The sequence below is a fragment of the Phyllobates terribilis genome, unplaced genomic scaffold (assembly GCF_046119375.1).
Source record: "Phyllobates terribilis strain yellow unplaced genomic scaffold, ASM4611937v1 Scaffold_7__3_contigs__length_470593459, whole genome shotgun sequence".
Lineage (NCBI taxonomy): Eukaryota > Metazoa > Chordata > Amphibia > Anura > Dendrobatidae > Phyllobates > Phyllobates terribilis.
This window is the reverse complement of record NW_027362767.1, coordinates 287,135,140-287,279,318: the sequence shown is the minus strand read 5'-3', so window position 1 is coordinate 287,279,318 and position 144,179 is coordinate 287,135,140.

Genomic DNA, 144,179 nt, shown 5'->3' with positions numbered 1-144,179 from the left:
AGCAGTGCCCTCAACAACGCAGTTACCAGGAAAGTCCACCTAACCACGGACACGTGGACAAGTGCTTGTGGGCAGGGACGGTACATCTCGCTGACGGCACACTGGGTTAACATAATGGAAGCCGGGACCCAGTTGGACCTTGGGACGGAACACATCCTCCCGACGCTAAGGATCGCAGGCCCTAGGTCAATCAGGGTTGCCCCCACGGTCTACAGCTCCTGCATCTCATCCTTCTCAGCCTCCTCCTCCTCTTCAGCCTCCATCTCCGAAATGACCATATCAGTCACAAACTGGAAGCACTGCAGCACTGCCTCGGTCAAGCGGCAGCAGGCTGTGCTGAAGCTAATATTCTTAGGTGACAAACCGCACAATACTGAAGAGTTGTGGACAGCTATGAAAGAGCAGGCAGATCTGTGGCTCACACCGCTGAACCTACAGCCAGTCATGGTCGTGTGTGATAATGGTCGGAACCTGATGGCGGCTTTGAGGCAAGACGAGCTCACATACGTACCATGCCTGGCCCATGTGCTTAACCTCGTGGTTCAGTGATTTCTGAAATCCAACCCGGAGCTGCCGGAACGGCTTGTCAAAGTACGCCGCCTGTGTGCCCATTTTAGAAAGTCAGCTACAGCTTCCACCGCCCTTGCCATTCTACAGCAGTGTTTGCAGCTTCTGGCTCACAGACTGGTATGTGATGTCCCCACGCGTTGGAACTCTACCTTGCTGAAGTTGGGAAGGATTTGTGAGCAGAAGAGGGCAGTTGTTGAGTACCAGCATCAACAAGGCCGTCGGTATTCAGTTCAGACTCCACACATAAAACCTCAGGAGTAAACATGGGTGTGGATTGGGTGACAATGAGGAAGAGGAGGAGGAGGATGAGGAAGAACATGAGCTCGTTTCATGCTCTGTAGACGGTACTACCTGCAAAACTGTCATACCGTCTGTTCAGCGTGGATGGCCTGAGGACAGGGAGGAGGAGGAGGAGAGCATTGTCACTCATCCTCTTGCTGAGGACACGGAAGTCTTGCCTGTTAGTAGTCTGGCACGCATGGCTGAGTTTATGTTACTCTGCCTGTCCTATGACCCTCACGGTCTCAAAATTTTGGGTGATAGTCATTACTGGTTGGTGACACTTCTAGACCCACACTACAAGGAGAACTTTATATCTCTTATTCCTGAGGCGGACAGGTCTACAAAAATGGGGCAGTACCAGAAGGCCCTTTTGCGGAATTATTAAAAATATTCCCATCTGAAAACGCTGGCGGCAGAGGTCATAATTCGTTAGACAACCAAGGACTACAGGTGAGAGAGACGCAACTCCAATCCAGCAGAGGCAGGGGAACACTGTTAAAGTTCTGGGAGAATTTTCTCAGTCCCTCCCATCGCACAAGCCCTGAGACGCTAGGTACTCTTACAAGGAGCGGAAAGTTTGAGAAGATGCCGAGGGAGTACCTTGCCGATCGTACCAACATCCTCCGTGATTCTTCTGTGCCTTATAATTATTGGGTATCCAAGGTGGATAGGTGGAATGAACTGGCTCTCTATGCCTTGTAGGTCCTGGCCTGCCCTACCGCTAGCGTTTCATCAGAGCGGGTTTTCAGTGCCGCTGGTGGAATTATAACTAATAAGTAGAGATGAGCGGTGTTCGACTCGAACTGTTCGCCAATCTCAAATTCGAGCTGTTTTGGGCGGTGTTCGAGCCGTTCGGCGAACACGAACGATTTGAAAAAAATCCGGCTGTTCGAGGTTATGTTCGATAACTGTTCGTGCACCAAAATCATAACTGGATTTTTTCACAGTAATGCTGATATTCAATGTTAATACGCAGTTTGAGTGTACAGCGGGGCGGGGGGAGGGGCAGGGGATGGATCTCTGCATAAATAATGAAGATCTCCGTTTTTTTTCTCTTTCCCGCATTTACAGTGGGGAGGTGCAATCTGTCAGCCTATCAGCAGCGCACACACGGAGCAAACTGCTTTTTTTCACACGAGCAAGGGCATGTGTCATTGGCTGTGTATGTCACATGTCCTTGCCCTATAAGACCCAGCCATTTTCCCCGTTGCCACCATTTTCTCACTGCTGCAGCTGCGTGTTAGACGGCACAGCTGTTGCTGTGTGCGCTATACTTTCAGTGTTAATTTCAAGCCAATTTTCTCAGAAATATACAGATAACTTGGGAGTAGGGAATAGTTGTGATTGCAGTCCTTTTGAGGACTAGGTTACAGCATTTCCTACGACTTTTAGCAGGCAGGTCTGTGCCAGTGCTGTGCAAGTGTTTTTCACAGCATTTGGCTAAATCTAGCTAAGCAAATCCTTTTTGGCCTCTTGCAGTGTGTGTTAGTCAGTGGAGTAGCGTATCTGTGTTGCAAGCTACACCACCTATGTATAGAATACAATTTTTTTTACTGCACCTAGCCAAGTAAAACCTTTTGGGCATAGCATCATTCTATTAGGCCATCTATACTAAGCTCTACCAGCTTGCAAATTACTAATAATTTTTATCTGTATCTAGCTCGGAAAATAATTTGGGGCTTGTAGCAGTGTGTGGGACTTATTATTAGTCCATCTATACTAAGCTCCACCAGCTTGCAAATTACAAATAATTTTTAGCTGCATCTAGCTCGGAAAATAATTTTGGGCTTGTAGCAGTGTGTGGGACTTATTCTTAGTCCATCTATACTAAGCTCCACCAGCTTGCAAATGACAAATAATTTTTATCTGCATCTAGCTCGGAAAATAATTTTGGGCTTGTAGCAGTGTGTGGAACTTATTCTTAGTCCATCTATGCTAAGCTCCACCAGCTTGCAAATTACAAATAATTTTTAGCTGCATCTAGCTCGGAAAATAATTTTGGGCTTGTAGCAGTGTGTGGGACTTATTCTTAGTTCATCTATACTAAGCTCCACCAGCTTGCAAATGACAAATAATTTTTATCTGCATGTAGCTCAGAAAATAATTTTGGGCTTGTAGCAGCGTGTGTGACTTATTCTTAGTCCATCTATACTAAGCTCCACCAGCTTGCAAATTACAAATAATTTTTACTTGCATCTAGCTCGGAAAATAATTTTGGGCTTGTAGCAGTGTGTGGGACTTATTCTTAGTCCATCTATACTAAGCTCCACCAGCTTGCAAATTACAAATAATTTTTAGCTGCATCTAGCTCAGAAAATAATTTTGGGCTTGTAACAGTGTGTGGGACTTATTCTTAGTCCATCTATACTAAGCTCCACCAGCTTGTAAATTACAAATAATTTTTAGCTGCATCTAGGTCGAAAAATAATTTTGGGCTTGTAGCAGTGTGTTGGACTTATTCTTAGTCCATCTATACTAAGCTCCACCAGCTTGCAAATTACAAATAATTTTTAGCTGCATCTAGCTCGGAAAATAATTTTGGGCTTGTAGCAGTGTGTGGGACTTATTCTTAGTCCATCTATACTAAGCTCCACCAGCTTGCAAATGACAAATAATTTTTAGCTGCATCTAGCTCGGAAAATAATTTTGGGCTTGTAGCATTGTGTGGGACTCATTCTATTAGTCCATCTATACTAAGCTCCACCACCTGTGTATGCAATAAAATAGTTTTACTGCATCTAGCCCAGCCAATCCTTTTGGGCTAATACCACAGTTTGGCCACTCAGCTCTGCTCGGTTCCCATCCATCGTTTTTTGTGCAAACAACTCCAGAGTTGTCAATTAGTTAACCACCAAAATGAGTGGAAAAAGGCCTGCTGCTGCTGGAAAGGGGAATAGGCGTGTTGGGAAGGGAAAAAAAGGTTGTGTCTGTGGGGTAGGTGTTAAAGCAACAGTAACATCTGCAGAAGAAAGACCATCTTCCAGCCAAACTAAGATGTCTACTTCTTTTAGCGGACAATGTGATATGATCCCTTTCTTACGGCCTTGCTAATCGCTACAAATTCCAGATGAGGCACAAAAACAGCAGGTGCTTCAACGGATATCAAGTGCTCCTTTAAGTGGGCTCTCCTCCACCTCAACTTCAACTTCACAAATACTCCAGTCCTCAGAGGTGTCACCCCAATCGCACTTGCTTCCTCACAGCTCCCAAGTCTCCAGCTGCCTGTCTGAGTATGGGGTTGAAAAGATGGTTGAGTCTGCAGAGCTGTTTACTCATACTATAGCCTGGGAATCAGAGGTCGGCTCCAGAGCTTCTGTGAATCCAGACGAGGAAATGATCTGCACTGATTTGCAGAATCTTTGAGTCGGATCCAGGACCAGAAGCAGAAGGTTCTGACCATAATGTAGACCCTCGTTCCCAAACTGTAACTCCTGTTGGTGGAGACAATGAGGAAGATGATGATGAGACTCAAATACCTGATTGAAGCGACAACTTGAGTTTTTTGTCAGGGCAGGAAGAGGTTGGCTCTGAGGACGACGGGTGTGAGAACACACAGGGTGATGATGACGAGGTTGCAGATCCCACTTACTGTCAACCCACAGTCAGCCAATCGATGAGGTCAGCAGAGAAGGTGGAGGAGGATGCTAGTGACGACGAGGTCAGGTTGCGCCTTCCTGGACAGAGACGTAGTACTGGAAGGACGTCAACAACTGCATCCTCAAACACAACTCTGCCTCTGACCACAAGTCGTGGTGGCTCTTCAGGTCGCATGGTTGCTAAGATTTGCATAGCCTGGGCATTTTTTCAGATCGATAAGGATGACCCAACTCGTGTTATCTGTAACATTTGTCACCAAAAGCTAAGTAGAGGCCAAAAAATCCATAGTTTGAGTGCTTCATGCATGAACCGTCAAATGGATATGAAGCATAAGTTGCAGTGGGAAGGTCACTGTATTACAATGCGGCCTAGCGGGCCGGGCCAAACACCGTCTGCCCCATCTTGTGCATCCATGGCCTCTTCATCCTCTGTGACTGGGGGGACAGCAGTCACACCTGTTTTGGGACGCAGACCTGCCACCTCTTTACCCGCAACAGCCAGCGTGATTGGCAGGTCATCATTTTCTTTGGAGGTGGAAACACCAGCTGGTGTTGAGCGCTATCCGACATCGAGAGCACCACCTTTGGATCAAGGCAACCTAACATGTCCGCCTGCATCTTCCTCACAGACCGGCAGTTTGCCGGGGACACCCTTCTCAACCTCGTCTAAGCACAACAGCCAGCCCTCGGTCCCTCAGATGTGGACAAGTAAAAGACCATTTCCTCCTAGCCATGAGAAAGCTAAGAGGTTGAATTTCACCATCTGCAAGCTCTTGGCTACAGAAATGCTGCCTTTCCGCCTGGTGGACACAGAGGATTTTCGAGACCTTATGTCCGTCGCAGTGCCCCAGTACCAGATGCCCAGTAGGCACTACTTCTCAAAGAAAGGTGTGCCTGCGCTACACCAGCATGTCGCACACAACATCACCGCTTCTTTGAGAAACTCTGTGTGTGACAGGGTGCATTTCACCACAGACACTTGGACGAGTAGGCATGGACAAGGGCGTTACATGTCGCTGACTGGGCACTGGGTAACTATGGTGACAGCAGGACAAGGGGCTGCTGTCCAAGTCTTGCAGTCCCCACGAGTTGTGCGTCAATCCTCTTTATCTCGAAGTTCCTCCAGTGCTTCTGCCTCCTCAACCTCCTCTCGGTCCTCCACCTGCTCCCAAAGCCTGTCTGGTCATGCCACAAGCTTTCTAACTGCGCAGAAGGGATCCTGCACACCTCCTTACTATGCTGGCAGCAGGGCTCAACGTCATCAGGCGGTTTTTACTTTGAAATGTCTGGGAAATGTGAGCCACACAGCTGAGGAGTTGTGGTCAGCTCTGGAGAACCAGTTTCATGAATGGTTGTCTCCACTGGACCTGAAACCAGGGAAGGCCGTGTGCGACAATGCTGCAAACCTCGGTGCGGCCCTTCGCCGGGGCAATGTCACACATGTGCCTTGTATGGCTCACGTGTTGAACCTGGTTGTCCAGCAATTTTTAGGCCACTATCCCGGACTAGATGGCCTTCTGCAGAGGGCACGGTCGCTGTGTGCTCACTTCCACCGTTCACATCCCGCAGCTCAGCGACTTACATCTCTACAGAAGTCGTTGGGCCTGCCACTTCACCGGCTAAAATGCGATGTGCCTACCCAGTGGAATTCAACTCTGCACATGTTGCAGCGACTGTGGCAGCACCGACAAGTCCTGACGCATAGCCTGGGCCAACGGGATCCAGAGGTGGGGCAAATCACGCTGGAGGATTGGTCTCAGATCAGGGACCTATGCACCCTTCTGCACAGTTTTGAAATGGCGACGAAGATGTTTAGTGCTGACGATGCCATTATCAGCATGACTATTCCGGTGATTTACATGCTGGAGCACATGTTAAACAGAATTCGGAGTCAGGTGGTGCGACAAGAGGAGGTGGAGGAAGTAGAGGAGGAGGAGTTGTATGCGGAAGGGCTAACATCTGCAAGGTCCAGACGGTCGGCAGCACCAAGGCGGCAGGCATGTGAGGGTGGGGGAGATGGTTTTACCAGGGCGCATGGTAGCAGCCAAACTAGTGAGGAAGGTGCAGGAGCCCAGGAAGTAGTGGAGGACGAACTGATGGAAGACTCATCAGATGAGGGAGACCTTGATCACATTTCTGTTGTGCGAGGTTGGGGGGAGAGGGCAGAGGAAGGAAGCATGATTGTTACCTCGCCACCAACACAACAGGGACTTGGTGCTCCTGGATGCGCAAGACACATGAGTGCCTTGTTGCTGCACTACCTGCAACATGACCCTCGAATTGTGAGAATTCGAAATAATCCTGACTACTGGGTTGCCACACTCTTAGATCCCCGGTACAAAAGTAAATTTGCCAAAATAATTCCTGCCATAGAAAGGGATTCACGCATGCAGGAGTATCAGCAGAGACTGTTGCAGAATCTTACATGTGCTTTTCCACAAAACACCAGTGGTGCACGTAGTGAATCTCACAGTTCTAACTTGCCAACCGTGGGACAGTCGAGTGTTCAGCACTCAAACCTTAACAGAAACACACTGTCTGCTGGTAACAGCAATTTTGCGGAATCATTTCACAGCTTTTTTAGCCCATCCTTTGCAAGGCCACTGACACATAGTCAACGCCTAGAGACGATGGTACAGGAGTATCTCCAAGTAAACATCAAAGGCATGACTGTGTCACTGGACCCTTGCTCTTTTTGGGCTTCCAATCTGGATAAATGGCCGGAGCTCGCCACTTACGCCTTGGAGATCTTGTCATGCCCCGCAGCCAGCGTTCTCTTTGAACGTGTGTTCAGCGCTGCTGGTGGTGTGCTGACAGATAAGCACACGTGGTTGGCCACTGAGAATGTAGACAGACTCACATTCATAGAGATGAACAAATCATGGATCCGCAAGGAATTTTCTACCCCTGTGTCATCCTGGGGAGAGTAAAAGCTTGAGGATTTCGTAAAATCACCTCACCAACCGTTTTAAGCTTTCAAATTACTAATAATTTTTTGCTGTATCTTGTCTGGAAAATAATTTTGGGCCAGTAGCAGTGTGCGGTACTCATTCTATTATGCCATCTATACTAAGCTCCACCAGCTTGCAAATTACTATTAATTTTTAGCTGCATCTTGTCTGGAAAATAATTTTGGGCCTGTAGCAGTGTGCGGTACTCATTCTATTATGCCACCTATACTAAGCTCCACCAGCTTGCAAATTACTAATAATTTTTAGCTGCATCTTGTCTGGAAAATAATTTTGGGCATAGTAGCAGTGTGTGGTACTCATTCTAACCAACCGTTTTAAGCAACTCTGGGGCAATTGATGCCACTTAAGTGGTGTCTGTGCCACAAATTTTTGGAAAAAATGGAGACTCTTTTTGGAGTCCCCTTGCTTTGTTTTACGTGATGTTGCCATCATCAATTAGAGGTGGGTTGGGTCTCCCACCCCCCTTTTAACCGTAAGAAAATACATACACTATGGCTTGGGGTAACACAGATGGTTGAGTCTGAAGAGCTGTTTACTCAGAGGTTTGCTCCAAAGCTTCAGTGTCTGCTAGTCAGCGTAGTAACCCAGCTGCGAAACAAGCTGCACTGCCTGTGTATCTAATAATGATATTTAAATGCATCTAGCCTAGGCAGACTGTGGGGACCCCTAACCAAACCCAGACGCTCAGCCCCCTAACGCCCCCCTTTCATTGACAATACAATCATGTAACTCTTACAACTGGATGGGTGAGGATCGGTCACAGCTTAATTAACTGTTTATACTCATTCCATTAGAAATGCATTTTATTTCTAAAATAATTCAGCTTGTTGCAGCATGCCCTGTGTCTCCAGTCTCCACAACGGCAAGTTGGCCAACAAGTGTAACTCTCCAACATGTGCTTTCTATTTCCAGGCCACGGAGGATAGTGCTTACTCGTATGCAGGACTCCGACCCCCATCCATCACTCTTAACGCTTGTTCCACTCCATCCTGGAGTCCTGACTAGTGTTGAGCCACCCCCCTAGTGTTCGAGTTCGGTTCGGTTCGTCGAACACCCGTGTGTTCGCCGAACTGTTCGTCGAACTGTTCGTCGAACACCTTCGAACACCGTTAAAAACAATGGCAGGCAAACAAAAACACATAGAAACACATAGAAAACACCTTCAAAGGTGTCCAAAAGCTGACAAACTGCTCAGAAGACATAACTAACACATGGAAAAGTGACAAGTACATATAGTCATGCGAAAATAAAAGAGGTGGAGGAGTAAAAGGAGGGGGAGACACAGATATAGGCATGTCATGCCCTTCTAAAATCCAAAAAGTGAGAAGCCGACACGGCCAGTCCGCTCCTGCCCGTGCCACCTCCGTGTCGCCGGGTTTGTGCCAGAGCCGCGGTGAACCCTGACGGCCAGCCCCCCTCTCCCAATACTGGTGCCTGTCCGCTGGTGGGTCGAGCGAGCCCCCCTGTGGTGGAGGCAGCTCTAAGCTTTTTAATTTAAATTGTCTCTCTAATTTGAATGAATACACTTTAAATCCATTTACAAGGATCTATTGGAGGGCAAGTCTCATGCCAGCAGCCGCGTAATTCCAGCTCCAGTAGCGTCCACTAAAGCTGCTGCAGTTAAAAAGCTTTTATAAGGATCGAGCTCGGCTGTCCACCGCAAGGCATCCTAATGCCAGTGCCAGCCCCTATGCCTTGGGGTGCCTCCTGATGCTCTTCACTAAGTATCCCATGGTCCCGAATCATTTCCTTTGAAAAAATTAAGTGTCTAAACTACAGGTGGTGTAGCTTGCTTAACAGCCGGGATAATCCGCTGACTAGCAGACACTGCTACTAGGCACAAAGTATTTCCTGGGCTAGATGCAGTTAAAAATTTGTAATTAGATACTCTCGTTGGATGCTGAGAAAGCATTCCATAGAGTCTCCTGGCACGCCATATATGATTCTCTTAAAAAGCTTGGGGTAGGGGTCTAGGGGACCCTTTTATAGCCAAAATCACGGCCCTGTATCGCAATACGTCACCTAGGCTGAAGATAAATGGAACTGTAGCACCCTGAGGGCTCGGTTGCTACAGACGTATTGCACCTCACCCAGAGGTGTGATATCTCACTCTCAGGTAAGGATGGAGTGTGGATCAGGACCTGACACCTGCATGCATTACACCACATTGCCGTGGGGCAGGGCGACCAATATGCCCCTGAGATGGGCACGACAGTCCCTGTCCCTGGCTGGAGTGGGGGGAGGGAACACTGAGGAAGGGGAACCCTGTAGTGCAGGAGCAGGGAGGAAGCAGTTCCTGGGTGCATTGAGAAGGGAGTATAAAAGGTGGGCACCATCTTAGTTCAGTGCAGAGAAGTCTGAGCAGAAGTGGCAGGGAGCAGGGGCTCTGCATGAGCTCTGCTCCGGAGGCGAGCCTAGTAACAGAGGCCCAGGCCTGGAAGAGGGAGAAGGAAGGAAGAGAAGCGGAGAAGGCTCCAGGAACGAGGAATGAAGGGATCCCAGGGGTGCGGACGGGCGAGTCGCCACCGCACGCCCGAATCCACCTGCGTGGAGGGGTCAGGCCAAAGGGGGAGACCGGTCCCCGAACTAGTGGAGGCAGGAAACGACCCTCAGCTAGAAACCGGAGGCTCTGACATTTTATGTGGCGCAGCCCCTCGCTACACCCGCTAGGAAGGCACCACATAGGGTCAGGGAAACTGGCGCCAAGTTTACCAAGAGGAGGCCCGAGGCAGCCGGACAGAAGTGTTGGTAAGAAAGGCCAGACAAAGGACACACAAAGGGGGTCCTGTGAAGTGCTCCAAAGTTATCTGGGAGTTGTCTGAGCCCCTCACCTGGTGAGCACAGTACGACGTGGGCAGCCGTTACCTGCAGACGTGGTCTGGATAATAAGAACTGTGAGTAAAGGCCCTGGACTGCATCACTGACTCCGTGTCGTTACTGCTGCTGCCCTGCACCATCACCCCCATCCTCCGCATACACTGCCCTGAGGCTATACTCCTCCCGTGGGGAGTTATGCTACGCTCTGCTGCACCCACAACACCAGCCTCAGCGGTCTGCCCTGGAGCGGCGGTTCACTCTGACCGCAATCCACGGGTGGCGTAGTCGGACATTTAAACATCAAAACCACATAAATAGTTCCGCCACTGGTTTGACCGCCCTGAGCCACGGAACCGGGTTGCCCCCACGGAGACTACAACCACCAGCATCCACCAAAAAGGGTCCGGCTCCGGGTGTCCCAAGGCCCAGGGGGCGCGTCAGAACATTTTCATCACCTTTCACAATCACCAATGGGACAAGGCAGGGATGTTCTCTGTCCCCTCTCTTATACATCCTAGTGACGGAGCACCTGCTCTCATTCAATTCGCCATAACCCCAATATTAGGTGGATTGAGGTGGGAGGCACGGAGTACAAGTGCTCTCTATTTGCTGATGATGTCCTAGTATACATCACTCAATCACATATATCCATCCCTGCTGTTATGGCTGAAATAGATCACTTTGTTACATGGTCAAATTTTAAAATCAATGCAGCGAAGTCTGAGGCCCTCGATGTCTCCCTCCCCAAATCCATATAGGATTCCATCCAGTCCAACTTTCCCTTTGCCTGTCCCTCACAGGGTATCAAATACTTAGGAATTCCTATTCATAGAGACCTCTACCATCTATGTTATCTTAATTTTGGGCCCTTTATTGAACAACTCCATACAGACCACGGTTGGCAAGTTAGAACTGTAAGATTCACTACGTGAACCGCTGGTGTTTTGTGGAAAAGCACATGTACACTGCGTTCCAAATTATTATGCAAAAAGTGTTTAGGAGTGATAAGGGAAGAATTTGTTTGTTTGTCAGTCAAACTCATTGATGGTGATGTGTGTCAGGGCTCTTTATATCACTGTAAGCAATTGCAGACACGTGTGCTAATTAGTTTGGCAGGTGTGTCCAATGAAAGGCAAGACTACTTAAGAAGGCTCTCTCACATTATTAAGCAGCCTACATTTTCTGCCAAAATGGGAAAGAAAAAGGATGTGTCGGCTGCTGAGAAGCAACAAATTGTGGAGTGTTTAGGTCAAGGCATGACTACAATCAACATTGTGCGATGATCAGGATGAAGTGTCTTGGCAATCAAGAAGTATGTAGCTGATTCACAGTACACACGTGTGCGTGCTGATAAGGGCAAATTGAGGACTCTTTCCTACAGGCAATTACGTCAGGTTGAAAGAGCAGCGGCCAAAAAGCCTTGTCATAGCAGCAGACAAGTTTTTGAAGCTGCTTGTGCCTCCAACGTCCCCCGAACAACAAGATGCAGGGTCCTTCAGAGGTTTGCAGCTGTGCATACGCCATCCTGTCGACCTCCTCTATCCACTTCACACAAGCAGAAACGGCTCCAGTGGGCCAAACATTACATGAAGACTGATTTCAAAACAGTTTTGTTCACGGATGAGTGCCGTGCAGCGCTCGATGGTCCAGATGGATGGAGTGGAGGATGGCTGGTTGATGGACACCCCACGCAAACACTGCTACAGCGCCAACAAGGAGGAGGTGGAGTAATGTTTTGGGCTGGAATCATGGGGAGAGAGATTGTCGGCCCCTTTAGGATCCCTGAAGGCGCTAAAGATGAACTCCATAATGTATGTGGATTTTCTCAAACAGCACTTCCTGCCATGGTTCAAGAAGAAGAACCGTGTATTTCACAGCAAGATCATTTTTCTGCATGATAATGCACCATCTCATGCTGCACATAAAACATCTGCATCTCTGGCTGATATGGGCATAAAAGGGGACAAACTTATGGTGTGACCCCCATGCTCCCCTGACCTCTACCCCATTCAGAACCTTTGGAGCATCATTAAAAGGAGTGTCTATGATGGCGGGAGGCAGTTCACATCTAAGCAACAGCTCTGGGAGGGTATTCTGTCCTCATGCAAAACAATTGAAGCAGAAACCATCCAAAACCTGACAAATTCAATGGACGAGAGAGTTCAGAAGCTCCTTTCGAACAAGGGGTCCTATGTGAAAATGTAACATCACCTAGAATAAAGTTTTGAGTTGAAAACTGTTTGATTTCAGTTTCTAACAACCTGCTAATGCTTATAATTTCAAAAATGACCATTTTTTTGGTCTTTATTAAAATGAAAAGGTTGATCGAAAAGTTTGGGGGATCTAAGAGTGTGGCAACCCAGTAGTCATGATTACTTCGAATTCTGACAATATGAGGGTCATGCTGCAGGTAGTGCAGCAAGAAGGCACTTATGTGTCTTGCGCATCTCGGAGCCCCAAAATTATTTTCCGGGCTAGATGCAGCTAAAAATTATTTTAAATTTTAAATCTGGTGAAGCTTTAGTATAGATGGTCTAATAGGATCAGTGCTGCACACTGCTACAAAGCCCAAATTATTTTCCAGTCAAGATACAGATAAACATGATTAGTAATTTGAAAGCTTAAAACGGTTGGTAGGGTGATTTTAACCAATCATCAAGCTTTTACTCTCCCCAGGATGACACAGGGGTAGAAAAGTCGTTTCGGATCCATGATTTGTTCATCTTTATGAACGTGAGTCTGTCTACATTATCAGTGGAGAGCCGCGTGCGCTTATCTGTCAGCACACCACCAGCAGCGCTGAACACACGTTCAGACAGAACGCTGGCTGCGGGGCATGACAAGATCTCCAAGGCGTAAGTGGCTAGCTCCGGCCATTTATCCAGATTGGAAGCCCAAAAAGAGCAAGGGTCCAGTGACACAGTCGTGGCTTCAATGTTTACTTGGAGATACTCCTCTACCATCGTCTCTAGGGGTTGACTATGTGTCAGACTTCTTGTCTCCTGTGGCCTTGCAAAGGATGGGCTAAAAAAGTGGTGAAATGATTCCGCAAAATTGATGTTACCAGCAGATACTGTGGTTCTGTTACGGTTTGAGTGCTGAACACTTGACGGTCCCACGGTTGGCAAGTTGGAACTGTGAGATTCACTACGTGCACCACTGGTATTTTGTGGAAAAGCACATGTAAGATTCTGCAACAGTCTCTGCTGATACTCCTGCATGCGTGCATCCCTTTCTATGGCAGGAATAATTTCTGCAAATTTACTTTTGTACCGGGGATCTAACAGTGTGGCAACCCAGTAGTCAGGATTATTTCTAATTCTCACAATTCGAGGGTCATGTTGCAGGTAGTGCAGCAAGAAGGCACTCATGTGTGTTGCGCATCCAGGAGCACCAAGTCCCTGTTGTGTTGGTGGCGAGGTAACAATCATGCTTCCTTCCTCTGTCCTCTCCCCCCAACCTCGCACAACAGAAATGTGATCAAGGTCTCCCTCATCTGATGAGTCTTCCATCAGTTCGTCCTCCACTTCTTCCTGGGCTCCTGCACCTTCCTCACTAGTTTGGCTGCTACCATGCACCCTGGTAAAACCATCTCCCCCACCCTCACATGCCTGCCGCCTTGGTGCTGCCGACCGTCTGGACCTTGCAGATGTTAGCCCTTCCGCATACAACTCCTCCTCCTCTACTTCCTCCACCTCCTCTTGTGCCACCACCTGACTCCGAATTCTGTTTAACATGTGCTCCAGCATGTAAATCACCGGAATAGTCATGCTGATAATGGCATCGTCAGCACTAAACATCTTCGTCGCCATTTCAAAACTGTGCAGAAGGGTGCATAGGTCCCTGATCTGAGACCACTCCTCCAGCGTGATTTGCCCCACCTCTGAATCTCGTTGGCCCAGGCTATACGTCAGAACGTATTGCACCAGGGCTTGTCGGTGCTGCCACAGTCGCTGCAACATGTGCAGAGTTGAATTCCACCGGGTAGGCACATTGCATTTTAGCCGGTGAAGTGGCAGGCCCAACGACTTCTGTAGAGATGTAAGTCGCTGAGCTGCGGGATGCGAACGGCGGAAGTGAGCACACAGCGACCGTGCCCTCTGCAGAAGGCCATCTAGCCTGGGATAGTGGGCTAAAAATTGCTGGACAACCAGGTTCAACACGTGAGCCATACAAGGCACGTGTGTGACATTGCCCCGGCGAAGGGCCGCACCCAGGTTTGCAGCATTGTCGCACACGGCCTTCCCTGGTTTCAGGTCCAGTGGAGACAACCATTCATGAAATTGGTTCTCCAGAGCTGACCACAACTCCTCAGCTGTGTGACTCACATTTCCCAGACATTTCAATGTAAAAACCGCCTGATGACGTTGAGCCCTACTGCCAGCATAGTAAGGAGGTGTGCAGGATCCCTTCTGCGCAGTTAGAAAGCTTGTGGCATGACCAGACAGGCTTTGGGTGCAGGTGGAAGACCGAGAGGAGGTTGAGGAGGCAGAAGCAGTGGAGGAACTTTGACATAAAGAGGATTGACGCACAACTCGTGGGGACGGCAAGACTTGGACAGCAGCCCCTTGTCCTGCTGTCACCATAGTTACCCAGTGCCCAGTCAGCGACATGTAACGCCCCTGTCCATGCCTACTCGTCCAAGTGTCTGTGGTGAAATGCACCCTGTCACACACAGAGTTTCTCAAAGAAGCGGTGATGTTGTGTGCGACATGCTGGTGGAGCGCAGGCACACCTTTCTTTGAGAAGTAGTGCCGACTGGGCATCTGGTACTGGGGCACTGCGACGGACATAAGGTCTCGAAAATCCTCTGTGTCCACCAGGCGGAAAGGCAGCATTTCTGTAGCCAAGAGCTTGCAATTCAACCTCTTAGCTTTCTCATGGCTAGGAGGAAATGGTCTTTTACTTGTCCACATCTGAGGGACCGAGGGCTGGCTATTGTGCTTAGACGGGGTTGATAAGGGTGTCCCCGGCAAACTGCCGGTCTGTGAGGAAGATGCAGGCGGACATGTTAGGTTGCCTTGATCCAAAGGTGGTGCTATCGATGTCGGACAGCGCTCAACACCAGCTGGTGTTCCCACCTCCAAAGAAAATGATGACCTGCCAATCGCGCTGGCTGTTGCGGGTAAAGAGGTGGCAGGTCTGCGCCCCAAAACAGGTGTGACTGCTGTCCCCCCAGTCACAGAGGATGAAGAGGCCGGGGATGCACAAGATATGGCAGACGGTGGTTGGCCCGGCCGGCTAGGCCGCATTGTAGCACACTGAGCTTCCCACTGCAACTTATGCTTCATGTCCATGTGCCGGTTCATGCATGAAGTACTCAAACTATGTATTTTTTGGCCTCTACTTAGCTTTTGCTGACAAATGTTACAGATAACACGAGTTGGGTCATCTTTATCGATCTGAAAAAATGCCCAGGCTATGCAAGGCTTAGCACCCATGCGACCTGAAGAGCCACCACGACTTGTGGTGAGAGGCAGAGTTGTGTTTGAGGATGCAGTTGTTGACGTGCTTCCAGTACTAAGTCTCTGTCCAGGAAGGCGCAACCTGACCTCGTCGTCACTAGCATCTTCCTCCACCTCCTCTGCTGACCTCATCTCTTGGCTGACTGTGGGTTGACAGTAAGTGGGATCTCCAACCTCATCATCATCACCCTGTGTGTTATCACACCCGTCGTCCTCAGAGCCAACCTGTTCCTGCCCTGACAAAAAACTAAAGTTGTCGCTCCAATCAGGTATTTGAGTCTTATCATCGTCTTCCTCATTGTCTCCACCAACAGGAGTTACAGTTTGGGAATGAGGGTCTACATTATGGTCAGAACCTTCTGCGTCTGGTCCTGGATCCGACTCATAAAGATTCTGGGCATCAGTGCAGATCATTTCCTCGTCTGGATTCACAGAAGCGCTGGAGTCGACCTCTGATTCCCAGGCTATAGTATGAGTAAACAGCTCTGCAGACTCAACCATCTGTTCTACCTCATACTCAGACGGGCAGCTGGAGATTTGGGAGCTGTGAGGAAGCAAGTGCGATTTGGGTGACACCTTTGAGGACTGGAGTATTTGTGATGTTGAAGTTGATGTGGAGGAGAGCCCACTTAAAGGAGCACTTGATATCCGTTGAAGCACCTGCTGTTTTTGTGCCTCATCTGGAATTTGTAGCGATTGGCGTGGCCGTAAGAAAGGGATCTTATCACATTGTCCGCTAAAAGAAGTAGACATTTTAGTTTGGCTGGAAGATGGTCTTTCTTCTGCAGATGTTACTGTTGCTTTAACACCTACCCCACGGACACAACCTTTTTTCCCCTTCCCAACACGCCTATTCCCCTTTCCACCAGCAGCAGGCCTTTTTCCACTCATTTTGGTGGTTAACTAATTCACAACTCTGGAGTTGTTTGCACAAAAAAACAATGGATGGTAACCGAGCAGAGCTGAGTGGCCAAACTGTGGTATTAGGCCAAAACTATTGGCTGGGTTAGATGCAGAAAAAAATTATATTCAATTTGCAACCTGATGGAGGTCAGTATAGATGGACTAATACAACAAGTCCCACACACAGCTAGAAGCCCAATATTTTTTCAGAGGTAGATGCAGAAAAAAATATATTCAGTTTGCAACCTGATGGAGGTCAGTATAGATGGACTAATACAACAAGTCCCACACACAGCTAGAAGCCCAATATTTTTTCAGAGGTAGATGCAGAAAAAATATATTCAGTTTGCAACCTGATGGAGGTCAGTATAGGTGGACTAATAGAACAAGTCCCACACACTGCTAGAAGGCCAAATATTTTTTTCAGAGCTAGATGCAGAAAAAAATTATATTCAGTTTGCAACCTGATGGAGGTCAGTATAGATGGATTAATAGAACAAGACCCACACACAGCTAGAAGCCCAATATTTTTTCAGAGGTAGATGCAGAAAAAAATATATTCAGTTTGCAACCTGATGGAGGTCAGTATAGATGGACTAATACAACAAGTCCCACACACAGCTAGAAGCCCAATATTTTTTCAGAGGTAGATGCAGAAAAAAATATATTCAGTTTGCAAACTGATGGAGGTCAGTATAGGTGGACTAATAGAACAAGTCCCACAAACTGCTAGAAGGCCAAATATTTTTTCAGAGCTAGATGCAGAAAAAAATTATATTCAGTTTGCAACCTGATGGAGGTCAGTATAGATGGATTAATAGAACAAGACCCACACACAGCTAGAAGCCCAATATTTTTTCAGAGCTAGATGCAGAAAAAAATTATATTCAGTTTGCAACCTGATGGAGGTCAGTATAGATGGATTAATAGAACAAGACCCACACACAGCTAGAAGCCCAATATTTTTTCAGAGCTAGATGCAGAAAAAAATTATATTCAGTTTGCAACCTGATGGAGGTCAGTATAGATGGATTAATAGAACAAGACCCACACACAGCTAGAAGCCCAATATTTTTTCAGAGCTAGATGCAGAAAAAAATTAGATTCAGTTTGCAACCTGATGGAGGTCAGTATAGATGGACTAATAGAATGATGCTATGCCCAAAAGATTTTACTTCACTAGGTGCAGTAAAAAAATTGGTATTCTATACACAGGTGGTATATCTTGCAACACAGATAGGCTACTCCACTGACTAACACACTCTGCAATAGGCCAAAAAGGATTAGCTTTGCTAGATTCAGCCAAATGCTGTGAAAAAAACTTGCACAGCACTGGCACAGACCTGCCTGGCAAAAACTGATAGGAACTGATGTAACCTAGTCCTGAAAAGGACTCCAATTACAATTAGTCTTTACTCCCACAACCTATCTATTTAAGAGCACAGACCTGCCTGATAAAAGTCTTAGGAAATGCTGTAACCTAGTCCTTAAAAGGACTGCAATCACAACTATTCCCTACTCCCAAGCTATCTGTATATTTGTGCGAAAATTGGCTTGAAATTAACAAGGTATAGCGCACACAGCAACAGCGGTGCCGTCTAACACGCAGCTGCAGCAGTGAGAAAATGGTGGCGACGGGGAAAATGGCTTGGTCTTATATGGCAAGGACATGTGACATACACTGCCAATGACACATGCCCTTGCTTGTGTGAAAAAAAGCACTTCGCTCCGTGTGTGCGCTGCTGATAGGCTGACAGATTGCACCTCCCCACTGTAAATGCGGGAAAGAGAAAAAAAAATGGAGATCTTCATTGTTCCTGCAGAGATCCATCCCCTGCCCCTCCCCCCACCCTGCTGTACACTCAAACTGCGTATTAACATTAATTTTCATCATTACTGAGAAAAAATCCAGTTATGATTTTGGTGCACGAACAGTTATCGAACATAACCTCGAACAGCCGAATTTTTCTCAAATTGTTCGTGTTCGCCGAACGGCTCGAACACCGCCCAAAACAGCTCGAATTTGAGATTGGCGAACAGTTCGAGTAGAACAACGCTCATCTCTAGTCCTGACAGTAATATGTCCAGTCCAATATCCATTAAGTGAACACCGTCGGGCCGTATAAGGCCTGCTTTATCTCCTTCCAGTTGTCGGTGTCGTATCACTATACAGCCTCTGTCTCTTATAAATTTTGCCATCCGAATATTTATTACCTGCCTTGTCTGTTCGATGGCCGTGATGTCTCATGCACCTTGCCATACCGTTCTCGGCACAATCTCTGACCATACTATAGTTAGTTTTGTGAAAAATTCTCTGAAGCGCTCAGTGTCTAGTTTCATTATTGCCATTAGTTATGCGCTCTTGTGATAAGCTATGTCGTTTCCCCCAGCCTATATAACAAAGATGACCGGACCTCTTGCCTCTCTCCCTACCTTGATTACCTCCATTAGTACCTGTGGCCATTGCAGGCTGTAACATACCTGGCGGCGTCCTTGCATAGTGGTCCATCTCCCACTGTGCAAGAGCGCGCACTTGATCTCCATTTCAGTCTGCTAGCCTGGTTTCCCTCCATGCTGTCTGCTTGCCTCTGTTTCTGCTGCTTAAGGGCGGCGCCCGATCACTTCCTGTTTCTTGTACCTGCTGCGGGCACACCCCTTGTGCGTCCTCAGCCTATTGCTGTCTGTCACCTGGTATTTAACCCAGCTGCTCCAATGAATCCCTGCCTGAGCATTGTGTTTCATTCAGTGTGCTCTTTCACTCTGAACGTGCCAGGTCCCTTTCTGTGTTTGCTTGCCTGCATTTCCTGGAGGCTGTATTTCCAGGCCTGTCTGAACACGCTCCTAGCCTGTTCCTCCCGCCTTCTAGGGGCTCCATACCTAGACCCGCTCCTGTATCTTGCTACTGTGTCTGTTCTTGTCTGAATACTCTTCTAGATATCATATTATTTGGTCCACAGTCTGATAAACTAGTCAGAAACCAAAATAGATTCAGCAATATTCAATCTTTATTAGTAAAATACATACACAAAAGTAAGAAAAGAGATAAAAAGTACCTCCATACTGTGAGGGATCACTATATATGCGCCTAATTAAACATATATATGTTGCACATATAATACTATATATCCATGAAAGTGCTATAGTGCAGACTGTGAGTAAGAAGTACCCTAACAGTGCAGAATGCAAGATATGATATAATGATTAAATAGACGTACCACAAAGCAGTTATGTAGTAGGCACCAGGATACAGCGGTCTCCCTCATTCCCCTACGTACGTTTCATCATAGTGACTTCCTCATGTCTTGCATTCTGCACTGTTAGGGTACTTCTTACTCACAGTCTGCACTATAGCACTTTCATGGATATATAGTATTATATGTGCAACATATATATGTTTAATTAGGCGCATATATAGTGATCCCTCACAGTATGGAGGTACTTTTTATCTCTTTTCTTACTTTTGTGTATGTATTTTACTAATAAAGATTGAATATTGCTGAATCTATTTTGGTTTCTGACTAGTTTATCAGACTGTGGACCAAATAATATGATATCTAGGTTTAGGTTGGTTCAGCAACTACATATGTTATCATAGGACAATTTTTTGCTTTTTCTGATTATAATGAATACTCTTCTAGCCTGTTTCCTGTTTTTCTCTATGTACCTTTCCTTTTTCTGCAGAGTCTGAACTCGTACCTACTCCTGTTCATTGTCACTGTACTTCCGTTTGTGAGTTTGTGGTCCACTCGCTACTTCACTGCAAGTACCCTGTGGGTATCTGGTTCTGCCTTTCCCTTCCAGTCTGTTCCGTGTGAACAGAGCCCTGTCCGCCCTGCTCAGCCCTGTCCACCGCGTCTGCGGTTTCGCTTTGCTCAGCCCTGTCCACCGCGTCTGCGGTTTCGCTTTGCTCAGCCCTGTCCACCGCGTCTGCGGTTTCGCTTTGCTCAGCCCTGTCCACCGCGTCTGCGGTTTCGCTTTGCTCAGCCCTGTCCACCGCGTCTGCGGTTTCGCTTTGCTCAGCCCTGTCCACCGCGTCTGCGGTTTCGCTTTGCTCAGCCCTGTCCACCACGTCTGCGGTTTCGCTTTGCTCAGCCCTGTCCACCGCGTCTGCGGTTTCGCTTTGCTCAGCCCTGTCCACCGCGCCTGCGGTTTCGATTTGCTCAACCCTGTCCACCGCATCTGCGGTTTCGCTTTGCTCAGCCCTGTCCACCGCATCTGCGGTTTCGCTTTGCTCAGCCCTGTCCACCGCGTCTGCGGTTTCGCTTTGCTCAGCCCTGTCCACCGCGTCTGCGGTTTCGCTTTGCTCAGCCCTGTCCACCGCGTCTGCGGTTTCGCTTTGCTCAGCCCTGTCCACCGCGTCTGCGGTTTTGCTTTCCTCAGCCTTGTCTACCGCGTCTGCGGTTTCGCTCTGCTCAGCCTTGTCTACAGCGTCTGTGGTTTCGCTCTGCTCAGCCTTGTCTACCGCGTCTGCGGTTTCGCTCTGCTCAGACTTGTCTACCACATCTGCGGTTTCGCTCTGCTCAGCCTTGTCTACCGCGTCTACGGTTTCGCTTTACTCTGCCTTGTCTACCGCACCTGTGGCTTTGCTTTACTCTGTTTGTTGACCGCATCTGCGGCTCTGAATTTTGCCTCCCAGTCTGTACTGGACCCTACCCAGCCTGCCTGTTCCTGTATTCCCCGGTGTGGGTCAACAGCCGTGTCCGGAGTCTGACCTGGAGTAGACCCTGGTCCCTCTGCTCGGTTCCTCCCTGGTGCACTGGCGTCGTATGCCGTCGTGCGACCATGGATCGGGCAGATACTTAGTTACTCCCCTCCAGGCACTCTCCGGTTCATGGCACAGTGGAACCACTAAATACGCACAAGCCAGTCAGTCCGGGCGTGTGCATTACACAGGCCTCTAATACCTCTCCAGTTCAAATATGTGCTATGAAACTCCAATTTCCTCCCGCCTGGGCGGACTTTCACCCTTCTTTCTGCACAATATATATACGAGTTCTTAAGCATTGCATAGCAAAAAAACAGCAAGGAAGTGGTATGTATATGTCATGTCCTGCTATGCACCTGTACAAGGCTGAGTTAATCAGAAATTTAAACACACATACCATGTTAAAATCGTATAGCATAGAAACAATGCATATAAATGTAAATAATCAAAAAGAAAAAGAAAATAAGAAAAAAGGAACATATATATAATAATAATCTATAAATGATCACTCATAATGATACATCAAATCATGTCTGATGTTTAAACCCGCTGGTACACGTGTATTTAAAGTATAAATCCACCAACTTTCTCTATTAAGGAGCTTTCTCCTATAATCATCCACCAAATCTCCACCAATCGCCACGGCCCACGGAGGGGCCACCACAGTCAGTAAATCCTTCCTTATTTAGTATAGAGTCTACCAATACTTTGGGCGTATTAGCCCAGCTGCGAAGCAAGCTGCACCGCCTGTGTATCTAATGAGAATTTTTAACTGCATCTAGCCTAGGCAGACTGTGGGGACCCCCAACCAAACTCAGACGCTCTGCATCTAACCCAGCCAATCATTTGATAGTATTGCTAGTAGCAGAGTCGCATGGGCTCTAAACCTTGCATAGCCTGTGCATTTTTTCAGATCGCTAAGGATGACCCAACTCGTGTTATCTGTAACATTTGTCACCAAAAGCTAAGTAGAGGCCAAAAAATCCATAGTTTGAGTACTTCATGCATGAACCGTCACATGGATATGAAGCATAAGTTGCAGTGCGAAGCTCACTGTGCTACAATGCGGCCTAGCGGGCCGGGACAACCACCATCTGCCCAACCTGTGTCATCCTGGGGAGACTAAAAGCTACTGCGTAGTCTTTTCCAAAAATTTGAGGGAATTACCACGGGAATGGTTTGGAAGAGGTATAAGAGTTTAGGTAGGACGTTCATTTTTAGTACACTTATACTGCCGAACCAGGAAAATCCTTCACCGTCCAGGAAGTAAGATCTTTATGGAGTTGTTCAATAAAGGGCCCAAAATTAAAATAAAATAGACGGGAGAGGTCTCTATGAATACGAATTCCTAAGTATTTGATACCCTGTGAGGGCCAGGCAAAGGGAAAGTTGGACTGGATGGAATCCTGTATGGATTTGGGGAGGGAGACATCGAGGGCCTGAGACTTTGCTGCATTGATTTTAAAATTTGACCATGTAACAAAGTGATCTATTTCAGCCATAACAGCAGGGATGGATATATGTGATTGAGTGATATATACTAGGACATCATCAGCAAATGCAGAGCACTTGTACTCGGTGCTTCCCACCTCAATCCACCTAATATTGGGGTTATCGCGAGTTGATGAGAGCAGGTGCTCCATCACTAGGATGTATAAGAGAGGGGACAGTGGACATCCCTGCCTTGTCCCATTGGTGATTATGAAAGGTGATGAAAATGTTCCATTTATCTTCAGCCTAGCTGACGGATTGCGATACAGGGCCATGATTTTGGCTATAAAAGGGTCCCCTAGACCCCTACCCCAAGCTTTTTAAGAGAATAATATATGGAGTGCCAGGAGACTCTATAGAATGCTTTCTCAGCATCCAATGAGATTATCTAATTACAAATTTTTAACTGCATCTAGCCCAGGCAATACTTTGGGCCTAGTAGCAGTGTCTGCTAGTCAGCGGAGTAGCCACCGCCTGTAGATCTAATTACAAATTTTTAACTGCATCTAGCCCAGGAAATACTTTGGACCTAGTAGCAGTGTCTGCTAGTCAGCGGATTATCCTATCTGTTCAGCAAGCTACACCACCTGTAGTTTGGATACTTAATTTTTCAAAGGAAATGCTTCGGGCCCCCGGGACACTCAGTGAAGAGCATCGGGGAGGCACACCAAGGCACAGGGGCTGGGACTGGTGGTAGGATGCCTTGCGTGGACCGCCAAGCTCGATCCTTATAAAAGCTTTTTAACTGCAGCAGCTTTAGTGGACGCTACTGGAGCTGGAATTCCCGTGGCTGCTGGCATCAGACTTGCCCTCCAATAGATCCTTGTAAAAGGATTTAAAGTGTACTCATTCAAATTACAGAGACAATTTAAATTAAAAAGCTTAGACCTGCCTCCACCGCAGGGGGGCTCGCTCAACCCACCAGCGGACAGGCACCAGTATTGGGAGAGGGGGGCTGGCCGTCAGGGTCCACCGCAGCTCTGGCACAAACCCGGCGACACGGAGGTCGCACGGGCAGGAGCGGACTGGCCGTGTCAGCTTCGCACTTTTTTGGTTTTAGAAGGGCATGACATGCCTATATCTGTGTCTCCCCCTCCTTTTACTCCTCCACCTCTTTTCTTTTCGCATGACTATATGTACTTGTCACTTTTCCATGTGTTAGTTGTGTCTTCTGAGCAGTTTGTCAGCTTTTGGACACCTTTGAAGGTGTTTTCTATGTGTTTCTATGTGTTTTTTTTTGCCTGCCATTGGTTTTAACGGTGTTCGAAGGTGTTCGACGAACAGTTCGACGAACAGTTCGACGAACATACGGGTGTTCGACGAACCGAACTGATCTCGAACACTACGGCGGTGGCTCAACTCTACTAATAAGTGCATCCACCTGTCAACTGAAAATGCTGACAGGCTGACTCTTATAAAAATGAACAAGGGCTGGATTGGGCCAGACTTCTCAACACCACCAAATGATAGCAGCGTAACATAAACTAAAATCCAGTGTCTTTTTTGGGAGGTGTATTTCTATGCACCTTTTCACACCCACACATGGGTATACGCTTCCTGATTTTGGCTATTTGCTCTTGTCCTCCTCCTACTCCTCATCCTCATCCTCCACCACCATATCACCAGGGTGACCGTGGTCCGTGATACAGCACCCATATAGTTTTTTTAAAGGGTGTTTATGATGCCCATAACATTTTTTTTATACAGTATGTTCATGTATACCCCCCAGGGGTAAATGTTTGTCAGCCCATACACTTAGTGAATGGGCATTACAAGTATAGAAGACCCACTCGTTTCTAATGGGAACATTTTTTTATGAGGCCCTCTAAGTCTCTTCCAAGGGGCATTGGAGTGTTTCTCAATTTTTGGCAGCCCTTGCATTCACTGCATATGCCAACACTATGGGAGACCCTCTCCTTTCTAATAGGAATTTGTCGTTACTTTAGCCTTGCTCTATGTGTCTTTAAATTCCTAGTGGGGTTTTTCCTAAATTTGCTCAGCTGTTGGACTCACTGCATACCCTATAACTGTATAGTAGACTCTCTCCTTTCTAATGGGAACATGTCGTACACGTTGCTGTGGCCCTGCTCTATGTGTCTTTAAATTCCTAGTGGGGTTTTTCCTAAATTTGCTCAGCTGTTGGACTCACTGCATACCCTATAACTGTATAGTAGACTCTCTCCTTTCTAATGGGAACATGTCGTACACGTTGCTGTGGCCCTGCTCTATGTGTCTTTAAATTCTTAGTGGGGTTTTTCCTAAATTTGGTCAGCCGTTGGACTCACTGCATAACCTATAACTGTATAGCAGACTCTCTCCTTTCTAATGGGAACATGTCGTACTCGTTACTGCAGCCCTGTTCTTTGTGTCTTTAAATTCTTAGTGGGGTTTTTCCCAAATGTTGGCAGCCCTTGCAGCCACAGCAAGGGCATTACCACTGTAGAAGACCTGTTCCTTTACTTTATAATGGGAACATTTTTTTTACTGAGACCCTCCTTTATGTCTCTTCAAAGGGGTATTGGGTTGCGTCCGAATTTTTGGCAGCACTTGCAGTCACTGCATACGCAATACCAGTATAGGAGACCCACTACTTAATAATGGGAACAAAAAAGCATAGCCGGCTGATGGCTCTCTAACAATAGCGAGGATCGACTGCTGGCCTTTTAAGAATAGTAAGGGTCGCCTGATGGCCCTATAAAAATAGGCTTTGTGACTTTCAGAGTCCCTCCATCATAAATGAAACAGGATGTGTCTGATGATGTGTCACACACCACATGGCCAGATAAGGTTGTAAAATGTTAAAATTACATTTCCAGGTGAATGCATTTGTCTTAAAAAATAACGTAAAAAAACAAACAGTAGGATCTTTCTTTAGTGTAAAAAACTGAGTCGCCAATGTAACCTCAATGTAATCACATTGTTCAACTCCTGCACCTCCTCCTCCATCTCCGAAATGACCACCTCAGTCACAAGCTGAAAGCACTGCAGCACTGCCTTGGCCAGGCAGCAACAGGCTGTGCTGAAGATAACATGCTTAATGCTTAGGTGACAAACCTCCCAGCGCTACAGAGTTGTTGAAAGCTGTAACACAGCAGCCTGATATGTGTCTCTCACCACTGAACATACAACCATGCATGGTCGTGTGTGACAATGGGCAGAACGTGGTGACGGAGAAATGACAGCCGGAGTAGATATGGTTTCCCTCTAGGCCAGTACTTTCACCAATCTAAAGAATATGGCTGTGGTGAAATACAACTCTCACTAAGAAGCTGTTTCAGATTGAAAAACATTGGGCAAAACAGAGTATTTGATTCTGAGGGCTCACCTTTGTCCCCCGCTCAAGAGCCCCATAGCAGCTGCAAAGTTAGCACTATTATGAACTCTCCTGATGTAGAAGCAGGGGCACACCAGAGGATTCTGGGACCATCCAACTCTGCCGAGAAGCAGTCCTGGCTAAGAAAAGTGTGCGGGAAGGTTCCCGGACACTCTATGGCAGCTTTTTTACTGAGGTTGAAATCCATGCAAACACGGGGAGAACATACAAAATCCTTGCAGATGTTTTCCTTGCTGGGATTTGAACCCAGGATCCCAGCGCTGCAAGGCTTCAGTGCTAACCACTGATCCCATGTGCCGTTCATCCTCTGATATCTAACAGGCTGGAGAAACTTGCACCTACTGCCACTCGATCTTCAGCTCCTTTGTGAGAACGTAATGTATTTGGGCAGCCACTCAGTCTACCAAATACAATTCCTGAGAAGGAAATTAGGAATGGCTTCGCTACTGGTACTGGGGGCAGTGCTAATACCATGGCGTCGTACCATAGTTTACTGGAAATATTCCAGGCTGGTAGAAGGAAAGCAGATTCCCACAGAAAAGTACCAGCAGTAATGTTCAGGGACACACGCTTGTAGAAGGCGGAGACAACACCGGGAGAAATAGTGGCGGCTGGGGACCGAGTATGGACACCCGGCCGCTGCCGGCATGAGGTTGTGAAAACTTCCACCTCCACAAGCCTAAAAGGCCACATTTCAAGTGTAAGCAGCTGCCCAGAAATCTGGCAGTTTAGTATTGCGGCCTGTGGGTGGGTGGCTGGCAGCATACTTGCTCTTGCATTCCAAGTGACAGAAAACTAAACAGATGGTGGCCTCTATCATCATGGTCTCACTTTGGCACTATGAACTCTCCTGAAGGAGACGCCAGGGCCCACTGGAGGCGTTCTCTGGTGGGCCCGTCCAACCCTGCCGAGAATCAGCCCTGGCTAAGAAAAGTGTGGGGGAAGGTTCCCGGACACTCTATGGCTGCATTTTTTAATGTGGATTGGACGTGCTTATGCATGTTATTTCTCAAACCGTTTGCAGATCAGGCCATTGCCCAACTCTGCAGTCATGAAATTAAAGCCTCGAAGAAAGATGTGTGTGTGTCAAAGCACCACCGACAAGTCCGAGTTGATGTTGAACAGGATGCCATTGCTTCTGCATTAGAGGACTTCCTGGGAGAAATGACACCCAGAGTAGATACAGTTTCCATCTATGCCAGTCCTTTCACCGAGCTAAAGAATATGGCTGTGGTGAAATACAACTCTCAGCAAAAAAAAGCTGTGGACTGGCTCCGTACTGTCCCTGGCCACATTCACCTGTAAACGTGTTTGTGGTTAGGCGGTCCTTCCCAGTAAGTGCACTGGGGAGGGCACGTTTATGTTGTGGGACCCGTACTTGTGGAAGGCGGAGACGATACTGGGAGAAATAGTGGCGGCTGGGGACCGAGTATGGACACCCGGCCGCCGCAGGCATGAGGTTCTGAAAAGCTTCTGCCTCCACGAGCCTAAACGGCCACATTTGAAGTGAAAGCAGGTTTAGATGACTTCCTGGGAGAAATGACAGCTGGAGTGGATATAGTTTCCCAAGTCCTTTCACCAAGCTAAAGAATATGTCTGTGGTGAAATACAACTCAGCATAAAAAGCTGTGGACTGGCTCCGTACCATCCCTGGCCACATTCACTTGAACACGTGTTTGTGGGTAGGCGGTCCTTCCCAGTATTTTCACTGGGGAGGGAAAGGGTAATGTTGTGGGACCCGTGCTTGTGGAAGGCGGAGACGACACCGGGACAAATAGTGGCGGCTGGGGACCGAGTATGGACTCACGACCGCCGCCGGCATGAGGTTTTGAAAAACTTCCGCCTCCACGAGCCTAAAAGGCCACATTTCAAGTGAAAGCCGCTTTAGAGGACTTCCTGGGACAAATGACAGCTGGAGTAGATATGATTTCCCAAGTCCTTTCACCAAGCTAAAGAATATAGCTGTGGTGATGTTATGAACTGCTACAAACACTAAGAAAAGATAGGAAAACTGTCCCTACAATAGGACTAAGCTGATTCCCTACGATGCAGCGGGGGACCTGTTCCTTGTGAACAGACCCGCCTAAGTCCTCGGCTAGTCTGAACGCAGACCTATAGATATAAGGGAGGGGTCCCTACAAGAACTAAGGACTAGGATATAGTTGGACACCTCCTAGCAGAAATTGTAGCAGAGCAAAGACAACAAACAACAGAAGTACTAGTGGTCAAAAGACCAAGCAAACTACAGAGTAAGGTACAAGGCACTTGGCTAACTTAAGAGTAAATGTAACACTGAAGTCCAGCAAGGCCAGGAGGGCGGAGCTGGATTAAATAGGCAAAAAGTCATGTGACCAGCAAAATAGAAAAAACTAACAGGAGGGTTCTAACAGTACCCCCTCTTCTATGAGGATCCTACGGATCCTCCAGGCCCATGTCTATCAGGAAACCTCCTGTGAAATGCTCCAACAAGTCTAGGAGCAGAGATATCATCCGCCCTTACCCAGGAGTTATCCTCGGGACCGAAACCTTTCCAAGCGACGAGATACTGCAATCTCCCTCTATGCCATCTAGAATTAAGAATGCGAGAAATTTCATATTCACCGTCTTCCTCCACCGGAGGAACAGAGACAGTGGCGTCCCTATCAGAAACATCAGCTTTTTTCAATAAGGAAACATAAAACACTGGATTAATCTTCCAGGAGGTAGGAACCTCCAACCTAACAGCAGATTGTTTAACTACCTGAAGCACCTTAAATGGACCCACAAACTTCGGGCCCAATTTCTTAGATGGAATCCTCAACCGCAGATTCCTAGAGGACAACCAAACCATGTCACCAACAGTGAACAAAACCTCTTGACGTTTCCTGTCAAAGTACCTCTTGGATTTTTTGTTAGCCTCTTGAAGGTTACGACGTACATCAGTCCAAACTCTCTCCAAATCACCGGAAAAAATCTCCTCGTCCGGCACAGCCGATACCAATTTGGAGAATGACCCAAAAGACGGATGTCTCCCAGTACAACAAAAAAAAAGAGAACACCCAGCAGAAGAGGATGTATGGTTGTTAAGAGCAAATTCAGCCAGTGGCAGAAACTCAGACCACCCCTCTTGATTGTCAGCCACAAAACAACGCAAAAACTGTTCAACATCCTGGTTCTTTCTTTCTGTCTGTCCATTAGACTCAGGATGATAACCAGATGAAAATGACAAATGGACTCCCAACCTGTCACAAAAGGCACGCCAAAAACGAGCCACGAACTGAGGTCCCCTATCGGAAACAATGTCGGTAGGAACGCCATGGAGCCTGACAATTTCTTTAACAAAAGCCTTAGCGAGTGTCAGGGCAGTTTGATGAAGAGAACCAAGTGACACATCTTGCTAAAACGGTCCACGACCACCCAGATAACAGTGAAACCCTCAGAGGCAGGAAGGTCAGTAATAAAATCCATAGCAAGATGCGTCCAAGGAGCACTAGGAACCTCCAGAGGGCAAAGCAACCCCGCAGCAGGAGCATGTGAAGACTTAGATCTAGCACACAGAGTACATTGACGCACTCACTTAATGACTTCCTTCTGCCACCCAGGCCACCAAAAACTGCAACCTACAAGTCTCTTAGTCTCTGAAATTCCTGGATGACCTGCCAACCGAGACTCATGACACTCCACAAACAAATCTCTCCTAAAGTTCCTAGGCACAAACAACCTCCCATGGGGAGTGTTAGATGGGGCATCCTCCTGGGCTTTCAGAATCCCATCTTCCAAAACGGAGTCCAATGCTGCTATCACAACACCTTCCTGTAAAATGCTCTCCTCCTCCTCGGTACAAACCATGGGAGAAACCTGCGAGATAAAGCATCAGTTTTTACATTCTTGGTACCCGGAATGTAAGTAACAGAAAAATTAAACCTCGAAAAAAAAAGTGCCCACCTAGCTTGACGGGCATTCAAGTGCTTGGCAGCATCAAGATAGATCAGATTCTTATGATCAGTAAAAACCTGAATGGGAAATTTAGCACCTTCCAAGAGATAACGCCAATGTTCAAATGCGAGTTTAATCGCCAGCAATTCCCGATTACCGACATCGTAATTAAGTTTGGTCTCAGAAAATGTTTTTGAAAAAAAAGCACAGGGATGTACTCCATCCTTGTTTTCCTGATACAAAACAGCACCGACCCCCACCGAAGAAGCATCAACCTCGATCAAAAAAGGCTTGGTCTCATCAGGCTGCATAAGGATGGGGGCAGAACTGAACCTCTCCTTGAGATACACAAAAGCTTTAATGGCCTCAGTAGTCCACTGGACCGTATTCGCATCTTTCCTGGTGAGATCGGTCAGCGGCATAACAATTATAGAAAAATTCTTAATGAATTTTCTGTAATAATTGGCGAAACCGAAAAATCTCTGTATTGGTTTCAAACCAATAGGCCTAGGCCATTCCTGAACCGCCTGAACCTTCACCAGGTCTATCTCAAATCCCTCGCTGGAGATAATGTAGCCCAGAAAACTAATTCTCTGCACAGCGAACTCACATTTCTCCAGCTTAGCAAAAAGTGAATTGTCGCTTAACAACTGCAATACCTCACGTACGCTCTGCCAATGAGACTCCAGATCCGGCGCAAAAATAAAAATGTCATCCAAATACACCACCACATTCTTACCGATCAACGGTCTTAGGATGTCATTAATAAGGTTCAGAAAAAACGCTGGTGCGTTGGTAAGACCAAAGGGCATAACCAGATTCTCAAAATGACCCACTGGAGTGTTAAAAGCAGTTTTCCACTCATCACCTTCCTTCATACGTAACAAATTGTATGCCCCCCGCAGATCAATCTTAGAGAACCACTTGGCCCCCACTAACTGGTTGAACAAGTCAGGAATTAAAGGCAGTGGGTAGGAATTGAGTACTGTAATTTTATTAATTTCGCGAAAGTCCAGACATGGATGTAAACCGCCGTCCTTTTTTTTTACAAAAAAGAATCCAACAGCCACAGGTGACTTAGAAGGTCTAATGTTACCGGCGGCCAAGCTTGTCTGTATGTATTCCTCCAAGGCCTTTCTCTCAGGGATAGTAAGATTAAATAAGCGACTCTTGGGAAGAGTAGCTCCAGGAACAAACTCAATGGTGCTATCATAATCCCTATGAGTAGACAAAACTTGCGACTCCTCCTCAGAAAAAAACTTCCAAAAATCCTGAATAGGTACAGATAATTCCCCTCTTTCCACAGCAGCAATGCGACTGTTGCAACATCTATCATAACACTTAGGACTCCAAGACTTAATTTCATTGGTAGACCAGTCCAGTACAGGATTGTGCAATTTTAACCAAGGTAACCCCAAAACCACTGGAGCAGGCAAATTATTTAATACCGCCAAATCCAAATTCTCTTGGTGGATACCATTAATAGTGAGGGGAAATTCAAAAACCTTGTGTGTAATACCTTTCAAGGGAGAGCCATCAACAGCAACCACAGAAATAGGAGATGACAAAAGTTTGGATTCTAATTTAAATTTTTCCGAAAAACCCTCATCAATCACATTGAGTGTAGAACCACAATCCACAAATACCCGAAATTCAATCAACTCCTCCTGGAATGAGGTGCTTCCAGAAAGAAATACTCCTTTTGAGTTTATACAAGCTATGCGGGTGCAACTGACCTCTTTTTTTTTTTCTTTGTTCAAACGAAGCACACAGCTCTTAATAAAATGGTCAGATTTACCGCAATAAAAACACAATCCATTAGCAAACCTGCGGTCTTTTTCCTGAGAGTGGGGTGACATTGCCCCAATCTCCATTGGTTCTCCACCCTCCGAACAGACCCTCTGAAAACTAGGAGCTGCCATAGCAGGAGATTTCTCTTCATTACTCCTAGCACGCAGTCTCCTGTCCACACGTATGGCTAATTGCATTGCCTCCTGCAAGGTTCCAGGTTTTGGGAAGGCGATCAGCAGATCCTTAACCCTTTCACCTAGACCATCAAGAAACAAACATTTTAATGCTGAGTCATTCCATTCCACTTCAGCCGACTATCTTCTGAAGTATGTACAATAATTTTCCACATCACCTGATCCCTGCTTCAAACGTCTTAATTCAGTTTCAGCAGATGAGACTCGATCAGGATCATCATACAACAACCCCATTGCAGAAAAAAAATCTTCCACAGATCTAAAACACAGATCATTAGGTTGTAGAGAAAAGGCCCATCCCTGTGGTTCTTTGCGCAAAAGTGACATTATAAACCTAATGTGCTGTGATTCATTCCCCGAGGATCTGGGTCTTAAACGAAAATATAATAAACAAGCGTTTTTAAAGGAAAAAAAATCTTGCCGTTTACCATAAAAAAAATCTGGCAGTCCTACCTTCGGTTCGACAAAATGCGCTCCAGGACAGCTACTCACGTGTTGCTGGAGCTCGGCCACCTCCAAAGACAGTCCCTGCAGGCGTTGAGCCAACTCCTGAACCGACACCATGCTGAAATCAGGATTTCTTTCCTTAGAGTGTTTTATTTTTGGGCTGGACTTACAGTTATGAACTGCTACAAACACTAAGGAAAGATAGGAAAACTGTCCCTACAATAGGACTAAGCTGATTCCCTAAGATGCAGCGGGGGACCTGTTCCTTGTGAACAGACCCGCCTAAGTCCTCGGCTAGTCTGAACGCAGACCTATAGATATAAGGGAGGGGTCCCTACAAGAACTAAGGACTGGGATATAGTTGGACACCTTCTAGCAGAAATTGTAGCAGAGCAAAGACAAACAAACAACAGAAGTACTAATGGTCAAAAGACCAAGCAAACTACAGAGTAAGGTACAAGGCACCTGGCTAGCTTAAGAGTAAATGTAACACTGAAGTCCAGCAAGGCCAAGAGGGCGGAGCTGGATTAAATAGGCAAAAAGTCATGTGACCAGCAAAATAGAAAAAACTAACAGGAGGGTTCTAACAGGTGAAATATGTCTCTCTAACAGGTGAAATCTATGGACTGGCTCCGTACCGTGCCTGGCCACATTCACTTGACCACTTGTTTGTGGGTAGGCGGTCCTTCCCAGTAAGTGCACTGGGGAGGACACAGGTAATGTTGTAGGACCCGTGCTTGTGGAAGGCGGAGACGACACCAGGACAAATAGTGGCGGCTGGGGACCGAGTATGGATACCCGGTTGCTGCCATCATAAGATTGTGGACAGCTTCCGCCTCCACGAGCCTAAAAGGCCACATTTCAAGCGCAAGCAGCAGTCAAAAATTTGGCAGTATAGTATTGCAGCCTGTGGGTGGCTGGCTGCATGCTTGCGCTTGCATTCCAAGGAATGGGGTAGGGACAAGTGAACTCTGCACTGGGACAAGGACGTGGATGGTGATTGTTGCAAGTCTGCAACAATAGGTGCATGGCGGGAGGCATTTTCGCATGCGCCAAGGATCACTTATGATGGGCACACTTTTAGGCAGTGACCTGGGAGTCAGAGATGCTTCCAGGGTCTTCCCCATGCTGTTCCCATGTCTTTTCAGCACTGTATGCGTGTTTTTGATGATGTGTCACACTCCATATGGCCAGATAAGGTTGTAAAATGTTAAAATGACATTTTCCAGTGAATGCATTTGTCTTGGTTGAAAGCAATGCAAAAGTGCAAAAACGCATCAAAAACGCTATGTGTAAACATAGCCCAAGGTGTGGAGGAGTATTTTTGTTTTTTGTTATTTATTTTGCCTTATATCCAAGTCATTACCCTGGAAAATATGTTCCTTAACATATTTCCCAGGAAAATCCATTTTGGATTAGTTTTTGTATGTTTTATTGTGAGTCCGTAAAAGAGGCGTAATACCTCTGACAACGTTGTTGACAGCAGTGACCTGGGAGTCAGAAATGCTAACAGGGGTTTTCCCCATGCTGTTCCTATGTCATTTGAGCACTGTTCCCATCGATTTGGGCAATTTTTAGGCCCTCTGCCGATCGCCGGGGGAGCCGCCAGAAAAATGCTCGAGTTTCCCGTAGACTTACATTGGGCTCGTTGCTTGGGTCGAGCGCCCGAGTATTCCAATTTGCTCGACCCGAGCATCGAGCACCCAAGCATTTTAGTGCTCACCCATCTATCTATATAATTGTCTTATCCCGTCTGTCTGTCTTTCTGTCTGTCTGTCCTGGAAATCCCAGGTCACTGATTGGTCCGGCCGCGGCCAATCAGCGACGCGGCATTTCAGAAAAACATGGAAGCCATTAGCGGCTCATGTGTGGCACGGAGGTCAGCGGCGATGCAGCCGGGAGATGCAGCCGGCTGCTCGCAGCACAAGTCCCCCGACCGCAGGCGCCGCTGACCTACATGCAGCTATTGTTAGAACCCTCCTGTTAGTTTTTTCTATTTTGCTGGTCACATGACTTTTCGCCTATTTAATCCAGCTCCGCCCTCCTGACCTTGCTGGACTTCAGTGTTACATTTACTCTTAAGCTAGCCAGGTGCCTTGTTCCTTTCTCTGTAGTTTGCTTGGTCTTTTGACCACTAGTACTTCTGTTTGTTTGTTTGTCTTTGCTCTGCTACAATTTCTGCTAGGAGGTGTCCAACTATATCCCAGTCCTTAGTTCTTGTAGGGACCCCTCCCTTACATCTATAGGTATGCGTTCAGACTAGCCGAGAACTTAGGCGGGTCTGTTTACAAGGAACAGGTCCCCCGCTGCATCGTAGGGAATCAGCTTAGTCCTATTGTAGGGACAGTTTTCCTATCTTTCCTTAGTGTTTGTAGCAGTTCATAACAGCTATCGTCGGAAGATCAGCGGCTACGGCCGCTTATCTCCCGAGGACAAGTGTGACGCCCCTCCCCTCCTTTCCCCTCCTCTCCCCTCCTCTCCTCTCCCCACCCCTCTCCTCCCGTCCCTCCCCTCGCTCGATCAGGACCCCGGCACCTGGCGTCATACTTACCCCTCCCCTCCTATCCTCTCCCCTCCTCTCCTCTCCCCTCCCCTCTCCTCTCGTCCCTCCCCCCACTCGATCAGGACCCCGGCACCTGGCGTCATACTTACCCCTCCCCATGCCTGCGCAGCAGCTCCTGTGTATTCCGCTGCAGCTCTGTGACGTCTCAGGTCAGAGGGCGCGGTGACGTCTTTACACCGGGCTCTCTCCTGACCGGTCACAGCGCACAGCGTGAAGATGCCGGCTACGCTGGAGTCCAGAGAAGCAGTGAGGTGAGTATTGGATTTTTTTTTTTTGTATGGGGCCATAGGGGACCTGCATGGGGCACTATGGGGGGATGAGACGTCCTGCATGGGGTATTATATAGGGGGGAGAGGTGAGATCCTGCATGGGCCATTATATGGGGGGAGAGGTGACATCCTACATGGGGCATTATATGGGGGAGAGGTGACATCCTGCATGGGGTATTATATAGGGGGGATGTGACATCCTGCATGGGGCACTATAGTGGGATGTGACTTCCTGCATGGGGCATTAAATAGGGGGGATGTGACATCCTGCATGGGGTATTATATACGGGGGTTGTGACATCCTGCATGGGGTATTATATGCATGGGGTATTATATACGGGGGATGTGACTTCCTGCATGGGGCATTATAAAGGAGGGTCGGGAGACATATGCTAGAATACCCGATGCGTTAGAATCGGGCCCACCATCTAGTCACTAATAATGAACAATGTTTTTTCCAGGATGATAGAGCAGCATGTCATAAGGCAAAGTGATAATTAAGTGACTTGGTGAACAAAATATTTTAACTTTGGGTCCTTGGCTAGGAAACTACCCAGATGGTCAATCCTCAAAAAACGGGAAGGCAAGCAAAAACACCACAGAAATCGTGATAAATTCCATGCACTGATTAGAGAAGAATGGGTTATTATCAGTCAGGATTTCACCCAGAATCTGATATCCAGCATTTCAGGGTGAATTACTGAAGTCTTGAAAACTAAGGGTCAATGCTAAACATTGAGTCTTGACTCTTTGTATAAACTTGGTATATTTGTCAATAAAAATGTAAAAACCTACAAAATGCTGATTTGCACTTTTGTAACCAGAGAAACATCTGACTGAAAAATCTAAATACACTAAAGCAGGAAACTGAAAACCTAAATTTGTGTCAGTCTCAAAACTTGTCCATATTTTTCATAGGTTATCTCAACGTAACAACCAGGAATGGGACCATACCACAATGGCAAAATTGTATTTCCTTGACTTTGGATAACCACGCAAAGAACTGCTTCAACCACAGGATGTGTTTTCAAATCAACAATAGACCAGAAACTAAAATCAGATGTAAAACCCAGGGCAAAGCAAAATATGTTGGAGCAGAACCAAAGAAGATTCATTAAAGCTGATTTCTTTATCCTAATGTATTTATTATTTTGCTCACTTATAGCGCCATTAATTCAACATCGCTTTACAGACATCATCATCATTGTCTCCACTGGGGCTCACAATCTAACTTCCCTATCAGTATGTCTTTAGTATGTTGGAGGACATGAAAGAAACTAGAGGAAACCCATGAAAACACGGGGAGAACATACAAACTCCTTGCAGATGTTGTCCTTGGTGGGATTTGAAGCTCAATGCTGCAAGGCTACAGTGTTAACCACTGAGCCACAGTGTTATATTGGCTCCTCTACACTTTAAGGGGCTGATTCATTAAGACTTACATAGCACACAAACGCGTTACAACAGTCTTGATGAAGTAGAAGGTGCCAAATTCATTAAGAAGTGCACGCCACTTAATTAATTTGGCACTTGTTCCAATCGACATGCTCTTCTGTGCACTGTGACAGAAATGCGACTTTAGTCGTGGACTAGAGTAGCACTTCTGGAGTACAAAAGTCAGCGGTTTTGATGAATTTGGTGGGAGTGCAAGGCCCTAGTATCGCCCATTATGGTGGATCTGATTCAACCTGTCCGTCATTTTGCTGAACCACAAAGAGCCATCAAAAAGTTAAAAATAAATAAGATACTTACTCACCCTCACCTCTTCTGAACCTCCGCTCCTCATCATCCCCCATCTGGTCCTCATCACATGTTCTTACTGTTGCCGCGAGTGCTGAAATTCTGGGCTTCTTCATGTTATGTTGGGACCTGTGACTATGATGAGGCCCTGGACGGTTCTACTCGTGCACGCATAAGGTTAAGAAGTCACAACATGCCTAGTTGCCTTTCTGCACTGATTACCACTAGTGATGAGCGAGCATGCTCGCTACTGCTCTGTGCTCGCCCGAGCATCTCACTGCTCGAGATGCTCGGCGCTCGCCGAGTATTTCCGGGTTGCTCGGGCGGTTACTGGTGTCCCCTCCCTGCATGTTTGGTGCTCTTTAGAGAGCAAATGAACATGCAGGGATTGCCTGCCATGCACTGTAATGCTGTAGCCATGTTGGTTGTGGGCATTACAGTGATTGGCTGGCCGCACAGCATCATCAGGTCTATATCAGACCTGGCGCCGCCATGCTCGTCACAGTCACTCCGGATCAGACAGTGTAGGGAGAGCTGCTGCTGAGCTAGGGAGATATTTGATTGTGTATTAGGTAGTGTAGGGAGAAAAACCGTACATTACACATATCCATCTTAACAAACAGTCCTTCTGAGGACTAATCCATCTGCAGAGATATCAGACAGGCAGGGTGTATAGGCAGGCATTGTATATAGCAGACTGCAGTGCATAAAGCACAAGAGGCTCCATTCCAATTCTGCCTTCTGCTGCTATTAGATATTTCTATACAAAGGCCCAGGTCTCAGGGGCCAGGAATACTTTTCTTTGGATCTTAATCCTTATTATTTGCTTAAAAAGCAATCCAGAGAACACCATTTTTTCGGCGCCATTCGCTTGTTGGCACTGCAGAATACAGCCAGGTCCTTTCCATATTACAGAGCTAGAAATCCAGCTATTTAAGACTGTGCTTTCTCCATCAAACGTATCACATATACGTTGTCAGAAAATACTGCCATTTCTGGCCTCCAATAAAAATGTCCTTTAGTGTGTCAGTGAAGCAATTCACAGCAGTTTGTTGTTCAAACTACTTACCTACAGGCCAAGTATTTAAAACTCTCTTTTCTCTGTCACACGGATCACATATACGTTATCAGAAAATACTGCCATTTCTAGCCTACATTAAAATTTTCCTTTAGTGTGTCAGTGAAGCAATTCACAGCAGTTTGTTGTTCAAACTACTTACCTACAGGCCAGGTATTTAAAATTCTGTTTTCTCCATGTCATGGATCACATATAAGTTCGCTCCAAACTCAGTCATTTGTAGTGAGCGTGGAAGATACTGTCCTCCATTTGAAATGGGCAAGGCACGTGGCAAGGGACGGGGAACTAGACATGATGGTAATGGTGCATGCAGAGGCCGAGGACAAGGCCGTGGGCAAACCAAAATAATGCCACAACAAACACCCACATCTTCTCGCCTGACCTTCCTGTCCCAATTTCTAGGGGACCGCAGCACACCACTATTGAACCCAAAGCAGTGTCAAAAGGTTGTTGGTTGGATAGCAGATAATGCTTCCAGTCACTTAGCCACCACCACCACCCTGTCTTTCACACGGTCAAGTCTCAGTAGCCGTGAGTCTGGACCGCACCCTGATCGTCCTTCCTCCCACCATGCCGAGTACCCAGAGACAACTGATCCCACACTTGGACACTCTGAAGAGCTGTTCATTTTCCATTTATAGATTTGGGCCTCTCGCCCGGTCCAGTTGAAGCAGGGCAAGAGGAGATCGCGTGTAGCGATGCCCAAATATTTGAGCAGCCACGGTCACACAAAGGCGACGGTGGTAAAGTGTCACAAGAGGTGGACGATGATGATACACAATTGCCAGAAAGTCAGGAGGAGGACCAGGGTGCGGAAGTGGAAGACGAGGTGGTGAATAATATAATAACTGACCCAGCCTGGCAGGAGGACATGCAGAGCGAGGACAGCAGCACACAGGGGGAGGGAGGCAGAGCACCCCAACAGGCAGGAAGAAGCTGTGTGGTGACCGCAGACAGAAGGTAGGCAACCGTTCTCCGTAACACCAACACGAAGGAAGTTGCCAGTACAACTGTTAGGTCTTCCCGAGTCTGGTTGTTTTTTAAAGACTCTGCCGATAACCCCAAAAATGCCATTTGCAACACCAAACAGGCCAGCATCAGCAGGGGTGGCAAAACGACCAGCCTGACCACCACCAGCATGATCAGGCACATGGCAGCAAAGCACCTGACTTTGTGGGTCGAACCCCAGGGTCCAGGAACAGTGTCTGCGGGTGGCACCATTGATTCTTCCGCTGTTGTGCATGCAAGCCAATCCCCTGTCCATGGTGCATACGGAGACGCCTCCTGCCCTGCACCTGTCGTTGCACACTCTCAAGTAGCAGCATCAGGAAGCAAGTCCATGTCCTTGTCCCAGCGCTGCGTTCAGTTGTCCATACCCCAGTCCTTGGAACGCAAGTGCAAATATGCCGCCAACGCCCCACAGGCCACACTACTAAATTCTCACATTTCACAACTGCTTTGCGCACAAAATGTTGCCTTTTTGGCTCGGGGAGACGGAAACATTCCGCAACCTGATGGCGGCGGCCGTCCCTTGGTACTTGGTCCCCAGCCGCCACTATTTCTCCCGGTGTGCCATCCCCGCATTACACAAGCACGTGTCCCAAAACATTAGCCGTGCTCTCAACAACGCAGTTACCGGTAAAGTCCACCTAAACATGGACACGTGGAAAAGTGCTTGTGGGCAGGGACTGTACATCTCGCTGACGGCACACTGGGTTAACATAGTGGAAGCCGGGACCCAGTCGGACCTTGGGACGGAACACGTCCTCCCGATGCAAAGGATTGAAAGTCAGCTACAGCTTCCGCTGCCCTTGCGGTGTTTTAGCAGCGTTTGCAGCTTCCGGCTCACGGACTGATGTGTGATATCCCCACGCGTTGGAGCTCTACACTGCAGATGTTGGGAAGGATTTGTGAGCAGAAGAGGGCAGTTGTTGAGTACCAGCAACAACTAGGCCCTCGGTATTCAGTTCAGACTCCACACATAATACCTTAGGAGTGGACATGGATGTCAGACATATGTACCATCCTCCAAAACTTTGAGGACTCCACCAAGATGGTGAGCGGCGATGACGCCATAATTAGCGTCACCATCCCGCTTCTCTGTCTTCTGAAACGCTCTCTGCTCACAATCAAAGAGGATGCATTGCAGGCGGAGCACGATGAGATGGAGCAAGGAACCATACAGGGTGATTACACACAGCCTAGCCTCATCTCATCCCAACGTGGATTGGGTGACAATGAAGAAGAGGAGGAGGAGAAGGAAGGACAGGAGTTAGTTTCATGCACTATAGATGGTACTACCTGCACAGCTGTCATACCGTCTGTTCAGCGTGGATGGCCTGAGGACAGAGAGGAGGAGGATGAAAGCATGGTCAGTCATCCTCTTGGTGAGGACACGGAAGTCTTGCCTGTTAGTAGTCTGGCACGCATGCCTGAGTTTATGTTGCGCTGCCTATCCCATGACCCTCGCGTTCTCAAAATTTTGGGTGACAGTCATTACTGGTTGGCGACACTTCTAGACCCATGCTACAAGGAAAACTTTATATCTCTTATTCCTGAGGCGGACAGGTCTAAAAAAATGGGGCTGTACCAGAAGGCCCTTGTTGTGGAACTATTAAAAAAATTCCCATCTGAAAACGCTTGCGGCAGAGGGCACACTTCATTGAACAACAAAGGAGTAGAGGCGAGAGAGACACAACTTCAATCCAGCAGAGGCAGGGAAACACTGTCAAAGTTCTGGGAGAGTTTTCTCAGACCCTCCCATCGCGCAGGCTCTGAGGCGCGGGATACTCTCACAAGGAGTGAAAAGTTTGGGAAGATGCCGAGGGAGTACCTTGCCGACCATACCAACGTCCTTCGTGATTCCTCTGTGACTTATAATTATTGGGTATCCAAGCTGGATACGTGGAATGAACTGGCTCTCTATGCCTTGGAGGTCCTAGCCTGCCCTGCCCCAGCGTTTTATCAGAGCGGGTTTTAAGTGAAGCTGGTGGAATTATAACTGATAAGCGCATCCGCCTGTCAACTGAAAATACTGACAGGCTGACTCTTATAAAAATGAACAAGGGCTGGATTGGCCAGACTTCTCAACACCACCGAATGATAGCAGCGTAACATAAACTCAAATCCAGTGTCTTTTCTTGGGAGGTGTATTCTCATGCCCCTTTTCAAACCCACACATGGGTATACGCTTCCTGATTTGGGCTATTTGCTCTTGTCCTCCTCCTTCTCCTCATCCTCCACCACCATATCACCAGGGTGACCGTGGTCCGTGATGCAACAGCCACATAATTTTTTTAAAGGGTGTTTATGATGCCTGTAAAACAATTTTTTTTATACAGTATGTTCATGTATACCCCCCAGGGGTAAATTTTTGTCAGCCCATACACTAAGTGCTTGGGCATTACAAGTATAGGAGGACCGCTCCTTTCTAATGGGAACATTTTTTTATGAGGCCCTTCTCCACGTCTCTTCCAAGGGGCATTGAAGTGCCTCCTAAATTTTTGGCAGCCCTTGCATTCACTGCACAGGCCAACACTATGGGAGACGCTATCCTTTCTAATGGGAATTTGTCGTTACTGTGGCCCTGCTCTGTGTGTCTTTAATTTCTAAGTGGGGTTTTTCCTAAATTTGGTCAGCCGTTGGGCTCACTGCATACCCTATAACTGTAAAGCAGACCCTCTCCTTTTTAATGGGAACATGTTGTACCTTGTTACTGTGGCACTGCTCTGTGTGTCTTTAAATTCTTAGTGGGTTTTTTCCTAAAATTGGTCAGCCGTTGGATTCACTGCATACCCTATAACTGTATAGGAGACCCTATCCTTTCTAATGGGAACATGTCGTACTTGTTACTGTGGCCCTGCTCTGTGTGTCTTTAAATTCTTAGTGGAGTTTTTCCTAAAATTGGTCAGCCGTTGGACTCACCGCATACCCTATAACTGTACAGCAGTCTCTCTCCTTTCTAAATGGAATTTGTCATTACTGTGGCCCTGCTCTATGTGTCTTTAAATTCTTATTGGGGTAGTGGGTTTTTTCCCAAGTTTTGGCAGCCCTTGCAGTCACAGCATGGGCATTACCACTATAGGAGACCCGATCCTTTATAATGGGAAATTTTTTTTTACTGAGACCCTCCTCTATGTTTCTTCAAAGGGGTATTGGGTTGCGTCCAAATTTTTGGCAGCCCTTGCAGTCACTGGATACGCAATAACAGTATAGGAGACCCACTTGTTGATAATAAGAACAACAAAGCATAGCCGGCTGATGGCTCTCTAACAGTAGCGAGGGCCGACTGCTGGCCTTTTAGGAATAGTAAGGGCCATCTGATGGCCCTATAAAAATAGGCTTTAAGACTTTCAGAGTCCCTCCATAATAAATAAAACAGGATGTGTCTGATGGTGTGTCACACACCACATTGCCATATAAGGTTGTAAGATGTTAAAATGACATTTCCCGGTGAATACATTTGTCTTAAAAAATATCGTAATAAAAACAAAACAATAGGATCTTTCTTTAGTATAAAAAACAGCGTCACCAATTTAACAACAATTTAATCACATTGTTCAGCTCATGCACCTCCTCCTGCATCTCCGAAATGACCACATCAGTCACAAGCTGACAGCACTGCAGCACTGCCTTGGCCAAGCGCCAACAGACTGTGCTGAAGATAACATGCTTAATGCTTAATTGACAAACCGCCCAGCGCTGCAGAGTTGTTGAAAGCTGTAACACAGCAGCAAGATCTGTGGCTCTTACCGCTGAACATACAGCCAGGCATGGTTGTGTGTGACAACGGGCGGAATCTGGTGACGGAGAAATGACAGCCGGGGTAGATATGGTTTCCCCCTATGCCAGTCCTTTCACCAAGCTAAAGAATATGGCTGTGGTGAAATACAACTCCCACTGAGAAGCTGTTTCAGATTGAAAAACATTGTGCCCACAAGTGGATTTGATTCTGAGGGATAACCTTTCTTACCCGCTCAAGAGCCCCATAGCAGCTGCAAAATTAGTGCTATCATGAACTCTCCTGAGGTTGAAGCCAAGGCACACCAGAGGATTTTCTGGTGGGACCGTTCAACCCTGCCGAGAAGCAGTCCTTGCTAGGAAAAGTTTGTGGGTAGGTTCCCGCACACTCTATTTTTACTGAGGAGGAAACACACGCAAACACGGGGAGAACATACAAAGTCCTTGCAGATGTTGTCCTTGCTGGGATTTGAACCCAGGATCCCAGCGCTGCAAGGCTTCAGTGCTAACCCCTGATCCAATGTGCTGCCGTTCACCCTCTAATATCTAACAGGCTGGAGAAACTTGCACCTACTGCCACTCTATCTTCAGCTCCTTTGTGAGAAAATGTATTTGGGCAGCAACTCAGTCTACCAAATAAAATTCCTGAAAAGGAAATTGGGGATAGCTTCGCTACTAGTACTGGGGGCAGTGCTAATACCATGGCGTCGTACCATAGTTTGCTGGAAATATTCCAGGCTGGTAGTAGGCAAGCAAATTCCCACAGAAAAGCACCAGCAGTAATGTTCAGACCATTTCAAGTCCAAGCAGCTTTAGAGGACTTCCTGGGAGAAGTGACACACAGGGTAAATACGGTTTCCCTCTATGCCAGTCCTTTCACCGAGCTAAATTCAACTCTCAGCAAAAAAAGTTGTGGACTGGCTCTGTACCGTCCCTGGCCATATTCACCTGTCCACGTGTTTGTGGTTAGGTGGTCCTTTCCAGTAAGTACACTGGGGAGGGCACGGGTAATGTTGTGGGATCCGTGCTTGTGGAAGGCGGAGGCGATACTGGGAAATATAGTGGTGGCTGGGGACCGAGTATGGACACCCGGCCCCGCTGGCATGAGGTTATGAAAAGCTTCCGCCTCCACGAGCCTAAAAGGCCACATTTCAAGTGCAAGCAGCTGTCAAAAATTTGGCAGTATAGTATTGCCGCCTGTGGGGGGTGCGTGGCTGCCTGCATACTTGTGCTTGCATTCCAAGGAATGGGATAGGGACAACTGAACGCTGCAGTGGGACAAGGACGTTTACGGTGATTGTTGCAAGTTTGCAATGACAGGTTCATGGCGGGAGGCATCTTTGAATGCACCAAGGATTACTTGTGATGGGCACACTTTTAGGCAGTGACCTAGGAGTCAGAGATGCTTCCAGAGGTCTTCCCCATGCTGTTTCCATGTCTTTTCAGCACTGTATGCATGTGTCTGATGATGTTTCACACAACACATGGCCAGATAAGGTTGTAAAATGTTAAAATGACATTTCCTGGTGAATGCATTTGTCTTGGTTGAAAGCAATTCAAAAGTGCAAAAATGCATCAAAAATGCTACGCGTGAACATAGCCCTAGTCGTGGAGGAGTATTTTTGTTTTTGGTTATTTATTTTGCCTTTTATCCTAGTCATTACCCTGGAAACGATGTTCCTTAACATATTTCCCAGGAAAATCCATTTTGGTTTCGTTTTTGTATGTTTTGTTGTGAGTCTGTAAAAGTGGCATAATACTGTGACCATGTTGTTGACAGCAGTGATCTGGGAGTCAGAGATGTTTCCAGGGGTCTTCCCCATGCTGTTCCTATGTCATTTGAGCTCTGTTCCCATCGATTTGGACAATTTTTAGTTCCTCTGCAGACCGCCGTGGGGAGCTGCCAGAAAAATGCTCTCGTTTCCCATAGACTTATATTGGGCTCGTTGCTCGGCTCGAGCACCCGAGTATTCCAGTTTGCTCGACCCGAGCAACGAGTACCCGAGCATTTTAGTGCTCGCTCATCACTAATTATCACTAGTGATGAGCCAGCATGCTAGCTACTGTTCGGTGCTCGCCTGAGCATCTCACTGCTCGAGATGATCGGCGCCCACCGAGTATTTCCGGGGTTGCTCAGCAGGAGCTTGGGTCTCCTCCCTGCATGTTTGACGCTCTTTACAGAGCCAATGAACATGCAGGTGATGCGCCCCCTGGGCCGTGGGGTTCTCGGTAGCCGAGCTGGTCGGTGCTGGGGATGTCACAGCGGCAGTAACTCGTTCTGTGACCCAGGGCGGACAATTAAAGGGAAAGAAAAAAGGGGAATAAAGTTTTTAGAGATAATGTTCATGACGCCACCTGTGATATGCGGCTATATGGGGGCCGCCGCTGCGGTGCAGATCCACTGGAGCTGATGGTGACGCAGCAGAGTTGGTTCAGCTCTCCACAGGCAGAGCTAAGCTCCAGGGCAGTAGAAATGATTTGATGAGGTAGCTGTTGTCGGTGCTGTGTAGTGCAGGGCTGGTAATGGCACAGCAATTATTCAAGGACACAGTGGGGTGCAATCTTCAGGTTTTATTCACAGTTGTTAAGTTCCTCAGGTTACACTTTCCGGATTATAACCACAAACGTCGTCCTGTGTCCTCTGGGGTAGTGATCCAGCAAACTCTCAAGTAACTCAGGAGCACTTGGATTGGACCCCGTTCTATGTACCTTTCCTGGTCGTCTACCTGCGCTGGCTCTCACCCTCCTGCCCTGCGCCTCACAATCAGTGTCCCAAACCAGTGACCACTGGCCTTGTCGGGCGACTTGCAATCCCCTCGACCCTATGTGGCCACTTTTCGGCGATATAATTGTGGGTTTTGGCTACAACACCTTGCAAATGCTGCAGCCTCCTGTTGGCTAGCTGAGCCTGGCTGATCTCCACTATTTTAGGGGCCGATCCCCTTCTGCGGCCTGATCCCTCCATGTCAGCGTGGATTCGGGCGCACGGATGGCATCCGCACTCACCTTGCCCCTGGGATCCCTTCTGTCTTCCTGGAGCCCTCCTCACTGCTCCTCTCTCCTCTCCCCACTTTCCTCCTGGGCCTCTCTCACTCTCACTGGGCCCTGCTCTTTACTTCACTCCTCCTGAGCAGAGCTCCTCCTGAGCTCCTGCTCCCAGCTTTCTCTCTGACTCTCTGAACACTTCCAGAACCTTCTACCCTCTCTTTTATACTGCTACCCTCTGTGCTCCTCTAAACTTCTTCCTCCACCAACCTCCTCTTCCTAGTTCCACCCTCCAGCTAGGGACCAGGGACTGTGCTCTCCCTTAGGAGTAATCTCGCCCTTCCCTACTGAAGTGGAGTGTTTTGGATGTGGGTGTGTGCGTCCGGGGTAGTACTCCCTCCTTACCTGAGAGTGGGGTACCACACCTCTGGTTGAGATGCAGTACCTCTGTGGCAACTGGACCCGCGGGGGCGCTACACAGGAATTGCCTGCCACTCACTGTAATGCCGTAGCCATGTTGGTTGTGGCATTACAGTGATTGGCTGGACGCACAGCATCATCAGGTCTATATCAGACCTGGCGCCGCCGTGCTAGTCAAAGTCACTCCAGAATCAGACAGTGTAGTGAGAGGTGCTGCTGAGCTAGGGAGAGATTTACTTGTTTCTAGTTAGCGTAGGTGTACCAAACTATATCCCATCTCAACAAACAGTCCTCCTGAGGACTAATCCATCTGCAGAGATATCAGGCAGGCAGTGTATATAGGCAGGCAGGCAGTGTATATAGCAGACTGCAGTGCATTCTGGCTTTGTCTGCTGCTGCTGCTATGGTTAGATATTTCTAGAAATAGGCCCAGGTCTCAGGGGCCAGGAATAATTTTTTTTTGGATCTTAATCCTCATTATTTGCTTAGAAAGCAATCCAGAGAACACCGTTTTTTCTGCACTATTTGCTTGTTAGCACTGCAGAATACAGCAGGGTCCTTTCTATATTACAGTGCTAAAAATCCAGCTATTTAAAACTATGGTTTGTCTGTCACGCGGATCACATATAATTGCGCTGAAAATAATGCCATTTCTGGCCTCCATTAAAAATGTGTTTCAGTGTGTCAGTGAAGCTATTGACACCAGTTTGCTGTTCAAAATAATTACCTACAGGCCAGGTATTTAAATCTGTGTTTTCTACGTCACACGGATCACATATATGTTTTCAGAAAATACTGCCATTTCTAGCCTCCATTAAAAAATTTTTTCCGTGTGCCACTGAAGCTATTGACACCAGATTCCTGTTGAAAATAGTTACCTATAGGACAAGAATTTAAAACTGTGTTTTCTCCGTCACACGGATCACATATACGTTTTCAGAAAATACAGCCATTTCTGGCCTCCATTAAAAAAAAATTTCAGTGTGTCAGTGAAGCTATTGACACCAGTTTGCTGTTCAAAATAGTTACCTACAGGCCAGGTATTTAAAACTGTGGTTTGTCCGTCACACGGATCACATATACGTTTTCAGAAAATACTGCCATTTCTGACCTCCATTAAAAATTTGTTTCAGTGTGTCAGTGAAGCTATTGACACCAGTGTGCTGTTCAAAATAGTTACCTATAGGCCAGGTATTTAAAACTGTGTTTTCTCCGTCACACGGATCACATTTAAGTTTGTTCCAAATTCAGTCATTTGTAGTGAGCGTGGAAGATATTATCCTCCATTTAAAATGGGCAAGGCGCGTGACAAGGGAAGGGGAACTGGACATGATGGTGATGGTGCATGCAGAGGCCGAGGCCGTGGGCAAGCTGAAATTGTGCCACAACAAACACCCACGTATTCTCTCTCGACCTTCCTGTCCCAATTAATAGGGGAGCACAGAACACCACTATTGAACATAGAGGAGTGTGAAAATGTTATTGGTTGCATAGCAGCTAATGCTTCCAGTCACTTAGCCACCACCACCACCTTATCTTCCACACAGTCAAGTCTCAGTAGCTCCTTCCTCTCACCATTCCGAGTGCCCAGAGACAACTGATCCCACACTTGGACACTACGAAGTGCAGTTCACTTTTCCATTTATAGATTTGGGCCTCTTGCCCGGTCCATTTGAAGAGGGGCAAGAAGAGATCGCATGTAGCGATGCCCAAATATTTGAGCAGCCATGGTCACACAAAGGCGACGGTGGAATAGTGTCACAAGAGGTGGACGATGATGAGACACAATTGCCAGAAAGTCAGGAGGAGGACCAGAGTGCAGAAGTGGAAGATGAGGTGGTGGATGATATAGTAACTGACCCAACCTGGCAGGAGGACATGCAGAGCGAGGACAGCAGCACACAGGGGGAGGGAGGCAGAGCACCCCAACACCAACACGAAGGAAGTTGCCAGTACAACTGTTAGGTCTTCCCGAGTCTGGTTGTTTTTTAAAGACTCTGCTGATAACCCCAAAAAGTCCATTTGCACCACCTGCCAGGCCAGCATCAGCAAGGGTGGCAAAACGACCAGCGTGACCACCACCAGCATGATCAGGCACATGGCAGAAAAGCACCCGACTTTGTGGGTCAAACCTCAGGGTCCAGGAACAGTGTCTGCGGGTGGCACCACTGCTTCTTCCGCTGTTGTGAATGCAAGCCAATCCCCTGTCCATGGTGCATGCGAAGATGCCTCCTGCCCTGCACCTGTCATTGCACACTTAAAGTAGCAGCATCAGGAAGCACGTCCACATCCACACTGGGTTAACATAGTGGGAGCCGGGACCCAGTCGGACCTTGGGACAGAACACGACCTCCTGACGCCAAGGATTCCAGGCCCTAGGTCAATCAGGGTTGCCCCCACAGTCTACAGCTCCTGCACCTCATTCTCCTCAGCCTCCCCCTCCTTTTCAGCCTCCATATCCAAAATGACCACATCAGTCACAAGCTGGAAGCACTGCAGCACTGCCTCGGCCATGCGGCAACAGGCTGTGCTGAAGATAACATGCTTAATGCTTAGATGACAAACCGCCCAGCGCTGCAGAGTTGTTGAAAGCTGTAACACAGCAGCCTGATTTGTGGCTCTCACTGCTGAACATACAGCCAGGCATGGTCGTGTGTGACAATGGATGGAACCTGGTGACGGAGAAATGACAGCCAGGGTAGATACGGTTTCCCTCTATGCTAGTCTTTTCACTGAGCTAAAGAATATGGCTGTGGTGAAATACAACTCCCACTGAGAAGCTGTTTCAGATTGAAAAACATTGTGCCCACCAGAGGATTTGATTCTGAGGGCTCACCTTTCTCCCCCGCTCAAGAGACCCATAGCAGCTGCAAAGCTAGCGCTATCATGAACTCTCCTGATGTAGAAAGCAGGGCTCACCGAAGGATTCTCTGGGGGGACCATCTAACCCTGCCGAGAAGCAGTCCTGGCTAAGAAAAAGTTTTTTTCTGGGGTGGAAAGCCATGCAAACACGGGGAGAACATACAAAGTCCTTGCAGATGTTGTCTTTGCTGGGATTTGAACCAAGGATCCCAGCGCTGCAAAGCTTCAGTGCTAACCACTGATCCAATGTGCTGCCGTTCACCCTCTAATATCTAACAGGCTGGAGACACTTGCACCTACTGCCACTCTATCTTCAGCTCCTTTGTGAGAAACGAATGTATTTGGGCAGCCAACCAGACCCCAGCAACGAGTACCTGAGCATTTTAGTGCTCGCTCATCACTATTTCCCAAGTCCTTTCACCAAGCTAAAGAATATGGCTGTGGTGAAATACAACTCTCAGCAAAAAAATCTGTGGACTGGCTCCGTACCATCCCTGACCACAGTCACCTGTCCACGTGTTTGTGGTTAGGTGGTCCTTTCAGTAAGTGCATTGGGGAGGGCACAGGTAATGTTGTGGGACACGTGCTTGTGGAATGCGGAGACGATACCGGGAGAAATAGTGGCAGCTGGGGACCGAGCATGGACACCCGGCTGCCGCCGGCATGAGATTGTGAAAAGCTTCCGCCTCAACGAGTCTAAAAGCCACATTTCAAGTTCAAGCAGTTTTATAGGACTTCCTGGGAGAAATGACAGCTGGAGTAGATACGGTTTCCCAAAAGTCAGTCCTTTCAGCGAGCTAAAAAATATGGCTGTGGTGAAATACAACTCACCAACAAGCTGTGGACTGGCTCCGTACCGTCCCTGACCACATTCACCTGTCCACGTGTTTGTGGTTAGGCGGTCGTTCCCAGTAAGTGCATTGGGGAGGGCACGGGTAATGTTGTGGGACCCGTGCTTGTGGAAGGCAGAGACGATACCGGTAGAAATAGTGGCAGCTGGGGACCGAGTATGGACACCCGGCCGCCGCTGGCATGAGATTGTGAAAAGCTTCCGCCTCAACGAGTCTAAAAGGCCACATTTCAAGTGCAAGCAGTTTTATAGGACTTCCTGGGAGAAATGACAGCTGGAGTAGATACGGCTTCCCAAAAGTCAGTCCTTTCACCGAGCTAAAAAATATGGCTGTGGTGAAATACAACTCACCAACAAGCTGTGGACTGGCTCCGTACCGTCCCTGGCCACATTCACTTGTTCACGTGTTTGTGGTTAGGCGGTACTTCCCAGTAAGTAAACTGGGGAGGGCACGGGTAATGTTGTAGGACCAGTGCTGGTGGAAGGCCGAGACGACACCGGAACAAATAGGGTGGGGACCGAGTATGGATACCCAGTCGCCGCTGCCATAAGGTTGTGGACAGCTTCCGCCTCCATGACCCTAAAAGGTTACATTTCAAGTGCAAGCAGCTGTCAAAAATTTGGCAGTATAGTATTGCAGCCTATGTTGGGTGGGTGGCTGCATACTTGCACTTGCATTCCAAGGAATGGGGTAGGGACAACTGAACGCTGCACTGGGACAAGGACGTGGACGGTGATTGATGCAAGTCCGCAACGACTGGTGCATGGCTGAAAGCATCTTCGCATGTGTCAAGGATCACTTATGATGGGCAGACTTTTAGGCAGTGACCTGGGAGTCAGAGATGCTTCCATGGGCCTTCCCCATGCTATTTCCATGTATTTTCAGCACTGTGTGCATGTGTCTGATGATGTATCACATACCACATGGTCAGATAAGGTTGTAAAATGTTAAAATTACATTTCCTGGTGAATGCATTTGTCTTGGTTGAAAGCAATGCAAAAGTGCAAAAATGCATCAAAACGCTACGTGTGAACATAGCCCAAAGTGTGGAGGAGTATTTTTGGTTTTGGTTATTTTGTTTTGCCTTATAAGCAAGTCATTACCATGGAAAGGATGTTCTTTAACATATTTCCCAGGAAAATCCATTTTGGTTTAGTTTTTGTATGTTTTATTGTGAGTCCATAAATGTGGCGTAATACCTCTGACAACGTTGTTGACAGCAGTGACCTGGGAGTCAGAAATGCTTCCAGGGGTCTTCCCCATGCTGTTCATTTGAGCACTGTTCCCATCGGTTTGGGCAATTTTTAGGCCCTCTGCAGACCGCCGGGGGGAGCCGCCTGAAAAATGCTCAAGTTTCCCATAGACTTAGATTAGGGTTGTTGCTCGGGTCGAGCACCCGATCATTTTAGTGCTTGCCCATCACTAATTATCACATTTTACATAGCGTTTTTCCTGGCAAATGTCAGGATTTGCAGCAGAATGTTCTACTGCAAATTCTGAATGTGTGCACATACCCTAAAATACAGTATTTTGCCTATTGGCAGCTTAAGTGTCTGCGTATGTGTGTTGTGTCTAGAGACAGAGAATGTTCAACATGTTCCAAATAGTGATGAGCGAGCACTAAAATACTCGAGTACTCATTGCTCGGGTCGAGCAAATAGGAATACTCGGGTGCTCGACCCGAGCAACGAGCCCAATGTAAGTCTATGGGAAACTCGAGCATTTTTCAGGCGGCTCCCCCCAGCGGTCTGCAGAGGGCCTAAAAATTGCCCAAATCGATGGGAACAGTGCTCAAATGACATGGAGACAGCATGGGGAATACCCCTGGAAGCATTTCTGACTCCCAGGTCACTCCTGTCAACAACGTGGTCAGAGGTATTACGCCACTTTTACGGACTCACAATAAAACATACCAAAACAAAACCAAAATGGATTTTCCTGGGAAATATGTTAAGGAACATCCTTTCCATGACATGTACAATGTATATAAAGCAAAATAAATAACCAAAAACAAAAATACTCCTCCACACCTTGGGCTATGTTCACACGTAGCGTTTTTGATGCATTTTTGCACTTTTGCATTGCTTTCAACCAAGACAAACGCATTCGCCAGGAAATGTCATTTTAACATTTTACAACCTTATGTGGCCATGTGGTGTGTGACACATCATCAGACACATGCATACAGTGCTGAAAAGTCATGGGAACAGCATGGGGAAGACCTCTGGAAGCATCTCTGACTCCCAGGTCACTGCCTAAAAGTGTGCCCATCATAAGTGATTCTTGGCGCATGCGAAGATGCCTCCCGCCATGAACCTGTCGTTGCAGACTTGCAACAATCACTGTCCACGTCCTTGTCCCACTGCAGCGTTCAGTTGTCCCTACCCCATTCCTTGGAATGCTAGTGCAAGTATGCAGGCAGCCAGACACCCACCCACAGGCGGCAATACTATACTGATAAATTTTTGACAGCTGCTTACACTTGAAATGTGGCCTTTTAGGCTCGTGGAGGAGGAAGCTTTTCATAACCTCATGCCGGCGGCAGCCGGGTGTCCATACTCGGTCCTCAGCCGCCACTATATTTCCCGGTATCGCCTCCGCCTTCCACAAGCACGGATCCCAGAACATTACCCGTGCCCTCCCCAGTGCACTTACTGGGAAGGACCGCCTAACCACAAACACATGGACAGGTGAATATGGCCAGGGACGTTACAGAGCCAGTCCACAACTTTTTTAGCTGACACTTGTATTTAGCTCGGTGAAAGGACAGGCATAGAGAGAAACCCTAAATACCCTGCATGTCATTTCTCTCAGGAAGTCCTGTAATGCAGCTTGTTGCAGAAGCAATGGCAGCCCGTCCAACATCAACTCGACCTTGTTGGTGGTGCTTTGACACACACACATCTTTCTTTGTGCATTTAATTTCTTGAATACAGAGTTTTACAATGGCCTGATCTGTAATGCGTTTTGAGAAATAACATGCATAAGCATGGCCGATCCACATTAAAAAAGCAGCCATAGAACGTCGGGGAACCTTTTCCCACACTTTTCTTAGCCAGGGCTGCTTTGCGGCAGGGTTGGATGGGCCCACCAGAGAACCGGAGACTCCTCCGGCGGACCCTAGCTTCTCCTTCAGGAGAGTTCATAGTGCCGAGGTGAGGCCATGATGATGAAAGAGGCCACCATCTGCTTAGTTTTCTGTTACTTGGAATGCAAGTGCAAGTATGCAGCCAGCCACCCACCGACCCACAGGCCGCAACACTAAACTGCCAGATTTCTGGGCAGCTTTTTGCACTTGAAATATGGCCTTTTAAGCTCGTGGAGGCGGAAGCTTTTCACAACCTCATGCCGGCGGCGGCAGTGTGTCCATACTCGGTCCCCAGCCGCCACTATATTTCCCGGTATCGCCTCCGCCATCCACAAGCACGGGTCCCACAACATTACCCGTGCCCTCCCCAGTGCACTTACTGGGAAGGACCACATAGCCACAAACACTTGGCAGGTGAATGTGGCCAGGGACAGTACGGAGCCAGTCCACAACTTTTTTTGCTGAAAGTTGTATTTAGCTCGGTGAAAGGACTGGCATAGGGGGAAACCCTATCTACCCTGCGTGTCATTTCTCACAGGAAGTCTTGTAAACCTGCTTTCACTTGAAATGTGGCCTTTTATGCTCGTGGAGGCGGAAGCTTTTCACAACCACATGCCTCATGCCTCGTGTCCATACTCGGTCCCCAGCCGTCACTATTTCTCCCGGTGTTGTCTCCGTCTTCTACAAGCACGGGTCCCTGAAAATTACTGCTGGTACTTTTCTGTGGGAATTTGCTTGCCTCCTACCAGCCTGGAATATTTCAAGCAAACTATGGTACGACGCCATGGTTTTAGCACTGCCCCCAGTACTAGTAGCGTAGCCATCCCCAATTTCCTTCTCAGGAATTTTATTTGGTAGACTGAGTGGCTGCCCAAATACATTTTCTCACAAAGGAGCTGAAGATAGAGTGGCAGTACGTGCAAGTTTCTGCAGCCTGTTAGATATTAGAGGGTGAACGACAGCACATTGGATCAGTGGTTAGCGCTGAAGACTTGCAGCGCTGGGATCCTGGGTTCAAATCCCAGCAAGGAAAACATCTGCAAGGACTTTGCATGTTCTCCCCGTGTTTGCGTGTGGTTCCTCCTCAGTAAAAAAGCAGCCGTAGAGTACCTTTCCACACACTTTTTTTTAGCCAGGACTGCTTCTTGCAGGGTTGGACGGTCCCACCAGAGAATCCTCTGGTGTGCCTTGGCTTCTACCTCAGGAGAGTTCATGATAGTGCTAACTTTGCAGCTGCTATGGAGCTTTTGAGCTGGTGAGAAAGGTTAGCCCTCAGAAGCAAATCCTCTGGTGGGCACAATATTTTTCAATCTGAAACAGCTTCTCAGTGAGAGTTGTATTTCACCACAGCCATATTCTTTAGCTCGGTGAAAGGACTGGCATAGAGGGAAACCGTATCTACCCCGGCTGTCATTTCTCCGTCACCAGATTCCACCCATTGTCACACACGACCATGCATGGTTGTATGTTCAGCGGTGAGAGCCACAGATTAGGCTGCTGTGTTACAGCTTTCAACAACTCTGCAGCCCTGGGCGGTTTGTCAATTAAGCATTAAGCATGTTATCCTCAGCACAGCTTGCTGCCGCTTGGCCAAGGCAGTGCTGCAGTGCTTTCAGCTTGTGACTGATGTGGTCATTTCGGAGATGGAGGAGGAGGTGCATGAGCTGAAAAATGTGATTACATTGTTGTTAAATTGGTGACGCTATTTTTTATACTAAAGAAAGATCCTATTGTTTTGTTTTTTTACCTTTTTTTTTTTTATACAAATGCATTCACCGGGAAATGTCATTTTAACATTTTACAACCTTATCTGGCAATGTGGTGTGTGACACATCATCAGACACATCCTTTCTTATTTATGATGGAGGGACTCTGAAAGTCTTAAAGCCTATTTTTATAGGGCCATCAGACGGCCCTTACTATTCTTAAAAGGCCAGCAGTCGGCCCTAGATATTGTTAGAGAGCCATCAGCAGGCTATGCTTTGTTGTTCCCATTATTAACAAGTGGGTCTCCTATACTGGTATTGCGTATCCAGTGACTGCAATGGCTGCCAAAAATTTGGACGCAACCCAATACCCCTTTGAAGAGACATAGAGGAGGGTCTCAGTAAAAAAAATGTTCCCATTATAAAGGAGCGGGTCTCCTATAGTGGTAATGCCCATGCTGTGACTGCAAGGGCTGCCAAAATTTGGGAAAAACCCCACTAAGAATTTAAAGACACATAGAGCAGGGCCACAGTAACATGGTACGACATGTTCCCATTAGAAAGGAGAGGGTCTGCTATACAATTATAGGGTATGCAGTGAGAACCACGGCTGACAATTTTAGGAAAAACCCCACTAAGAATTTAAAGACACACGGAGCAGGGCCACAGTAACAAGGTACGACTTGTTCCCATTAGAAAGGAGAGGGTCTGCTATACAGTTATAGGGTATGCAGTGAGTCCAACAGCTGACAATTTTAGGAAAAACCCGACTTAGAATTTAAAGACACATGGAGCAGGGTCACAATAAAAAGGTACGACATGTTCCCATTAGAAAGGAGAGGGTCTGCTATACAGTTATAGGGTATGCAGTGAGTCCAACGGCTGACAATTTTAGGAAAAATCCCACTAAGAATTTAAAGACACACAGAGCAGGGCCACAGTAACAAGGTACGACATGTTCCCATTAGAAAGGAGAGGGTCTGCTATACAGTTATAGGGTATGCAGTGAGTCCAACGGCTGACCAATTTTAGTAAAAACACCACTAAGAATTTAAAGACACATGGAGCAGGGCCACAGTAACAAGGTACGACATGTTCCCATTAGAAAGGAAAGAGTCTGCTATACAGTTATACGGTATGCAGTGAGTCCAATGGCTGACCAATTTTAGGAAAAACCCCACTAAGAATTTAAAGACACATAGAGCAGGGCCACAAAAACAAGGTACGACATGTTCCCATTAGAAAGGAGAGAGTGTCCCATAGTGTTGGCCTATGCAGTGAATGCAAGGGCTGCCTAAAATTTGGAGGCACTTCAATGCCCCTTGGAAGCGACATGAAGGAGGGCCTCATAAAAAATTGTTCCCATTAGAAAGGAGCGGGCCTCCTATACTTGTAATGCCCATGCACTAAGTGTATGGGCTGACAAACATTTACCCCTGGGGGGTATACATGAACATGCTGTATAAATTTTTTTTTTACGGGCATCATAAACACCCTTTAAAAAAATTAGGTGAGTGTTGCATCACGGACCACGGTCACCTTGGTGATATGGTGGTGGAGGATGAGGAGAAGGAGGAGGACAAGAGCAAATAGCCAAAATCAGGAAGCGTATACCCATGTGTGGGTTTGAAAAGGTGCATTGGAATACACCTCCCAAGAAAAGACACTGGATTGGAGTTTATGTTACGCTGCTATCATTCGGTGGTGTTGAGAAGTCTGGCCCAATCCAGCCCTTGTTCATTTTTATAAGAGTCAGCCTGTCAGCATTTTCAGTTAACAGTTGGATGCGCTTATCAGTTATAATTCCACCAGCGGCACTAAAAACCCACTCTGATAAAACGCTGGCGGCAGGGCAGGCCAGGACCTACAAGGCATAGAGAGCAAGTTCATTCCACGTATCCAGCTTGGATACCCAATAATTATAAGGCACAGCGGAATCACGGAGGACGTTGGTACGGTCGGCAAGGTACTCACTGAGCATCTTCCCAAACTTTGCACTCCTTGTGAGAGTACCCCGCGCATCAGGGCCTGTCCGATGGGAGGGTCTCAGAAAACTCTCCCGGAACTTTGACAGTGTTCCCCTGCCTCTGCTGGATTGAAGTTGTGTCTCTCTTGCCTGTACTCCTTTGTTGTCCAACGAAGTGTGCCGTCTGCCACCAGCGTTTTCAGATGGGAATTTTTTTAATAGTTCCGCAACAAGGGCCTTCTGGTACAGGCCCATTTTTGTAGACCGGTCCGCCTCAGGAATAAGAGATATAAAGTTCTCCTTGTAGCATGGGTCTAGAAGTGTCACCAGCCAGTAATGACTGTCACCCAAAATTTGAGAATGCGAGGGTCATGGGAAAGGCAGCGTAACATAAACTCGGCCATGCGTGCCAGACTACCAACAGGCAAATCTTTCGTGTCCTCACCAAGAGAATGACTGACCATGCTCTCCTCCTCTTCCTCCTCCTCCTACTCTCTGTCCTCTGGCCATCCACGCTGAACAGACGGTATGACAGCTGTACAGGTAGTACCATCTATAGTGCATGAAACTAGCTCCTTTCCTTCCTCCTCCTCCTCCTCTTCCTCATTGTCACCCAATCCACGTTGGGATGAGATGAGTCTTGGCTGTCTGTAATCACCCTGTATGGTTCTTTGCTCCATTTCATCGTGCTCGGCCTGCAATGCATCCTCTTTCATTGTGAGCAGAGAGCGTTTCAGATGACAGAGAAGCGGGATGGTGACGCTAATTATGATGTCATCACCGCTCACCATCTTGGCTGAGTCCTCAAAGATTTGGAGGATGGTACATATGTCTGACATCCATGTCCACTCCTGAGGTCTTATATGTGGAGTCTGAACTGAATACCGACGGCCTTGTTGATGCTGGTACTCAACAACTGCCCTCTTCTGCACACAAATCCTTCCCAACATCTGCAGTGTAGAGTTCCAACGCGTGTGGACATCACACACCAGTCTGTGAGCCGGAAGCTGCAAATGCTGCTGAAACACTGCAAGGGCAGACGAAGCTGTAGTTGACTTTCTAAAATGGGCACACAGGCGGAGTACTTTAACAAGCAGATCCGGCAACTCTGGGTAGGATTTGAGAAACCACTGAACCACGAGGTTAAGCACATGGGCCAGGCATGGTACGTGTGTGAGCTCGCCTCGCCTCAGAGCCGCCACCAGGTTCTGGCCATTGTCACACACGACCATGCCTGGCTGTAGGTTCAGCGGTGTGTGAGCCAAAGATCTGCCTGATCTTTCAGAGCTGTCCCAAATTCTTCAGCATTGTGCGATTTTTCACCTAAGCATATTAGCTTCAGCATAGCCTGTAGCCGCTTGGCCGAGGCAGTGCTGCAGTGCTTCCAGCTTGTGACTGATGTGGTCATTTCGGAGATGGAGGCTGAAGGAGGGGGAGGCTGAGGAGGATGAGGTGCAGGAGCTGTAGACCGTGGGGGCAACCCTGATTGACCTAGTGCCCACAATCCTTGACGCCGGGAGGACTTGTTCTGTCCCAAGATCCGACTGGGTCCCGGCTTCCACTATGTTAACCCAGTGTGCCATTAGCGAGATGTACCGTCCCTGCCCACAAGCACTTGTCCACGTGTTCGCGGTTAGGTGGACTTTACCGGTAACTGCGTTGTTGAGAGCACGGCTAATGTTTTGGGACACGTGCTTGTGTAATGCGGGGACTGCATACCGGAAGAAATAGTGGCGGCTGGGGACCGAGTACCGAGGGACAGCCGCCGCCATCTGGTTGCGGAATGCTTCCATTTCCACGAGCCTAAAAGGCAACATTTTGAGCGCAAGCAGTCGTGAAATGAGAGAATTTAGTAGTGTGGCCTGTGGGGCGTTGGCTGCATATTCGCGCTTGCGTTCCAAGTACTGGGGTATGAACAACTGAACGCTGCGCTGGGACAAGGACATGGACGTGCTTCCTGATGCTGCTACTTGAGAGTTTGAAATGACAGGTGCAGGGCAGAAGGCATCTTCACATGCACCATGGACAGGGAATAGGTTTGCATGCACAACAGCGGTAGAAGCAATGGTGCCACCCGCAGACACTGTTCCTGGACCCTGGGGTTCGGCCCACAAAGTCGGGTGCTTTGCTGCCATGTGCCTGATCATGCTGGTGGTGGTCAGGCTGGTCGTTTTGCCACCCCTGCTGATGCTGGCCTGGCAGGTGTTGAAAATGGCATTTTTGGGGTTATCGGCAGAGTCTTTAAAAAACAACCAGACTCGGGAAGACCTAACAGCTGTACTGGCAACTTCCTTCGTGTTGGAGTTGCGGAGAATGGTTGCCTGTCTTCTGTCTGCGGCCACCACACGGCTTCTTCCTGCCTGTTGGGGTGCTCTGCCGTCCTTGCTCTGCATGTCCTCCTGCCAGGTTGGGTCAGTTACTATATCATCCACCACCTCGTCTTCCACTTCCGCACCCTGGTCCTCCTCTTGACTTTCTGGCAATTGTGTCTCATCATCATCCACCTCTTGTGACACTTTCCCACCATCGCCTTCGTGTGACTGTGGCTGCTCAAATATTTGGGCATCGCTACACGCGATCTCCTCTTGCCCCGCATCAAGTAGACCGGGCGAGATGCCCGAATCTATAAATAGAAAAGTGAACAGCTCTTCAGAGTGTCCAAGTGTGGGATCAGTTGCCTCTGGGTACTCGGCATGGTGGGAGGAAGGAGGATCAGGGTGAGGAATATGCGGTCCAGACTCACGGCTACTGAGACTTGACCATGTGGAAAACAGGGTGGTGGTGGTGGCTAAGTGACTGGAAGCATTATCCGCTATCCAACCAACAACCTTTTGACACTGCTCCAGTTTCAATAGTGGTGTGCTGCGGTCCCCTAGAAATTGGGACAGGAAGATCAGGCGAGAAGATGTGGGTGTTTGTTGTGGCACAATTTCAGCTTCCCCACGGCCTTGTCCTCGGCCTCGGCATGCACCATTACCATCCCGTCTAGTTCCCCGTCCCTTGCCACGTGCCTTGCCCATTTTAAATGGAGGACAGTATCTTCCACGCTCACTACAAATGACTGAGTTTGGAGTGAATTTATATGTGATCCGTGTGACGGAGAAAATAGAGTTTTAAATACCTGGTGTTATGTTCTGCTACCAAAGCTAAGGAAAGAGAGGAGATCTGTCCCTACTATAGGACTCAGCTGAATCCCTACGATGTAACAGGGAACCTGATCCTGCGATCAGACCTGCTAAAGTCCTAATCTAGTCTGTACGGAGACCTATAGATGTGGGGAGGGAATCCCTACAAGTACTAAGGACTGGGAGGAATATGGGACACCTCCTAACAGAAATAGTAGCAGACAGACGAACAAACAAAATAGATAGAACATAGAGGTCCGTAGACCAAGCAAACTAACAGAGCTAAATACAGAGCACAGGCTAGCTAGAAAGTAGATATACAATGAAGTCCAGCAAAGCCAGAAGGGCGGAGCAGGATTAAATAGGCCAACAAGGTCATGTGACCAGCAAAGGAAAAAAAACCTAACAGCAAGGTTCTAACACCTGGCCTGTAGGTAAGTAGGTTGACCAGCAAACTGCTGTGAATTACTTCACAGACACACTGAAAGAAATTTTTAATGGAGGCCAGAAATTTCAGTATTTTCTGAAAACGTGTATGTAATCCGTGTGACGGAGAAAACACAGTTTTTAATACCTGGCCTGTAGGTAAATGTTTTGAACAGCAAACCGGTGTCAAAAACTTCGCTGACACACTGAAGAAATTTTTTAATGGAGGCCTGAAATGGCAGTATTTTCTGAAAACCTATATGTAATCCGTGTGTCGGAGAAAACACCGTTTTAAATACCTGGCCTGTAGGTAACTGTTTTGAACAGCAAACCAGTGTCAAAAACTTTGCTGACACACTGAAATTTTTTTTAATTGGGGCCAGAAATGGCAGAATTTTCTGACAACGTACATGTGAACCGTGTGACGGAGAAAACAAAGTTTTAAATACCTGGCCTGTAGGTAACTGTTTTGAACAGCAAACCAGTGTCAAAAAGTTTGCTGACATACTGAAATTTTTTTTTAATGGAGGCCAGAAATGGCAGTATTTTCTGAAAACGTATATTTGATCCGTGTGATGGAGAAAACACAGTTTTAAATACAAGGCCTGTAGGTAACTGTTTTGAACAGCAAACCAGTGTCAAAAACTTCGCTGACACAGTGAAATTTTTTTTTAATGGAGGCCAGAAATGGCAGTATTTTCTGAAAACGTATATGTGATCCGTGTGACGGAGAAAACACAGTTTTAAATAGATGGATTTCTAGCGCTGTAATATGGAAATTGGAAATGCAAATGGCGCAGAAAATCCGTGTTCTCTGGATTGCTTTTTAAGCAAATAATGAGGATTAAGATGCAAAAAAAATTATTCCTGGCCCCTGAGACCTGGGCCTATTTCCAGAAATATCTAACAGCAGCAGCCGACAGAACTGGAATGGAGCCTCTTGTGCTATATGCACTGCAGTCTGCTATATACACTGCCTGCCTGCCTATATACACTGCCTGCCTGATATCTCTGCAGATGGATTAGTTAGTCCTCAAAAGGACTGTTTGTTAAGATGGATATGTGTAATGTACGTTTTTTCTCCCTACACTACCTAATACACAAGCAAATCTCTCCCTAGCTCAGCAGCACCTCTCCCTACACTGTTTGATCCGGAGTGACTGTGACAAGCATGGCGGCGCCAGGTCTGATATAGACCCGATGAAGCTGTGCGGCCAGCCAATCACTGTAATGCCCACAACCAACATGGCTACAGCATTACAGTGCATGGCAGGCAATCCCTGCATGTTCATTGGCTCTCTAAAGAGCGCCAAACATCCAGGGAGGGAACCCGAGTTCCCGCCCGAGCAACCCGGAAACACTCGCCGAGCTTGTCGAGCACCATGATGCTCGGGCGAGTACCAAGTAGTGGCGAGCACGTTCGCTCATCACTAGTTCCAAACACACCTTCCACACATAGAAATAAGCAGGTTCTAAAGTGAGAAAACATGTTAAAAAATTCAGTTTTTATGTTAAACACATTCCTTTAAAACCACTTTCCGACGTGGTCAGTAATAGTGCGCACCACGTCGGAAAGGCCGATTCAGCGGGGGCTCCGGTGGTGAGCCCACACTGAACAGGGCACATGCCAGCTGATTCTTACAGCTGACATGTGCCCGCAACAGCCGCGGGTGGAATCGCGATCCACCCACGGCTGTTAACCAGTTAAATGCCGCTGTCAATATCTAACAGCTTCATTTAATAGCGCAGCGCCGTAAGCGCGGCACTAGCCCCTCCCATCGGTGACCCCGTCACGTGATCGCGGGTGACTGATGCATGGGCATGACAACCCGGGGTCTGCAGCAGCCCCTGTGGTTGTCATGTCTCGCTTGCTATGAGCAACACCCAGTGGTCGGCGCTCATGGCAAGTGAGCATTCCTACTACATAGAGGCAATCTGCTCATCGCCTCTATGTAGCAGAGATGATCGTACAGCTGCTGCTTCTAGTCTCCTATAGAGACTATAGAAGCAAGCAAAAAGTGTAAAAAAAAGTTTTTAAAAATATTTAAAAATTTTAAAAACTATAAAAGTTTAAATCACCCCCCTTTTGCCCCATTCAAAATAAAATAATAAAAAATAAACCCCACATACACATATTTGGTATTGCTGCGTTCAGAATCACCAGATCTGTCAATATAAAAAAAGAATTAATCCAATCGGTAAACCGCATAATGAGAAAAAAATTCTAAACGCAAGAATTAAGTTTTTTTGGTCGCCGCAACATTGCAATAAAATGCAATAACGGGCGATCAAAACATCGGATCTATCCCAAAATTGTATCAATAAAAATGCAGCCCGGCGTGCAAAAAATAAGCCCTCACCCGGCTCCAGATCCCGAAAAATGGAGATGCTATGGGTCTCGGAAAATGGCGCCATTTTTTTTTGTTTTTAGCAAACTTTTTTTCACCACTTAAATAAAAAAGAACCTACACATGTTTGGTGTCTATGAACTTGTAATAACCTGGTGAATAATAATGGCAGGTCAGTTTTAGCATTCAGTAAGTTTGGTAAAAAAAAAAAACTGCGGAATTGCATTTTTTTTGCAATTTCACCGCACTTAGAATTATTTTCCCATTTTCCAGTACAAAATATGGAAAAAACAGTGATGGAGTTTAAAACTACAACTCGTCCCGCAAAAAATAAGCCCTCAAATGGCCATATTGAAAAAAAAAAAGATCTGGCTCTGGAAAGAAGGGGAGCAAAAACGGAAATTGCTCCGGTCATTAAGGGGTTAATTATTATTTTTTTTTTCAAATTCTTTACATTACCATTAGTGATGAGCGAGCACTAAAATGCTCGGGTGCTCATTGCTCGGGTCGAGCAAATTGGAATGCTCAAGTGCTCGGTCCAAGTAACGAGCCCATTGTAAGTCTATGGGAAACTCGAGCATTATTCCGGCTTTGTTCCCCCCTCCCCTCCGGCGGGCTGCAGATGGCCTAAAAATTGCCCAAATCGATGGGAACAGCGCTCAAATGACATGGGAACAGCATGGGAAAGAACCTTGAAAGCATCTCTGTCTCCCAGGTCACTGCTGTCAACAATGTTTTCAGAGTATTGCGCCACTTTTACGGACTCACAATAAAACATACAAGAACGAATCCAAAATGCATTTTCCTGGGAAAAATGTTAAGGAACATCATTTCCAGGGTAATGACTTGTATATAAGGCAAAATAAATAACCAAAACCAAAATTACTCCTCCACACCTTGGGCTATGTTCACACGTAGCGTTTTTGATGCGTTTTTGCACTTTTGCATTGCTTTCAATGGTGAAAAATACTTTCACCGGAAAATGTCATTTTAACATTTTACTACCTTATCTTGCCATGTGGTGTGAGACATGATCAGACACATCCTGTTTCATTTATGAAGGAGGGACTCTTAAAGTCACAAAGACTATTTTTATAGGGCCATCAGGCGGCCCTTACTATTCTTAAAGGGCCAGCAGTCGGCTATGATTTGTTGTTCTCATTATTAAAGAGTGGGTCTCCTATGCTGTTATTACGGATGCAGTGACTGCAAGGGCTGCCCAAAATTTGGATGCACCCCAATACCCCTTTGAAGAGACATAGAGGAGGGCCTCAGTATAAAAAATGTTCCCATTATAAAAGCAGTGGTAATGCTCATGCTGTGACTAGAAGGGCTGCCAAAATTTGGGAAAAACCCAATAACAATTTAAAGACACATAGAGCTGGGCCACAGTAACGACATGTTCATATTAGAAAAGAGAGGGTCTGCTATACAGTTATAGGGTATGCAGTGAGTCCAATAGCTGCCAAAATTTTGGAAAAACCCTAATACCAATTTAAACGCACATATAGCTGGGCCACAGTAACAACATGCTCCCATTTGAAAGCAGCGGGTCTCCCATACTGTTCTTGCATATGCAGTGAATGCAACGGCTGCTAAAAAATTGGAGGAACTTCAATGCCCCTTGCAAGAGATGTAGAGGTCGGAGGGCCTCCTGAAAACAATGTTTCCATTATTAGGAAGTGGGTCTCCCATACTGTTTGCCTATGCAGTGAATGCAACGGTTGCCAAAAATTTGGAGGAACTCCAATGCCCCTTGCAAGAGACCTAGAGAGCGGAGGGCCTCCTGAAAACAATGTTCCCATTATTAGGAATTGGGTATCCCATACTGTTTTCCTATGCAGTGAATGCAACGGCTACCAAAAATTTTGGGGAATTTCAATGTCCCTTGCAAGAGACGTAGAGGGGGGCCTCCTGAAAAAAATGTTCACATTATTAGGAAGTGGGTCTCCCATACTGTTTGCCAATACAGTGAATGCAACAGCTGCCAAAAATTTGGGGGAACTCCAATGCCCCTTGCAAGGGACGAAGAGGTCAGAGGGCCTCCTGAAAACAATGTTCCCATTATTAGAAACAATTTAAAGACACATAGAGGTGGGCCATAGTAACGACATGTTCCCAATAGAAAGGAGCGGGTCTGCTATACAGTTATAGGATATGCAGTGAGTCCAATGGCTGCCAAAATCTTGGAAAACCCCCAATAACAATTTAAAGACACATAGAGGTGGGCCACAGTATTGACATTTTCCCATTAGAAAGGAGTGGTTCTGCTATGCAGTTATAGAGTATGCAATGAGTCCATCGGTTGCCAAAATTTAGGAAAAACCCCAATAACAATTTAAAGACACATAGAGGTGGGCCACAGTAACGACATGTTCCCATCAGAAAGGAGTGGTTCTGCTATACAGTTATAGAATATGCAGTGAGTCCAATGGCTGCCAAAATTTGGGAAAAACCCCAATACCAATTTAAAGACACAGAGATGGGCAACAGTATAGATATGTTCCCATTAGAAAGGAGTGGGTTTGCTATACAGTTATAGGGTATGCAGCGAGTCCAATGGCTGCTAAAATTTAAGAAAAACCCCAATAACAGTTTAAAGACACATAGAGCTGGGACACAGTAACGACATGTTCCCATTATTAGGAAGTGGGTCTTCCATACTGTTTGCCTCTGCACTGAATGCAATGGCTGCCAAAAATTTAGATGAAATCCAATGCCCCTTGCAAGAGAAGTAGAGGTCAGAGGACCTCCTGAAAACAATGTCCCCATTATTAGAAAGTTGGTCTGCCATATTGTTTGCCTATGCAGTGAATGCAATGGCTGCCAAAAATTTGGAGGAACTCCAACGCACCTTGCAAGGGACGTAGAAGTCAGATGGCCTCCTGAAAACAATGTTCCCATTATTAGGAAGTGGGTCTCCCATACTGTTTGCCGATGCAGTGAATGCAACGGCTGCCAAAAATTTGGAGGAACTCCAATGCCACTTGCAAGAGACGTAGAGGTCGGAGGGCCTCCTGAAAACAATGTTCCCATTATTAGGAGGTAGATCTCCCATACTGTTTGCCTATGAAGTGAATGCAACGGCTGGCCAAAATTTGGGGGAACTCCAATGCCCCTTTCCAGAGACGTAGATATGGTGATATGGTAGATATGGTGGTGATGTAGTGGTGGAGGATGAGTATGAGGAGACAGAGGAGGACAAGAGCAAATAGACAAAATCAGGAAGCGTATACCCATGTCTGAGTGTGAAGACAGAGGTGCATGGGAATAGCGTTAGACCTCCCAAAAAAGACACTGTATATGAGTTTATGTTACACTGCTATAATTCGGTGGTGTTGAGAAGTGTTGCCTAATCCAGCCCTTGTTCATTTTTATAAGAGTCAGCCTGTCAGCATTTTCAGTTGACAGGCAGATGCGCTTATTGGTTATAATTCCACCAGCGGCACTAAAACCTCGCTCTGATAAAACGCTGGCGGTAGGGCAGGCTAGGACCTCCAAGCCATAGTGAGCCAGTTTATGCCACGTGTCTAGCTTGGATACCCAATAATTATAAGGCACAGAGGAATCACGGAGGACGTTGGTATGGTCGGCAAGGTACTCCCTCACCATCTTCCACAACTTTTCCCTCCTTGTGAGATACCCCACGCCTGTGCAGTGGGAGGGTCTGAGAAAACTGTCCCAGAACTTTGACAGGGTTCCCCTGCCTTTGCTGGATTGCATTTGTGTCTCTCTCTCCTGTATTCCTTGGTTGTCCAACAAACTGTGACCTCTGCCGCCAGAGTTTTCAGATGGAAATTTTTTTAATTATTCCACAACAAGGGCCTTCTGGTACTGCTCTATTTTATTAGGCCTGTCTGTCACGGAAATAAGAGACGGAAAGTTCTCTTTGTAGCGTGGGTCTAGAAGTGTCACCAACCAGTAATGACTATCACCCCAAATTTGCACAACGCGAGGGTCACGGGAAAGGCAGTGTAACATAAACTCAGCCATGTGTGCCAGACTGCTAACAGCCAAGACTTCCGTGTCCTCACCAAATGGACGACTGACCATGGTTCCCTCCTCATCCTCCTCCTCCCTGTCCTCAGGCCATCCACGCTGAACAGACGGTATGACAGTTGTGCAGGTAGTACCGTCTATAGTGCAGGAAACTAGCTCCTGTTTTTCCTCCTCCTCCTCCTCTTCCTCATTGTCACCCAATCCACATTGGGATGAGATGAGGCTGGGCTGTGTGTAATCACCCTGTATGGTTCCTTGCTCCATCTCATCGTGCTCCACCTGCAATGCATCTTCTTTAATTGTGAGCAGAGAGCGTTTCAGAAGACAGAGAAGCAGGATGGTGATGCTAATTATGGCATCATCGCCGCTCACCATCTTGGTGGAGTCTTCAAAGTTTTGAAGGATGGTACAGATGTCTGACAGCCATGTCCACTCCTGAGGTCTTATGTGTGGAGTCTGACCTGAATACCGATGCCCGTGTTGATGCTGGTAGTCAACAACTGCCCTCTTCTGCTCACAAATCCTTCCCAACACTTGCAATGTACAGTTCCAATGCGTGGGGACATTGCACACCAGTCGGTGAGCTTGAAGCTGCAAACGCTGCTGAATCACAGCAAGGGCGGCGGAAGCTGTAGGTGACTTTATAAAATGGGTACACACACGGCATACTTTTACAACAGATCTGGCAGACCTGGGTAGGTTTTGAGAAACCGCTGAACCACGAGGTTAAGCACATGGGCCAGGCATGGTATGTGTGTGAGTTTACCTCGTTTCAGAGCCACCACCAAGTTCCGGCTAGTTATTATTATTATTATTATTAATAATTTATATTGCGCCATTGATTCCATGGCGCTGTGCATAAGAAGGGGTTACTGACCAAATACAGATATCAATTATAGTAAACAAACTAACAATGATAGAACGGTATGGAGGGAAGAGGACTCTGCCCTTGCGGGCTTACATTCTACAGGAATGGGGGAGGAGACAGTAGGTTGAGGGGTTGCAGTAGCTCCGGTGTTGTTGGGGGCGGCAGGAAGCAAGGTCATGGCAGGCTGTAAGCTCGTTGGAAGAGATGGGTTTTCAGGTTCCGTCTGAAGGATCCAGGTGTGGTGGATAATCGGATGTGTTGAGGCACAGAATTCCATAGGACGGGGGATATTTGGGAGAAATCTTGGAGGCGATTGCGTGAGTAACGAATAAGTGTGGAGGAGAGAAGGAGGTCTTGGGAGGACCGGAGGTCACGTGAGGGAATATATCGGGAGAGTAGTTCAGAGATGTACGGAGGAGAGAGGTTATGGATGGCTTTGTAGGTCAGTGTTAGCAGTTTGAACTGGATACGCTGGGGAAATGGGAGCCAGTGAAGGGATTAGCAAAGGGGGGTAGCAGAGGAGTAGCGAGGTGAGAGATGAACAAGTCGTGCGGCAGAGTTGAGGATGGACTGGAGGGGTGCGAGAGTGTTAGCAGGTAGGCCACAGAGGAGGATGTTGCAGTAGTCGAGGCGGGAGATGATGAGGGCATCCACATGCAGTTTAGTAGATTGAGGGTTGAGGAAAGGATGGATTCTGGGAATATTTTTGAGCTGGAGGCGACAGGAGGTGGCGAGAGCTTGGATGTGGGGTTTGAAGGACAGGGCAGAGTCAAGGGTTACTCTGAGGCAGCAGATTGTCGGTACAGCGGAGTGATGTTATTTATTGTGATAGAGAAAGATATGCGAGATGGGGGAAAGATAATGAGTTCAGTTTTGTCCACATTGAGCTTGAGGTAGCGGGAGGAGAAGAAGGAGGATATGGCTGCTAATTGAGAGTGTGGAACGACAGGTGCAGGGCAGGAGGCATCTTGGCATGCGCCATGGGCAGGGGATGGGCATGCATGCACAACAGCGGAACAAGCAGTGGTGTCACCCACAGACACTGTTTCTGGACCTTGGGGTTTGGCCCACTTAGTCGGGTGCTTAGCTGCCATGTGCCTGATCATGCTGGTGGTGGTCAGGCTGCTAGTTTTTTTCTACCACTGCTGATTTTGGCCTGCAGGTGTTGCAAATGGCTTTTTTGGGGTTATCTGCAGTGTCTTTAAAAAACAAACAGACACGGGAAGACCTAACAGTTGTACTGGCAACTTCCGTCATGTTGGCGTGACGGGAAATGCTTTCCCACCTTGTGTCTGGCGGACACTGCTTCTTCCTGCCTGTTGTGGTGTTATGCCTCCCTCTCCCTGTGTGCTGCTGTCCTCACTCTGCATGTCCTCGTTCCTGGTTGGGTGTCTCATCATCATCCACCTCTTGCAACAGTAATTGCACTTTCCCACTGTTGCCTTCATGTGACCGTGGCTGCTCAAATATTTGGGCATCGCTACACACATTCTCCTCTTGACTCGCCTGAAGCTGACCGGGCGAGAGGCCAGAATCTACAAATAGAAAAGTGAAAAGCTCTTCTGAGTGTCCAAGTGTGGGATCAGTTGTCTCCGGGCACTCGGCATGGTGGGAGGATGGAGGATCAGGATGAGGAATATGCAGTCCAGACTCACGACTAGTGAGACTTGACCGTGTCGAAGACAGGGTGGTGGTAGCAGTGGCAAAGTGACTGGAAATATTATCTGCTATCCAACCAACAACATTATGACACTGCTCTGTGTTCAATAGTGGTGTTCTGTGATCCCTTAGTAATTGGGACAGGAAGGTCGAGTGACAAGATGTGGGTGTTTGTTGTGGCACAATTTCAGCTTGCCCATGGCCATGGCCTCAGCCTCTGCATACACCATCACCACTTCCCCGTCCCTGGCCACGCACCTTGCCCATTTTAAATGGAGGACAATATTTTCCACATTCACTACAAATGGCTCATTTTGGAACGTAGTTAAATGTGATACGTCTGACGGAGAACCATGGTTTTAAATAGCGGGCCTTTCAGTTTACTAATATTATTCTTCACAGCGACCTTGTGTGAATAGCTTGACCAACACACTACAACAAAATGGAAATGGAAGCCAGAAATGGCTGATTTTGGAACGCAGTTATATGTGATACGTCAGACAAAGAACCACGTTTTTTAATAGCAGGCCTGTAGTTTACTAATACTATTTTTCACAGCTACCTCGTGTTAATAGCTTCACCGACAAACTGCAACAAAATAGAAATGGAGGCCAATATTTTCTACGTGCAGTTGAAATTTTTGGATTTTTATCGCTGTAATATGGAAAAGATCTGGCTGTATTCTGCAGTGCTAACAAGCAAATGGAGCAGAAAATTGTGTATTCTGGATTGATTTTTAAGCAAATAATCATGATTAAGATAAAAAAAAATAGCCCTGGCCCCTGATATCTGGGGCTATGTCTACAAATATCTGTAATAGCAGCAGTCAGAACGTGCAATGGACCCTATTGTGCTGTATCATGCAATGCATTCTGTCCCATACCCTGCCTGCCTAACTCCTGCTATCACCACTGAATATATGCAGCTGGATTAGTCCTCAGAAGGACTGTTAGTTCCGTTGGATATATATATATATATATATATATATATATATATATACAGTACAGACCAAAAGTTTGGACACACCTTCTCATTTAAAGTTTTTCTGTATTTTCATGAATATGAAAATTGTACATTCACACTGAAGGCATCAAAACTATGAATTAACACATGTGGAATTATATACTTTACAAAAAAGTGTGAAATAACTGAAAATATGTTGTATATTCTAGGTTCTTCAAAGTAGCCACCTTTTCTTTTGATGACTGCTTTGCACACTCTTGGCATTCTCTTGTTGAGTTTCAAGAGGTAGTCACCGGAAATGGTCTTCCAACAATCTTGAAGGAGTTCCCAGAGATGCTTAGCACTTGTTGGCCCTTTTGCCTTCACTCTGCGGTCCAGCTCACCCCAAACCATCTCGATTGGGTTCAGGTCTGGTGACTGTGGAGGCCAGGTCATCTGGCGTAGCACCCCATCACTCTCCTTCTTGGTAAAATATACGTTACACAGCCTAGAGGTGTGTTTGCGGTCATTGTCCTGTTGAAAAATAAATGATGGTCCAACTAAGCGCAAACCGGATGGAATAGCATGCCGCTGCAAGATGCTGTGGTAGCCATGCTGGTTCAGTATGCCTTCAATTTTGAATAAATCCCCAACAGTGTCACCAGCAAAGCACCCCCACACCATCACAACTCCTCCTCCATGCTTCACGGTGGGAACCAGGCATGTAGAGTCCATCCGTTCACCTTTTCTGCGTCGCACAAAGACACGGTGGTTGGAACCAAAGATCTCAAAATTGCACTGGTCTAATGTCCATTCCTTGTGCTCTTTAGCCCAAACAAGTCTCTGCTTGTTGCCTGTCCTTAGCAGTGGTTTCCTATCAGCTATTTTACCATGAAGGCCTCCTGCACAATGTCTCCTCTTAACAGTTGTTGAAGGGATGTGTCCGCTGCTAGAACTCTGTGTGGCATTGACCTGGTCTCTAATCTGAGCTGCTGTTAACCTGCGATTTCTGAGGCTGGTGACTCAGATAAACTTATCCTCAAAAGCAGTGGGGCAGTCCTCATGTGAGCCAGTTTCTTTGTAGCGCTTGATGGTTTTTGCAACTGCACTTGGGGACATTTTCAAAGTTTGCCCAATTTTTCAGACTGACTGACCTTCATTTCTTAAAGTAATTATGGCCACTCATTTTTCTTTACTTAGAATTTGTATTATGGCAAGAAAAAAGCAGCTAACAGTCTATTCAGTAGGACTATCAGCTGTGTATCCACAAGACTTCTGCACAACACAACTGATGGTCCCAAACCCATTTATAATGCAAGAAATCCCACTTATTAAACCTGACAGGGCACACCTGTGAAGTGAAAACCATTTCCGGTGACTACCTCTTGAATATCATCAAGAGAATGCCAAGAGTGTGCAAAGCAGTCATCAAAGCAAAAGGGTACTACTTTGAAGAACCTAGAATATAAGACATTTTTTCAGTTGTTTCACACTTTTTTGTTAAGTGTAACGGGTCTGGGAGGCGGAACCTCTGGGCTACTATACAAGGGGGCGGTCCTTGTAAGGGAGCGGGTGGCGACCAGGCAGGCAGTCACAGCAGGTGACCGGGACAGTCTCTAGAAGAACGGGTAGGAGGTCACGGCAAGTGACCGGGGCAGTCTCTGGATGAACGGGCAGATGGTCACGGCAAGTGACCGGGGCAGTCTCTGGGTGAAAGGGCAGATGGTCACGGCAAGTGACCGGGGCAGTCTCTGGGTGAACGGGCAGATGGTCACGGCAAGTGACCGGGGCAGTCTCTGGGTGAACGGGCAGATGGTCACGGCAAGTGACCGGGGCAGTCTCTGGGTGAACGGGCAGATGGTCACGGCAAGTGACCGGGGCAGTCTCTGGGTAAAGGGTTGGTACGACCTGTGGCGGCTGATGGTAGACGTGAGCTCCCAGGTGAGCAGGCGAGAGTCTCTGGATAAACGGGTGGTCACAGCATGTGACGGCGGAGCCTCCAGGAAGACCAACAGACAGGCGGCAGATGAGCGCTCCCAGGTGAGCGGGCAGAAGTCTCTGGACAGGCGGGTGGTCACAGTACGTGACGGCAGAGCCTCCAGGTAGGCTAGCAGACAGGCAGCAGATGAGCGCTCCCAGGTGAGCGGGCAGGAGTCACTGGACAGGCAGGTGGTCACAGCACGTGACGGCAGAGCCTCCAGGTAGGCTAGCAGGCAGGTAGCAGATGTGCGCTCCCAGGTGAGCGGGCAAGCTGGTCCATAGACAGACTGACAGGAGTAGTAAGGCAGACCGTCGGACCTCAGGCAATCAGGCAGGTAGTTGATGTGCGCTCCCAGGTGAGCGGGCAAGCTGGTCCTTAGACAGACTGACAGGAGTAGTAAGGCAGACCGTCAGACCTCAGGCTAGCAGGCAGGTAGCAGAATATCAGGCAGGAATAAGACAGCAGACTGGCAGGAATCTGGCAGGTATCTGGCAGGTAACTGGCAACGGGACCTGAGGGCTGAAGCAGAGTAGTGAACAGTGCAACAACATTGCTCGGGCACCTCCATTTTGGAGGAGGTGCCCTATATATGGTGAAGTCCTCCGGCCATTGGCCGGGGACTCCTTAGGACGGCGCGCGCGGCCCCTTTAAGAGGGAGGGAGCGCGCGCGCGCACGCCCTAAGCGCAGTGGCCGGGAAGGAGCGTGCGCTGCCAGCAGAGCGGGAGGAGGACGCCGGGCTCGGAGCAGAGAGGTGAGGGGAACAGCGTCCCTGCCTAGCAGAGGGCAGGGACGCCGACACTACAGTACCCCCCCCTTTAGGCCCTCCCTTTTTTAGGCCAGACAGAAATTTAGCAAGGATGAGAGGGGCATGGATGTTCTCCCGGGGCTCCCACGTTCTCTCTTCAGGACCAAACCCCTTCCAATCTACTAGAAAAAAGGTCTTCCCTCTTACCCTTTTGGTGGCCAGAATGTTCTCTACCTCAAATTCGTTTTCAGCGGAAACCGGAGCAGGAGGCGTGCCTGTAGACTTGGAAAAAGAGTTAAGTACCACAGGTTTGAGGAGAGATACATGGAAGGAGTTAGGGATCCGCAAGTTGGCCGGGAGTTTCAATTTATAGGCCACCGGGTTGATCTGACTGATGACCTCCAGAGGACCGATGAACCGAGGCCCTAACTTATAGGAAGGAATCTTGAGCCGGACATACTTGGACGAGAGCCAGACCTTATCCCCTGGACAGAATTGAGGAGGATCCAGACGTTTTTTGTCAGCATGTCTTTTCATACGCTCGGATGACAGAAGGAGTGCGGACCGGGTACTCTCCCATGTGGAGGAAAATTTGTTAACAAGAGATTCCGCAGCCGGATTGTCCACCGAGGTGGAGACGGGAAACGGGATCCGAGGATGCTGACCGAAGACTACAAAAAACAGGGATTTGGAGGAAGATTCGCTCTCGTGATTGTTGTATGAGAATTCGGCCCATGGCAGGAGATCCACCCAGTCAGAATGGTGGGCATTAACGAAGTGCCGGAGGTAACTGGTCAGGATCTGATTGATCCGCTCCACTTGACCATTAGACTGTGGGTGGTAAGCGGAGGAGAAGTCCAGGGTGACGTCTAGCAATTTACAAGTGGCTCTCCAGAAACGAGAAGTGAACTGTACCCCACGATCCGACACGATGTGACGGGGCAGGCCATGAAGACGGAAGATGTGGCGGATAAAGTCTTTAGCCAGCTCGGGTGCAGACGGGAGGTCTGGCAGGGGAATGAAGTGAGCCATCTTGGAAAAGCGGTCAGCGACCACCCAAATGACCGTACAACCGGCAGAGACGGGAAGATCAGTTATGAAGTCCATCGCTATATGCTGCCAGGGGGCAGCAGGTACTGGCAGAGGAAGAAGGCGACCGGCTGGCAGGTGTCTCGGAACTTTGTTGCGGGCACAGGACACACAGGCAGAAACAAAGTCTATTACATCCTTGCGCAGGTTAGGCCACCAGTAGTGCCGGGAAATAAGCTGGAGGGTCTTTTTCTGACCGGCGTGGCTAGCTAGTTTAGACGAATGACCCCAGTGTAGGATCTTCTCCCGATCAGGTACCGATACGAACGTCTTACCGGGAGGGAGACGATTTAGACTCACGGGAGCCACCTGCATTACTCTGGCGGGATCGATGATATGTTTAGGTTCTTCCTCGAGATCAGATACCAGAAAGGATCGGGACAAGGCGTCTGCTTTAATGTTCTTGTCAGCCGGGCGAAAATGTAGAACAAAATCAAAGCGAGCAAAAAACAAGGACCACCGGGCTTGGCGTGGATTAAGTCTCTGGGCATGCTGGAGATAAGCCAAGTTCTTGTGGTCAGTGTAAATTATTACCGGATGAAGAGCCCCCTCGAGTAGGTAACGCCACTCCTCCAATGCCAGCTTGATGGCCAATAACTCTCGGTCTCCTATGGAATAATTGCGCTCTGAGGAGGAGAAGAGTTTAGAGAAGAAGCCGCAAGTTACCATCCTCCCGGAAGAAGATTTTTGAGTAAGTACAGCTCCGGCTCCAGAGGAGGAGGCGTCAACCTCCAGAAAGAACTGCTTGTTGCCGTCCGGACGATGCAGCACCGGGGCGGAAGAGAAGGCCTGTTTTAAGGAAAGAAAGGCCTCCTCTGCTTCGGGCGGCCACTCTTTGGGATTAGTACCCTTACGGGTGAGCGCGGAAATTGGGGCAGTCCGGGAAGAGAAGTGCGGTATGAAGAGGCGGTAGTAGTTGGCGAAGCCCAGGAACCGCTGAATGGCCTTCAACCCCTCCGGTCGGGGCCATTTCTCGATGGCAGACAGTTTCTCTGGATCCATTCGTAGGCCGGTCTGAGAAATAATGTAGCCCAAAAACGGAAGCGAGGTCTGCTCAAAGAGGCACTTCTCATATTTAGCGAAGAGGTGGTTCTGCCTGAGCCTGAGCAGGACCTGACGAACGTCCCTCCGGTGAGTCTGGAGATCCGGAGAGAAGACCAAGATGTCGTCCAGGTACACCACAACGCAGGAGTAGAGAAGGTCCCGAAAGATGTCATTGACCAACTCTTGAAAGACGGCAGGAGCGTTACAGAGACCAAAGGGCATTACCAGATATTCATAGTGGCCGTCCCGGGTGTTGAATGCAGTCTTCCATTCATCCCCTTGACGGATACGGACCAGGTTGTACGCCCCACGGAGGTCCAGTTTGGTGAAGACTCTAGCCCCCCTCAGGCGATCAAATAATTCTGGAATGAGCGGAAGGGGGTACTTATTCTTCACCGTGATCTGGTTAAGGCCTCTATAGTCTATACAGGGACGGAGAGAGCCGTCCTTCTTTTTTACGAAGAAGAAGCCTGCTCCCGCCGGGGAGGTAGATTTCCGGATGAATCCCCTGGCCAAATTCTCCTCAATATATTCGGACATCGACCGGGTCTCAGCAGCGGACAATGGGTAAATACGCCCACGGGGAGGAGTAGTACCGGGTAACAGGTCGATAGGACAGTCGTATGGTCTATGAGGGGGTAATGTCTCTGCCTCCTTTTTATTAAAGACATCAGCAAATGACCAATAGGGAATCGGAAGTCCAGGTAGATTAGTTGGGGTAGGAGAAGGACGGACGGGATGAACAGGAACCAAACAAGTCTTATGACAGTCCTGTCCCCAGCGAAGGACTTCTCCGGTCTGCCAGTCAAGCACGGGTGCATGTCTCTGGAGCCAAGGTAGACCTAGTAAGAGGGCGTGAGAGAGTCCAGGCAGAACATGAAAAGAGATGCTCTCCGAATGCAGCATTCCCACCTGCAGAGTTACGGATTCGGTGATGAGTTGGATGGGACGTGGTAAGAGGCCCCCATCCACAGCAGCGACAGATATTGGTACAGCCAGAGGTTTGGTGGGAATGCGGTATTTTTCTACCAGGGACTGTGAGATAAGATTCCCGGCCGCTCCAGAGTCAAGTTGGGCTAGTTCGAAATAACGATTCTCCCCGCAGATAATAGAGACTGACAGTAGCAGAGATGGAGAGGATTTATTCTTGTCTAGGTTGACCTCTCTGAGCGAACCTAGACACAGGCGTTTCCCGACCTCTCCGGGCAGGTACGGATCCGGTGCTCCTTACTGCCACAGTAGAAGCAGCTCCCTTCGGCACGGCGTAAGTCCTGACGGGTTTTGACCATCTTGGTCTGGTCGACCTGCATAGGCTCAGGAGAGTGTACCTGGGGAGAGACGGATTTCTGAAAAGTAGGAGCTAGACGTGGAAACCTCCTCTCACGGGTGACCTCTTTGGCACGCTCCTGGAACCGTAGGTCAATCCGGGTGGCAAGAGTTATTAGGTCATCGAGAGTGGTAGGAATGTCCCGACCGGCAAGTTCATCTTTAATACGGCCGGACAGACCCTCCCAGAAGACGGATACCAGAGCGTCGTTATCCCAGGCCAGCTCCGAGGCAAGGGTACGGAACCGTATGGCATATTGGCCCACGGTGAGACTTCCCTGACGGAGGCGTAGCAGAGATGATGCGGATGAGGTCTTCCGTCCGGGTTCGTCGAAGACTTTCCGGAAAGCCATGAGAAAGGCAGGCAAGTCGGACACCAGGGGGTCTCCTCTCTCCCATAGAGGATTTAGCCAGGCCAGGGCCTCCCCGGTGAGATGGGACATGATGAAGGCAATTTTGGCCCGGTCGGAGTTAAACTGGTGGGACAGGAGTTCAAAGTGCAGGGTGCACTGATTTATGAAGCCCCGAGCCTGGGCGGAGTCGCCTCCGAAGCGAGGAGGTGCAGAAAGCCGGGGTCCGGGGTAGGATACCATGGTATTGGTGGGCAGCGGAGCTGCCGGGTTGCGAGTCATGGCACTGGCGGTGGTTGCTGGTGGAGCAGTCAGAGTGTCCAGACGAGAATTGACATTCCGCAGGTGACCCAGGATGGACTCCTGTTGGGACCTCTGACGGGACAGTTCATGACAGAGGTCCGAGAGCGAGGGAGCTTGGGTGCCACCGGGTTCCATGGCCCAAGCAAACTGTAACGGGTCTGGGAGGCGGAACCTCTGGGCTACTATACAAGGGGGCGGTCCTTGTAAGGGAGCGGGTGGCGACCAGGCAGGCAGTCACAGCAGGTGACCGGGACAGTCTCTAGAAGAACGGGTAGGAGGTCACGGCAAGTGACCGGGGCAGTCTCTGGATGAACGGGCAGATGGTCACGGCAAGTGAACGGGGCAGTCTCTGGGTGAACGGGCAGATGGTCACGGCAAGTGACCGGGGCAGTCTCTGGGTGAACGGGCAGATGGTCACGGCAAGTGACCGGGGCAGTCTCTGGGTGAACGGGCAGATGGTCACGGCAAGTGACCGGGGCAGTCTCTGGGTGAACGGGCAGATGGTCACGGCAAGTGACCGGGGCAGTCTCTGGGTAAAGGGTTGGTACGACCTGTGGCGGCTGATGGTAGACGTGAGCTCCCAGGTGAGCAGGCGAGAGTCTCTGGATAAACGGGTGGTCACAGCATGTGACGGCGGAGCCTCCAGGAAGACCAACAGACAGGCGGCAGATGAGCGCTCCCAGGTGAGCGGGCAGAAGTCTCTGGACAGGCGGGTGGTCACAGCACGTGACGGCAGAGCCTCCAGGTAGGCTAGCAGACAGGCAGCAGATGAGCGCTCCCAGGTGAGCGGGCAGGAGTCACTGGACAGGCAGGTGGTCACAGCACGTGACGGCAGAGCCTCCAGGTAGGCTAGCAGGCAGGTAGCAGATGTGCGCTCCCAGGTGAGCGGGCAAGCTGGTCCATAGACAGACTGACAGGAGTAGTAAGGCAGACCGTCGGACCTCAGGCAATCAGGCAGGTAGTTGATGTGCGCTCCCAGGTGAGCGGGCAAGCTGGTCCTTAGACAGACTGACAGGAGTAGTAAGGCAGACCGTCGGACCTCAGGCTAGCAGGCAGGTAGCAGAATATCAGGCAGGAATAAGACAGCAGACTGGCAGGAATCTGGCAGGTATCTGACAGGTAACTGGCAACGGGACCTGAGGGCTGAAGCAGAGTAGTGAACAGTGCAACAACATTGCTCGGGCACCTCCATTTTGGAGGAGGTGCCTTATATATGGTGAAGTCCTCCGGCCATTGGCCGGGGACTCCTTAGGACGGTGCGTGTGGCCCCTTTAAGAGGGAGGGAGCGCGCGCGCGCGCGCCCTAAGCGCAGTGGCCGGGAAGGAGCGCGCGCTGCCAGCAGAGCGGGAGGAGGACGCCGGGCTCGGAGCAGAGAGGTGAGGGGAACAGCGTCCCTGCCTAGCAGAGGGCAGGGACGCCGACGCTACATTAAGTATATAATTCCACATGTGTTAATTCATAGTTTTGATGCCTTTAGTGTGAATGTACAATTTTCATAGTCATGAAAATACGGAAAAATCTTTAAATGAGAAGGAGTGTCCAAACTTTTGGTCTGTACTGTATATATATATATATATATATATATATATATATACAGTATAAATAAGATGGAACAATGTAAAGCTTTCGCCATACTGATCTTTGTGAACAGTTCCTTCCATTACCTCTCACTTGGCCCACAAAAGTGTGCAGCATTTGACATATTGCCGTGTTTGTGTTTTTATTTTGTGCATTATTTTTGATTCATCATCTTATAAATCACAAGAGGCAGGAACAGGCCTTTTGCATGGAACACATCTGTTTTTGTGAAGGTTAGAGAACTGAATGTATTTTTGTGTATGTGTAGACCGTCCATGAGAACATATATTTATGTTCATGATTCGCTGTATGGGTCTAGTGATGACAAGACTCTTTCATGCTGTGAATCTGTGAGATATCTGTTTGTTTGCAAGAGCTCTGCCCCACATCTTGCTGACAGGGATGGGGTAGGAGAAAGCTGCTGACATAGAAGAAGAAACGATCAGTGTTTGACTGGATGTGAAGCATCAGTATGATGTGTATGCTGGCGGCTGCATAGTACGCTCCTCTTGTGGACCCAGTGTCTGACACACAGCCATTTTTAGATGTCAAGTCAGTCCAAACTTTCTATTATAGACGGTAATCTTTATAATTTTGTTACATACATTCAGGATTGTATGGAAATGCAGTAGAGCTTGACATTGAACCTGTGCCTGTCCCCTCTGCTTCATAAGCGGTCAGCAATATCATAAATGTGAGGGGCAATAAAAATAGGATCTTCAAAACTATACTTATGGGCTGATTGAATTGAACTATAAGACATTTTGTATCGGAACCTTAATGACATTATTTAGGCATTGCTCAGAATACTTCCAGCGCCATCTAAGGGGATCGTGCGGAGGCCTTAGTCTGGGCACAGCTGGGTGGTCTGTGCCCTTAATTACAGGCTGGTTGTGACATCAACGTTAATAAGCAGGAAGCTGGAGATGGCTTGAGAAAGAAATAATTGCAGTGTGTAGCAATGTAATTACAAGGTGTGCTGGCTCTCCCATTAAATATTCTGTGCTGCCACTGTAACCTTTGTGCCATCAATGAGAGTCTGGCAGGGATATAGAGGTGAAAAGAAGCTTTAGCTGCATCAATTAATGTGAATTAATGTCTTTTCCTTTAAACAAAGCACTTTGGCTAATACACACACACGTGTGCACACCGACACATACATACACAGACACACATGTACACAGACACATACACATCCAGACACACACACACACGCGCACACACAGACACACGTGCAAACAGACACACACACATCCAGACATACACAGATACACACGCGTACACAGACACATGCATGCGTAAAGACACATACATCCAGACATACCCAGACACACACACACACAGATACACAAATGCGCACACAGACACTCATATATAAAGACATACACAGACACACATTCACACACACAGAGACATGCAAGACACACACAAAGACACTCAGACAGACATGTACACACACATATACACAAACCTACAGGTGCATCTCACTAAATTAGAAAAGTTAATTTATTTCAGTTCTTCAATACAAAAAGTGAAACTCATGTATTATATAGAGTCATTACAAACAGAGTGATCTATTTCAAGTGTTTATTTCTGTTAACGTTGATGATTATGGCTTACAGCCAATGAAAACACAGAAGTCATTCTCTCAGTAAATTAAAATAATTAACAAAAAACAAAAAGTTCCGAACATAAGTACGATAGTAGGAGAGGAATCCTAATATCTGTCTCAATTCCCCGACGGTAGAGGGCCGCTTGTCTTTTAAGCCCAGTACCGGATTAATTTCTGCTTGGTCCATGGTATATCCTTCTCCGGACACAATTTTCCCTTTAAATCGGACTTGCCTTTTGAACAGTTCACACTTCTTTGAGGTCAACTTGACTCCGTGTTGTTGATACCAGTGTAATATGGTCCTCACGTGTTCAACATGCTCCCAGAAGGTTTTGCTGTGTACGACATTGTCATCCAAGTACGGCTGGCAGATATCGTCCCTCAATCCTTCTAAACATGTCTCCATACTCCTCTGGAATTCTGCCTGAGCTGAACTTAGCCCAAATGGTATGCGGATCCACTCATATGTGTCACCCTACCTGGATGCCACAAGTGTAATAAAGCTGTGTCTGAGAGCAAGGGGGAGGTTCTCTGGTCAGGGGAACATTAGCATGCAATGCCTCCTGTCTCAGGCCAGTAGGGGGAGCAGGCTGCCCCTATAAAAGCTGGTACTGGGGACAGGGTTAGAGAGAACTGGATTGCCTGTCTCAGCTCTGAGACATGTCCCAGAGTGGAGCAGGGACAGAAAGTTGATTGCACCTAAGAGGAAGTGTGGCAGTAGGAGAGAGCCACAAGCCAGAGACAAGAGGCGAAGAGAGCCTGTCTTGGCAGAGAAAGACTTAATTTTACCAGACTTTGGTGTCTGAGGCTGGAAGGATTCCACATCCCCCAGCAGAGAACCAGTCCGCAAGGGACTGTACATTCCTTGGCCTAAGAAGCCTGGAGGCCCTGCCACAACCGAAGGGACCAGTAAAGCCGTACAAGGCTGGGAGCGAAAAGGAACCCACCTCGCAGGCCATACAGGCGAGAATACACGGAAAGCTCGGAAACGTGGGCTGTTATCCTATCAGGAGGAGATAGCCAGAAGGAGCGCAGAAAGCACGGTAGGCCTACACCCTCACCCTGACCAGGGCCAATTTCCCCATTGCTCTCAGACATCCAGGTCCCCTCCTAGCTGGGACTGTTTGTGGGTCAGTTTTCCTGTTTAGTAAAGACCCTGGACTGCAACCTGTTGTCTGTGTGCTCCTTGCTCCTCTAGCAATATCATCACTGGGACTCTCACTACCATCACTCCCAACATCCATTATACTGCCCTGGGGCTGCACTCTTCCCGTGGGGAGTCACGCTACCCTAGCTGCGCACCTCATCAGCCCCAGCGGTCTGCATGCAGCGGCGGTTCCTAATGACCGCAATCCACGGGTGGCGTAGTCGGACATAATCAATAACACATAACGGACTACCACTGGCCTGACCACCCTGAGCCACGGAACCGGGTTGCCACTACTACCCCCATCGTTCCCTATTGCCCAGATCCGAGTGCCCCACGGCCCAGGGGGCGAGTCACATATAATCCCCACTGTGTGATGATTGCTGTCAAAGGTCTACTATACTCTTCAACAAACCCTTGATGGTATGCCTTATCCTGATCGAGGACAGAGAACCAGGTACTTCCTGATAGGCTATCCAGCATATCTTGGATCTTTGGTATTGGGTGCCGATCAGGTACTGACTTTCGGTTTAGTTCCAGGTAGTCAGAGAAGAGTCTCAATGTACCGTCCTTCTTCTTAACACAAACAATAGGAGAGGAATAAGACGACTTCGACTTTTGGACCCAACCTCTGTTGATTAAGTCTTGCAAATACTCTTTCAATTCACGGTGTAATGGTTTCGCCACAGACATGTAACTTCTGGTTTCTGGGGTCGTGTCTTTCAAATTGATTATCAACTGCAATGATAGGATACAGCCTATAACAGAGTCATCTTTGGAGAATGCATGACACCCTTCTCTCTGCATCTGTTTTGCTGCCGCTCGATCTTCAGCACACAAGTGTTCCAGGGGTACTGGGGGATCCCAGGACTCTGAGGTGAGTTGTGCAATTTCCTCCCCTCGGCAACTCCTGTTCCTTGGTGGGGAGACTGAATTAAATGTAGACCGCTGGGTGAGTCTCACACTGGCTGGATATACTGTTTGAACAGTTTCAATGTGACCTAACACAGTCTTTGGATCCAGTCTAATTTCGTGTTACGTAGTATTCATCACCGGTATGGTCACTCGAACAAACCCACCAGTAGGGATTGTAAGCACAGTCTCACCTTGAACTAGGCCTTCCGGAAGTTCTGAGGAGTCTTTTGGCACGAACAGTATTTTCTGGACTTTTTTTCCCGCTTCTACCTGGACTCCACACCTCACCCCCACCATTTGGTTTGCAGGGATGATGGCTGGGCGCCAGCCTACCTTGAATTCTTTTAGGTCCATTGTATTCTGTGCTTTCTTTACTCTATGAATCACATTTTCCACCATGGTGTTGGGTATGGCAAGTGATGTAGCAATTGCATCCACCACCAGCGTCCCTGACTTGTGTTTTGTGATGACATCACTGATTACATTATAACCCAGGATCGGATTATCTGCCACGTTCTGATCATTGGTCACGAGAAAAGGTACCAAAAACTCAATGGTGTTGCTGTTCTTCATGGCCCTGAGTTGGTAAGTCACTTCCACCCAACCTATGAAAGGGATTTTGGTCTGGTTGACAGCTTTGCCGTGACGTTCCACTGGTCCTAAGAGTTCTTTTAGAGACCGAAGGCAGGAATGTGGCGGGTAGCGCCTTCTCCATTCTTCATTTAAAAGGCTTGCTTGGGCTCCTTTGTCCCACAGTGCTTTTACCAGGAGTCCATCTAGCTGGCACTGTATAAAGCACCTTTCACCGATTAGGCTGATGAGGCTATCCTTACTGACCGAGAAATCCTCCTCCCAGGAGTACATTGTTTGACCTCCGCAGTGAGCATTAAGTAACTGATGCTCCTGTCTTTCTTGCAGCTGTTGTAGACGGGAACACACTTGGAGATAGTACTGATGCAGCCATTTTACCTCATAAGCCATTCTAAGGGTTTTGTGAGATTTGGATTTGCTTCTGGGGCCTCCTCTGTATCGCAGTTACCAGTCGCCCAGCACTGGCAACCTCCTGTCTTTTAACCCAAACGACCGTGACCATTGGCATTACTTGGCATAATGTCCTTCCTCACCACATCTTAGACAGTGGACAAACACTGTACTCTGATTTGATGAACAGCACACTTCATAAGCCAGGTATCTTCAGTTTTGGAACCTACTCCTGGGTCTGAGGGATACAAGTTCTTGCCTGGAACGAATCAACTTTTTCACCTCAATCAACTTGGCTCGCAGTTTTCCTATTACTTCCTCCCAGTCAGCGCTGGAGGTTCTCTCTTTTGTTGGTGATTTAAGGTTCCCTCTTGGAGGCGACACTGGAGGGTCTCCATGATGATCTTCGGACTGGCCACTGGGGGTTTCCAACTTCAGCTGACTCATTTTGGTGATTTTAGGAGCAGAGCCTTTCTTGAACTTCTGTTCGCTCTCTGACTCCAAACTAGCTGCCTCATTCATTTTTTCAATTAGGACTTCGTCCAGAATGCCAGGATCTTCTAGGTACTGTTTCAACTGCAACTTGATGTCTTTGCTGATTAACCCCGTTCCCAATCATCTCAAGAACTTCTTCTGGACTAGTCCAGAATCAAACTTCTCTTCCGCTTCTACATCTCTGGATGCAAATAACAATCTATCCTTCAGTTCAATTGCTCTGAACAAGAAACTTTGGGGTGATTCATTATTTTTCTGTGAGAGGTTAATGAGTCGGTGGAACAATTCTGAAGTACTTTCTTCTTTATAGTGCCCTTTTAAAATTATCTTCAGCTATTGCAAGGTCAGTTGACTCTTCATTTCTAGAATACTACGGAGGTTCAGTCCTGGGCTGATCGCATTCACCACCCCCTCAACAATCTCATCTGCTCATCTGGCTGGTAGCCTTTCTGTAAGTCTGCATCAATCTAGTGCAACAAGTTCATATAAGACAGTCTCTTTTTCTGTTCACACTCTCCAATCTGTCCCAGGATCTTGAATTATTTCCTTATGGTGATTTGTGGTGTTAGAGAGGACTGTCTCCCTAATTTATCTAACCTGAGCAGGTTAAAGGTCCTGTCTAAGTCTGTCACCTGTTCAGAGGTTTTGGTCGATTCCTACAGGGCTGTTGTTAGGGCTTTGAATTGTTCTTTCAATTCCTGTAGTTCAATCTGTGGACGGAGATTCTCGCTTTTGGTAATTGGTGCTGCCCCTCCATCCTTCAACTTCAAACTGGTTAGAAACTGTGTTAATTCCTGGAGGAACATCCCCATGACGTCTTCAGCTTCTTTCTCCCCCAGCTTATCCATTTTTGCATTAATGGCAGCTACCAGTTGCCTGCGGTTCTGTGCTTTAGAAATATGTTCTTCTGACATCTTTATATGTTCTGCTACTGTTCACAATTCTTCAAAGTTAACTGAAGAAGCAGCTCACTAATTCTTTCCATTTGTATTTCCACATCCATTGCTGCTGGTGAATTTTCTTTAGGGCTGGTCCCCTTTAACTGGTATTGCAGAGTTGAGTTGAGGTGTTGTGCTGTTGTGTTTTTCCAGACACTTTTCCTCTTCTCTCTCTACATGCTAATTCCCGCTCAGGACTCCGCGTACAGGCCACTTATGTTACACACATGCCGCTAGGTTCAGATAGGGGCGAGACAGGTTACATGAATTCTTTGGAATCCAGGGGGAACCATTACTCAGGGAGACCATAGACCATATGCTGCAGCTTCTCTCAGGCATACAGGGGTATTGACCCTCAGGCACAGACACGTAGGTTGTTTTGCTTGCTGACCAGACACACTAGACAAGAGTCCTCATAAATGGTAGAACAGTAGCATTTAATAAGAAGCAGCACAGCCCTTGCAAGTTAAGTCTTATGAGCAACAGGCTCCAGTGACAAATAGTACAGTTTCCTTAGCAGCACAGCAGTTCACAGTCTTCCCAATAGAACAGAACAGCACAGTTCTAATGCAAAGGTACATCAATGAACACAGCATTCTTTACAGCACAGTGAGATGGAGAACGGGGGAGGGTTTGCTGAGGGAGATGATCCCTGTGACAACATTTCTTACTTATCTTTCTGCTTGACAATACTCTGCACTGCTAGTTCAGGAACTCTAGCTGACCTGGGCATATCTTCACTCCTGACTTGAATCCTTTTCACTTGCAGGGGTGCTTCTGTCAGATGTAGAACGCACACCACCTTTCTCTTCGGCTCCAGGCAGACCGTAAACAACTTCCCCACAATCCCCCTGAGGCTCTGCTAAAACACTCCTCTTCTCCTGTGACTGTGTTAACCCCTCTAGTTGCTGGATGCTTCTGGAGCACAACACTTTCTGTCTCATGTGCTTGTGTGACTGCTAATAGTTGCTGAATGCTTTTAAAGCAAGAGCACTACTTCTGCATGTCACACTAAGACCCCCATTTCCGTGGCCAACAGATTTGAGATGGTGGAGTTCAACAGGCATGTCCGCTTCACTTATAGCTGACGAGCTGTCACTCAGCCTAACTACAGCGTGTATACAGCTGGTTCTGTTGGACACCTGCGTGACACAACTTGGCACGGTAATAGAGGAGGAGGAAGAAGCAGCGGATGCGTTTGATGGGGCAGCTGATGATTGTTGATGTGCGCTGGTCCGCATTTCAGCGCGGTAAGATTCCCAGTATAAAGAATGTTGTTTGAGCATGTGAACGTTCATGCATGTAGTAGTCACATTATTGCAGTTTTTCCCTCTACTGAGTTTTTTATCGTAAAGTTTGCAGATAACGTGAGTTGGCTCATCCTTTGCAGTGACAGAAAAGGCCCATGCTAGGCAACCCTTGCTGCCCCTGCGAGCTGCACACCCGTGACCGCTGCTGGCCACAGCCATGGTTGTGGATAAGGATGCAGTGCTCTTGTGCTTGCATCACTCCATGTCTGCGCCGTAGGGTGAAATTTAACCTCCTCGTCTTTCTCCTTCACCTTCTCAGATGAGCTGCGTGACTCTGGGTTCACACCAATTAGGTTCTTCAACCTCGTCATCATCCAATGTCTTATCCCATTCCTCGGCCTCAGAGTGACCCCTCTCCTCTTGTTGCCCTGACAGCACAGTACAGTCCGCATGAGCCTCAGGTATCTGAGTCTCATCGGGATCACCTCCCTCCCCTGTGGTTAAAGTCTGGTGACGAGGGTCAGGAACTTGCTCGGACCCTACTTCATCCTTCCCCTGAATCCAAGATAAAAAAATTTGGGGCATCGGTGCAGATGCTTTCCTCCCCTTGACGCTGTGACTGTTTGAAGTACACTTCTGATGCACAAGGTGTAGAATGGGTGAAGAGTTCTACAGACTCGCCCATCTGTGGTTCGCTACAGTCAGTTGGGCAGTTGGCCAGTTGTGACGCGGGGGGAAGCATGGGTTATTGGGGTGCCACCTCTGTGGACTGTACTGCGTATGATGTTGAGGTGGAGGAAGAAGAGAAGAGGGCACTGGAAGCAGAACTTGCCATCCACTGGAGCAACTGCTCTTTCTGGGCCTTATCAACAAGGCGTATCGCTGTGCAGCTTCCAAAGAAAGGGAGTGCAGTAGGCCGTCCACTAACATAAGTTGGCAGTTGTCTTTGGATAGGACCTGTTTGTGTTGGTTCACCAGTGCTTTCACTAACATTACCACGTACCCCACGTACACTTTGAACACCAAGCCTATTCCCCCTTCCACCACACCCTCTCTTTTTCCCACTCATGTTGTTCAGCTACAGTGGTAGGAGCATGCAATTAACTAAAGAAAAATATGTTTTTTTCCTGTGCAATAGCTCAGCACATACTTGAATTTCAGCAACACTAAATGACAAGGTAAGATATGGCCTGCCGTATAACGTTACTAACAGACAAAATAAATTTTTAGTGTGCATGAGGCCGATAAACACCTACGAGATATTCTCCAAACAATTTCAAACTGAGATGTCCCCTGCTGTATTACTTTAGGAACAGAATAATTTTTTTTTATATTGATTTTTTTGGACTGGGCCTAGTAAGAGAAGTTTTTTTTTACTGTGAAACTAGGACAAGTTCAACGTCACAAAAATAGGATCTGCCTTTTAGTAGACTGGATCAACTTTGCCACAGTAAAAAACCTTTGGTGGACTCTGCCTGCCAACCAAAAATATATATAGGTTTGACTGTGCAGACATGCTGAATTTGACCGCCACTGACGAAGTAGCTGGCTTATAGCTATGATGACTTTTAGCACAGGAAAAAATATATATTTTTATAGTGGGCGTAGCAAGAGAAAAAAAATGTGTTTTACTCTGAAACCACCTGAAGTTCAACTCCACTAAAATAGTATCTGACACTAAAAAAAACTTTAGTGCACACAGTTTTCAATATCACAAAAGCAACAGAAAAAAATTATTTTGTGCTCTGCAATAAGAAGCTTTGTAGACTGTGCAGAGCACAATTTCAACCCCACTAAATGAAAAGGTGCACTGCGCTTGCTTGATCACATTAGCAAGTGCAAAACAAGATTCAAGGTATACTGAGACATGGAGCTCTATACCAGCGGTGCACAGCACTATTGTATGGCATGGGCCCTCTGTTTCTGTCAGAATCTCAGTACTTGCACAAGAACACCAAAAATGTGCTGCACCAGCGGTTACAGAGGTACACAGGCCAGGAATTATCTACACTCTGATTACCACACAAGCGCCCATCTATCTAGCTAATATCTCTCATTACACAGGAGAACACTGAGCTGCGTCCATCTCCAGCAGTGACATGGATATGATAATGCTGAGGGAACATGGCAGCTTTTTATATTGAGAGGACATGTGATTTCTGCAGCCAATTGCAGAAGCCCTTATGTCTGGACAGTATAGATTCTTCCTGCGCTATGATTGGTTTTCCTCAGTTAAAGTTACCGCCCACAGGAAAAAACAAACAAACAGTACGTCGCTGATCTGACTCGTTCTCACATGTCTCCGCTCATCAAACACTTGCACTATGCTAACAAAACTATTCAAAATGCTATGGTTGCCCTGTATTCGCGGTCGCGCGCAAATTCGTCAAACTTTTCAGATTTTAAGAAAATTTGCTCACCTTTGCAATAACAAATCTGAATGTGCCATATTCATGCCGAATTTGAAACTTTAGAACTAGTGTTGAGCGAGCACTAAAATGCTCGGGTGCTCGAAGCTCGGGCCGAGCTCACCGTGATACTTGGGTGCTCGACCCAAGCAACGAGCCCAATGTTAGTCTATGGGAGACCCGAGCATTTTTGCGGCAGCACCCCCGGCAGTCTGTAGAAAGACTAAAAAGTGCCCAAAACGATAGTGACAGTGCTCAAATGACATGGGGACAGCATGGGGATCGCCCCTGGAAGCATTTCTGACCCCCAGGTTACTGCTGTCAACAACGTGGTCAGAGGTATTAAGCCACTTTTACGGGCTCACAATAAAGCGTTCAAAAACGAAAGTGAAACTGTTTTCCTGTGAAATATGTTAAGGAACATCCATTCCAGGGTAAGAACTTGTGTATAAGGAAAAATAAATAACCAAAAACAAAAATACTCCTCCACACCTTGGGCTATGTTCACAAGTAGCATTTTTTATGCGTTTTTGCACTTTTGTATTGCTTTCAACCGTGACAAATGCATTCACCGGGAAATGTCATTTTAACATTTTACAAACTTATCTGGATATGTGCTGTGTGACACATGCATACAGTGCTGAAAAGACATGGGAACAGCATGGGGAAGACCCCTGGAAGCATCTCTGACACCCAGGTCACTGCCTAAAAGTGTGCCCATCAGAAGTGATCCTTGCCGCATCAGAAGATGCAGACTTGCAACTATCCCCGTGCAAGTCCTTGTCCCAGGGCAGTGTTCAATTGTACTCTCCCATTCCTTGCAATGCAAGTACAAGTATGCAGCCTGCCACCCACCCACCCCCAGGCTGCAATACCATACTGCTTGCTTGCACTTGAAATTGGGCCTTTTAGGCATGAGGAGGCGGAATCTGGCCACCACGTCATGGCTGCGTCGGCGGCCTGGTATCCATACTCAGTCCCCAGCCGCCAGGGGGCGGCCGGGTGTCCACACTTGGTCCCCAGCCGCCTGGGGGCGTCCGGGTGTCCAAAAACGGTCCCCAGCCGCCCCTATTTGAAGGACAGCCTAACCACAAACATGAGGACAAGTGAATGTGGCCAGGGATGATCCATCTCACGCCTTCACACTGGGTTAATATTGTGGAAGCCAGGACACAGTTGGACACTGCGATGCAACACGTCCTCCAGACATAGAGGATTGCGGGTCCTGGGTCAATCAGGCTTCAACACAAAGTTCAGAAGGTAGACAGCAGCAGTAGTTGGCCTACTACACAATGAGTAAATTATTCATGATCATGAGGCCATCCATCTCCTTAGCTTTCTGTTCCTTGGAATGCAAGTGCATGTATGTAGTAGCGGCTAGGCCTGAGGTGGTCAGCGTTTTGGAGCATATCCTACCTCCTCCAAGGATTGCTGGATGTTTTCCTGCTACTATCCCAGTTCAATGACTTCCGTTAAAACAAAGCTTCAGGTGATGAATGATGGATGAGGTGGTGGCAAAGGAGAAAGAGCAGGAGGAACAGGGACCATTCACATCAATATCAGGCTAGTCAACCACACATGTCTTGTAGGATATGTTTCTGTACCAAAAGGAGCAGTTCGGCTACACAGTTATAGGGCAGACAGTGAGTGCAATGCCTAACAAAAATTTCGAGGCACTCCAATGCCCCTTGGAAGTGACATGGAGGTCAGAGGGCCTTAACTAAACCGTTTTTTCCATTTATAGCAACTGGGTCTCCTGTACACTGTTGGACTAAGCAGTGAATGGAATGCTTTCCAAAAATTATAAGGAACTGCAATACCCTTTGAAACAGACGTGGATTACAGCGTGCTAAAAACTAGTGTTGAGCCACCCCCGTAGTGTTCGAGTTCGGTTCGGTTCGTCGAACACCCGTATGTTCGCCGAACTGTTCGTCGAACTGTTTGTCGAACACCTTCGAACACCGTTAAAACCAATGGCAGGCAAACAAAAACACATAGAAATACATAGAAAACACCTTCAAAGGTGTCCAAAAGCTGACAAACTGCTCAGAAGACACCACAAACACATGGAAAAGTGACAAGTACATATAGTCATGCGAAAAGAAAAGAGGTGGAGGAGTAAAAGGAGGGGGAGACACAGATATAGGCATGTCATGCCCTTCTAAAACCAAAAAAGTGCGAAGCCGACACGGCCAGTCCGTTCCTGCCCGTGCGACCTCCGTGTCGCCGGGTTTGTGCCAGAGCTGTTGTGGACCCTGACGGCCAGCCCCCCTCTCCCAATACTGGTGCCTGTCCGCTGGTGGGTCGAGCGAGCCCCCCTGTGGTGGAGGCAGGTCTAAGCTTTTTAATTTAAATTGTCTCTCTAATTTGAATAAATACACTTTAAATCCTTTTACAAGGATCTATTGGAGGGCAAGTCTCATGTCAGCAGCCGCGTAATTCCAGGTCCAGTAGCGTCCACTAAAGCTGCTGCAGTTAAAAAGCTTTTATAAGGATCGAGCTCGGCGGTCCATCGCAAGGCGTCCTACCGGCAGTCCCAGCCCCTGTGCCTTGAGGAGTCTCCCGATGCTCTTCACTGAGTGTCCCGGGGTGCCCGAACCATTTCCTTTGAAAAAATTAAGTGTTCAAACTACAGGTGGTGTAGCTTACTTAACAGCTGGAATAATCCGCTGACTAGCAGACACTGCTACTAGGCACAAAGTATTTCCTGTGCTAGATGCAGTTAAAAATTTGTAATTAGATACTCTCGTTGGATGCTGAGAAAGCATTCCATAGAGTCTTCTGGCACTCCATATATTATTCAATTAAAAAGCTTGGGGTAGGGGTCTAGGGGACCCTTTTAGAGGCAAAACCACGGCCCTGTATCGCAATACGTCACCTAGGCTGAAGATAAATGGAACATTTTCATCACCTTTCATAATCACCAATGGGACAAGGCAGGGATGTCCTCTGTCCCCTCTCTTATACATCCTAGTGACGGAGCACCTGCTCTCATCAATTCGCCATAACCCCAATATTAGGTGGATTGAGGTGGGAGGCACCGAGTACAAGTGCTCTGCATTTGCTGATGATGTCCTAGTATATATCACTCAATCACATATATCCATCCCTGCTGTTATGGCTGAAATAGATCACTTTGTTACATGGTCAAATTTTAAAATCAATGCAGCGAAGTCTGAGGCCCTCGATGTCTCCCTCCCCAAATCCATACAGGATTCCATCCAGTCCAACTTTCCCTTTGCCTGGCCCTCACAGGGTATCAAATACTTAGGAATTCATATTCATAGAGACCTCTCCCATCTATGTTATCTTAATTTTGGGCCCTTTATTGAACAACTCCATACAGACCACGGTTGACATGTTAGTACTGTAAGATTCACTACGTGAACCCCTGGTGTTTTGTGGAAAAGCACATGTACACTGTGTTCCAAATTATTATGCAAAAAGTGTTTAGGAGTGATAAGGGAAGAATTTGTTTGTTTGTCAGTTAAACTCATTGATGGTGATGTGTGTCAGGGCTCTTTATATCACTGTAAGCAATTGCAGACACCTGTGCTAATTAGTTTGGCAGGTGTGTCCAATGAAAGGCAAGACTACTTAAGAAGGCTGTCCCACATTATTAAGCAGCCTACATTTTCTGCCAAAATGGGAAAGAAAAAGGATGTGTTGGCTGCTGAGAAGCAACAAATTGTGGAGTGTTTAGGTCAAGGCATGACTACAATCAACATTGCCAAGACACTTCATCCTGATCATCGCACAATCAAGAAGTATGTAGCTAATTCACAGTACACAAGTGTACATGCTGATAAGGGAAAATTGAGGACTCTTTCCTCCAGGCAATTATGTCAGGTTAAAAGAGCAGCAGCAAAAAAGCCTTGTCATAGCAGCAGACAAGTTTTTGAAGCTGCTGGTGCCTCCAACGTCCCCCGAACAACAAGATGCAGAGTCCTTCAGAGGTTTGCAGCTGTGCGTAAGCCATCCTGTCAACATCCTCTATCCACTGCACACAAGCAGAAATGGCTCCAGTGGGCCAAACAATACATGAAGACTGACTTCAAAACTGTTTTGTTCACCGATGAGTGCCGTGCAACGCTCAATGGTCCAGATGGATGGAGTGGAGGATGGCTGGTTGATGGACACCCCAAGCAAACATGGCTACAGCGCCAACAAGGAGAAGGTGGAGTAATGTTTTGGGCTGGAATCATGGGGAGAGAGATTGTCGGCCCCTTTAGGATCCCTGAAGGGGTAAAGATGAACCCATAATGTATGTGGAGTTTCTTAAACAGCACTTCCTGCCATGGTTCAAGAAGAAGAACCGTGTATTCCGCAGCAAGATCATTTTCATGCATGATAATGCACCGTCTCATGCTGAACATAACACATCTGCATCTCTGGCTGATATGGACATAAAAGGGGACAAACTTATGGTGTGACCCCCATGCTCCCCTGACCTCAACCCCATTCAGAACCTCTGGAGCATCATCAAAAGGAGTGTCTATTATGGAGGGAGGCAGTTCACATCTAAGCAACAGCTCTGGGAGGGTATTCTGTCCTCATGCAAAGCAATTGAAGCAGAAACCACCCAAAACCTGACAAATTCAATGGACGAGAGAGTTCAGAAGCTCCTTTTGAACAAGGGGTCCTATGTGCAAATGTAACATCACCTAGAATAAAGTTTTGAGTTGAAAACTGTTTGATTTCAGTTTCTAATAACCTGCTAATGCTTATAATTTCAAAAATTACCATTTTTTTGTTCTTTATTAAAATGAAAAGGTTGATCGAAGAGTGTGGGGGATCTAAGAGTGTGGCAACCCAGTAGTCAGGATTACTTCGAATTCTGACAATCTGAGGGTCGTGTTGCAGGTAGTGCAGCAAGAAGGCACTCATGTGTCTTGCGCATCTAGGAGACCCAAAATTATTTTCCGGGCTAGATGCAGCTAAAAATTATTATTAATTTGAAAGCTGGTGGAGCTTAGTGTAGATGGCCTAATATAATCAGTACTGCAAACTGCTACAAAGCTTAAATTATTTTCCAGCCAAGATACAGATAAACATGATTAGTAATTTTAAATCTGGTGGAGCTTAGTATAGATGGCCTAATAAAATCAGTACTGCAAACTGCTACAAAGCCCAAATTATTTTCCAGCCAAGATACAAATAAACATGATTAGTAATTTTAAATCTGGTGGAGTTTAATATAGATGGCCTAATAGTATCAGTACTGCACACTGCTACAAGGCCCAAATTATTTTCTAGCCAAGATACAGATAAACATGATTAGTAATTTTAAAGCTTAAAACGGTTGGTGAGGTGATTTTAACAAATCATCAAGCTTTTACTCTCCCCAGGATGACACAGGGGTAGAAAAGTCGTTTCGGATCCATGATTTGTTCATCTTTATGAACGTGAGTCGGTCTACATTATCAGTGGAGAGCCGCGTGCGCTTATCTGTCAGCACACCACCAGCAGCGCCGAACACATGTTCAGACAGAACGCTGGCTGCAGGGCATGACAAGATCTCCAAGGCGTAAGTGGCGAGCTCCGGCCATTTATCCAGATTGGAAGCCCAAAAAGAGCAAGGGTCCAGTGACACAATCATGGCTTCAATGTTTACTTGGAGATACTCCTGTACCATCGTCTCTAGGCGTTGACTATGTGTCAGACTTCTTGTCTCCTGTGGCCTTGCAAAGGATGGGCTAAAAAAGTGGTGAAATGATTCCGCAAAATTGAAGTTACCAGCAGATACTGTGTTTCTGTTATGGTTTGAGTGCTGAACACTCGACGGTCCCACGGTTGGCAAGTTGGAACTGTGAGATTCACTACGTGCACCACTGGTGTTTTGTGGAAAAGCACATGTAAGATTCTGCAACAGTCTCTGCTGATACTCCTGCATGCGTGCATCCCTTTCTATGGCAGGAATAATTTCTGCAAATTTACTTTTGTACCGGGGATCTAACAGTGTGGCAACCAAGTAGTCAAGATTAGTTCTAATTCTCACAATTCGAGGGTCATGTTGCAGGTAGTGCAGCAAGAAGGCACTCATGTGTCTTGCGCATCCAGGAGCACCAAGTCCCTGTTGTGTTGGTGGCGAGGTAACAATCATGCTTCCTTCCTCTGTCCTCTCCCCCCAACCTCGCACAACAGAAATGTGATCAAGGTCTCCCTCATCTGATGAGTCTTCCATCAGTTCATCCTCCACTTCTTCCTGGGCTCCTGCACCTTCCTCACTAGTTTGGCTGCTAGCATGCGCCCTGGTAAAACCATCTCCCCCACCCTCACATGCCTGCCGCCTTGGTGCTGCCGACCGTCTGGACCTTGCAGATGTTAGCCCTTCCGCATACAACTCCTCCTCCTCTACTTACTCCACCTCCTCTTGTGCCACCACCTGACTCAGAATTCTGTTTAACATGTGCTCCAGCATGTAAGTCACCGGAATAGTCATGCTGATAATGGCATCGTCAGCACTAAACATCTTTGTCGCCATTTCAAAACTGTGCAGAAGGGTGCATAGGTCCCTGATCTGAGACCACTCCTCCAGCGTGATTTGCCCCACCTCTGGATCTCGTTGGCCCAGGCTATACGTCAGAACGTATTGCACCAGGGCTTGTCGGTGCTGCCACAGTCGCTGCAACATGTGCAGAGTTGAATTCCACTGGGTAGGCACATCGCATTTTAGCCGGTGAAGTGGCAGGCCCAACGACTTCTGTAGAGATGTAAGTCGCTGAGCTGCGGGATGCGAACGGCGGAAGTGAGCACACAGCGACCGTGCCCTCTGCAGAAGGCCATCTAGTCTGGGATAGTGGGCTAAAAATTGCTGGACAACCAGGTTCAACACGTGAGCCATACAAGGCACGTGTGTGACATTGCCCCGGCGAAGGGCCGCACCCAGGTTTGCAGCATTGTCGCACACGGCCTTCCCTGGTTTCAGGTCCAGTGGAGACAACCATTCATGAAACTGGTTCTCCAGAGCTGACCACAACTCCTCAGCTGTGTGACTCACATTTCCCAGACATTTCAAAGTAAAAACCGCCTGATGACGTTGAGCCCTGCTGCCAGCATAGTAAGGAGGTGTGCAGGATCCCTTCTGCACAGTTAGAAAGCTTGTAGCATGACCAGACAGGCTTTGGGTGCAGGTGGAGGACCGAAAGGAGGTTGAGGAGGCAGAAGCAGTGGAGGAACTTTGAGATAAAGAGGATTGATGCACAACTCATGGGGACGGCAAGACTTGGACAGCAGCCCCTTGACCTGCTGTCACCATAGTTACCTAGTGCCCAGTCAGGGACATGTAACGCCCCTGTCCATGCCTACTCGTCCAAGTGTCTGTGGTGAAATGCACCGTGTCACACACAGAGTTTCTCAAAGAAGCGGTGATGTTGTGTGCGCATGCTGGTGGAGCGCAGGCACACCTTTCTTTGAGAAGTAGTGCCGATTGGGCATCTGGTACTGGGGCACTGCGACAGACATAAGGAAGCACTTCTGTAGCCAAGAGCTTGCAGATGGTGAAATTCAACCTCTTAGCTTTCTCATGGCTAGGAGGAAATGGTCTTTTACTTGTCCACATCTGAGGGACCGAGGGCTGGCTGTTGTGCTTAGACGGGGTTGAGAAGGGTGTCCCCGGCAAACTGCCGGTCTGTGAGGAAGATGCAGGTGGACATGTTAGGTTGCCTTGATCCAAAGGTGGTGCTATCGATGTCGGACAACGCTGAACACCAGCTGGTGTTTCCACCTCCAAAGAAAATGATGACCTGCCAATCACGCTGGCTGTTGCGGGTAAAGAGGTGGCAGGTCTGCGTCCCAAAACAGGTGTGACTGCTGTCCCCCCAGTCACAGAGGATGAAGAGGCTGCAGATGCACAAGATGTGGCAGACTGTGGCTGGCCCGGCTGGCTAGGCCGCATTGTAGCACAGTGAGCTTCCCACTGCAACTTATGCTTCATATCCATGTGCCGGTTCATGCATGAAGTACTCAAACCATGGATTTTTTGGCCTCTACTTAGCTTTTGCTGACAAATGTTACAGATAACACGAGTTGGGTCATCTTTATCGATCTGAAAAAATGCCCCAGCTATGCAAGGCTTAGCACCCATGCGAACTGAAGAGCCACCACGACTTGTGGTCAGAGGCAGAGTTGTGTTTGAGGATGCAGCTGTTCACGTGCTTCCAGTACTACGTCTCTGTCCAGGAAGGCGCAACCTGACCTCATCGTCACTAGCATCCTCCTCCACCTCCTCTGCTGACCTCATCTCTTGGCTGACTGTGGGTTGACAGTAAGTGGGATCTCCAACCTCATCATCATCACCCTGTGTGTTATCACACCCGTCGTCCTCAGAGCTAACCTGTTCCTGCCCTGACAAAAAACTAAAGTTGTCGCTCCAATCAGGTATTTGAGTCTCATCATCGTCTTCCTCATTGTCTCCACCAACAGGAGATACAGTTTGGGAACGAGCGTCTACATTATGGTCAGAACCTTCTGCGTCTGGTCCTGGATCCGACTCATAAAGATTCTGGGCATCAGTGCAGATGATTTCCTCGTCTGGATTCACAGAAGCTCTGCAGCCGACCTCTGATTCCCAGGCTATAGTATGAGTAAACAGCTCTGCAGACTCAACCATCTGTTCTACCCCATACTCAGACGGGCAGCTGGAGACTTGGGAGCTGTGAGGAAGCAAGTGCGATTGGTGTGACACCTCTGAGGACTGGAGTATTTGTGATGTTGAAGTTGAGGTGGAGGAGAGCCCACTTAAAGGAGCACTTGATATCCGTTGAAGCACCTGCTGTTTTTGTGCCTCATCTGAAATTTGTAGCGATTGGCATGGCCGTAAGAAAGGGATCTAATCACATTGTCCACTAAAAGAAGTAGACATCTTAGTTTGGCTGGAAGATGGTCTTTCTTCTGCAGATGTTACTGTTGCTTTAACACCTACCCCACGGACACAACCTTTTTTTCCCTTCCCAACATGCCTATTCCCCTTTCCACCAGCAGCAGGCCTTTTTCCACTCATTTTGGTGGTTAACTAATTCACAACTCTGGAGTTGTTTGCACAAAAAACAATGGATGGGAACCGAGCAGAGCTGAGTGGCCAAACTGTGGTATTAGCCCAAGAGTATTGGCTGGATTAGATGCAGAAAAAAATTATATTGAATTTGCAACGTGATGGAAGTCAGTATAGATGGACTAATAGAACAAGTCCCACACACTGCTACAAGTCGAAATATTTTTTCAGAGCTAGATGCAGAAAAAAATTATATTGAATTTGCAACCTGATGGAAGTCAGTATAGATGTACTAATAGAACAAGTCCCACACACTGCTAGAAGCCTAAATATTTTTTCAGAGCTCGATGCAGAAAAAAATTATATTGAATTTGCAACCTGGTGGAGGTTAGTATAGATGGACTAATAGAATGATGCTATGCCCAAAAGGTTTTACTTCACTAGGTGCAGTAAAAAAAATTGTATTCTATACACAGGTGGTATAGCTTGCAACACAGATAGGCTACTCCACTGACTAACACACTCTGCAATAGGCCAAAAAGGATTTTCTTTGCTAGATTTAGCCAAATGCTGTGAAAAAAACTTGCACAGCACTGGCACAGACCTGCCTGGCAAAAAGTGATAGGAACTGATGTAACCTAGCCCTGAAAAGGACTGCAATTACAATTAGTCTTTGCTCCCAACCTATCTATTTAAGAGCACAGACCTGCCTGATAAAAGTCGTAGGAAATGATGTAACCTAGTCCTTAAAAGGACTGCAATCACAACTCTTCCCTACTCCCAAGCTATCTGTAGATTTGTGCGAAAATTGGCTTGAAATTAACAACGTATAGCGCACACAGCAACAGCAGTGCCATCTAACACGCAGCTGCAGCAGTGAGAAAATGGTGGCGACGGGGAAAATGGCTGGGTCTTATAGGGAAGGACATGTGACATACACTGCCAATGACACATGCCCTTGCTTGTGTGAAAAAAAGCAGTTCGCTCCGTGTGTGCGCTGCTGATAGGCTGACAGACTGCAACGCCCCACTGTAAATGCAGGGAAGAGAAAAAAAAATGGAGATCTTCATTATTTCTGCAGAGATCCATCCCCTGCCCCTCCCCCCGCCCCGCTGTACACTCAAACTGCGTATTAACATTCATTTCCAGCATTACTGAGAAAAAATCCAGTTATGATTTTGGTGCATGAACAGTTATCGAACATAACTTCGAACAGCCAAATTTTTTTCAAATCGTTCGTGTTCGCCGAATGGCTCGAACACCGCCCAAAACAGCTCGAATTTGAGATTGGCGAACAGTTCGAGTCGAACACCGCTCATCTCTACTAAAAACCTTCTACCCATCATTGGGGAGTGGGTCTCCCTTAGTGTTCGCCTATGCATTGAAAGGCAAAAGCTGACTAAAATTAGGAGGAAATGCAATGCCCGTTGGAAGAGTCGTGGAGGTTAGAGTTAAATAAAACAACATTTCAATGCCCCTTGGAAGAGCTGTGGAGTTCAGAATGGTTTAACAATATGGTTTTAATGCTCCTTGGAAGAAACGAGGAGTTCAGAGTAGCTTAATAAGACGGTGTTAATGCCCCTTGGAAGAATGGTGGAGGTCACAGTAGCTTAACAAGACGGTTTTAATGCCCCTTGGAAGAGTGGTGGAGGTCGCAGTAGCTTAACAAGACGGTTTTAATGTCCTTAGGAAGGGTGGTGGAGGTTGCAGTAGCTTAACAAGACGATTTTAATGCCCCTTGGAAGAGACATGGAGCTCAGAGGAGCTTAACAAGACGGTTTTAATGCCCCTTGGTAGAGTAGTGGAGGTCACAGTAGCTTAACAAGACGGTTTTAATGCCCCTTGGAAGAGACGTGGAGTTCAGAGTAGCTTAACAAGATGGTTTTAATGCCCCTTGGAAGTGTGGTGGAGGTCACAGTAGCTTAACAAGACGGTTTTAATACCCCTTGGAAGAGTGGTGGAGGTCGCAGTAGCTTAACAAGATGGTTTTAATGCCCCTGGGAAGAGTGGTGGAGGTTGCAGTAGCTTAACAAGGCAGTTTTAATGCCCCTTGGAAGAGATGTGGAGGTCAGAGCAGTTTAACAAGATGGTTTTAATGCCCCTTGGAAGAGACGTGGAGTTCAGAGTAGCTTAATAAGATGGTTTTAATGCCCCTTGGAAGAATGGTGGAGGTCACAGTAGCTTAACAAGACGGTTTTAATGCCCCTTGGAAGAGTGGTGGAGGTCGCAGTAGCTTAACAAGATGGTCTTAATGCCCCTTGGAAGAGACTTGGATTTCAGAGTGGTTTAACAAGAAGGTTTTAATGCCCCTTGGAAGGGATATGGAGTTCAGAGTAGCTTAACATGACGGTTTTAGTGCCCCTTGGAAGAGTGGTGGAGGTCACAGTAGCTTAACAAGATGGTTTTAATGCCCCTCGGAAGAGTGGTGGAGGTCGCAGTAGCTTAACAAGATGGTTTTAATGCCCCTTGGAAGAGACGTGGAGGTCAGAGTGGTTTAACAAGATGGTTTTAATGCCCCTTGGAAGAGTGGTGGAGGTCACAGCAGCTTAACAAGGCAGTTTTAAAGCCCCTTGGAAGAGAGGTTGAGGTCGCAGTAGCTTAACTAGACGGTTTTAATGCCCCTTGGAAGAGTGGTGGAGGTCGCAGTAGCTTAACACGACGATTTTAATGCCCCTTGGAAGAGTGGTGAAGGTCGCAGTAGCTTAACAAGACGGTTTTAATGCCTCTTGGAAGAGACGTGGAGGTCAGAGTGGTTTAACAAGACGGTTTTAATGCCCCTTGGAAGAGATGTGGAGTTCAGAGTATCTTAACAAGACGGTTTTAATGCCCCTTGGAAGAGTGGTGGAGGTAGCAGTAGCTTAACAAGATGGTTTTAATGCCCTTTGGAAGAGGCGTGGAGGTCAGAGAGGTTTAACAAGATGGTTTTAATGCCGCTTGGAAGAGATGTTGAGTTCAGAGTAGCTTAACAAGACAGTTTAATGCCCCTTCGTAGAGTGGTGGAGGTCACAGTAGCTTAACGAGACAGTTTTAATGCCCCTTGGAAGAGTGATGGAGTTCACAGTAGCTTAACAAGATGGTTTTAATGCCCCTTGTAAGAGTGGTGGAGGTCGCAGTAGCTTAACAAGACGGTTTTAATGCCCCTTGGAAGAGTGGTGGAGGTCGCAGTAGCTTAACAAGATGGTTTTAATGCCCCTTGGAAGAGACGTGGAGTTCAGAGTAGCTTAACAAGATGGTTTTCATGCCCCTTACAAGTGCTATGCAGTACAGCATATAAAAAACATTATTCCCATTATTGGGGAGTGGGTCTCCCATAGTCTTTGCCTATGCCTTCCAAGCAAAAGCTGCCAAAAATTAGGACGGAGGAACTTGTAATGCTGGCAACACGGACCACGGTTCCCCTGGTGGTATAGTGGCGGTGGAGGCTGAGGATAAGGAGAAGAGCAAAAAACAGCCGAAATGAGGAAGTGTATACACATGTGTGGGTGTGAAGTGGTGCATGGCAATACACCTCCCGAAATAACACAGTGGATTTGACTTTATGTTACTCTGCTGTCATTTGGTGGTGATGAGAAGTCTGGCCCAATCCAGCCCTTGTTCATTTTGATGAGGGTCAGCTTGTCAGCATTGTCAGTTGACAGGCGAGTGCACTTATCAGTTATAATTCCCCCAGCGGCACTAAAAACACGCTCCGATAACACGCTAGCGGCAGGACAGGCCAAGACCTCCAAGGCGTACAGAGCGATTTCATTCCAAGTGTCCAGCTTGGATACCCAATAATTAAAAGGCACAGAGGAACCACGGAGGACGCTGGTACGGTCAGCAAGGTACTCCCTCACCATCTTTTGAAACTTTACACTCCTTGTGAGAGTACCCCGCGCCTCAGGGCCTGTAAGCTGGGCGGGTCTCAAAAAACTGTCCCAGAATGTTGACAGTGTTCCTCTGCCTCTGCTGAATTGGAGTTGCGTCTCTCTCACCTGTACGCCTTGGTTGGTCAACGAACTGTGACCTCTGCCGCTAGCGTGTTCAGATGGGAATTTTTTTAACAGTTCTGCAGCAAGGGCCTTCTGGCACTGCCACATTTTTGTAGACCTCTCCACCTCAGGAATAAGATAGTGAAAGCTCTCCTTGTAGCGGGCGTCTAAAAGTGTCACCAACCAGTAATGACTGTCACCCAACATTTTGACAACGTGAGGGTCACGGTTAAGGCAGCGTAACATAAAGTCAGCCATGCGTGCCAGACTGGTAACAGGCAAGACTTCCGTGTCCTCACCAAGATGACGACTGACCATGCTCTCCTCCTCCTCCTCCTCCCCCCTGTCCTCAGGCCACCCACGCTGAACCGGCGGTATGACAGTTGTACCGGTACTACCGTCTACAGCACATGATACCAGCTCCTGTTCTTCCTCCTCCTCCTCTCCCTCATTGTCCCCAGATGTTTTGGGACACGTGCTTGTGTAGTGCAGGGATGGCACACCGGGCAAAATAGTGTCGGCTGGGGACCGAGTACCGAGGGATGGCCACCGCAATAAGGTTGTGGAAGGATTCCGTCTCCACCAGCCTAAAAAGCAGCATTTCCAACGCAAGCAGTCGTGAAATGTGCCAATTTAGGACTGTGGCCTGTGGGGCATTGGCTGCGAATTTGCGCTTTCTTTCAAAGCCCTGGGATATGGACAATTGAACGCTGCGGTGGGACGTGAATGTTGATGCTGTTTCTTGAGAAACTGCCATAACAAGTGAAGACTGAGAGGAGGGGGCATCTTTGCATGCAGTATGGACAGGGGATTGTCTTGCACGCACAACAGGGGGTTCTATTACACGCACAACAGCGGAAGAAGCAGTAGTGACACCTGCTGACACTGGTCGTGGACCCTGGGGTTCGTCCCACAAAGTTGGGTGCTTTGCTGACATGTGCCTGATCATGCTGGAGGTGGTCAGGCTGGTAGTTTTGTCACCCCTGCTGATGCTGGCATGGCAGGTGGTACAAATGGCGTTTTTGGGGTTATCAGCAGAGTCTTTAAAAAAATTCCAGACTCTGGAAGACCTACCGCTTGTACTGGCAACGTCCCTCGTGTTGGTTTTACGGGGAACTGTTGCCCGCCTTCTGTGTGCGGCCACCACACTGCTTCTTCCTGCCTGTTGGGGTATTCTGCCTCCCTCCCCCTGTGTGCTGCTGGCCTCGCTCTGCGTGTCCTCCTGCCACGTTGGGTCAGTTACTAGATCATCCACCACCTCCTCCTCTTCCACTTGCGCACCACGATCCTCCTCCTCACTTCGTGGCAATTGTGTCTCGTCATCGTCCACCTCTTGTGAAAAATTGCCAGCGTCGACTTCCTCTGGCCGTGGCTGTTCAAATATTTGAGCATCGCTACATGGGATCTCCTCTTCCACCACTTCAAGCGGAGCAGGCGAGGGACACAAATATGGAAATGGACCAGTGAACAGCTCTTCAGAGTGTCCAAGTGTGGGATCAGTTGCTGTATGACGACACTCGGCATGGTGGGAGGAAGGAGCATCAGGGTGAGGAGGAGTATGCGGTGAAGACTCACGGCTGCTAAAACTTGACCGTGTGGAAGACAGACCGGAGGTGGTGGTGCCCAGGTAACTGGAAGTATTATCTGCTATCCAATTTATAACCTGTTCACACTGATCAGTTCGCAATACTGGTGTTGTAGTGTGCTTCCCTAGTAATTTGGTCAAGAAGTGGGAGGGAGAAGATGTTGCTGTTGGTTTTGGCACATTTTCACCTTGGCCACGGCCCCGTCCTCTACACGCACCATCACCAGAACGTCCAGTTCCACGTCCCTTGCCACGCGCCTTGCCCATTGTAAATGAAGTAAAATAGCGTACACTCGCACAATCAATGGAAAAAGGGTAATAAAAAGGAGATTAGAACCGTGGAAGAGGAAAACCACAGTTCTATTTCTCTGGCCTACACCAGAATCTTTTAAACAGATATATTTGTGTCTGAACACTGAGCGAGACACTCAATTTTTTTATTTTTTATGTAAAAAAGGCAAAAAGGTGGATAATACAGAGATTTGAACCGTGGAACTGTAAAACCACAGTTATAGTTATGTGGCCTACACCAGACTCTTTTAAACAGATATATTTGTGTCTGAACAGTCAGGGAGACACTATTACTGTTTTTTTCTTACGGAAAAAATGCCAAAAGCAGGATAATACAGAGATTTGACCCGTGGAACTGCAAAACCACATTTCTAGTTATTTGGCCTACACCAGACTATTTTAAACAGATATATTTGTGTCTGAACAGTCAGGGAGACACTATTACTGTTTTTTTTTTTACGGAAAAACGGCCAAAAGCTGGATAATACAGAGATTTGAACCGTGGAACTGCAAAACCACAGTTATAGTTATGTGGCCTACACCAGACTCTTTTAAACAGATATATTTGTGTCTGAACAGTCAGGGAGACACTATTACTGTTTTTTTTTACGGAAAAAATGCCAAAAGCAGGATAATACAGAGATTTGAACCGTGGAACTGCAAAACCACAGTTATAGTTATCTGGCCTACAGCAGACTCTTTTAAACAGATATATTTGTGTCTGAACAGTCAGGGAGACACTATTACTGTTTTTTTTAAAGAAAAAATGCCAAAAGCAGGATAATATAGGGATTTGACCCGTGGAACTGCAAAACCACAGTTCTAGTTATCTGGCCTACACCTGACTCTTTTAAACATATATATTGGTGTCTGAACAGTCACAGACACACTCAATTTTTTTTTTTGGGGGGGGGGGATACCAAAAGGTTAATAAGACGCGTATTTGTACAGTCTGACTGAGAAAAAAAAAATACAGGATTTAGATGCAAAAAAAGGATTTTTCCTGGCCCCTGAGACTGGTGGATAAGTCCAGCAATTTGACCAGCAGGAGCACACAGGACTGTAATGCAGCGTTTGCTGGTATAACCACTGCGTCTCCTATACAGCTTGCCTGCCTGCCTGATATCTGGGATGGATATTAGTCCTGAGAAGGACTGTTTGTTTGATTTGGCAGGCTTTAGAGACCCTACACTATCTTTTTCGCACTATATATCTCTCCCAACTCAGCAGCACTCTCCCTACACTGTCTGATCCCAGGCGACTGTGTGCAAGATGGCGGTGCCCGATTTTAAATACTCTGTGCGGCCAGCCAATCACTGTAGTGTCCACAAACAACATGGCTGCGGCATTACAGTGATTGGCTGGCAATCCCTGCATGTTCATTGGCTCTGTAAAGAGCGCCAAACGTGCAGGGTGGAGACCCGAGCTCCAGCCCGTGTAACCCGGAAATGCTCGGTGCTCGCCGAACATCCTGAGTAGTGAGATGCTCGGGCGAGTACCGAGCAGTGTCGAGCATGCTCGCTCAACACTATTTAGAACATTCGCCGAACAAATTCGCTCAACACTAGTTGCACGTCTCTTAATCTGAGTGGCTCATCTTACTCTAAAGCTCCCTTCATTAAGCTTGTCATACAAAATGCTAGTCTTAAGGAATCATGGCCTCAATGTTTACCAGTATTTTTATGTACTAGTTTTGATTTATGTTTCTGCTTTACTTACAGCCCATACCTGTTCATATATATCACTTTAAACTGTCCTTGAATGCCCTATGCCAGCCTATGATCCCACAGGGAAGCATTACATTCGTCAAAGAGAATTGAGGTCCAAAACACAAAAAGATACAAAAAGAGGCTGTCAAGAAACTCCTAAGGTTAAAACATATTAGTACATATGATTGGCAGGCACTAAGTCATTAATTAAAAATTTGGTCAGGAAAGACCAACCTGATGACAGCAGCATAGAAAAAAATATGAAAAGAAACATATGTTTCTAGCCATACAGATTAGGAAAGAAACCAAAGGAATTTGGGTATGGACTGGCTTGTGCAGCATGGACGGGGTATAATGGCTCTATAGCATCCATACAATCTGCAATAACTAGAAATGAAGCAATCATTAATGTTTGTCAGCTTATTCCCAATTCTGCAGACCATAAAGTGCAAATTGTTTTAGTTCCTTGGACTTCAAGCGACTTGTGACGGTGACAGATTAGAGCCCAGATTATTGCTAAGGTCCACTGGTTCCATCATTTTCCATTGGTTTCCAGTACTTTGTGACTTATGCACACATGGTCACAATTATGGAGCGATAAATCAAATTTGCTTTTGTATTATTATTTGCTTTCTCTATTTACTAAGTCTGAAATTTTTGTAAAAGCTTACATTTTTCACATGAAAATGGATATTTTAGAACAAAGTTACTTTCATTGGATAAACATCATAAAATGATCATACAAAGATTTCAGTACTAAATGAGTAGATGAGGTGACTGCATATGAAATTTCTGCCTTGCAAGTTTTGAAGCTGTCATGTTCATTGTTTTTAATCCTGCAAACCTATCAAACTTGAATCACATAAGGACAATTATCCATGCACTTTGTACTTTGTATTCAGGACTGGAGAAGACATGATATCCAGAATATTCTGCTAGAACATCCCATAATTTATGAATTGGCTAAAATTCCAAAGGACCATATTTCACAGATGTATATAGTTTTTAGGATTAAAATAGTTTTACAACTAGTTTAACTGTTAATGTATATATGTTTTTGTTGCGTAGCAGTGCAATAAACATGTCTGAAATCTGGAATGAAATGCATTTCCAAAATCATAAGACAGGAATGAAGAAAACATAATATTTCTTGATGCAAATAAAAAGACATCAAAGAGAACATGTCAGCATGATTTCGTAATATAAAGTAAAGTCATGGCTGTAATGGAGCAGTAATACTGATTACATTGATACCTTTGGATATGAAATTCGCTGTGTTCTTCTGTAATCACCATTTGAAGTCTTCTACTAATTAGGTCTTCTCCTCCCTGACTGTGATTGCCTAGCCCCTCTGCCTGCCTCCATTCATTGATTGACAGGTCACTGTTGAGGGTTCAAACAAGCCGGAGGCAGGTGGATGGGCCGAGGAATCACAGACAGGGAGGAGAAGATCCAGTGCACAGTCCAGCCCCTGTGCACCGAAATCTAATTACAAAACTTCATAATGATGAAAGGAGAACAGCAAAGTGGATTTCGTCACCAAATGTATGAATTTAATCTGTGTTAGTTTAAAAGAAGTGGAAAAGCTATCAACATCCCTGTTCATGATCTTATCGTAATATAATGCATTGCCAGGTTTTGAATGCTGTTTTATATATTTAGTGGTCTGCAGTACTTATCTAACCAGTGGACAGAGTTAACTATTTAGGCAAGCTCATTGTGAGAGGAGTTACGTAAGCAAAAGGAGCTCGGTTCCTGTTTTTAGGCAGATAGAGAAGAGTATTGAAAGGAGAAGTACCTATGGTCCCAATGTTAGTAGACCTGCATTGAAATGGGTGTTTGTGTGCGAAAAAGGGAGACCATAATCGGATAGCATGTTCTGAAGGAAACAACAAGGACTAAGTGGCAGAAGGATTCCTTATCTTGGGACAGTGAGGCCTACAGCAAAGTTTATCTATACCTGATAGGAAGTGCAAGTGTAGCCGGATCTGAGGGTCATAGAGGAGAAGATGGCTAGGCTGGGACACGTGTTCTCCTAGAGGGAATTGAAGATGCAGTGGCACATCAATGGGCACATGGCCACATCAAATGGACTGTGAGAATAGTTATGAGGAGTCATAGTGACACACCTCAGCCAGTGAGGTCCTCACATGAAGGAAAGATGGAGGTGTCCATAGTGATTTGCTGATCTAGTGCAACATGTAACAGAAGAAATGAACCACCATATGTAACCGTGAAGTTCCGTCCTCTGAATTATGCAGAAGATGTATTTATTAAGTATTGTGTCTGGTATCTGATGTACAGTACAGACCAAAAGTTTGGACACATCTTCTCATTTAAAGATTTTTCTGTATTTTCTTGACTATGAAAATTGTACATTCACACTGAAGGCATCAAAACTATGAATTAACACATATGGAATGATATACTTAACATAAAAGTGTGAAACAACTGAAAATATGTCTTACATTCTAGGTTCTTCAAAGTAGCCACCTTTTGCTTTGATGACTGCTTTGCACACTCTTGGCATTCTCTTGATGAGCTTCAAGAGGTAGTCACCGGAAATGGTCTTCCAACAATCTTGAAGGAGTTCCCAGAGATGCTTAGCACTTGTTGGCCCTTTTGCCTTCACTCTGCGGTCCAGCTCACCCCAAACCATCTCGATTGGGTTCAGGTCTGGTGACTGTGGAGGCCAGGTCATCTGGCGTAGCACCCCATCACTCTCCCTCTTGGTCAAATAGCCCTTACACAGCCTGGAGGTCATTGTCCTGTTGAAAAATAAATGATTGTCTAACTAAACGCAAACCGAATGGAATAGCATGCCGCTGCAAGATGCTGTGGTAGCCATGCTGGTTCAGTATGCCATCAATTTTGAATAAATCCCCAACAGTGTCACCAACAAAGCACCCCCACACCATCACACCATCAAACCTCCTCCTCCATGCTTCATGGTGGGAACCAGGCATGTAGAGTCCATCCGTTCACCTTTTCTGCGTCACACAAAGACACGGTGGTTGGAACCAAAGATCTCAAATTTGGACTCATCAGACCAAAGCACAGATTTCCACTGGTCTAATGTCCATTCCTTGTGTTTTTTAGCCCAAACAAGTCTCTTCTGCTTGTTGCCTGTCCTTAGCAGTGGTTTCCTAGCAGCTATTTTACCATGAAGGCCTGCTGCACAAAATCTCCTCTTAACAGTTGTTGAAGAGATGTGTTTGCTGCTTGAACTCTGCGTGGCATTGACTTGGTCTCTAATCTGAGCTGCTGTTAACCTGCGATTTCTGAGGCTGTTGACTCGGATAAACTTATCCTCAGAAGCAGAGGTGACTCTTGGTCTTCCTTTCCTGGGGCGGTCCTCATGTGAGCCAGTTTCTTTGCAGCGCTTGATGGTCTTTGCAACTGCACTTGGGGACACATTCAAAGTTTTCCCAATTTTTCGCACTGACTGACCTTCATTTCTTAAAGTAATGATGGCCACTCGTTTTTCTTTACTTAGCTACTTTTTTCTTGCCATCATACAAATTCTAGCAGTCTATCAGTAGGACTATCAGCTGTGTATCCACCAGACTTCTGCACAACACAACTGATGGTCCCAACCCCATTTATAAGGCAAGAAATCCCACTTATTAAACCTGACAGGGCACACCTGTGAAGTGAAAACCATTTCCGGTGACTACCTCTTGAAGCTCATCAAGAGAATGCCAAGAGTGTGCAAAGCAGTCATCAAAGCAAAAGGTGGCTACTTTGAAGAACCTAGAATATAAGACATATTTTCAGTTGTTTCACACTTTTTTGTTAAGTATATAATTCCACATGTGTTAATTCATAGTTTTGATGCCTTCAGTGTGAATGTACAATTTCCATAGTCATGAAAATACAGAAAAATCTTTAAATGAGAACGTGTGTCCAAACTTTTGGTCTGTACTGTATATACTTCTCATCAGCTTGTACAGTAAAGAAAAGTTTAGTTTTGGTCTCTGGTCTCTCTGATCATCTCTATGTCATCGGGTCCTGGCCTGCCATGTCAGGTGATAGCATGTGGTCTACAGTGGCGTATTGCTAAGTTAACAGCATACCCAGTCAGGATCCCCATTTTCCTGTAGCATGGCGGGGCACTGATGCGAACCTCGGCCATGGCTGCCTCGTTGGTCACATTACAGTCATGTCTTTACTTTACATTGCAAAATCATACTGAAAGGTTCTCTTTAAGTACACAATTACTAGTGGATTGTTAGATATAATTCTCCCTTAATAGATGCTGTCAGATCAGAGGAGAAAAGTTTTGGACAGTTGGAAATTCAGCATGTGATCTTTTTGTTTTCTGTGGAAAAAAAACATTTCAACAGAGTTCAATGTGAATTCTAAGGAATTTTCTCTTGCCGCTGTACTGTCATCCATTCACATGGGTAGTTTTTACTCCATCTATAGAGAAATTGCTATGGAGATTTGCACCTATTGAGTAGAGATGAGGGGTGTTCGAATCGAACTGTTCGCCAATCTCAAATTCGAGCTGTTTTGGGCGGTGTTCGAACCGTTAGGCGAACACGAACGATTTGAAAAAAATTTGGCTGTTCGAGGCTATGTTCGATAACTGTTCGTGCACCAAAATCATAACTGGATTTTTTCTCAGTAATGCTGAAAATTAATGTTAATGCGCAGTTTGAGTGTTCAGCGGGGCGGGGGGGGGGGGCAGGGGATGGATCTCTGCAGAAATAATGAAGATCTCCATTTTTTTTCTCTTTCCCGCATTTACAGTGGGGAGGTGCAATCTGTCAGCCTATCAGCAGCGCACACACAGAGCGAACTGATTTTTTTCACACAAGCAAGGGCATGTGTCATTGGCAGTGTATGTCACATGTCCTTGCCCTATAAGACCCAGCCATTTTCCCCGTTGCCACCATTTTCTCACTGCTGCAGCTGCGTGTTAGACGGCACCGCTGTTGCTGTGTGCGCTATACTTTGTTAATTTCAAGCCAATTTTCGCACAAATCTACAGATAGCTTGGGAGTAGGGAATAGTTGTGATTGCAGTCCTTTTAAGGACTAGGTTACATTATTTCCTACGACTTTTATCAGGCAGGTCTGTGCTCTTAAATAGATAGGTTGGGAGTAAAGACTAATTGTAATTGCAGTCCTTTTCAGGGCTAGGTTACATCAGTTCCTATCACTTTTATCAGGCAGGTCTGTGCTCTTAAATAGATAGGTTGGGAGTAAAGACTAATTGTAATTGCAGTCCTTTTCAGGGCTAGGTTACATCAGTTCCTATCACTTTTTGCCAGCCAGGTCTGTGCCAGTGCTGTACAAGTTTTTTTCACAGCATTTGGCTAAATCTAGCAAAGCAAATCCTTTTTGGCCTCTTGCAGTGTGTGTTAGTCAGTGGAGTAGCCTATCTGTGTTGCAAGCTGCACCACCTGTGTATAGAAACCAATTTTTTTACTGCACCTAGTGAAGTAAAACCTTTTGGGCATAGCATCATTCTATTAGTCCATCTATACTAACCTCCACCAGGTTGCAAATTCAATATAATTTTTATCTGCATATAGCTCTGAAAAAATATTTTGGCTTGTAGCAGTGTGTGGGACTTGTTCTATTAGTCGATCTATACTAACCTCCACCAGGTTGCAAATTCAATATAATTTTTATCTGCATCTAGCTCTGAAAAAATATTTCGGCTTGTAGCAGTGTGTGGGACTTGTTCTATTAGTCCATCTATACTAACCTCCACCAGGTTGCAAATTCAATATAATTTTTTTCTGTATCTAGCTCTGAAAAAATATTTCGGCTTGTAGCAGTGTGTGGGACTTGTTCTATTAGTCCATCTATACTAACCTCCACCAGGTTGCAAATTCAATATAATTTTTTTCTGCATCTAGCTCTGAAAAAATATTTCAGCTTGTAGCAGTGTGTGGGACTTGTTCTATTAGTCCATCTATACTAACCTCCACCAGGTTGCAAATTCAAAATAATTTTTTTCTGCATCTAGCTCTGAAAAAATATTTCAGCTTGTAGCAGTGTGTGGGACTTGTTCTATTAGTCCATCTATACTAACCTCCACCAGGTTGCAAATTCAATATAATTTTTATCTGCATCTAGCTCTGAAAAAATATTTCGGCTTGTAGCAGTGTGTGGGACTTGTTCTATTAGTCCATCTATACTAACCTCCACCATGTTGCAAATTCAAAATAATTTTTATCTGCATCTAACCCAGCCAATACTTTTGGGCTAATACCACAATTTGGCCACTCAGCTCTGCTCGGTTCCCATCCATTGTTTTTTTGTGCAAACAACTCCAGAGTTGTGAATTAGTTAACCACCAAATGAGTGGAAAAAGGCCTGCTGCTGGTGGAAAGGGGAATAGGTGTGTTGGGAAGGGAAAAAAAGGTTGTGTCCGTGGGGTAGGTGTTAAAGCAACAGTAACATCTGCAGAAGACAGACCATCTTCCAGCCAAACTAAGATGTCTACTTCTTTTAGCGGACAATGTGATAAGATCCCTTTCTTACGGCCACGCCAATCACTACAAATTCCAGATGAGGCACAAAAACAGCAGGTGCTTCAACGGATATCAAGTGTTCCTTTAAGTGGGCTCTCCTCCGCCTCAACTTCAACATCACAAATACTCCAGTCCTCAGAGGTGTCACCCCAATTGCACTTGCTTCCTCACAGCTCCCAAGTCTCCAGCTGCCCGTCTGAGTATGGGATAGAACAGATGGTTGAGTCTGCAGAGCTGTCTGTGACTCGCCCCCTGGGCCGTGGGGCACTCGGAACCGGGCTTCGGTGTGATGATGGGGGTAGTAGTTCCAACCCGATCCCGTGGCTGAGGGTGGTCAGACCAAATGCTGTGGCAGTGTATTTGTAGGTTTTGAATGTCCGACTACGCCACCCGTGGATTGCGGTCAGGGAGGACCGCCGCTTCAAGGCAGACCGCTGAGGCAGATGTAGATATGAAGCACAGGGATAGGATGATTCCCCACGGGAAGAGTGTAGCCTCAGGGCAGTGTAATAGGATGCTGGGGGTGATGGTGCAGGCGCAGCATAAATTACACAGAGTCAGTGATGCAGTCCAGGGTCTTTTACTCACAGAGGTTATCCGAGTCACTTCTGCAGGGAATCACTGCCCGAGCCGTGCTGCGTCCACCAGGTGAGGCGCTCGGTCAACCCCCAGGCAATTCAGGAGTATGGCACAGGACCCCCTTCTATCCTTTCTCTGGCCTCTCGTGCCCCACCAGTGACCACACTTCTGTCCAGCTGCCTCGGGCCTTCTCTTGGTGAAACCTGTCGCCGATTTCCCTGACCCTATGTTGTGCCTTCCTTGTGGGTGTAGTAGGGGGTCGCACCAATAGATGATCACGACCTCCGGTCTGTGGCTGAGGGATAATTTACCTCCACCAACTTGGGAATCCGGTACCCTTATTCTGCCTGACCCTTCACCCGATATCTCGTGGGTTCTTAGGGTCCCTTCTGCCTTCTTGTTTCTGGAGCCTTTCTACTCCTCTTTCTCTCCACCTTTCTTCCTTCCTGCTCCTTCTCCTCTTCTCTCAGGCTCCGGCCTCTGTGTTAGGCCTGACCAGGGAGCAGAGCCCATGCAGCAGCTCTGCTCCCTGCCTTCTCCTCTCACAGAACTGAACTCCCTCCTAAGATGGCCCCCACCTTTTTATCTGCTTCACTGTGTCTGAGCTCAGGTGACCTGCAACCAATGAGCTCCTTCCTATGCTCCAGAAACAGTCCCCTTCTGCTCCTACATCACTGGGTTCTCTCCCCCCTCCCCACTCCAGCCAGGGACATGGTCAGATGTGCCTGCATATATATATAAATGGGAGCACCGTAGAGCTGTCCCCCGGAAATGGTGTGTGTGTGGTGTATGCAGCTAACTGAGCCCTGGTCCATACTCCATCCTTACCTGGGAGTGGAATACCACACCTCTGGTTGAGGTGCAAAACCCCTGTAGCGGCCGAACCCTCGGGGCGCTACATTTACTCATACTATAGCCTGGGAATCAGAGGTCGGCTCCAGAGCTTCTGTGAATCCAGACGAGGAAATGATCTGCACTGATGCCCAGAATCTTTATGAGTCGGATCCAGGACCAGACGCAGAAGGTTCTGACCATAATGTCGACCCAAGTTCCCAAACTGTAACTCCTGTTGGTGGAGACAATGAGGAAGACGATGATGAGACTCAAATACCTGATTGGAGCGACAACTTTAGTTTTTTGTCAGGGCAGGAAGAGGTTGGCTCTGAGGACGACGGGTGTGATAACACACAAGGTGATGATGACGAGGTTGGAGATCACACTTACTGTCAACCCACAGTCAGCCAGTCGATGAGGTCAGCAGAGGAGGTGGAGGAGGATGCTAGTGACGATGAGGTCAGGTTGCGCCTTCCTGGACAGAGACGTAGTACTGGAAGCACGTCAACAACTGCATCCTCAAACAAAACTCTGCCTCTGACCACAAGTCGTGGTGGGTCTTCAGGTCGCATGGGTGCTAAGCCTTGCATAGCCTGGGCATTTTTTCAGATCGATAAAGATGACCCAACTCGTGTTATATGTAACATTTGTCAGCAAAAGCTAAGTAGAGGCCAAAATTCCATAGTTTGAGTACTTCATGCATGAACCGGCACATGGATATGAAGCATAAGTTGCAGTGGGAAGCTCACTGTGCTACAATGCGGCCTAGCCGGCCGGGCCAACCACCTTCTGCCACATCTTGTGCATCCGCGGCCTCTTCATCCTCTGTGACTGGGGGGACAGCAGTCACACCTGTTTTGGGATGCAGACCTGCCACCTCTTTACCCGCTACAGCCAGCTTGATTGGCAGGTCAGTATTTTCTTTGGAGGTGGAAACACCAGCTGGTGTTCAGCGCTGTCCGACATCGATAGCACCACCTTTGGATCATGGCAACCTAACATGTCCGCCTGCATCTTCCTCACAGACCGGCAGTTTGCCTAGGACACCCTTCTCAACCCCATCTATGCACAACAGCTAGCCCTCGGTCCCTCAGATGTGGACAAGTAAAAGACCATTTCCTCCTAGCCATGAGAAAGCTAAGAGGTTGAATTTCACCATCTGCAAGTTCTTGGCTACAGAAATGCTGCCTTTCCGCCTGGTGGACACAGAGGATTTTCGAGACCTTATGTCCATCGCAGTGCCCCAGTACCAGATGCCCAGTCGGCACTACTTCTCAAAGAAAGGTGTACCTGCGCTCCACCAGCATGTCGCACACAACATCACCGCTTCTTTGAGAAACTCTGTGTGTGACATGATCCCGGACTAGATGGCCTTCTGCAGAGGGCACGGTCGCTGTGTGCTCACTTCCACCGTTCGCATCCCACAGCTCAGCGACTTACATCTCTACAAAAGTCGTTGGGCCTGCCACTTCACCGGCTAAAATGCGATGTGCCTACCCGGTGGAATTCAACTCTGCACATGTTGCAGCGACTGTGACAGCACCGACAAGCCCTGGTGCAATACGTTCTGATGTATAGCCTGGGCCAACGAGATCCAGAGGTGGGGCAAATCACGCTGGAGGAGTGGTCTCAGATCAGGGACCTATGCACCCTTCTGCACAGTTTTGAAATGGCGACGAAGATGTTTAGTGCTGACGATGCCATTATCAGCATGACTATTCCGATAATTTACATGCTGGAGCACATGTTAAACAGAATTCGGAGTCAGGTGGTGGCACAAGAGGAGGTGGAGGAAGCAGAGGAGGAGGAGTTGTATGCGGAAGGGCTAACATCTGCAAGGTCCAGACGGTCAGCAGCACCAAGGCGGCAGGCATGTGAGGGTGGGGGAGATGGTTTTACCAGGGCGCATGGTAGCAGCCAAACTAGTGAGGAAGGTGCAGGAGCCCAGGAAGAAGAGAAGGACGAACTCATGGAAGACTCATCAGATGAGGGAGACCTTGATCACATTTTTGTTGTGCGAGGTAGGGGGGAGAGGACAGAGGAAGGAAGCATGATTGTTACCTCGCCACCAACACAACAGGGACTTGGTGCTCCTGCATGCGCAAGACACATGAGTGCCTTCTTGCTGCACTACCTGCAACATGACCCTCGAATTGTGAGAATTAGAAATAATCCTGACTAGTGGGTTGCCACACTGTTAGATCCCCGGTCCAAAAGTAAATTTGCAGAAATTATTCCTGCCATAGAAAGGGATGCACGCATGCAGGAGTATCAGCACAGACTGTTGTAGAATCTTACATGTGTTTTTCCACAAAACACCAGTGGTGCACGTAGTGAATCTCACAGTTCCAACTAGCCAACCGTGGGACCGTTGCGTGTTCAGCACTCAAACCATAACAGAAACACAGTATCTGCTGGTAACATCAATTTTGCGGAATCATTTCACCACTTTTTTAGCCCATCCTTTGCAAGGCCACAGGAGACAAGAAGTCTGACACATAGTCAACTCCTAGAGACGATGGTACAGGAGTGTCTCCAAGTAAACATTGAAGCCATGACTGTGTCACTGGATCCTTGCTCTTTTGGGCTTCCAATCTGGATAAATGGCCGAAGCTCGCCACTTACGCCTTGGAGATCTTGTCATGCCCCGCAGCCAGCGTTCTGTCTGAACGTGTGTTCAGCGCTGCTGGTGGTGTGCTGACAGATAAGCGCACGCGTCTCTCCACTGATAATGTAGACATACTCACGTTCATAAAGATGAACAAATCATGGATCCGAAACAACTTTTCTACCCTTGTGTCACCCTGGGGAGAGTAAAAGCTTGATGATTTGTTAAAATCACCTCACCAACCGTTTTAAGCTTTCAAATTACTAATCATGTTTATCTGTATCTTGGCTGGAAAATAATTTGGGCCTTGTAGCAGTGTGCAGTACTGATTCTATTAGGCCATCTATACTAAACTCCACCAGATTTAAAATTAATAATCATGTTTATCTGTATCTTGGCTGGAAAATAATTTGGGCCTTGTAGCAGTTTTCAGTACTGATTCTATTAGGCCGTCTATACTAATCTCCACCAGCTTTCAAATTAATAATAATTTTTAGCTGCATCAAGCCCGGAAAATAATTTTGGGGCTCCTAGATGCGCAAGACACATGAGTGCCTTCTTGCTGCACTACCTGCAACATGACCCTCAGATTGTCAGATTTCGAAATAATCCTGACTACTGGGTTGCCACACTCTTAGATCCCCCACACTCTACGATCAACCTTTTCATTTTAATAAAGAACAAAAAAATGTTCATATTTGAAATTTTAAGCATTAGCAGGTTATTAGAAACTGAAATCAAATAGTTTTCAACTCAAAACGTTATTCTAGGTGATGTTACATTTGCACATAGGACCCCTTGTTCGAAAGGAGCTTCTGAACTCTCTCGTCCATTTAATTTGTCAGGTTTTGAATGGTTTCTGCTTCAATTGTTTTGCATGAGGACAGAATACCCTCCCAGAGCTGTTGCTTAGATGTGAACTGCCTCCTGCCATCATAGGCACTCCTTTTGATGATGCTCCATAGGTTATGAATGGGGTTGAGGTCAGGGGAGCATTGGTGTCACACCGTAAGTTTGTCCCCTTTTATGCCCATATCAGCCAGAGATGCAGATGTGTTATGTGCAGCATGAGACGGTGCATTATCATGCATGAAAATGATCTTGCTGCGGAACACACGGTTTTTCTTCTTGAACCATGGCAGGAAGTGCTGTTTGAGAAACTCCACATACATTATGGAGTTCATCTTTACCCCTTCAGGGATCCTAAAGGGGCCGACAATCTCTCTCCCCATGATTCCAGCCCAAAACATTACTCCACCTCCTCCATGTTGGCGCCGTAGCCGTGTTTGCATGGGGTGTCCATCAACCAGCCATCCTCCACTCCATCCATCTGGACCATCGAGCGTTGCACGGCACTCATCGGTGAACAAAACAGTTTTGAAGTCAGTCTTCATGTATTGTTTGGCCCACTGGAGCCGTTTCTGCTTGTGTTTAGTGGATAGAGGAGGTCGACAGGATGGCTTACGCACAGCTGCAAACCTCTAAAGGACCCTGCATCTTGTTGCTAGGGGGACGATGGAGTCACTAGCAGCTTCAAAAACTTGTCTGCTGCTATGACAAGACTTTTTTGCCGCTGCTCTTTTAACCTGACGTAATTGCCTGTAGGAAAGAGTCCTCAATTTTCCCTTATCAGCACGCACACATGTGTACTGTGAATCACCTACATACTTCTTGATTGTGCGATGATCAGGATGAAGTGTCTTGGCAATGTTGATTGTAGTCATGCCTTGACCTAAACACTCCACAATTTGTTGCTTCTCAGCAGCCGACACATCCATTTTCTTTCCAATTTTGGCAGAAAATGTAGGCTGCTTAATAATGTAGGACAGCCTTCTTAAGTAATCTTGCCTTTCATTGGACACACCTGCCAAACTAATTAGCACAGGTGTCTGCAATTGCTTACAGTGATATAAATAGCCCTGACACACATCACCATCAATGAGTTTAACTGACAAACAAAAAAATTCTTACCTTATCACTCCTAAACACTTTTTGCATAATAATTTGGAACACAGTGTACATGTGCTTTTCCACAAAACACCAGTGGTTCACGTAGTGAATCTTACAGTTCTAACTTGCCAACCGTGGTCTGTATGGAGTTGTTCAATAAAGGGCCCAAAATTAAGATAACATAGATGGGAGAGGTCTCTATGAATACAAATTCCTAAGTATTTGATACCCTGTGAGGGCCAGGCAAAGGGAAAGTTGGACTGGATGGAATCATGTATGGATTTGGGGAGGGAAACATCGAGGGCCTCAGACTTTGCTGCATTGATTTTAAAATTTGACCATGTAACAAAGTGATCTATTTCAGCCATAACAGCAGGGATGGATATATGTGATTGAGTGATATATACTAGGACATCATCAGTAGAGATGAGCGTTGTTCTACCCGAACTGTTCGCCAATCTCAAATTCGAGCTGTTTTGGGCGGTGTTCGAGCCGTTCGGCGAACACGAACAATTTGAGAAAAATTCGGCTGTTCGAGGTTATGTTCGATAACTGTTCGTGCACCAAAATCTTAACTGGATTTTTTCTCAGTAATGATGAAAATTAATGTTAATACGCAGTTTGAGTGTACAGCGGGGTGGGGGGAGGGGCAGGGGATGGATCTCTGCAGGAACAATGAAGATCTCCATTTTTTTTTCTCTTTCCCGCATTTGCAGTGGGGAGGTGCAATCTGTCAGCCTATCAGCAGCGCACACACGGAGCGAAGTGCTTTTTTTCACACAAGCAAGGGCATGTGTCATTGGCAGTGTATGTCACATGTCCTTGCCCTATAAGACCAAGCCATTTTCCCCGTCGCCACCATTTTCTCACTGCTGCAGCTGCGTGTTAGACGGCACCGCTGTTGCTGTGTGCGCTATACCTTGTTAATTTCAAGCCAATTTTCGCACAAATATACAGATAGCTTGGGAGTAGGGAATAGTTGTGATTGCAGTCCTTTTAAGGACTAGGTTACAGCATTTCCTACGACTTTTATCAGGGAGGTCTGTGCTCTTAAATAGATAGGTTGTGGGAGTAAAGACTAATTGTAATTGGAGTCCTTTTCAGGACTAGGTTACATGAGTTCCTATCAGTTTTTGCCAGGCAGGTCTGTGCCAGTGCTGTGCAAGTTTTTTTCACAGCATTTGGCTGAATCTAGCAAAGCTAATCCTTTTTGGCCTATTGCAGAGTGTGTTAGTCAGTGGAGTAGCCTATCTGTGTTGCAAGATATACCACCTGTGTATAGAATACCAATTTTTTTACTGCACCCAGTGAAGTAAAATCTTTTGGGCATAGCATCATTCTATTAGTCCATCTATACTGACCTCCATCAGGTTGCAAATTGAATATAATTTTTTTCTGCATCTAGCTCTGAAAAAATATTTGGGCTTCTAGCAGTGTGTGGGACTTGTTCTATTAGTCCATCTATACTGACCTCCATCAGGTTGCAAACTGAATATAATTTTTTTCTGCATCTAGCTCTGAAAAAATATTTGGCCTTCTAGCAGTGTGTGGGACTTGTTCTATTAGTCCATCTATACTGACCTCCATCACGCTGCAAATTCAAAATAATTTTTTGTCTGCATCTAGCTCTGAAAAAATATTTGGCCTTCTAGCAGTGTGTGGGACTTTCTGTATTAGTCCATCTATACTGATCTCCATCAGGTTGCAAATTAAAAATAATTTTTATCTGCATCTACCTCTGAAAAAATATTTGGGCTTCTAGCTGTGTGGGACTTGTTCTATTAGTCCATCTATACTGACCTCCATCAGGTTGCAAACTGAATATAATGTTTTTCTGCATCTAGCTCTGAAAAAATATTTGGGCTTCTAGCAGTGTGTGGGACTTGGTCTATTAGTCCATCTATACTGACCTCCATCAGGTTGCAAATTAAAAATAATTTTTTTCTGCATCTAGCTCTGAAAAAATATTTGGGCTTCTAGCAGTGTGTGGGACTTGGTCTATTAGTCCATCTAATCCTTTTTGGCCTATTGCAGAGTGTGTTAGTCAGTGGAGTAGCCTATCTGTGTTGCAAGATATAACACCTGTGTATAGAATACCAATTTTTTTACTGCACCTAGTGAAGTAAAATCTTTTGGGCATAGCATCATTCTATTAGTCCATCTATACTGACCTCCATCAGGTTGCAAACTGAATATAATTTTTTTCTGCATCTAGCTCTGAAAAAATATTTGGGCTTCTAGCAGTGTGTGGGACTTGGTCTATTAGTCCATCTATACTGACCTCCATCAGGTTGCAAATTAAAAATAATTTTTTTCTTCATTTAGCTCTGAAAAAATATTTGGGCTTCTAGCAGTGTGTGGGACTTGTTCTATTAGTCCTTCTATACTGACCTCCAGCAGGTTGAAAATTGAATATAATTTTTTTCTGCATCTAGCTCTGAAAAAATAGTTGGGCTTCTAGCGGTGTGTGGGACTTGGTCTATTAGTCCATCTATACTGACCTCCATCAGGTTGCAAATTAAAAATAATTTTTTTCTGCATCTAGCTCTGAAAAAATATTTGGGCTTCTAGCAGTGTGTGGGACTTGGTCTATTAGTCCATCTATACTGGCCTCCATCAGGTTGCAAATTAAAAATAATTTTTTTCTGCATCTAGCTCTGAAAAAATATTTGGGCTTCTAGCAGTGTGTGGGACTTGGTCTATTAGTCCATCTATACTGACCTCCATCAGGTTGCAAATTAAAAATAATTTTTTTCTGCATCTAGCTCTGAAAAAATATTTGGGCTTCTAGCAGTGTGTGGGACTTGGTCTATTAGTCCATCTATACTGACCTCCATCAGGTTGCAAATTAAAAATAATTTTTTTCTTCATTTAGCTCTGAAAAAATATTTGGGCTTCTAGCAGTGTGTGGGACTTGTTCTATTAGTCCTTCTATACTGACCTCCAGCAGGTTGCAAATTGAATATAATTTTTTTCTGCATCTATCTCTGAAAAAATAGTTGGGCTTCTAGCGGTGTGTGGGACTTGGTCTATTAGTCCATCTATACTGACCTCCATCAGGTTGCAAATTAAAAATAATTTTTTTCTGCATCTAGCTCTGAAAAAATATTTGGGCTTCTAGCGGTGTGTGGGACTTGGTCTATTAGTCCATCTATACTGACCTCCATCAGGTTGCAAATTAAAAATATTTTTTTTCTGCATCTAGCTCTGAAAAAATATTTGGGCTTCTAGCAGTGTGTGGGACTTGGTCTATTAGTCCATCTATACTGACCTCCATCAGGTTGCAAATTAAAAATAATTTTTTTCTGCATCTAGCTCTGAAAAAATATTTGGGCTTCTAGCGGTGTGTGGGACTTGGTCTATTAGTCCATCTATACTGACCTCCATCAGGTTGCAAATTAAAAATATTTTTTTTCTGCATCTAGCTCTGAAAAAATATTTGGGCTTCTAGCAGTGTGTGGGACTTGGTCTATTAGTCCATCTATACTGACCTCCATCAGGTTGCAAATTAAAAATAATTTTTTTCTTCATTTAGCTCTGAAAAAATATTTGGGCTTCTGGCAGTGTGTGGGACTTGTTCTATTAGTCCTTCTATACTGACCTCCAGCAGGTTGCAAATTGAATATAATTTTTTTCTGCATCTAGCTCTGAAAAAATAGTTGGGCTTCTAGCGGTGTGTGGGACTTGGTCTATTAGTCCATCTATACTGACCTCCATCAGGTTGCAAATTAAAAATAATTTTTTTCTGCATCTAGCTCTGAAAAAATATTTGGGCTTCTAGCAGTGTGTGGGACTTGGTCTATTAGTCCATCTATACTGACCTCCATCAGGTTGCAAATTAAAAATAATTTTTTTCTGCATCTAGCTCTGAAAAAATATTTGGGCTTCTAGCGGTGTGTGGGACTTGGTCTATTAGTCCATCTATACTGACCTCCATCAGGTTGCAAATTAAAAACAATTTTTTTCTGCATCTAGCTCTGAAAAAATATTTGGGCTTCTAGCAGTGTGTGGGACTTGGTCTATTAGTCCTTCTATACTGACCTCCAGCAGGTTGCAAATTGAATATAATTTTTTTCTGCATCTAGCTCTGAAAAAATAGTTGGGCTTCTAGCGGTGTGTGGGACTTGGTCTATTAGTCCATCTATAATGACCTCCATCAGGTTGCAAATTAAAAATAATTTTTTTCTGCATCTAGCTCTGTAAAAATATTTGGGCTTCTAGCAGTGTGTGGGACTTGGTCTATTAGTCCATCTATACTGACCTCCATCAGGTTGCAAATTAAAAATAATTTTTATCTGCATCTACAGTACCTCTGAAAAAGTATTTGGGCTTCTAGCAGTGTGTGGGACTATTTGTATTAGTCCATCTATACTGACCTCCATCAGGTTGCAAATTCAAAATAATTTTTTTCTGCATCTAACCCAGCCAATAGTTTTGGCCTAATACCACAGTTTGGCCACTCAGCTCTGCTCGGTTACCATCCATTGTTTTTTTGTGCAAACAACTCCAGAGTTGTGAATTAGTTAACCACCAAAATGAGTGGAAAAAGGCCTGCTGCTGGTGGAAAGGGGAATAGGCGTGTTGGGAAGGGGAAAAAAGGTTGTGTCCGTGGGGTAGGTGTTAAAGCAACAGTAACATCTGCAGAAGAAAGACCATCTTCCAGCCAAACTAAAATGTCTACTTCTTTTAGCGGACAATGTGATAAGATCCCTTTCTTACGGCCACGCCAATCGCTACAAATTCCAGATGAGGCACAAAAACAGCAGGTGCTTCAACGGATATCAAGTGCTCCTTTAAGTGGGCTCTCCTCCACATCAACTTCAACATCACAAATACTCCAGTCCTCAAAGGTGTCACCCAAATCGCACTTGCTTCCTCACAGCTCCCAAATCTCCAGCTGCCCGTCTGAGTATGAGGTAGAACAGATGGTTGAGTCTGCAGAGCTGTTTACTCATACTATAGCCTGGGAATCAGAGGTCGACTCCAGCGCTTCTGTGAATCCAGACGAGGAAATGATCTGCACTGATGCCCAGAATCTTTATGAGTCGGATCCAGGACCAGACGCAGAAGGTTCTGACCATAATGTAGACCCTCATTCCCAAACTGTAACTCCTGTTGGTGGAGACAATGAGGAAGACGATGATAAGACTCAAATACCTGATTGGAGCGACAACTTTAGTTTTTTGTCAGGGCAGGAACAGGTTGGCTCTGAGGACGACGGGTGTGATAACGCACAGGGTGATGATGATGAGGTCGGAGATCCCACTTACTGTCAACCCACAGTCAGCCAAGAGATGAGGTCAGCAGAGGAGGTGGAGGAAGATGCTAGTGACGACGAGGTCAGGTTGCGCCTTCCTGGACAGAGACGTAGTACTGGAAGCACGTCAACAACTGCATCCTCAAACACAACTCTGCCTCTCACCACAAGTCGTGGTGGCTCTTCAGGACGCATGGGTGCTAAGCCTTGCATAGCCTGGGCATTTTTTCAGATCGATAAAGATGACCCAACTCGTGTTATATGTAACATTTGTCAGCAAAAGCTAAGTAGAGGCCAAAAAATACATAGTTTGAGTACTTCATGCATGAACCGGCACATGGACATGAAGCATAAGTTGCAGTGGGAAGCTCAGTGTGCTACAATGCGGCCTAGCCGGCCGGGCCAATCACCGTCTGCCATATCTTGTGCATCCGCGGCCTCTTCATCCTCTGTGACTGGGGGGACAGCAGTCACACCTGTTTTGGGGCGCAGACCTGCCACCTCTTTACCCGCAACAGCCAGCGTGATTGGCAGGTCATCATTTTCTTTGGAGGTGGTAACACCACCTGGTGTTGAGCGCTGTCCGACATCGATAGTACCACCTTTGGATCAAGGCAACCTAACATGTCCGCCTGCATCTTCCTCACAGACCGGCAGTTTGCCGGGGACACCCTTATCAACCCCGTCTAAGCACAATAGCCAGCCCTCGGTCCCTCAGATGTGGAAAAGTAAAAGACCATTTCCTCCTAGCCATGAGAAAGCTAAGAGGTTGAATTTCACCATCTGCAAGCTCTTGGCTACAGAAATGCTGCCTTTCCGCCTGGTGGACACAGAGGATTTTCGAGACCTTATGTCCGTCGCAGTGCCCCAGTACCAGATGCCCATTCGGCACTACTTCTCAAAGAAAGGTGTGCCTGCGCTCCACCAGCATGTCGCACACAACATCACCGCTTCTTTGAGAAACTCTGTGTGTGACAGGGTGCATTTCACCACAGACACTTGGACGAGTAGGCATGGACAGGGGCGTTACATGTCGCTGACTGGGCACTGGGTAACTATGGTGACAGCAGGACAAGGGGCTGCTGTCCAAGTCTTGCCGTCCCCACGAGTTGTGCGTCAATCCTCTTTATGTCAAAGTTCCTCCACTGCTTCTGCCTCCTCAACCTCCTCTCGGTCTTCCACCTGCACCCAAAGCCTGTCTGGTCATGCCACAAGCTTTCTAACTGCGCAGAAGGGATCCTGCACACCTCCTTACTATGCTGGCAGTAGGGCTCAACGTCATCAGGCGGTTTTTACATTGAAATGTCTGGGAAATGTGAGTCACACAGCTGAGGAGTTGTGGTCAGCTCTGGAGAACCAATTTCATGAATGGTTGTCTCCACTGGACCTGAAACCAGGGAAGGCCGTGTGCGACAATGCTGCAAACCTGGGTGCGGCCCTTCGCCGGGGCAATGTCACACACATGCCTTGTATGGCTCACGTGTTGAACCTGGTTGTCCAGCAATTTTTAGCCCACTATCCCAGACTAGATGGCCTTCTGCAGAGGGCACGGTCGCTGTGTGCTCACTTCCACCGTTCGCATCCCGCAGCTCAGCGACTTACATCTCTACAGAAGTCGTTGGGCCTGCCACTTCACCGGCTAAAATGCGATGTGCCTACCCGGTGGAATTCAACTCTGCACATGTTGCAGCGACTGTGGCAGCACCGACAAGCCCTGGTGCAATACGTTCTGACGTATAGCCTGGGCCAACGAGATTCAGAGGTGGGGCAAATCACGCTGGAGGAGTGGTCTCAGATCAGGGACCTATGCACCCTTCTGCACAGTTTTGAAATGGCGACGAAGATGTTTAGTGCTGACGATGCCATTATCAGCATGACTATTCCGGTGATTTACATGCTGGAGCACATGTTAAACAGAATTCGGAGTCAGGTGGTGGCACAAGAGGAGGTGGAGGAAGTAGAGGAGGAGGAGTTGTATGCGGAAGGGCTAACATCTGCAAGGTCCAGACGGTCGGCAGCACCAAGGCAGCAGGCATGTGAGGGTGGGGGAGATGGTTTTACCAGGGCGCATGGTAGCAGCCAAACTAGTGAGGAAGGTGCAGGAGCCCAGGAAGAAGTGGAGGACGAACTGATGGAAGACTCATCAGATGAGGGAGACCTTGATCACATTTCTGTTGTGCGAGGTTGGGGGGAGAGGACAGAGGAAGGAAGCATGATTGTTACCTCGCCACCAACACAACAGGGACTTGGTGCTCCTGGATGCGCAACACACATGAGTGCCTTCTTGCTGCACTACCTGCAACATGACCCTCGAATTGTGAGAATTAGAAATAATCCTGACTACTGGGTTGCCACACTGTTAGATCCCCGGTACAAAAGTAAATTTGCAGAAATTATTCCTGCCATAGAAAGGGATGCACGCATGCAGGAGTATCAGCAGAGACTGTTGCAGAATCTTACATGTGCTTTTCCACAAAATACCAGTGGTGCACGTAGTGAATCTCACAGTTCCAACTTGCCAACCGTGGGACCGTCAAGTGTTCAGCACTCAAACCGTAACAGAACCACAGTATCTGCTGGTAACATCAATTTTGCGGAATCATTTCACCACTTTTTTAGCCCATCCTTTGCAAGGCCACAGGAGACAAGAAGTCTGACACATAGTCAACGCCTAGAGACGATGGTACAGGAGTATCTCCAAGTAAACATTGAAGCCACGACTGTGTCACTGGACCCTTGCTCTTTTTGGGCTTCCAATCTGGATAAATGGCCGGAGCTAGCCACTTACGCCTTGGAGATCTTGTCATGCCCCGCAGCCAGCGTTCTGTCTGAACGTGTGTTCAGCGCTGCTGGTGGTGTGCTGACAGATAAGCGCACGCGGCTCTCCACTGATAATGTAGACAGACTCACGTTCATAAAGATGAACAAATCATGGATCCGAAACGACTTTTCTACCCCTGTGTCATCCTGGGGAGAGTAAAAGCTTGATGATTGGTTAAAATCACCCTACCAACCGTTTTAAGCTTTCAAATTACTAATCATGTTTATCTGTATCTTGACTGGAAAATAATTTGGGCTTTGTAGCAGTGTGCAGCACTGATCCTATTAGGCCATCTATACTAAAGCTTCACCAGATTTAAAATTAAAAATAATTTTTAGCTGCATCTAGCCCGGAAAATAATTTTGGGGCTCCGAGATGCGCAAGGCACATAAGTGCCTTCTTGCTGCACTACCTGCAGCATGACCCTCATATTGTCAGAATTCGAATTAATCATGACTACTGGGTTGCCACACTCTTAGATCCCCCAAACTTTTCGATCAACCTTTTCATTTTAATAAAGACCAAAAAAATGGTCATTTTTGAAATTATAAGCATTAGCAGGTTGTTAGAAACTGAAATCAAACAGTTTTCAACTCAAAACTTTATTCTAGTTGATGTTACATTTTCACATAGGACCCCTTGTTCGAAAGGAGCTTCTGAACTCTCTCGTCTATTGAATTTGTCAGGTTTTGGATGGTTTCTGCTTCAATTGTTTTGCATGAGGACAGAATACCCTCCCAGAGCTGTTGCTTAGATGTGAACTGCCTCCCGCCATCATAGACACTCCTTTTAATGATGCTCCAAAGGTTCTGAATGGGGTAGAGGTCAGGGGAGCATGGGGGTCACACCATAAGTTTGTCCCCTTTTATGCCCATATCAGCCAGAGATGCAGATGTTTTATGTGCAGCATGAGATGGTGCATTATCATGCAGAAAAATGATCTTGCTGTGAAATACACGGTTCTTCTTCTTGAACCATGGCAGGAAGTGCTGTTTGAGAAAATCCACATACATTATGGAGTTCATCTTTAGCGCCTTCAGGGATCCTAAAGGGGCCGACAATCTCTCTCCCCATGATTCCAGCCCAAAACATTACTCCACCTCCTCCTTGTTGGCGCTGTAGCCGTGTTTGCGTGGGGTGTCCATCAACCAGCCATCCTCCACTCCATCCATCTGGACCATCGAGCGCTGCACGGCACTCATCCGTGAACAAAACAGTTTTGAAATCAGTCTTCATGTAATGTTTGGCCCACTGGAGCCGTTTCTGCTTGTGTGAAGTGGATAGAGGAGGTTGACAGGATGGCGCATGCACAGCTGCAAACCTCTGAAGGACCCTGCATCTTGTTGTTCGGGGGACGTTGGAGGCACAAGCAGCTTCAAAAACTTGTCTGCTGCTATGACAAGGCTTTTTTGCTGCTGCTCTTTCAACCTGACGTAATTGCCTGTAGGAAAGAGTCCTCAATTTGCCCTTATCAGCACGCACACGTGTGTACTGTGAATCAGCTACATACTTCTTGATTGCCAAGACACTTCATCCTGATCATCGCACAATGTTGATTGTAGTCATGCCTTGACCTAAACACTCCACAATTTGTTGCTTCTCAGCAGCCGACACATCCTTTTTCTTTCCCATTTTGGCAGAAAATGTAGGCTGCTTAATAATGTGAGAGAGCCTTCTTAAGTAGTCTTGCCTTTCATTGGACACACCTGCCAAACTAATTAGCACAGGTGTCTGCAATTGCTTACAGTGATATAAAGAGCCCTGACACACATCACCATCAATGAGTTTAACTGACAAACAAACAAATTCTTCCCTTATCACTCCTAAACACTTTTTGTATAATAATTTGGAACGCAGTGTACATGTGCTTTTCCACAAAACACCAGTGGTTCACGTAGTGAATCTTACAGTTCTAACTTGCCAACCGTGGTCTGTATAGAGTTGTTCAATAAAGGGCCCAAAATTAAGATAACATAGATGGGAGAGGTCTCTATGAATAGGAATTCCTAAGTATTTGATACCCTGTGAGGGCCAGGCAAAGGGAAAGTTGGACTGGATGGAATCCTATATGGATTTGGGGAGGGAGACATCGAGGGCCTCAGACTTCGCTGCATTGATTTTAAAATTTTACCATGTAACAAAGTGATCTATTTCAGCCATAACAGCATGGATGGATATATGTGATTGAGTGATATATACTAGGACATCATCAGCAAATAGAGAGCACTTGTACTCGGTGCCTCCCACCTCAATCCACCTAATATTGGGGTTATGGCGAATTGATGAGAGCAGGTGCTCCGTCACTAGGATGTATAAGAGAGGGGACAGAGGACATCACTGCCTTGTCCCATTGGTGATTGTGAAAGGTGATGAAAATGTTCTGACGCACCCCCTGGGCCTTGGGACACCCGGAGCCGGACCCTTTTTGGTGGATGCTGGTGGTTGTAGTCTTCGTGGCGTCGACCCAGTTCCGTGGCTCAGGGCGGTCAAACCAGTGGCGGAACTATTTATGTGGTTTTCATGTTTAAATGTCCGACTACGCCACCTGTGGATTGCGGTCAGAGTGAACCGCCGCTACAGGGCAGACCACTGAGGCTGGTGTTGTGGGTGCAGCAGAGCGTAGCATAACTCCCCACGGGAGGAGTATAGCCTCAGGGCAGTGTATGCGGAGGATGGGGGTGATGGTGCAGGGCAGCAGCAGTAATGACACGGAGTCAGTGATGCAGTTCAGGGCCTTTACTCACAGTTCTTATTATCCAGACCACGTCTGCAGGTAACGGCTGCCCACGTCGTACTGTGCTCACCAGGTGAGGGGCTCAGACAACTCCCAGATAACTTTGGAGCACTTCACAGGACCCCCTTTGTGTGTCCTTTGTCTGGCCTTTCTTACCAACACTTCTGTCCGGCTGCCTCGGGCCTCCTCTTGGTAAACTTGGCGCCAGTTTCCCTGACCCTATGTGGTGCCTTCCTAGCGGGTGTAGCGAGGGGCTGCGCCACATAAAATGTCAGAGCCTCCGGTTTCTAGCTGAGGGTCGTTTCCTGCCTCCACTAGTTCGGGGACCGGTCTCCCCCTTTGGCCTGACCCCTCCACGCAGGTGGATTCGGGCGTGCGGTGGCGACTCGCCCGTCCGCACCCCTGGGATCCCTTCATTCCTCGTTCCTGGAGCCTTCTCCGCTCCTCTTCCTTCCTTCTCCCTCTTCCAGGCCTGGGCCTCTGTTACTAGGCCCGCCTCCGGAGCAGAGCTCATGCAGAGCCCCTGCTCCCTGCCACTTCTGCTCAGACTTCTCTACACTGAACTAAGATGGTGCCCACCTTTTATACTCCCTTCTCAATGCACCCAGGAACTGCTTCCTCCCTGCTCCTGCACTACAGGGTTCCCCTTCCTCAGTGTTCCCTCCCCCCACTCCAGCCAGGGACAGGGACTGTCGTGCCCATCTCAGGGGCATATTGGTCGCCCTGCCCCACGGCAATGTGGTGTAATGCATGCAGGTGTCGGGTCCTGATCCACACTCCATCCTTACCTGAGAGTGAGATATCACACCTCTGGGTGAGGTGCAATACGTCTGTAGCAACCGAGCCCTCAGGGTGCTACAGTTCCATTTATCTTCAGCCTAGGTGACGTATTGCGATACAGGGCCGTGATTTTGGCTATAAAAGGGTCCCCTAGACCCCTACCCCAAGCTTTTTAAGAGAATCATATATGGCGTGCCAGGAGACTCTATGGAATGCTTTCTCAGCATCCAACGAGAGTATCTAATTACAAATTTTTAACTGCATCTAGCCCAGGAAATACTTTGTGCCTAGTAGCAGTGTCTGCTAGTGAGCGGATTATCCCGGCTGTTAAGCAAGCTGCACCACCTGTAGTTTAGACACTTAATTTTTTCAAAGGAAATGCTTCGGGAACATGGGATACTTAGTGAAGAGCATCAGGAGGCACCCCAAGGCATAGGGGCTGGGACTGGCAGTAGGATGCCTTGCGGTGGACAGCCGAGCTCGATCCTTATAAAAGCTTTTTAACTGCAGCAGCTTTAGTGGACGCTACTGGAGCTGGAATTACCGCGGCTGCTGGCATGAGACTTGCCCTCCAATAGATCCTTGTAAATGGATTTAAAGTGTATTCATTCAAATTAGAGAGACAATTTAAATTAAAAGCTTAGAGCTGCCTCCACCACAGGGGGGCTCGCTCGACCCACCAGCGGACAGGCACCAGTATTGGGAGAGGGGGGCTGGCCGTCAGGGTTCACCGCGGCTCTGGCACAAACCCGGTGACACGGAGGTGGCACGGGCAGGAGCGGACTGGCCGTGTCGGCTTCTCACTTTTTGGATTTTAGAAGGGCATGACATGCCTATATCTGTGTCTCCCCCTCCTTTTACTCCTCCACCTCTTTTATTTTCGCATGACTATATGTACTTTTCACTTTTCCATGTGTTAGTTATGTCTTCTGAGCAGTTTGTCAGCTGTTGGACACCTTTGAAGGTGTTTTCTATGTGTTTCTATGTGTTTTTGTTTGCCTGCCATTGGTTTTAACGGTGTTCGAAGGTGTTCGACGAACAGTTCGACGAACAGTTCGGCGAACACACGGGTGTTCGACGAACCGAACCGAACTCGAACACTACGGGGGTGGCTCAACACTAATCATCAGCAAATAAAGAGCACTTGTACTCGGTGCCTCCCACCTCAATCCACCTAATATTGGAGTTATGGCGAATTGATGAGAGCAGGTGCTCCGTCACTAGGATGTATAAGAGAGGGGACAGAGGACATCCCTGCCTTGTTCCATTGGTGATTATGAAAGGTGATGAAAATGTTCTGACTCGCCCTCTGGGCCTTGGGACACCCGGAGCCGGACCCTTTTTGGTGGATGCTGGGGGTTGTAGTCACCGTGGTGGCGACCCGATTCCGTGGCTCAGGGCGGTCAAACCAGTGGCGGAACTATTTATGTGGTTTTGATGTTTAAATGTCCGACTACGCCACCCGTTTATTGCGGTCAGAGTGAACCGCCGCTGCAGGGCAGACCGCTGAGGCTGGTGTTGTGGGTGCAGCAGAGCGTAGTATAACTCACCACTGGAGTAGTATAGCCTCAGGGCAGTGTATGCGGAGGATGGGGGTGATGGTGCAGGGCAGCAGCAGTAACGACACGGAGTCAGTGATGCAGTCCAGGGCCTTTACTCACAGTTCTTATTATCCAGACCACTTCTGCAGGTAACGGCTGCCCACGTCGTACTGTGCTCACCAGGGGCTTGGCCAACTCCCAGATAACTTTGGAGCGCTTCACAGGACCCCCTTTGTGTGTCCTTTCTCTGGCCTTTCTTACCCCACCAGTGACCACGCTTCTGTCCGGCTGCCTCAGACCTCCTCTTGGTTAACTTCGCGCCAGTTTCCCTGACTCTATGCGGTGCCTTCCTAGCGGGTGTAGCGAGGGGCTGCGCCACATAAAATGTCACAGCCTCCGGTTTATAGCTGAGGGTCTTTTCCCGCCTCCACTAGTTTCGGGGACCGGTCTCCCCCATTGGCCTGACCCCTCCACGCAGGTGGATTCGGGCGTGCTGTGGCGACTCGCCCGTCTGCACCCCTGGGATCCCTTCATTCCTCGTTCCTGGAGCCTTCTCCGCTCCTCTTCCTTCCTTCTCCCTCTGTTACTAGGCCCGCCTCTGGAGCAGAGCTCATGCAGAGCCCCTGCTCCCTGTCACTTCTGCTCAGACTTCTCTGCACTGAACTAAGATGGTGCCCACCTTTTATACTCCCTTCTCAATGCACCCAGGAACTGCTTCCTCCCTGCTCCTGCACTACAGGGTTCCCCTTCCTCGGTGTTCCCTCCCTCCACTCCAGCCAGGGACAGGGACTGTCGTGCCCATCTCAGGGGCATATTGGTCGCCCTGCCCCACGGCAATGTGGTGTAATGCATGCAGGTGTCGGGGTCCTGATCCACACTCCATCCTTACCTGAGAGTGAGATATCACACCTCTGCGTGAGGTGCAATACGTCTGTAGCAACCGAGCCCTCGGGGTGCTACAGTTCCATTTATCTTCAGCCTAGGTGAAGTATTGCGATACAGGGCCGTGATTTTGGCTATAAAAGGGTCCCCTAGACCCCTACCCCAAGCTTTTTAAGAGAATAATATATGGTGTGCCAGAAGACTCTATGGAATGCTTTCTCAGCATCCAACGAGAGTATCTAATTACAAATTTTTAACTGCATCTAGCCCAGGAAATACCTTGTGCCTAGTAGCAGTGTATGCTAGTCAGCGGATTATCCCAGCTGTTAAGCAAGCTATACCACCTGTAGTTTGGACACTTAATTTTTTCAAAGGAAATGCTTCGGGCCCCCGGGATACTCAGTGAAGAGCATCGGGAGGCACCCCAAGGCACAGGGGCTGGGACTGGCGGTAGGACGCCTTGCGGTGGACCACCGAGCTCGATCCTTATAAAAGCTTTTTAACTGCAGCAACTTTAGTGGACGCTACTAGAGCTGGAATTCCCGCAGCTGCTGACATCAGACTTGCCCTCCAATAGATCCTTGTAAAAGGATTTAAAGTGTACTCATTCAAATTAGAGAGACAATTTAAATGAAAAAGCTTAGACCTGCCTCCACCGCAGGGATGCTCGCTCGACCCACCAGCGGACAGGCACCAGTATTGGGAGAGGGGGGCTGGCCGTCAGGGTTCACCGCGGCTCTGGCACAAACCCGGCGACACGGAGGTCGCACGAGCAGGAACGGACTGGCCATGTCGGCTTCGCACTTTTTCGGTTTTAGAAGGGCATGACATGCCTATATCTGTGTCTCCCCCTCCTTTTACTCCTCCACCTCTTTTCTTTTCGCATGACTATATGTACTTGTCACTTTTCCATGTGTTAGTTGTGTCTTCTGTGCAGTTTGTCAGCTTTTGGACACCTTTGAAGTGTTTTCTATGTGTTGCTATGTGTTTTTGTTTGCCTGCCATTGGTTTTAACGGTGTTCGAAGGTGTTCGACGAACAGTTCGGCGAACATACGGGTGTTCGATGAACCGAACCGAACTCGAAAACTACGGGGGGTGGCTCAACACTACTATTGAGGGCATTTCTGAGATCTGGCACTGATGTTAGCCTAGAAGGTTTGTTTTGCAGTTAACAACTTACTTCTTGCAAAACAATAAAAAATAAATTCCTCTGCAATAATAAATAAATAAAATAAAAATATAATGCAGTGTGCTAGTGAATAAATAGTTTATTGAAACCTGCAGAGCCTGTTGCACTAAATATAAAGCAAGAAACATATTTGATAGTTCTGCGTCATTTACAGCAGATATTCAATCAGTACGATTTTGACATTTTTTTTTCTTCTTCTTTTTACTAAACCTTGTTAAAAAAAAAATCTTGCCAATAATTCAGCCTTCCAAAGGACAGTCTTGAGCAGAGACGTCAAAAGGTTAACTGGGCTCCGGGTTTTTATCTCAATTATCAGCTTTTTACCAAATTTAAACAACATGCTGAGGAGGGAATGAATTAAGAATGAGATGAGAGCTGGCTGCAGGTTTCAGCCAGTCTGACAGTGTATTAAAAATAACCTTAGGGTAATGGATCTCACAAACGCTATATTATATATTGATCCACTTTTGGATGAGTTTTGTATTCATATCTCTTTAATTATAGATTGGCTTTCAGAGATGGAGTCAGGAGGATGGCGATGTGCTTGGAGGGGGCCGTTATGAGATATTCAATAAAAGCTTCTGCTGGATGGGTCAGATTTGCTTACAATGCATTCAGGCTGGAGTCTGCTTCTCCAAATAAAAAAGCACCACAAAAAATATAGTGACACTAAGGATCTAAGAATTTATTTTTTGATTCTCTATACCAAAGCTTAGCAGCCGATTGTACAAAACTACATTATCATTGTCAGGTTAAGACTAGACTATGTATAAAATGGTGACTATAAATCTGAATATAGGTATCACTTTGTGCGCTGAATTTAGAAACGCTATCCTTCTCATCATAATAATCCAATTCTGGCTTGGATCAACTTTACATAATCGGGAATTGCATTATTAACAAACTAGAGTGGCAATATTGGAATTGTCCCTTTACATGATTATGGGGCAAAGCTACATGAAGAAGATCTTTTTCTTGGCTATCCTACTGACCACATTAACAGAATATAGGTGTTGTTTATTCTTTATAGAGCTTTCTGGAAATATACATTTATGGTCTATCTTTAGGAGAGGTCATCAATGTGTATACCCTGGGACTCCCACAAATCAGCAGAATTAAGGGGCCTGTAAGCGCCTTGGCCCTATCAATGTTTATTCATTCACAGTGATTGAGTTGTATCAGCTATGCTCTCTAAAGTGCCACTGCTTTCATAGTTTGCAGGTTGAAGGAGTTCTAGGAGTTGGACTCTCACAAGTCCCTTGCTGTGGGTCAAACTACTATAAATTGCACTTATTTCATACCTCCCAACAGTCTTGGATTTCAGGGCCAGAAAAAGTGAGCATGCAAAAGTGAAGCTTAAAGGGACAATGTCCACAAAAAGTGCTCTATACTTACAGCTGTACTGGTAACCTGTAGGTAAATAGCATTTAAATCATGCCTGGTCAGTTTACTGGAAGTGCGGCTACAGGGATAAAACAAAGTTATATTCTCCCTGCATCTCCTTTCTTCCAGTCCTCAGAGCGGTGCAGAGTTGTAACATGACACCGGTACTGTTAACAGATGTGTGCGCTGTCACTTACTGTCACTTAGCAAGTCGCAGGCTACTTCCTACCTGTCTGCTGGAAGCTGTTGCCACACAGGGGACGTCGCCTGGCACAATGGCGTCATTGCATCGTACCGCCCGCATCCACTGCAAGATGGAATGGAAAAGAGGGTGTCTGCAGTGGATGAAAAATCTGAATATGGTGAGTGTAATTTTTTTAATTTTTTGTCGCTGTGGTGACCATCATACGGCATGGTGTGGGGTCCATCATACTGTGTGAGTGTCTGTGGGCACTATCATACTGTGTGGAGGTATGTGAGGACCACTATACTGGGTGGGGGGCTGTGGAAACTGTGTAGGTAGAGGAATGTGGAAATATCATACTGTGTGCGGGCAATTTTTTGGGGTATCGGGCATCATATTGGGTGAGAACACTAAGAGGGTTCAGTAGGTACTAAAAGTTGGGAAGTACGACCTTTTGTGAGTTCACCTATGTGCTGTGATGTTTAGTGGATGATGGCGCCATTCTATGTGTTGATGATTTATGCAGGTGATTGGAGTGCACAATTATACACTCACCTTTGTATGTATAGTGTTTTGTGTGCATGTAGAATTATAATTCAATCATGCCTACACATGGAATATTTCCACCAAAAGAACTGTTTTTTTACCACCAAAATGGGGATTTAAACAGCAGGTTAATCCCACATATGCACCTGATGAAGGCTTCAGTATAGAGCTGAACACCAGTTAGTGTTTTTGCTGTATCATAATAAATGATTGAATTTGCACTTACTTTCGTTTTTTTGTGCGTTTTTTACTTGTGTTTTTATGGCGTTTTTGATGCTGCAGTTTTCGTCTCTTTGTAGGATGTCGTGTTTTGAATAAAGCTGCTATATTTTTGATATTTCATGGTATTTGGCTATGACAAAACTTTATTGATACAGTCATGTGTGGATTACATGCCTTTTTACCTGTGGAATTTTTGCATCTAATGCAATTCTTTGGGGACATTCCATACATAAAACTCAGTGTACCAGCGAGAGAAATTGACATGTTGCGGATTTAAAACACGCACCGCAGGTCAGTTTACTATATGTAAAAAAAAAAGCCCAGTGGGCATGAGATTTTTATAAATCCCATCCACTTTGCTAGAACTGTAAGATGCTGCATTTTTCTGAGCAGCGAAAATACACAGTGTCAAAAACTCACCAAAAACTCAGTGTGATAACTTACCTTTATGTTGCAATATTATTATTATTAATCCTTATATAGGGGTATTATTGAAGATATAGGTATTAGAGATGAGCGAACCCGAACTGTAAAGATCGGGGTTTGTACCTGACGCCTAGTTTCCAGTGCTGAACCCCGAACATGAACTTCTCCTGGAAGTCCGTTTTAGTGTTCGGAGTTCGGATGCTGAGGAGAGAGAGAGAGGGAAGAGAGAAATGAGAGAGAGAAAGGGAGGGAGAGCGAGAGAGACTGACTTCATTTACTTCTATGGGTTCAAGTTTGGGTGGCGTTCTGGTACCCGAACCGAACTTTTGATTAAAGTTCACTCGAACCCAAACATCCATGGGTCTGCTCATCCCTAATAGGCAGTTGTAAATCTTGATTTCCTCCAGGCAGGGTAATATTAATAATAAAGACCTCAATCTGGGAAATGGGGCAGGAACAGCATGGGCCTGTGTGCTTTGAGATACCAGGACTGAATTTCAGTCCCAGTCTGTCCCTGCTCCCACTGCACCTTGACTGACAGATTTTTGTGCATACACAGACTACAAAACGGACTATCAGTTAAGCTGCATGAGGAGTGATAACAGTGCTCACTGCGCAGTGTGCCATGACTATTTGATACCCTTGCACTGCCCCGATAGCTGAAAGCAAGCAGCTGCAGGGAGAATACATCAACATTTTCTCCCTGTAGCCACTGTTTCATTAAACCAACCCAGCATGGTTTAAAAGCCATTTTCCTATAGACTACCACTGTATCTGCATGTAAACAGTGTTTATGTAGGTGACAGGTTCCCTATAAGAAGTCACTCTATTTGGGTTATAATACTGAGAAGTGCTGAATACCTGCTGCTTGAAGCAAATGGTGTTGCATGTCTTGCTTACAGAACGCGATGATAGAGAATTGCTTATATTGCAGTCCCCTGTGTAAATGAGCTTCTAACCACAGTTTTAAATTAATAAGCCTAATTGAAAGGTCAAAACAAATATTTAATTCAATAAATATATTCTTCCATTTTATAAGCTTCTACTAATTACTGGTCATTCATTTTTGGTCCATCAGGGGTTGAAGTAGTTAATGGATTTTTGCAGTTTTCCATATCAGGACCTGCCATTCTTGCTATATGTCTTGCTCCACTTACAACATCGGTTTTACATTTCAATTTTCTCCATCTTCTGAAGCTCAGGTCGCATATCAAAATATCATTACTTCTTCCCAGCACTTTGGTTGCAGCAGCAAATGAAGATCTCTCCTTTTTCATGTATTTGGTCTTCTAGCCTCCTGGGCTTTGTCCCTGAAGAATTAATCCACGAGCAAGAATACCAGGCAGCCTTTGAAAAGGTATAAAAAAATATATATGAGTAACAGGGACAATATCTTCACTAAACTTCTCTTGCTTGATGGAGTCTGCCAGAATCTGCCCCAGGGTAGGTGAAATGTTCTTGGAAGATTGGGAATGCAGGTACAAAGAAATACTTGAAATAATTAGTTAAACAGAAACACCCTTAGTATAGTGATACTTTGTAACATTTCAGCAGAGTATTTGCATATTTACATCCATCTTTTATTGTCTGATGTTTTAAGCAAGTTGCTTTTTAGCTGGCTAGGTCTTCTTGATGTACATTGATGGTTGACTTCTTGATTTTATTAGGAGTAGTATCACACTGAATGCAAATTGTAATGTCTTCTTTTAATTTTACAAATTCTAAAGATGCTCATACACTTGAGACAGCTATGTCCCCTGACTTCTCCATTCATGTGAATGCTTGTCTCCGCTGAGCATTCATGTGATCTCTATGGGGAGAACAGGATCTTCATACTAGCCCAGATGCAATATACTTTATATAAAATGCTCATTATGGCAACCGATTTAAAGCGAACTTGACAGCTTCCCCAGGCCCCCTAAACGGCCACTTGTACTATATTTATTGCTACCATTACACCCTTCTAACAAGTCCATTTTATTGTATTATTGATTTGTTTATATGCCAAAATTCTAGTTTATAACTATGGTGGCAATATGCTAATTAGTGGTCTGTCATAGGAAGTCAATTAGAACACCAGCACCAGTGCATACCATATATATCCTCCGTTAAACAGGATTAAGCACCTATCCCCTAAGACCGGGTGCTAAACTTCTATGTAAAAATACAAGTGTCCATATAGCGCAAAAAATTAGAAGGCACTCACCGGTCATAAATAGACATACTTGTCTGACCCGTCGAAGCGCATTTGCGTGAAACGGCCGTCGTCAATACAGGTGTAACACGTATACCTCCCAGCTTGTGTTTTCATTTATGAAACAATAAAGAAGCAACTTTTATTCAGACCGGTGAGTGCCTTCTAATTTTTTGCACTATATGGACGCTAATTAGTGGGTTGACTATTCGTGGGGTGTTATTTTGCCCAGACTAATCATCCAACTAATCAGAGTACACCCGACTTACTGCACACCTTCAGGTATGTAAAAAAGCAGTGATGCCGCTCTTACAAATTATGGAACTCATTCCCACATGGGCGTGATAACTAGAGATGAGCTAACCTGAACTGTAAAGTTTGGGGGTTCGTACCGGCACCTAGTGTCTGGTGTTGAACTCCGAACATAGACTTTTCCTAGAAGTTCGTTTTACAGTTCGGGAGTCCGAAGAAATAGAGAGATAGAGAGAGAGAGAGAGAGAGAGAGTGTTCGGGTACCTGAACCGAACTTTGGGCTAAAGTTCGATAAGTTACCAGAACTTGAACTTCCATGGGTCTGCTCATCCCTAGTGATGTCATGATTAGTTTGATGATTAGTCTGGGGAAAGTCTGGAGGAAGCAGCACCCCCATGACTAATAATCCACTAATTAGTATATTGCCATAGCAGTTATAAAATTGATTTTGGCATATGAAAAACGGTAGCAATGAATACATGCTGGTTTGTAGGACCTGGGGAAGCTGTCAAGTTGTCTTTACCTTTTATCCAGTGACCCAGTGAACGTCTATTAACATTTTTGATTATTAAAATTGAAAGGTGAGTATATATTTTTGTTTTTTTTAATGGCCTTCAGCTCGATCTCAAGCCATGGCAACTTGATGAATGAACGATGTGTAGGAAGATTGATATTGTGCAAGTTTAGATAGGTCCAGCTGGAACTTCTCCACTGTTAGCTTGATAATATCAAGCCATCGGGTTGCTGCTCTGACCTTGCATTCACGTTTTCATATTTAGGAGTTAATTCTCTAAGATTGGTATTAAAAAAAATAGCCTCCTTGACATGTTTCGCCTCAATGGCATCATCAGGAGACAAGGCTAATGGATAATGTTTATACCATAAGGAGTCCTAATGCAGTTTCTAAATGTTAAATAAAATAGATGGTAGACAATGGCAGACACTACACTTGTAAAATAACACTGTCACAAAAATAAATGCAAATATTACTTTTCCTAATGTAAGTTTGAATTATAGCATTTAATTACATATTATTCATGCAGTCCATTCACTCAGCCTCCATGTGCTGGTGGGTTTGTCAGGTATCATTTGTATGGAGTTATCCTTCCATACAAACAATGCTTCTAATATAGCATGCCATGAAAATAATATAAATTATTGTTTGTTTTTTCCCATGATATTTCTAAATTTCAACAAATGGATCTGTGTTTGCTCCACCAATATTTGTTACTTTCCATACAATAAAAATTCTGACCATGATCAACTGTAGTCAGTGGAAGAGTAAGGAGTGTTTCCACTTACAGTAATTCTTCATCCCTGTGATTAACAATGTTTTCTGAGTCAATCAGATGCAAATTGCTTATGGGAAATACAATGGGTAAACTGGTTTAAAATGATCTAAACTAGATATTCTGGATTTAAACGATCTATGACCTAATTAGGAACTTTAGTTAGGAAATGACTTGTCAATGTTAGGAAGAGTTGCCATATGACATTTCTATTAAAATTGTTCATTGACTATGTCTCCTTACTTATTTATCTCAGAGCAATATCTGTCCTGCAGACTTCAGTCTTCACTTTATGTCAGCTACAAGAAATTTTCTGTATAGTATCCGGAACGGTGACAAATACATCCAACATCACCGTATTATGTTATACCTTTCCAAGTTTAGTTACATGTGCAGATACAATTACTGGCAATGGAAAGAATTGTACTATTCTCCCCCCATTTCCACGCATGATCTCCATTGTACAGTTCCAGTGACATTTGATGTAGAAAAATAGTCCATGAAGTTATTTGCTTGAAAGCTGTTAAAAGATTAAAATTCCACTCATCTATTTATCATCTAATCAGTTTACAATTGTGTATTTTCCCATGGATGAAATCCAAAAGTAAACCATATTGGAGCACACTGATGGCTCATAGAAGCTCATTATTATGCTTTTGCTTATATATTATAGTGCTCTCTTATATAGCGCCATCATATTCCACAGAACTTTGGAGATATTATCATTTGTGTTACCATTGGGGGTAATAATTTAAATTCCCTATCTGTATGTCTTTGGAGTGTGGGAGGAAACCGGATAACCCAGAGGAAACCCACGCAAACATGGGGTAAACATCCTTCCAGATGTTGTCCTTGGTGAGATTTGAAACCAGGACCTCAAAGCTGCAAGGCTACAGTGCTAACCACTGAGCCGTTGTCCACCACTTGGACAACCCCACCTCAATCCTTATTTTTCCCCCTTGTAAAATAACAACACCTATACTCACCTCCAGTGTCGTTCCAGCAGTGTCGGCTCTGGCTTTCCTGGAATGGAGCCAGCATGGGAGGAGAGTGTAGGTGTTATTATTTTACAAGGGGGAAAAATAGGGATTAAGAAGGGGTTGTCCGAGTAGTGGACAACTCCTTTAAGTATCAATTCCATACTGTTAAAGAATAGAACAAACTGAAAAATATAATATTATTAAAGATAACACAGTACAGGGCCCAAATAATGTCACCACAGAGTCACCAATATCACTACTACTAATAACTCCACATTGTTAAAATGCTCATATAATTTAGATATCTGTTGATTGAACTCTCATTCATCTGTCAACTCTCCTGACCGCCCTTCCCCCATATAGATGAATGCTCAGCTCAACTAAACATTCATGGGGAGAGTGTCAGTTCCTGCCACACAACTTGGTCCCTTGCAGATGCATTGTCAAAACATCCAAATTATACCCTGTAGACACATCAGTCCCCCAGTCTACACATCTTCATCCTTCCTTCTAGATACCTCTGCCTCCCAATCTAGACAACCTCCAGATAATCCTATTATCTACAGACACCTCACAAAAAGCGCTGCTCTACCGAACTTGACATAAATTTGCATAGTGCACACACTAAAGGTACACATTTTACAGAAAATGTAATAGGAACTTACAATTTATGCAATCTAACTAAATGTAATGACTTGGATATTTTCCAGTTTTACCTGATCCACAACACTAGCCGTGACTGTGTAGAGACAAAGCTAAAGTTAGCCATACACATACTGTCGGCCATTACCTTGTTTGTCTGACAGCTACCTCTCCCGAGTTCTGCGTACACACGAATGCTCATCTAGGCTGAGCATTCACGTGTTTTCACTGAGAGAGCAGAGGAAAACTGCTAGAATACAACTTTGTTGGTGGGTTGTCTCCAAGACAGTAAATTTGTAGGGTGTTTAAGTTCAAACTAAAGGACTCTTTTTGTCCCCCGACTTTATCTTTTCGGGGATGGTGGAGATCCCTTCAAACACGTCAAATTGTCAGCCGATGTAGGTGTATTCGGCTGACTCTGATATTATGTGTATGGTGGACCTTTCGAAAGGTATGTAAGAAAACATTTTTCTATTTCTACTGACGGCAAGCAGAGAGTAATACATGTAAATTACTAGATTAGTTACTAAAATAGTGGACTATGGAAGAATGTCACATATCATATTTGTACATTAGATAATAAGCTTAATATATAAGTGTGCAAACCCTTTAATAAGCTTTCTCTCCCAAATTCGGACAAATATGACATCACCTGGTAGAAGATAATATTTCCCTTTTTTATGTATTCCCACAGTCAGTTATGTGCATGGAGTACATCCCAGAAGTAGACCACCCATTCTCCAGGAGTGCATCTGCACACAGGGTAAACTGGGCCAATTATCGGAGGGCCAATAGTCATTGATGTGCTCTAGTGCATATAGATGACTTGTCTATTCAGTGAGATAAACGAGCCTTAATGTACATCAGCTAAGATACATCACTGAGAGAACGTCAATGGAGAAAATATATTTCAGTTCCAATTAGAAAATATCTTGTTTTTGCACATATAACTTCCATTACATTGATGATTCTCCATTTATTAGCATTGGTTCTGTTGTTATTATTATGTACAACCTCCAAACTTCTTAAACATAAGAAAAGCAGATAATTCTTTCTTAAGACAAATTGCTCATATACTTTATATATTATGAGAAGAAACGTAGAAATGCATAAAATAACAGATGGGAATGACGAACACCGTAGGGCTCTTGTGTTCTGCTCTTTAGATGTGCCATGTATGATGTGTTCTTTTGTGTGAGTATATGACCTTGATAAGTCAATGTCACCTTGTAGACTCATGTCAGAGTCAGATCTCTGGAGACGCAGTAAATTATTGGCTTTCCCCCAGTGGGACTAGGCATCAGCATGTATTTTTATTCCTTTTGTGTAAACTTTGCCGGTAGCAGATGAGACAATTAGTCTCAATGGATGGTGTCGTTATGGCAAGGTGAAACTCTTGGTCCCATGGTACTACAGAGTGATTCTGATAGAAATTAGTTTTTGAGGCCACAATGAACTAGTAACCCAGATTTCTGATTGATGTGTGTCGAATAATTCATTTATATTAAGGACAACCATTTCTTTACCAGAGCTAAATCCTGGGGGACTTTATAACAATATCATTTATAATTGTAAAAATATTATACTATATTTGGCTCAACAATATCTCCATTTTCCCAGGATAACGAAGGTTTTGCTACTGGAAATCTTTAACTAAAATGTTTAATTTCCCAGGTTTCCCAGGTTTTAGACCCATGATGCACCTGGAATAATAGGATTAGTGTAAATGGACACTTTGAAATGGTTCAACTACATTTGGAATTTCTAAAGATAGCTTTTAACTGAATATGTTTCTTTGGTGCCCTTTGGCTTTGTTTTACTTTAAAGTTTTTTTCAACCATAGTAAGGTATGACACATTTCTAGCATATGCCCTATCTCACTCAGTAGTGGGTTTCTTACCATTGATCAATAGCATGAAGAGCACAGAATCCAGTTAGCTAGTTCTACAGCACTAGATCTACCATATAATGGTGAGTGGGGCAGAGATCCATTATGAAACTGAGTTGGGAATTTATTGTCGACTCTAATTTATTAGTGCTATAACCGCTTTAATCTTGGGATCAGTGAAAATCTCTTTTGTAACCTCCTTCCTGTTTCTAGCAATATGCCAAAATTTACAAAAGTAGAATACCATTTTCAATATTGCTGCAGTACTCTGCAAATTGTCTCTTCAGAGAGGAAGAGGACCAGAACTCTAGTGCCACCTACAGAAAGTAGCAATCCTAAAAGTCAATAGTGACCCTTTAACGAGCCTTATCACATGACTTAGGATATAAACCAAAACCGGAAACTCAATTTGCAGACACTGTGTTTTGGGGTACTGCCCCTCGTCAGTGTAAAGTGTGAGTTCTGATTTGGCTGGATGAGTGGCGTCAGACCGGTATCCAAGGGGTAACATTTCTCCTTGCGGAGAGTGACATGTTAAGCATGTCACGGTGAGGAGACATATAAAGCACTCTCTGAGCATCATTTATTTCAGTACAGCCATAAGGTCCACACACATTACATAGCTGTCAGCTGAATGATCGTTTGGCTAACAGCTGCCTTTCCCAACTCCCCCATACAGGAATTCTGGGCTCAACAAGACTGTTGCTTGTTCCCACTGATTTTGGCAGGTTTGTCTGACTTCAGTCTAACATGTAGAATAACCTTTATTATAGGCCCTCAATACTGGATTTCACAGAGGTGATACTGATGCGCCCCCCTGGGCCGTGGGGTACTCGGTAGCTGGGCCTGTCGATGCTGGGGGATGTCAAAGTGGCGGTGACCCAGTCTGTGACCCAGAGCGGTCAATAAAAGGGGTTTTAAAGAAAAGGGAATAAAGTTTCTACATATAATGTTCGTGACGCCACCTGTGGTATGCGGCTATATGAAGCCGCCGCTGCGGTGCAGATCCTCTGGAGCTGATGATGACGCAGCAGAGTTGGTTCAGCTATCCACAGGCAGAGCTTAGCTCCAGGGCAGGAAATGGTGATGTTATAGATGTTGCTGTGCAGTGTAGTGCAGGTGATGGCGCAGATAATAACCAGTCCACAACTTAATGGCGGTTTCCTCTTATCTTTACTTGTGGTAGTTAGGCAGACCAGGGCACGGGTACTAGCTGGTAGTAGGGGTCTGGGCGGCCTGGAAGCAAGTTGGGAATCCACCTCGCCAGGTGAAGTTGGAGGCCTTCCCTTTGCGCTAATCTCTTTGGCCCTGCTGCTTATAGCTGCGCTATGGCCCTCGTCCCTGAGTAAAACGTCTTTGTGCTCACCCGTATGGCAGGCAGCTCGGGCCTTCCTGGAGTGTCGCTCCCATGTGGCGGTGCTGGGCCCTATGTGCTTCTGAGCCTCTGGGCGTCTGATGGGGCCAGGAGACCTGTAGTCTCCTGCCCTCCGGTTTCTGCTGCTGGGCCTTCAGTGCCCCACAACCTCGGACTCCGGCGTCCAGTTCTTCTACACTCCTCTCTGGGGTGAGATGCCGTGATGCTCCACTCCCCAGGTCTTTCCTCTTCGCTGTCCTGACTTCAACTCCTCTCACTAACTCTAACTAACCCCGCCTCCAGATTCCAGTTGCTAAGGGGAGGA